The sequence below is a fragment of the Emys orbicularis genome, chromosome 2 (assembly GCF_028017835.1).
Source record: "Emys orbicularis isolate rEmyOrb1 chromosome 2, rEmyOrb1.hap1, whole genome shotgun sequence".
Taxonomy (NCBI): domain Eukaryota; kingdom Metazoa; phylum Chordata; order Testudines; family Emydidae; genus Emys; species Emys orbicularis.
In genome coordinates this window covers 266,739,275-266,883,453 of record NC_088684.1, presented here as the reverse complement: position 1 = coordinate 266,883,453, position 144,179 = coordinate 266,739,275, and the positions used below count along the sequence as shown (strand labels likewise).

The 144,179-nt window shown below is 42.5% G+C and overlaps 2 protein-coding genes across 3 annotated transcripts; one reads left to right on the top strand and one right to left on the bottom strand.

Moving 5' to 3' along the window:
• Positions 1–24,705: 24,705 nt before the first annotated feature.
• Positions 24,706–136,120, bottom strand: WAC (WW domain containing adaptor with coiled-coil). 2 transcript variants are annotated; one of them, XM_065398120.1, is made up of 14 exons: positions 135,996–136,120; positions 135,827–135,863; positions 134,166–134,361; positions 90,821–90,927; positions 89,740–89,855; positions 89,535–89,647; positions 86,299–86,607; positions 53,410–53,646; positions 48,485–48,607; positions 47,033–47,181; positions 41,869–41,991; positions 35,574–35,753; positions 33,465–33,592; positions 24,706–25,702 (listed from the first exon to the last, which is right to left on the bottom strand). In XM_065398120.1, exons 1-14 carry the CDS (start codon positions 136,034–136,036, stop codon positions 25,633–25,635), a joined length of 1,929 nt encoding a protein of 642 aa, XP_065254192.1. In that variant the 5' UTR covers positions 136,037–136,120; the 3' UTR covers positions 24,706–25,632. The 2 variants fall into 2 exon arrangements, with proteins under 2 accessions (XP_065254192.1, XP_065254191.1); XM_065398119.1 differs by having other exon boundaries at positions 35,574–35,760; positions 41,873–41,991.
• Positions 136,121–138,320: 2,200 nt separating this feature from the next.
• On the top strand, positions 138,321–138,665 carry LOC135873862 (microtubule nucleation factor SSNA1-like). Its single transcript, XM_065398473.1, has one exon. It carries the CDS (start codon positions 138,321–138,323, stop codon positions 138,663–138,665), a length of 345 nt encoding a protein of 114 aa, XP_065254545.1.
• The last annotated feature ends 5,514 nt before the right edge of the window (positions 138,666–144,179 follow it).

Sequence of the window (144,179 nt, the reverse complement as noted above, 5' to 3'; positions counted from 1 at the left end):
CATGTGTCCCTGCACCCCCACTCAGCCACCCCCTCCCCCCATCCCCATGTGTCCCTGTACCTCACTCCCCCATCCCCATGTGCCCCACACTGTCTATCTGCACCATATCCCATGCCTCCTCACCTGGCCCCACAGGCAAGGCACTGTGAGGAACTCAGCCTCTTCTCCTACCTCATCCCTCTCCGCGGCTGGCTGCTCCCAACCAGGAGCGGCTGCCCTCTGTGCTGGAGCCTGGTGGGCAAAAGGTATAACTGCAGTGCCTCTCTGACAATGTATTTTATGCAGAGACAAAAAAAATTCTGCAGGGGACATGAATTCAGTGCATTTGCAGTGGCGCAGAATTCCCCCAGGAGTATATAAAGACACTTGGACAAGAAATACAAGGGACAATTTATGTCAGAAAATAAGAAAAAGTGTTGAAGGCAAAAAGCAATAGTGCAGCCACTCTGGCAGTGTGTGAGGAGACATCCCTATGTTATATCCCGTGTAAAAACTAAGGCAAGTAATTCTGAAAAATGCCAATTAACTTCTCTTTTCTTCACAGCTCCTGGGATCACCATGCAGCTGCTCTGTTCCATGAAGTCATCAAGGCACCTTGTGAAAGCAGCATTAGTGGGAGTCAGTCAGCCTCTAGTTTTATTTCTCAGGGTGAAGCTAAAACTTTAATAAGAAAATAACTAACATATAAGTATGTGGTACCTATGGCACTAGCTATTAATCACCAACATCTCAACACACTTCTACTGAAACTTTATATTATTACTTTATTGAATGCCTTTGGCACAAGCACTTTATAGTTATTTTAAAAAGTGCATTCATACCAGCTTGCATGGCAAATACTAACAAAAGAAATAAGATAAAAGAAAAAGATTGCAAATGCAACAGTTCTAGAAAGAGCACCACTGCCCTAGGAACAGAGGGTGTTTAGTTAGAGAGTCGTTTGGAATAAATTAGCTTTTATTTGATAGGCATCACTATGGAACAAACTGAAAGAAGGACCCACATACTAACAATACTTGTTTCTGACCTTGCAAGGTGCTGAGCAGTCTCATTGCTCATTGGAGTAGAGAATCAGGCACTTATTCCATAAGGGATCAGCTTCACTGGAATTAATATAAGGCACCCATTTGCTGATGCATACTAATCCTGACAGTCACCACCTAGATATCACAGGCTCTCCTCCTCAGACACCATCAATCATTTTACATCAGACAGAGGTTTTGCAATGTGGCCATACAATGTACCAAATTAGGTTGTAGTTGTGACCAAATCAGGGTTTCAGAGATGAAAGGTTAGTGTAATAAGCTGCCATGCCACAAACATTCTGACCAATCAGCAACTAATATCTTTGTATTAATTTATCACAGTAGGAAGTCCTGGCATTGTGGGGTTAACATGTCAGGATAATCACAACAATTAAACAGCACGCTACAGTCCAACACAAAAGCTGCCGAGTGCTGTGTGCCTATAAAGTGCAACTCACACAATCTAGGGCAGTAATAAAATAGCTGTTAACAATTCTGTAATTCTTTCTCTTTAAGCTTGTAACAGCTTAAAGGTTAGCTGGAAGTCAAGCTGCATTTCTTTGCATCAGAGAGGGCCAGACCAAGGTTAGCCATTTCCTGTCCTTTTCCCTGATCCTTCTGGATTATTGGAGGGCAAGTGTCACACCTTAAAGGTGTTATTCTTCTCATGTTCACTGTTACTATAGCAAGAATGCAGGCAACACTTGTGAGCAGAAAAAGCAGCAGATATTATTATAGGAATGTCTAAGGGGATTGATGGGGACAGATCTTTCCATTTCTCAAATTTGGAATATATCAGCAGTGATCCTAAGCAACTACCACTAGATGGCTACTTGTATGAAATGAGTAGGTGGTCTCAGATCACTTCCTAGTGACTGGCCAAGTTACTTAATTTAACTGTGCCTCAGTTTTCCCATTGGTAAAATAGAGATAAAAGTACCTATTTACTTTTACAAAGTGCTTTGAGAGCTTTGGATGAAAAGGCTATATAAGCATAAACAAAATTACTGCTTTAAGCATAGCTGACGATTCTGTGTGTGCTCCGGGGTGGAGCACCCACAGAAAAAAATGGTGGGTGCTAAGCATCCACTGGCAGCCCCCCATCAGTTCATCCCCTATCCCCTCAGCGCCTCCCCCAAAACCAGCGGCCCTGCCAATCAGCGCCTCCCACTTCCTCCCAGCGCATTCCGCCCACCATGATCAGCTGTTCTGCGGCATGCAGGAGGCACTGTGGGGGGGGGGGGGGAGAGAAGCAAGGATGGGCTGTGCTCAGGAAAGGGGGCAGAATGGGACAGGAAGAGGCAGGGCAGGAAGAGGCAGGGCGGGGGTGGGGCCTTGGGGGAAGGGGTGGAGTGGGGGCGAGGCCTGGGGTAGAGCACTCCCCGGCACATTAGAAAGTCAGTGCTTCGGGCTTTAAGGTAGAACTAAGGAAATAACAGTACTAAAGTAAACAAAAAGAACCTCTTTAGACCACTGTAATTAAAAAGAAGAGTTGCCAGGTTGTGTCTTGCTCTTGCATTGGTACTCACCAGACATAATCTGCATGTCTTTCTGAGTGTGAAATGTGGGACCACAGACTGAGGTAACACTGTGATCAGACACAAGAAAATTAGGGGAGGAGATGGGCCCAGAGATAAAGGGCAGGTAAAAAAGAGGGAAAAGGAGGTCAATCAGGAGAAAAAGATTAGTCAGCATCCCACTATCACAAGGCATTCATTCTCTAGTATGGCATCTGGCAAAAGGTGGCAAACCTTGTGTATATTTCTCTGTCATCTATAAGTGAAAAGCCTCTTTATTTAAGACCAAATATTTAAGGGGGCAGAATGGCGTTAATGGTTCCATGCAGTTCCACAATAACACATACACAACTGCATTTTAAGTACAATAGACCCCTAACGTATTAAACCTAATTCAATATGGTTTAACTAAATTCAGGAAAGTTAATCTTAATTCCATAAGGTTTGTCCAGGATAATATTAGTCTGAAGGAATACAAAGCACTCACCTTTCCTTTCAGGAATGTCAAATGCATTTATACCAAGAAAAACCCAGAGCAAGCAACAGACATCACTGTGTTACACACACACATACACAGATTGTGCAAAATTTTAAAAAAATCTAAAATCTAGTATCCCCATAAAGTTCTCACATAGACGGGTACAGCAGTTCATGATTGTAACATTTTAATATTTCCATGCAGAAACACAAACAGCCATAAAGCACTAAATCTTTAAACTTACTTACTTAAAACAGTCTTTTATAGAGAGAGAAAAAATTAGGACCCAATCCTGTGGTCATTACTTAAACTTTACTCAAGCAACGCTCTCACTGAGTTCATTGGGTTTTTTCCCCCCAAGTAAGTGCTACAAGATTACAATAGGCCAATTGTAACAATGAAAAGAATGTTGGGTTTTGCCAGTGGGAATGAATGGGATCTTCAACTGCTGGAGAGACACAGTGGTTCTAATTAACTGTATCAGGAATGAATTTAGGCACATTTGTGCTTTCTCTTCTACCAAAATCCCATAGAAGTGTGACGGACAAGACATTCAGGAGCTGAAGGTAATGGGGATTGGAAACAGTGCAATAGCTCAGAAAACAGAAACCCTTCTGCACAGAATTTAAAACTGTATTGAGTCTTAAATGAAAACCTGAAGAATACTTGCTTAAGTGGACCCTTCAGTTTTGCTGGGTGTTCCCACCACAAAGAATTAATAGATTTGGCATGAACACAACACTTTTGCCATTCTTTTGGTGAGTAGCTGATGTGGTAGTTACGACCTTGTAGTTCAGACACTTTGATCTGATCAGATTCTTCCTCCTGGAGTCAGGTTGCAGATCCAAGGTGTCTCCTCAGACCATCTCAAAATAATCAGTGTGTGAGTTGAGGGAGGGAGGGAGGAAGGGAGGAGCAGCCTGTTCATGCTTGGCTATCTTCTGTGGTAGTATGGAGCGTGGTGATGAGCTGAGGTTTGTTTACACTAAAAACGCTGCAGCACTTCAGTGAAGACACTTCCTACGCCAACAGGAGGCGTAGGTACTCCACCTCCCCGAGAGGTTGATGATAGAATTATTCCATCGACCTACTCCTGTTCACACCAGGCATTAGGTTGGTTTAACCATGTCACTCAGGGTTTGGATTTTTCATACCCCTAAGTGATGTAGCTATGCCGACCTAATTTCCCAGTGTAGACCAGGCCTCAGTGCCTGAGGGAAAAGAATAAATGGAGGCAAACACCATCACTGGCAGAAGGGGCAAGTGAGGAAGGTAGAAGATAGGCAGGATGAGAAGGTAACAGCAGAAGACAGACAACGAAGAGACAAAGCAAAGACAAAAATAGGGAGCAACCAAAGGGAGACAGGCATAAAAAATGTATTAAAGCTAATGTTAAAAAAATTATATAATACGTAGGTTGGGAAAAGAACATCTGTATATCTGGGTATAGTGCTTAGATTATCCACAAATATAAAGTTAGTTTTTAAAAGTCATATGATACATAGAGTACATAATCAGCAATAACCCAAATTTAGGTGAATAGATTTAACAATACAGTTTAGATATTAGAATCTGAATACTCAGGTACATCACACATGAAAAGTTGTACAGAGATTTGGTTGTGGAAAGCAAAATATATCAATGAGCAGAGATTGTCCCTAGTAATTGAGAATTAGGTTGGTTGTCCGTTTAGAAAATACAATCCATGAGGAAAGTATTTGTTACTTTCCTGACCGCGCTTCTCATTGGTACTCCAGCTCATCCCTCCTGGTATTGCCGACATCCAGTGATGTGTTCTACATTTCCTTCTAGACTGTGGCTGCAACTTGGCATCTCTGCTTATGTTGTTTTATTAAATCTTTGACCAACTAGTGACATCTAGTGGACTTTGTGATATTATTCACTGGCTTAGAAAGAATCCGTTTGGTTTGCTTGTCAGATAACAGCAAGACTGGCAAAATACACACACAGATGTCATTGTATGTAATAACTTAGAGTAGAGACTGTCTTTGTGTCTTGTACCAAAAATGCCAGCACTTAATAAAGTATATGTCAGAGTCAAATTCTTCTTTATCACTGCAATTCCACTCCACTGATTTAAATAAGATTGTAGCAGTATAACTAAAAGGAGAGTTTGGCCCTTCATTCAATAACAGTGATCTACTACTGTATTGTAGCATTTAGGAATGCTGACACTGGCTCATCCAAGCAAGGCTTGATTTGTTTGCTTGTATTCCAAATCCAGTTGCTTTTTGGTAGCATTTTTTCATCCCCTGTCCCTTCCAAAAAAGGAGCACGGCCACAGTTTTAGCAACTGAGCGTTTGGAGGTCACTAGTTCACAGAACGATTCCCAGGCCTGGTATTTTGTAGCAGAGGAGTATCTATTTTTCTACCATCTATAGAACTGACAGGCCATGTCTACACATGGAAACTCAGGAAAATTAAGGTGAATCAACCAAAGGTGTGAAGTCAATGTGTGCAGCCCAGCGTGGCTGCTTTCATTCAGGAGTAAAGTGGTTTTAGTTCTCTAACATAATCCTCCTCTGATTTAATTTATGCACCTTGACTCTACATCTCCAGCTGATTCCCCGTAACTTTCCTGAGTGTCCCTGTGTAGACATGGCCTATGTGAACTGATTTAGGTGAAAAGTTAGTGTGGTTATATGCACAATGCTTGCCTCTTTCCAGAGTTATTAGTCCCTCATTTCATGAGTGTCAAATTAGCCCAGCAAATTTAAATGACATCCAGTCACATGGTCTGTGTATCAGTCACCACAGGAATGACCTGTCTCATTCCCTCGGCCATCACTGGTTTCCTCATTTTTTCCATATAGTAGATTAGTTTTTAAAAGCCTCCCTTGATTTTCTCTCCCATTCTCTCCTGACAGCTGTTGTTGGTGAGCTTCTCCAGGTAACATAGCAACTCAGTATAGTTTGTCTTGTCAAGGAGCCGATTCAGGATAATGGGAGCTGCAGGGCTCCAGTATTTGCAGAAGTAGAAGAGACCTCTGGAGATTTCCAAAGTATCAATACAATTATAAAAGTAAGGGTGAAGGAAATTGAACAGCTCAGGAGGCTCATAACAGGATTTGGAACGTTTCATCTCTAGGTCGCTGGGCACAGATAAATAATATCTGAAACTGACGACTGTTCAATTTGTTTTACACTGGAGATTTCAATCCACGTGCTAGTGTACAAGTGTTCATGTGATAAAAACCACAAACAACTATTGGGATCCCTATCTTTACACCTGCAAGGAAAAGTGAGTTGTAAGTAATTTGTGGAAAAGAAAGTGATTGGTCTAAAAAGTCAACAGTATCCCGCCAAGAGCCTATATTTCTCCATTGGAAAAAATAAGTGAATGTAGTGCTAGTGAATGTGTCAGATTGACAGCATTAGAGACTCAAACCCTGTTTACCCACAGAACAAGGACAGCATGACTAGTTGCACGCTTCCTCACTAATGAGCCTTTGCCCTGACCTGCAGTGACAGGCAACACAGTTAAAACAACCTGAGTAGTTTAGAGTTTCAGTCTTCATGCTCATTCTCTACTGATACTACCAACAAGAGGGCTAATTAGTACCAATCAGGCTGGTAGTTTGTGTGATGTGGACTTTTGTTCAGTAAGCCCAGGTAAAACTTTTAAATTACTTTCTTTCCCTTTACAAAAAAAAAAAAAATAGCAGCAAAATCTGGATTTACAATGACTCCTTTTACCATTTTTCTGGCCCAGTCAAGACCAAGTTGCAACGGGAATCACAGAAATGAATGCCTGTCTCAAATTGACTGCAGGATGGCTTTCCATGAATGACTACAGAATTTCTCTAATCAGGAGAGATGATCACATTTAACAAAGTAGATTAATAGACTTTCCTTTTTAATTAAAGAACAGAATCACATGATCAAAACATTCGATAAAGATGTATTTTACCACAGCGTTTTTTATGGATTGAAAGTGGGGCAATGTGGATGTTACAAGGAGGCCAGAGAGGAGTCATTAAGGCAGGATGTAATGAGGATCTGATGAAGAGATTTCAATGTGGAAATAGAAAGAAAAAGAACAAGTCTTGGGCCTTCTCCACACTGCAGAGTTTTGTCAGCAAAAGTTTTGTCCACAATCAGAAAGCACAAAAAGAAAAGTGGTATTGCATGTTCACACTACGCTCCCTCTGTCAGCAGAGCACGTCTACACTCAGGGCACTAGCATCAACAGTGAGAGCAATGCACTGTGAGTAGCTATCCCACAGTTCAACTCATCACCTTCTGCTACTGGGTCTTGTGGAAAGGCCGAGTGGATTGCAGTGCATCATGGATCCGGGCTCAATGTCCCATGATGCATTGCTTTCCATCCTAGCATTCCATGAGCTTCCATCTTTGGTTTGCGGCATTTTTCAATGGCTTTTATTTGCTGTTTGCGCCACCATCTCTGTGTGAAAGGATAGATCCCACACTGCTCTTCAATGCTCTGCTATCTATCAGTAACACAGCATGAATGGCAGTGCAGTTAATGGTAAAGTTCCTAACTCAACAGGATTCACAGTTGCCTGACATGCTGTCTGACATGGCAAGGAGCAACATTAGATTACACTGCTCTACAGCCAAAATGCTTCTGAAATAAATGTAGTCAAACTTTACTAATTCTGGGTCACTGAGAACGAAAATGATGCTTAAAATTGTTGATTGGCTCTAGTTTTCAAGATATGCTATTGGGTCAGTATATACGACCCTTGACTTGGGAATGGCAGAGGATAAGTGAGTTATAAAGGGAAGGGATCTCAATTTAAACCAGAAATGACTAAAATACATCTTTGACTGGATCTATGAATAAATCTATGACTGGGTTTGGACAGTACTTGCTTTTTAGGCAAAACAATGAATGATGCAATCTGAAGCTGGTATTGCGTCATACATGATATGAATTGCATCATGTTATTCCTAGAAGTCATGGATGATGCAATCATAATGAAGCTTACATCACTCTGTTGAACAAATTGCCCTATATCAGCTCTAGAAATCATACAGTGTCGTGCTCTCTTATTTGTCAGTGTTTGATTTTGCAAAGGGACACATTTCTGTTTAGCCAAAGTGAGCAGAGATGCCTCGTACTTGTGTGAACAGTGCAGATAACTTCTGCTATGTTTGTGGTGAAGTGACTTTTGCATCACAAAAGCGCAGTATAACCACTATGGTTAAGAAAGCCTATCACCTTTATTTTGGCTGCAAAATTGGAGATCAGGACAAGAGGTGGGCCCCACACATATGCTGCAACACTTGTGCAACAAATCTTCGCCAGTGGTTGAACAGGAAAAGGAAATCTATGCCTTTTGCAGTGCCAATGATTTGGAGAGAGCCAACAGATCATACCAGCAATTGTTACTTCTGCATGGTGCCTCCAGTTGGGAAAGGTGTGTCAAAGAAGAAAAAGTGGACTGTGCATTATCCAAACATTCCATCAGCTATACGCCCAGTACCCCACGGAGAAGGACTGCCGGTTCCTGATGCACCAGAATCATTCTCACTTGAGTCAGACGAGGAAGAGGATGAAACTTCTGGTCCTGAACCATCAATGTCACAGGACCCACATTTTCTCCCATCCTCCTCCTCTGAACCACACCTCATAACACAAGGTGAACTGAATGACCTTGTCAGGGATTTGGAACTACCCAAGAGTAAGGCAGAGCTGTTGGGCTCCAGACTACAGCAGTGGAATCTCCTGGCAGGTGATGTTAGGGTTTCCATGTTCCGTGACTGTCAAAAGGATCTTGTCCCATTCTTCTTCATGGAAGGTGATCTTGTAGCCTGCAACAACATCGATGGTGTGATGGCAGCCCTCAACATCGTTCACGATCCAGATGAGTGGAGACTGTTCATTGATTCATCGAAGACGAGTCTTAAAGCTGTTTTACTGCATAATGGCAATGTTTTGCCATCAATTCCAGTTGGTCATGCAGTCCATATGAAGGAAACCTATGACAACATGAAACAACTTTTGAGGTGCCTAAACTATGACCAACATCAGTGGCAGCTTTGTGGCGATTTGAAGGTTGTTGCTCTCTTGCTTGGTCTGCAGACTGGATACACAAAGTACTGCTGTTTTCTCTGCAAATGGGATAGTCGTGCAAGAGATTCCCACTACATCAAGAAAGATTGGCCACTCCGACAGTCATTGGAGCCTGGGAGGAAACGTGTTCAGCATCCACCACTTGTTGAATCAAGGAAGATTTTGTTACCACCCTTACACATCAAGCTGGGTCTGATGAAGAACTTTGTCAAGGCCATTGACAAAACACAAGCAGCTTTCAAGTACCTCTGTGGAAAATTTCCAAGGTTAAGTGAAGCTAAGATAAAGGAAGGTGTCTTTGTTGGTCCTCAGATTCATGAACTTCTTCGAGATGATGCATTTGACCATGCACTGCGTGGCAAGGAAAAGACGGCATGGAAAGCCTTCCAGTTAGTGGCAATAAATTTTCTCGGAAACAACAAGGCAGACAACTACAGGTTGTTGGTGGAAAACCTCCTCAAGGCATACAAAAGCCTTGGTTGCAACATGTCACTAAAGATACATTTTTTGCACTCTCATCTAGATTTTTTTCCACCAAACTGCGGAGCAGTGAGCGACGAGCACGGCGAGCGATTTCACCAGGACATTGCAACAATGGAGAAAAGCTATCAGGGCAAATGGAGCCCATCAATGCTTGCAGACTATTGCTGGACAGTGACAAGAGAGGCTCCATTTAATGAATACAAGAGACAAGCCAAGAAGGGCCGAGTAGACACTGAATAGGACTAAACTATGTACATAATAGTTTTTTGCCTTTTGTTTCATAATAAATTTTATTTATATAACCCTTTTTTGCTGATTTTTAAAGTATTACATAAACAGGACAGGTGAAATATTATCATGTAAAGCAACCATAAACACATGAAAAGACCTAGGTTTACAATTTATGATTAAAACTCTACTATCTACACAATATACATAGACATAAAATGTAAAAACTTAAATATCTTAGAAACAGTAGCCAATCAGTTGTTTTAATTGTCATATTTGAATTCAGCACATCAAAATACATAATAAATAGCACATTTTATCTCTGAAGCAGACGACTTCTCAAAAATTGTAGGCCAGTGTAATCTAGATTACTTTAAAAAACTCTTAGTTCTTTTTAAATAATATGCTGAAGTTCTTCCAGCATCTAAAGTATGTAATGCAGATGTCCCCTTTATTATCATGTTAAAAACCTGGACTCAGGTCTAAAAACTACCTTGTCAATTCGCTCACCCTGATGTTATAACAATAATAAACACAATTTTTACAGACAAATAATATAAAGTACACCCTGCCAACAGTTCAAAATATGGCTTCATAAGCATAGATAAGACCAAATTAAGATCCCATGGTGGAACTGGATCCATCAAAGGAAGATCCATATCTTCATAAATCTTCCAACCATATAATGCACAAACAATGATCTACCATTAATCAATGCACGCTAAGCTGAAAAGAGCCACTGAATGAATTTTTAAAGAGGAATTAGATAACCTTTCAGATTTTAAGTGCATTAAATAAATACTCTAGACTACACAGGATAGAAGCTGTAACTGGAGAACCAGATTTTCCCCCACCCAAGAAACAAATCTAGTCCAGTTCAAACAACAATACTCCCTTGGGGACTGGTTTCTTGACTGGAGCAATACATTTTGAACTAACAAGGAACAGGAATGTTCCATATCAGTCAAGGTCCAATAGCACAGGCTGTCAGATGCAGAGACTGAGGATCTGGATGAAGGATCCTACCCTGCTGCTGAGACAATAGGTCTGGAAACAAAGGGAGATCCTTGCCAACTCTGCCATCAAACTAACAAGGAGGAGGTTGCCAGAAACAGAACAATTTTCATTTTAGCAAACACCAGTTGGGAGAGAAAAAGCATGGAACTTCCTTCGCCATCAGACTCCATGTCACCTTCCTCAGAGTTAGAATAAATTTTATTTTGAGCAGTTAACCTTAACAATAATCCATTTAAAAGTTTTAGTGGTCTGTAAAGACGGGGGGCTGAACCTCAAGTGATAAGCAATTTAATTGATTGATTATATACAATATTATTGTGTTATTAAAATGTAGAGTGAAGTCTTTTCTAAAAGCTAATGGCACACTGGTGATTAATATCATGGTGAAATACATGTATTAACACTATAAGAGGAAATATAGATAGTTCATGATATTGTGCTTTTAAGTCAGTGACCAAGCAGGTTCCTTCCCAGACAGGAGAGAAGAAGAGCATGAGGTCATCCTGCCTCTTGAAACAAGGTCATTGAGCTCTGGAAAATATAAACAAAGATAGAAGCCATCTTTGGCATACATCACTAGACAGACAAGAAGCCAGAGCTCTTGCAAGCTGAGAAAGATGGGTCCTTCAACCAAGGAGGGGTAGAAGTCTCTGAGAACTGAATAGAGGTGAGAAACCTGCTTATGCAAAGACCTTTCACCTAGGAATAAAAGGGAAGCCAACGCCTTGTACTTCTGTGGAAAGTCCTGACTGAGGGAAAGTCAGCTATGGCTGTGAAGAAAAATGACTGGTGAGATAAGTTCCCTCTAAGCTGCGCAGCAGCCTATTAAGTGCTGCCCAAGTGCTCAGGGCTGCGGCGGGGAGATACGCCTCTCCCCCAGCCCTGGACCTGCTGCAGTCGAGGCGGGAGGCACCCCTCCCCTGGGCCCCAACCCAGCCCAGCTTGGACCTGCCGCAGATGGGGAAGAAGTGCCCCTCTCCCAGCCCCAACGCAGCCCAGCTCCAGACCTGCCATGGCCAGGGGAGAAGCGCCCCTCCTCCAGCTCCAACCCAGCCCCGGCCCGGCCACGGGAGAGGTGCCCATCCTGCGGCCCCAGCCCGGGAGGTGCTGCAGCAGGGAGAGATGCGTCTCCCCCCACGCCCAGGTGCTGCTGCTGCCGCCAGGACAGAGACCTGGGGGGGAGTCCTCTCTCCCCGCTGTATCCCAGGGCAGCCTGCACCCCAAACCCCTCATTCCCAGCCCCATCACAAGGCCTGCACCCCAGCCAGAGCCCTCACCCCCCCCACCCCACCCATAAATCCCTCATCCCCAGCCCCACCCCAGAGCCCGCATCCCCAGCTGGAACCTGCACCCCCTCCCAACCCTCTGCCCCAGCCCTGATCCCCCTCCCACACTCTGAACCCCTAGACCCCAGCCCCGCCACATGATTTTTGTTATGTGCACCAATATAGAGGTGCTGTGTCACACCTCACCTCCATATTGGTGCACATAACGAAATTAATTCCGCACATGCATGGGAAAAATTAGAGGGAACACTGGGTGAGAGAAACCATCTTGAACAAAGCCAGAATCTTGTTAGATGATGTTTTAGATTTTTAAATCCATGTTTTCACTTTTATTTGCTTGTAACCCTTTCTAACTTTATTCCTTTTACTTGACATCACAACCTATGTCCTGGTAATAAATTTGTTTTATTTTTTACTATAAACCAACTTCATGGTGTGTTTGCAAGGAAAGGTGTTTTTATTCCAGTTAATAAACTCTGATGTACTTGTGTCATATAAGGGCACAATCCAGACAAGTGGGTGGGGATGGGCACATCACCCCCCACCCTGCAACCTAGGGAGGCTCACAATGCCTTGTTGTAGTAGCTCCCACTTTGGCCACTCTCAAACAGCCTTCCAGCATGCAAGGGATGGGTGGGGGTGGGGGTGTGTGTCCTGCCAGCTACACCATAGCTCTCACCAGTCTCGGTTCTACTGCATCGTGACCCCAACACACCCCCAATTCCAGATTTTCCCCCCATAAATTTATGTCCTGTACTGCCAGTACAAATATATTAAATCCATTATTCTTTTAAGGAAATAATATGCCATCTTATTGCTTTAAATAGAGTTGTCCAGACACTTCAACTTAAACACACTGGATTAGATAAAACAGTAACAAGTGTATTAACTTGCCAAGAGTTTGATATTGAGTAAAAGTAGGACTAGAGAACATACTGATCAAATTTGCAGATGACACAAAGCGGGGGGACGGGGGTTGCAAACTCTTTGGAGGATAGAGCTAACATTCAAAAGGATATTGATAAATTGGAGAACTGGACTATACACAGTAAAATGAAATTCAACAAAGACAAATGTAAGGTGCTACACACAGGGGAAGAAAAAACAAATTCACAAATACAGAATGAGAAGGATCTTGTAGCTGGGTGGATCACAACCTCAATATGAGCCAAGAATGTGATGATGTTGGGGGGGGGGGAAGCAATGTTGGGCTGCATTAATAGAGGCAGAGCATGCAAGTCACAGGAGGTGATAGTACTGCTCTACTCGGTGCTGGCTAGACTTCAGCTGGAGCACTGTGTCCAATTTTGGTCACCAATGTACAGAAAGGATGGAGAGATGAGTGACAAAGATGATCAAAGGGATGGAATGCAAGACATATATGCAAAGGCTGCAGGAACTGCGTGTGTTTGGTTTGGAAAAGAGGAGATTAAGGTGTACATGATAGCTTGAAAGCTGCCATAAAAAAGATTGAGAAAAATTGTTCTCTTTTGCCACAGAGGGCAGAACAAGAGGCAATAAGTTCAAACTACAGCAAAACAGTTTTAGATTAAATCTCAGGAATAACTTCCTAACTGTAAGAACAGTAGGACAATGGAACAAACTGCCTAGAAAAGTCATAGCAACTCATTCAATGGAGATTTTCAAAAAGCGGCTGGATAGCCATCTGTCTTGGATGGTTTAAACACAAATCCTGCATCTTGGCAGGGGGTTAGACTAGATGACCCTTGTGGTCCTTTCTAACCCTATGGTTCTATGATTCTATAAGGCATAAAAGTCAGAAATGGTTACAAGAAAAATAAAGCTAAAATGCTTATTAGTATCTACTTTAGTTGCAAAGCAAACTTTCTTACTACATGCTTCCAGCAAGGATATTGACCAGACTTTTCAGGTCAGGAACCCTCCCCCGGAGTCCAATGACTGTTTCCTTTTTGTCTTCTTAGGTGCGGAGAATGAGGTGGGCAGCGAGAGACAGAGAGGGGTGCCTTGGGGTGTTTGTCAAGCTTTTTTTTAAATAGTTTCAGTCCTCTTGAAAAACATTTCCAGCTGAGACCCAGGAGACAGAGTCTATGTGGAAGGATATTCCCTGCTGGTTTTTTTCACCTGTTTGAACTTCCTTTGTTTCCCCTCCCTGCTTGATGACTCTGTTTACTACAAATTAAATGCAAATACAAATACACACTCCTTCCTTTGTTTAGGACAGACCTGACTTCTGCCTGGGCAGGACTGTGCGGTTTGGAACGTGCTATCATCATACAGGAAAATCTGATAACTTCACGTACAATGTTGTCACACATTTTATCAAGACAATGCTGACCAGCAAATTATGAGTTTTCAAATGATACCTTACAATGTATACTTTGTACAAATAGCATTACAATAATGTGTTGGGTGTGAATACAGGGGTGTATTCCATCACAATGCTTTTGTCTCTTTAAAGCAGGGGTTCTCAGACTTTTGTACTGGTGACCCCTTTCACACAGCAAGCCTCTGAGTGCGACCCACCTTATATACTAAAAACACTTTTTAATACATTTAACACCATTATAAATGCTGGAGGCAAAGTGGGGTTTGGGGTGGAGGGTGACAGCCCGCGACCCCCCATGTAATAACCTCGTGACCCCCTGTGGGGTCCCGACCCCCAGTTTGAGAACCCCTGCTTTAAAGGAACAAAGCTTATGATTTCTCTGAACTGTCCAGGAGAGGGCTGGACATTGCACAGCGCGCAGTTTGTGGAAAATTTGGGAGTGGGTGTGTGGGGGTCACCTTGCTGGTTGTAATCAAGGTTGGTGGAAGCTAGAGTGGGGCTGTAGACAGGCTGTTGGGGTCAGAGCTGCTGAATCAGGGCTGGCTGCATAACACACAGACATTCAGGTTGTGACCTGCATGCTTGTTGCTGACTGTAAGCGTCCCAGGCTGGAAACTATGGTAGTAAAACATTGTGAGGCACTCAGGGATACAGGGTAAGGAGTGACAACCCCTCACTGGTTTCGATTGCACCCTGAACACCCTGACACCCATGCAGCAGGAAAGCACCCGAGATGGACTGACTGTTGCTTGCTGCACTTGTACTGAAGAGGTGACACTTTTGTTGAACATGGTTACAAACAGGTCTACAGTGGGCCAACCCCACCTGGAGAAAAGGAGGACTGTAGCCACGAACTCCTACACATGGGCACGGCAGAGGCCATGGACCTGACCACCGAATCCGCTGCATCCATGGCAGCTTACAAGGAAGCCCTGGCTATTGACTTCCCTCATCCACCAGTGAGAACTCCTGCCTGACCTCTTAGGGAAGGAAGTCCTTGAACTTCAACAAGGAGTCCCACATGTTGAAGTCGTATCTGCCCAACAGTGCCTGCTGGTTAGCAATCTGAAGCTGCAGCCCCCCGGTAAACCTTTCTATCAAAAAGATCTAATTTCTTGGAATCTTTTGCCTTAGGAGTAACCCCCTGCAGACCCCGTCTCCCCCTTTTGTTGGCTGTAGACACCACCAGGGATCCTGGGGGAAGGGAGATGAGTATATAGGAGCTCATACACCTGGGCAGGGACAAAGTATTTCCTCTCAGCTTTTTTTGAGGCAGGGGGGAGGAAAGAAGTTACTCACCTTGTGCAGTAACCAGGGCTGTCTTTAGGATTTATGAGCCCCTATGCAGTATTGTTAAACTGGTGCCCCTATGCCCGACGGCAGCCCGGGCTTGCATGTGTATTTTAGATAAGGGTGGTCTTTTGAAGGATTTATTTAAAAAACGATGCAATTTAAGGTTAAAGATGGATTCTCAGATTGTGCATCTAAAAATCTATGCAAGGATTTTTTAAAGATGTGATTTTATAATCTTCAGCAACACAATTTTAAAAGCAAATATTAAACTAAAGTCCAGTAGACTAACATGTTCTGAGTAAATATTACAGTAATGCACAACTGTTTTTGTCAGTAAATTCAGAAACTGACAATATATACCTGGGGGTTGGCAAATGCCTGTTAAATGGCTTAATTACCACTTGAATGGGTCTAACTGTTTTAATGTTGTGCTAATAGGTCTGGCAGGCTGGAAGGCTTTTTCACTTTTAAGTACTAGATCCCCTCCGGAGGAAGACTCGCCAGGCTGCAGCAGCCAGCTGTAGTGTGAGCCTGCAGGAAGGGTCAGAACAGGGATAGGAAGAGGTGAGAGGGTGGACACTAAGACCCAGGGGTGCCCCAAATTTTCAGGTGCCCTACGCAGCTGCGTATGCCTAAGGACACTCCTGGCAGTAACAATGGCTCTTTGAGATGTGCATCTCTTTGGGTGCTCCACTGTAAGTGTATCTGCGCCCTTAATTAGAGATTTTTGGTAGCAGTGTCCATTGAACCAGCAACATGCGCTCTCCTTCCCTCACAGTCTGCCTCGAGGCTGTCTAGCTCCCTCAGTGCCTTCTCTACTGCAGACCCTGTATGGAGAACTCCAAAGCAGAGGGGAGGAGGGCAGGTTGTGGAGAACCATAAGGACACACATCTCAAAGAACCATTGTTACTGCACAAGGTGAGTAACTTCCTCTTCTTCGAATAGTTTCCCTACGGGTGTTCCACTGTAGGTGACTCCCAAGCAGAACTCACCCCTGGAGACTGGGACTTTGGAGTGGAGTCTGTTACTACAGAGAATACTGTGGAGCTGAAGATGGCATCAGAGGCTGAATTTCTAGTGATCTCAATTTTCTGCGAAAACGTGGGCAGAGGCCCAAGTTGCTGCTCTGTAGATTTCCAAGATAGGGACATCTTTAAGGAATGACACTGAGGTAGAAATAGACCTCATGGAGTGTGTACGCACTCTGGATGGAGGCAGCAGGTTTTGCCCTTGATAACACCCATTTGGATAGCCTTGGAGCCGATATTGTGGAGGATTTGGATTGTTCCACGAGCAAAAGGAAGAGTTTAGGGGACTTCCTGAAGCCCTTAGTTTTGTCCAAGTAGAATGCTAGTGCTCTAACATCTAGCATATGCAGAATCGCCTCCCTGATGTCCCAATGTGGTTTTTGGGGAAAAAACAGGAAGATTGATCTGTTGGATTCATATGGAAAGTGGAGGCAACTTTAGGGAGAAACTCAGGATGTGACCTCAGAATTACCTTTTCTTTAAAAAAGACCGCGCATGGTGGGTGTGCCATCAGGGCTGCTATTTCTCCTATGCAGCTAGCTGTGGTGATGGCAATTAGAAATGCTGTCCTCATGGACAGGTGTAAGAGAGCAAGTTGCCATGGCCTCAAAGGGAGGTCTAGTCAAAGCCCTAAGAACTAGGTTAAGATCCCAGGCTGGAGCGGGTGGTCTCAGATGCGGGAAGAGATTCCCAATGCCCTTAAGGAATCTACGACTCAGCGGGTGACTGAACAGCGAGTATCTGTCCACCCGGCAATGGAAAGCCGGTTTCGCCACGAGATGTACACCTTAAGGTAGCTCAGTGAGAATTTTGACCTCTTGAGATCTAAAATATAGTGTAAAATCAAGGGAGGGAAGATGAGGTTGGGTCTATGTGCTTAGAATGACAACAAACTTGGAATCATTTCCATTTTGTAGGCAAGTATGTCGAGTGCTCAACTGTCGGCTGTGTAGCAGCACATCTTTCACCTCATCAGAGCATTCTACCTCTAAGCCTCAGAGCCAAGTCTGGCGGTGGAGGACTCACAGGTTGGGGTGAAGGATCAGTCCATTGTTTTGAGAGAGCAGGTGAGGAATAGGCCGAAGAGGAACCGGAGGACATCTGTGTCAGGTAAGAGAACCAGACTTGTCTTGGCCAAAAGGGGGCAATCAGAATAACTCTCGCTTTGTCTCACTGAATTTTCAACAGGACCTTGGATACAAGAGGAAACTGGGGAAAAGCATACAAGAAGTCCCCATCCCATGGGAGGATGAAGGCGTCTCCCAGTGAATGTTTTCCCAGGCTGGCCCTGGAGCAGTAACAAGGATATTTCTAGTCCCGATAAGTAAGAGATCCATAGTCGAGGTTCCCCAAAGGGCGAATATATTGCAAAGCACCTCTGAGTTCAGTTCCCATTTGTGGTTGCGAAAAAATTCTGACTGAGACTGGCAACTGTCACGTTCTGTATCCCTGTTAGATAGACAGATGAGATGAGCACATTGTGACGGATGCATCAATTCCAAAGCTTGAGTGCTTCTGTGCAGAGGGAGGCAGATATGGCACCCTCCTGGCAATTTATGTAAAACACACAGGTTATATTGTCCATCATGACCTTCATGTGGGTGTTCTTAATAAAAGGCAGAAAGTGTGCACAGGCATTACTGACAGCCCTTAGCTCCAAAGATTGATATGGAAGGTCACTGCTGTGGAAGGCCACTTGCCCTGAACCTTGTGGTTGTGTAGGTGAGCTCCCTAGCCTATTAGGGAAGCATCCGTCCCATTTCAGGAGAAAGGCATCAGTCGTTAGAGTCAGCATTGATGGTGGTCGCACAAATGGAATGCCTGCTCGGATATTAGGTGGGTCTTTCCACCAATCCAGAGAGCACTTTACTGCGGAGGGCAGTGAAAGCAGTTTGGTTAGTGTGTCCCTGTTGGGGGAATAGACAGAAGTGAGCTGCATCTGAAGACACCTCATGAACATCCGGGCATTTGGGATGACAAAAGTGCATATATGACCTAGCAGCTGCAGGCAGTTTCTGGCTGATGTTTGGAGCTGGTCTGGACTGTCTCTATGAGACTTGTAAGGGTGGTGTGTCTGTGTAGCAGGAGAAATGCTCTCACTTGTACTGCATCGACGTTGGCGCTGATAAACTTCAAGTTGCTGTACTGGGGTTGGTATGCCGCTACAATGGAGAGAACCTTGGAGAACACCCTGGGTGGAGCAGTCTGTACTGATAAAGGTCCTGCCCAAAGGTAAACCATAGGAATCTCCTGTACAATGGTTGTATAGAGATATGGAAGTAGGCATCTTGTAGGTTGAGGGCCAGAAATCAATCTCCTTGCTCTAGAGCTGGAATGACAGATAGCATGACCATCTTGAGCTGCTGCACCTTCCTGTTTAATACTCTTGAGATCTAGAATGGGCCTCCAACCTCCCTTTGCATTGGGGATCAGGAAATAATGGGAGTAAAATCTCTTGCTCCTGAGTTGCGCCCGGAATGGTTCTGTGGTCCCTAGGCATAACAAATTATCTACTTCCTGATGATGTAGGGAAGAAAGATGTGAATTGAATGGCATAACCCTTTGAAAAAATCTCCAGGTCCCAACTGTCAGGGGTGATATTCTCCCAGCTGCTGTGAAAGAGGGCCAGGCAACTTCCGAAGGAGTGTGACAGGTGTGTAGATGGCAGCTGATGTTGCAAGGTATAATTGTTCAGGCCCTCAACCAACCCATCCAAAGTGCTTAGAGGAGGCAGTCTGGGGTTGCGGATTGGGGTGCTGACTGCTTCTGCTTTTGAGCCCTAGTCTTCTCACGCTGCAGCTCGTAACAGCGCTGAGATGGTGGATATTGAGGAGATTGTGACCTGTGCTATGGCTCAGAGCTATATCTTCTTTTCTGTCCCACAGTGTAGGTTCCCAGGAAGCATAATGTGGCCCGCGAATCCTTCAAGGTGTGGAGAGAAGAATCTGTCTTCTCTGTAAAGAGTTTGGGCCCTTCAAACTGGAGATCTTCTGCAGTTCTTCGGGCAACCCAAAAAGGTGTAGCCAAGAAGCCTGTCTCATTACCACTGTCATTGAGACAAAGCGGGCCGCTGTATCAGCTATGTCCAGTGCAGTCTGTAGCACCATTCTGGCTATTAACTGACACTCTCTGACAATGTCCTGTAACTGCTCCTTTTGCGGCTCTGGTAAATGCTCCAGAAATGCATTGTGTTTCCCATAATTAATAAAATCATATTGACCATGACATCTTGGTAATTCACAACTCTAAACTGTAATGTCACCGACAAATACTGTCCTCCCAATATCGATCGTATGGGGTTGACTTGGCATGATGTTGCTTGCCTTGTGCATTAACCGTATGCACTATGATGAAGCTGGATTGCGGATGCTGAAATAGGAGGTCTGCCTTTTTGGGAGGGATGTCATTTTTTTGTCAGCTCTCTTGCTGGCTGGTGCGATGGAGGCTAGTGTCTGCCAGATTACTTTTGCAGGATATAGAATTGCCTCATTCATTGGGAGGACAATTCTGGATGAGGAGGAGGTGTGCAGAATATTCACTAGCTGGTGATGTGTATCTGCCACCTCTTGGTAAGATCCAGAAAGTTCTTTAATTCATCACCTGATGGGAGGGGAGGGGGGGAAGGGAGCATTACAGCCTCATCTGGTGGAGATGAGAAGTTTGCTGGAGGCGTAGCTTCCCCTTCAAGCCCTTCTTCCTGCTCTGCAAAAGCTTCCTCCTCCCCCCACCCTCTCCGGCTCAGGAGCTCTGGACAGTCAGGTTGTAGGAGACTCTCAGAGAGTCCAACAGATAGAGACTGGATGGCCGCAACATGTAAAATGTGTATGTCACCCCAGGATCCCAACGCCGGGGGGGCGGGGGGGGGGGGGAGGAGGCAGAAGGAGAAGGGTATGAGCGCTGGGGTTACACCACAATCATGGGTCAGCTTGATGGAGTTGAGGAGGACCCTTGTGACGAGGGGCCAGAGAAATGATCTCCTCTGCTCACTGTCAGACTCATCACTGGGTAAGGGTGGCACTAACTGGGGTATTGGTGGTACATGGCCCAGTGCCGTGTGTGATTCTGGGCACGGGAATGTGCTTGGTACCAGAGCCCCGGTACCGAGTAATGGGGATTGCGGTTCTTCCCCAACCATCAGGTCTCCAGGGTACCGGAGATCATGCAGTACACAGTGGGCTCACTCGGTACCATGAAGGAGTGTCTGTGGTAAGTTGTCAGTAACGATGGTTGAGAAGGTGCAGAGCACTCCCTAGATAGGAGTTTGTTGCACCTAGTACCAAAGGTTTTCTCGGTGCCTCTCTTTTAGAGATGGTATGGTAACTGTCTTTTTCCTTGGGGGCAGTACCGCTGCCTCAGAGCCTGAGCCCCTGGCTTCAAGCAGTGCGGCAGAGCTCATAGCAGAGGCCCCCTTCTGGGTACCATGCTTCTGTGCTGCCGGTGCCAAGATGGCAGCACTGGGGAACCCCTCTGGTTGACCAATGACCCAGAGCCCTCTCCTTCCCCCCCCCGAACCTTTTCGTGGGGGGTCTGTTTTTTTCTCACAACTCTACTCCTTTGAAGTTAAGGGCTCCGGGGATGATCCGGGGTCGGCACCAGAGTCTCCTGGAAACTGAAGTGGCTTCTCCCTAGAGGGGTTTTAACTTCTGTTCTCGGGTTCTGCGAGACTGCAGTTTAGCTGGTGGCAGCGGGAGCACGTCTGACGGATATGGGACTCTCCCAGGCTCAAGACACAGTGAGTGTGTCTGGCCATTACAGGAATCAACTCCTTGCAAGAGAGGCACCTCTTGAAGCCAGGAGAGCTGGGCTTGCCCGATAGTGAGGAATGCAGAAGAAATCTGTTCATTCATCCCCCTCCTTTTCCTCTCTCCTTTGTTTTTGTTTTAACTGGGGGGGATGGGACTTACAGGGCAGGAAACAAAACTAGTTTTTTCCTTTTTTAATCTGAATGGGGTAAAAAGGAAACACTCTTAAAGAGAACAAAAGAAACAAAAATAACTACTGCTAATGACGCAGATAACGAATGGACAACTGTTTGCTCCATTGAGGCCAAAGGCGATTGAGAAGGAACTGAGGGGGGTTCGCCTTGAGACAGACCACGATGGAGGGAGAGGGCATGTGCAGGCTCAGACACTGCTACCAAAAATCTCCAATTAGAGGCACAGGGACGCAGATACACCTACAGTGAAGCACCCATAGGAACACTACTCAAAGAAATGTAGGTTTGCCACAGGGCTTTCACTGGGTTTATAATGGCCTCATTGAGAGGGGCAGTGCTACTTTTGACAGGCCTGCAATAGCCAGAATGAAAACCAGACTATGGGAGGATTCCTTTACTATCTAAGCCTTTAAACCCAAGTTTAAGGGCATCCTCTTCAGCAGCTCCTAGTGGGCCTTATAGTCATCCTGGGGAGGCAACATGCCTGTCCCTGACACAGCCTCATCTGGGGATGAGACTTCTTGGATGCCACTGAGTAGGAACATCTCAAATGGGACCCTGGGATGGGGTAAACCCCCACAAGTTCCAAAAGGGCCACTGAATTGGCAAAGGCCAGTGGCCACTAGGCCAAGCACTCAATGGTACTCTCGTGCCAGGTCCACGGAAGTGTAGGGATGACTCAAGTAGCAGCCGGGGTGACTCCTTGGATGAAAGGAATATGACCCAAACTCCGATTCCAATGAGCCTCCCTCCGGTGATCATGGAGGTGAGGTTCCTATTGGTGCCAGAAATCAGTGCCAAGACAGGAAAGCTTGCATGGGGGCCAGCATGGATGGTTTCCCTCTGGATGGTACCGCAGGGCCCAGAACCAAACGGCAACAAGGGGCTACATGCTCTCTCCTGTCCACAGATGCCATCAACACCTGTACTGACAGCACCGTACAGTGCTGGTGCTGCACTGTCCCTCCGGTGCCGACGGTTCGTCTGGTACTGGACTCAATGATATCTTCATAAAGGTCAGAGTCAACAGTGCCGACTGCAATGCTGAGGCAGAGGAGGGGTTTGATGTAGGTCGCACTCCACTCTGTTCCCCATGCCTGGCTTTCTTCGGTATCAAAGAATGTCCCCTCTCGGCCAGCTACTTTCTGTGCTTCTTCCTTGGCATCAGGGATAGTGAACAGTGCCAGGACTGCTGCACTGCGGGAGGAGCACTGCTCACTGGCACTGAGGTGCTTGGTGCTGGGGCCAACCAGCTCGACAGAAGGTCTCAGCGCTGCCTCCATTAGTACAAACTTTAACTTGGCCTCATCTTCCTTCGTACAGGGTTTAAATTCACAGATCTGACAGCAATCCCCAACGTGAGCCGCACCCAAGCACTTTAGGCAACTAGAGTATGGGTCACTCAGAGGCATAGCCTTGTTGGAGGAGGCACAGGGCTTGAAGCAAGGAGTCTGAGGCACACCTCAGCACTGGGAACAGACAAAACTCCGCTAACAGAGAAAACCAACTATTCTAACTAAGACTAAAAACTATTTACAAACACTAACTGTATACAACTATGATGAAAAACAAAGACCACTAAGGAAAGCTCGCCAAAGTAAAGAGAGCAGTTCCAGTGACCATCATGGATAGTAAGAAGGAACTGAGGGGGGGCGCAGGATCGACTGGACCCTTTATATTGCAGCTATGAGCGTGTGGCACCAGAGGGCACCTGAGCCACCCCAACGGATACCAATGAGCAAAAAATTTCCGGCGACTGTGCTGGGGGCGCAAACACATCTACATTGGAATAGATACATTCAAGCACTTGAAGAACAAGAAGGCTCAAAGTGGGCAAAGAAAAAGAGGGAAGGATGCGCCATCTCAAGCCACAGGCAGTTGAGAAGGAACTGGAGTGGTGGTGGGTCTGCCCCTGCCCATATTTGTTCTTCAAATAGTGTCTGTGTGGGTGCTCAATCTTAGGCTGTGCGTGCACCCATGTACTCTTGATCAGAGATTTCTGTCAGCAGCGTCCTCAGGTCCAGCTGTGAAGGAAAATGTACATATTTTAGGCACCTGTCTTGACTGCATTCAGTATCACTTTCACAAATAAAATTTCATTAAATATTCCTGATGCTAACTTTTAACATGTTATAAATTCTGAAGAGATAGAACCACAAAAAGCAACTTCAAGTCCAAACCAAGTGTAAGAACTACTTTGCAGTCTTTGTATTCTTATTTTGGACTGTTACAGTAATTTTGATTTCTGAGAGCACTGCCAGTGGGACTTAAAATTTACACTGGTTAAAAAAATGGCTTTTTGAGACCGCTTGTAAGACGTAACAGGCTATACAAAGAATTTAGCATCTCTTTGGTACTGAAAGACATAATTCTGCAGAAAATAACCTTTGGGTGCTGGCAGTTTTGAATATATCTGAAGGTGTGTCAACATAGTATTTTAAGAAGAGGACTTTAGTCTACTTCTAGCGTCTTCAAAAGTTTTTTTTTTAATACACAAACTTTTGAGATTTACACATTTCTGGAAGCATCACAGTAGCACCAAGTCATGACTTTAGAAGATTTTTGCAAAGAAAAAGCCAAATTTATTTTATAGTAGCAATAGTTTCTTTTTTTTATTTTTAATATACTTTAGGAAACAATATACAAAGCTGAGCTTTTCCACCATTTTCAAACAGTGGGTTGCTCCAATTACACAAGTTCAGCGTTTTGTGATGGCTAAGAACAGCAGTCAGCACCAGACTTGAACAGTTAGCTACAACACAAACATCCTTCGAAATGAAATGTCATAATAGCAAGACAGGTAAACCAGGAGTTAACATATGACAACTGTTGGGGAGGTGTCTTAATCATCCTTGTTGAATTTTATATTTAATTAATTATTTTATACACAATTTATTGTTTACAATTTTTAAACAAAACCTCCCTTGAGAAATTATTTCAATTAAGTACAAAAATGTTCAACAAGAATAGTTCTGATAAAGAATCCCCAAATAGACCAAATTCTAATATGCGCTGACCAAAGGAAATGAAAACCAGTGTTTCATTGTTTTAACATGTTTATTACAACAGATACAATTCACATCTGACTAGCTTTTTCCTCTTTCCCCTCCCACAACCATGTTAACATGTTCATTGGGCTATTTCCTTATATTTGAGCAAGTAATGTACTTTCAACACACATGCCCAGCAGTACTATAAGACCATTCTTACAGGGTGCAAATGGAAATACGTTTCAATAATTTATACGAACAGTGGGTTATGCTCAATCACTGCAATTTTAAGCTACTGTACACAGGAATGAAAAGATTATAGAAAAAGTGCCATAGCAACAGTGCCTTAAGAAAGGAGAAAATTAGAAGCATTAAAAAACTGATAAATCAGATTTAGGATTTCGGGGGAAATGGAACACAGAAAATGAAAAATGTTTCTCTGTAAAACAGAAATGGAGAAGCACTGCTCTTGATTCGGTGCAAGTGTGGAAACAGTTGTTTCATGATATTTTGTACATTACCCAAACTGTTCCAAATTGTTGCAGCCTTACATACAGATCGCCTGGCGCTCGCATTGAATTTTAAGAAATGCAAGATTTCTGAATGATAAATTAACTAAAAAAGAAAGCTAATTTTGCAGACAGGTTTACATGTAAAAGGCTAGGTATTTAGCCACCTCAGCATTGATTAGTTTTGGATGTCTAAGCTCTGATACACATGGCTTCCCATGGCTTCACTCTACAAAACATATTTACAACGTGAAGAATACATCTACAAGAAATCTACATTTCAAGGGTTTTACAAATCATCCTTGTATCTTTCCCCTTGAATTGACTCCCTCCTGTCCCCTTCCCCTTGTCATCTCTTTTGCCCAGCTCAATGGTCCAAAGTCTACTCAAATGCAGCTCAAAAATGTTAAGACTGGGCAACCAGTTTTACAGTTCCTGTACTCAAAACTATGTGCAATTATTCACAACTTTTCACACCATGAAGGAATTCTGATTCTTTAGCTTTTCAAGTTCTTTAATTTGTTGCCTCAAAAATAGTATCCTGCAAGACAAAATAGAGTCAGATTAGTATAAGAACTTTCATTATATTCTTAGATTAATATTCATATTCAATATAAGTCAAACATTTCAGTTAAAACCATGCCTAAATGACACCTTAGTCAAACTGGATATTCATTTCACATTACTTTAACTTTGCTAGACTGATAGATCCTCCTTGGTAAAGTATAGCTACCACAGAATGTAACTGCATAAATCTCAAGTATTTAGATTAAATTTTTGTTTTTTAATAAAGGATAAAATTACTGGATCTAAATACAATTAACAAACCTTGACACTTAACCTTAATATATGCAAGTTAAATTAAGGTCCAAGGGAACACAAGGGAAGACAACATTCAGTACTTGAATGCTACAGAGAAAGGCATTATGTCTGTATATGGCAGAATACTATCCTGGGTGCTGGGCTACAATTTTACCATGCCCTTTAATAAGGCATATCCAGATACCTCCCTCTCAGGCAGCCCCCCTGCCAATGCACTGGGGGAGGGGCATGGCAACACACCCATCTAAACATGCCCTCTCTCGGACAGAGTACTGCCAAAAGCACTGGCCAGACTCTTCCTACCCTACTCTTCACCCACAAGCTGGGAGAGTGGAGGAGCTACTCACGTGCTCTCATTTCTTTAGTACAGCTGTAATAGCCAGACATAATCTGGCCAAGTGTATTTTGTTTAATTTTATAGTATATTTATGGCTTTATGTATCATGCAACCTATTCTAGCAGTTCTAAACTTATACACTTTCTTAGAGTCATGGCATGGTAGAACAGAAAAATTTTTAAAGGTATTTTGTGTTCTACTGTCTGACAAAATACCAGTTTAAAAGAATGGAATCCTTACGGGCACCAATACAAGAAAGCTCTCATGACAATTTAATTTTTAGGGCTAACAATTTTGTTGGCATCCCCATTATAGAACTGCATTTTCCTCTACTGAACTTACATAAATAGTAACTCAAGTTACGTGAGCCTTCGGTTTAGACACTGCTTTTTCAGAACTAATGCATATTGTGTAACTTGGTGCTGAAGTGCAATGGGACTGAATGAATTATGCAGGTACGAAGATCATCATGAAATCTTGTTATACACTAATATTCCATAATCAGCAGTCTTTTTAACAGATACTGAGAAAGCATGCTATTTCAGCAGAATTTTGGTAAAAAGTTTTTTGAAATTTATCCGATTAAGGGCAATTAAGACAACTGCCCTTTGAACCTTAATATCTTATAATGCAGGTAAAAAATAACCAGAGATGCAGTTTAAAACCTAATGGACGTGCTTGTGAAATGTTTCTGGCTGACAGTGCGCCACTTCACACACTTCCAAAATGGAAAGGTGTCCTGAAGCTCCAAAAGACATACTTGAGACAAACTCTTGCTCTGCCTAGTGGATGAAAAACAAATCTGTGCTTCAAAACCAGTAATTCACATATTTTGTTTTTCTTCGGTATCTGAGGCTAAAGCTCCAAATACCCAGAAATTATGGAATGCATATACATTAGATATATCAGTTTGAAAGATCCCAGACTTTCACAAAGCTTCCTTTGCTGGACTTGCCATCTGTGCCATCTCTTCCATTCCTTTGTGATGACAGTAAAGGCAAGCTGGCATTAAAAAAAAAAAAAAAAAAAAAAAAAAAGTAAAGTTCCCTAGGAACATGTAACATAAATACAGCAAGGTAGCACTTACAGCTATATATGTACACTGAATTCTAAAGTGTCCAAGGTTTATTCTAAATTTTGCATTTGATTTTAATTTAACTAGAGTAATTTCTTTAAATCTTCTTACTGTTACCTTATGAAGGGGTTAAACACCCCTCCAGAGATGAGCTAGAAATTATCCCTGTAGGCTTTATTTCATCCATGAGAAGCCAAATTGTTTGTCCAAACAATCATTTACAATAAGAAAATTTAAAGAAATTACTCCAGTTAAATTAAAATCAAATGCAAAATAATTTAGAAAAAACTGTCCATCATGAAAATCTTAAAGTATTTTACAAACTACCTATTCTGTACACAGGTATCACTTCATGCACCACTGAAATGCAGCCATTTCTTATGTTATATTGCACAGCAGCTGTTTAACAAATGCACAGCATCACTACAGCTGTTTAGGAGAGGAAATGAAAAACAATATATCCAAGTGAAACTGCAGGGAGAATTTTAGTAATCAGAATTAAAATGGAAGTTAAACAGGAAACCAGGACTAACATCCTTGATCATAAAAAGTGTCATCTAGTCTAATATTGACCTCAGTTTTGTATCTTGTCCTGACAGTATTTTTAATAGCTCAGTGTCCTCAGCACTATGCAAGGGCAATCAGCCAGTAATTACTCAAAAGGTGAGAATGTCACATACTAAATCACCAGTATTTACTGAAGAATCTTGAAATCTTCTTGGAAGTCTCATCTAAATATTGACAAGAACCAACTTTACCTAGCTTATGAGATCAAACAAGAGCAGCTCAACTTGCTGTGCCTCAAGACCTAATAAATACTTCAAGCGTACAAATCATATCAAGTGGAACTATATAAACTGTACCAAATTTACAGATGTGATATACGTATAACTAGATATTTTAGTAGAAGCATCTAAATTTGTGTAAGCTGATCAGATTTACCTAGCGTGCTAATGCATGTGGAACACAATTTCTTTTCTATCCATGGAATAAAAAGAAGTATAGACATTGCATAGCTGATCTGTTCACTGAAGATTGTCAAGAGGCATCTGTGTGGGAAATATGTAAAATGTATATCAGGGAGAAACCGGTTACCTACCTTTTCGTAACTGTTGTTCTTCGAGATGTGCTGCTCATGTCCATTCCATTCTAGGTGTACACGCGCCCACATGCGCGGTCAGAGATTTTTGCCTTAGCGGTATCTGTAGGGCCGGCTGTGGGGCCCCCTAGAGTGCTGCGCTCATGTGTTGGTATATCAGGTGGCACCGGCTGTACGCCCTCTCAGTTCCTTCTTGCCAACAACTCCGACAGAGGGGCAGAAGGGCGGGTAATGGAATGGAATTTCCTGCTACCCAGCAAGACCTGCTGAACAAGGGCTGAGCATGCATATTCATCCATGCTTAGCCATACAGTAGCCAAGCCGTCAAGTGCTACGCTACCAGGTTCAGGTGCAAAAGGCTGCCGTGGTTCTGGGAGAGCAGATCTGGTCAGAGGGGCAGTTGCAGCGGGTTGGCTACTGAAAGGCTCAGCAACGTGCCGAACTAGTGCTGGCGAGGCCATGTAGGGGCTATTAGGATAATTCTTGCCCTGTCTTGCTTGATCTTCACGAGGACCCTGTGAATCAACAGCACTGGTGGGAAGGCATACATCAGCGCCCCCGACCACGGAATGAGAAAGGCATCTGACAGGGAGCCACTGTCCATCCCCTGGATCAAACAGAACACGTGGCATTTTCAGTTCTGCCTGGATGCGAACAGGTCCACATGGGGAGTCCCCCACCTCTGGAAGATTATGCTGACCGCCTCCGGATGGAGTGACAACTCGTGGCGAGAAAAGTCGCCAGGACGCTCCCAGTTTCGGGCAGGTGTGCAGCTCTCAGATGAATGGCATGTCGCACACAAAAACCCCGAAGGCGGAGAGCTTCTTGACAAAGACCTGGCACCGCCCTGCCTGTTGATGTAATACATCGCAGCTGTATTGTCCGTCAGGATCCATACCACCTTGCCCTTCAGTGGAGCAAGAAAGCCCGCAGGCCAGGCAAATCGCTGAGTTCCCTGACATTGATGTGGAGGGCCCGATCGTCCCACAATCAGCGACCTGCCCAGGTCCAAATCATCGGAGACCAGGGTCAGTGACGGGAACTCCCTCCAACACTGACCCAACTACCAATCCAGGGACAACCTGATGTGATCAAGCACCCTGACCACCCGGTCTAGGTCGTGCCCGTTGGGGATGTAGACCAACGCCAGCCACGCTTGCAGAGGCTGGAGATGGAGCTGAGGGTGGCTGACCACATATGTACACGCAGCCATGTGGCCCAACAACCACAGGCACGTGTGAGCCATGGTGAGCAGGTGACTCTTTACATGGGAGATCAGGTCTGACATGGCCTGAAAATGCGCTTCCGGAAGGAAGGCTCTGGCTCACATGGAGTCGACAAGCACACCAATGAACTCTATTCGCTGGACCGGCGTTAAGGTAGATTTTTCTCATTTATTAACAGACCCAGGTTGCGGCAGGTGGAACGCACCAGACTGAGGCTCCTTTGCACTTGCTCCCGAGCCCTGCCCCTTCATGAGCCAGTCGTCAAGATATGGAAGTTCTGGACCCCACAATGTCTCAGGTAAGCAACCACTGCAGCCATACATTTTGTGAACACCCTCAGGGCTGAGGAGATGCCAAAGTGCAGCACAGTGAATTGAAAATGGCATCCACCCACTATGAAACAGAGAAAACAACTGTGACCTTGGAATATGAAAATAAGCGTCCAAGTCGAGGGCGGTGTACCAATCTCACGGATCCAGGGAGGGGATGACGTAGGCCAGGGAGACCATGCGAAACTTCGACTTTCTGAGAGACTTGTTGAGGTGACGCAGGTCCAGAATGGGTCCCCTTTTTGCTTTCTGGATTTGGAAGTAGCAGGAATAAAACCCTTTTCCCTTCATGTCCCAAGGGACCTCCTCCACCTCTTGGACAAGGAGTTGCTGGTCAGAAGGGTCCCTGAAGAGGGACGGGGAAGAGAAGAGGGGAAGGTGGCCAATAATTCCAGGATACAGCCCCAAGGTAGTATGTACAGCACCCTGTGGTCCAAGGTGACCCGCGACCAGGTCAAACTGCAGGGACAAAGATGGTTGAGGAAAGAACAAGGTGCAGCCGGGAATCCAGTGGCCAATGCAGTGGCCTTATTGGAGTGTGGGGGTCATACCAGTGATATAACAATGCTCCCTTCACACCGCTCATCTTCTGCCATCTCAGAGCAACAGCTGGTAGCGCCGGGCTTGGTGCATGGGACCCGCTCGGAATTCCCCGGAATTGACTGGGGTGTCGCTCTTGAGCACACCTTCAAAAGGAGCGCTTCTGGCCCCCAGGATGCTTTGCTGGGCTGGGCTCCATGGGTCAGCAGGAGGAGGAAGGGCGGCAACGACTAAAGCTTGTGCCTCTATCCCTTCTCCTTGCAGACCCCTGCCAAGGCTTTGGCGGAGGTGGTGGCTGGAACTGCTTCCGTGCAGACTGCGGTGTATGCATGCCCAGCGAGCGAAGTGTGGCCTGGAGTGTCCTTTAACCCGTTCAGCCTTTCATCAGTCTGCTCCAAAAAGAGACCGTTCCCATGGAATGGGAGGACTTGGACAGAGGTCTGCATCACTTGGGACAGGCCGGAAGTCTGAGCCAGGAGCTGCACCTCATGACCACCCCCAACGCGACCACCCTAGCTGCCGAGTCTGTCATCCCCCACGCCATCTGGAGAAAGCACCTAGTCACTGCAGTGCCCTCCTCTACCAGGGTGCCAAATTCCTGGGCCAAACCCCAAGGGACGGACTGCTTGAAGTTACGGAGGGAGTCCCATTAGTTAAAATTGTACCTGCCCAAGAGGGCCTCATGGTTCGCTACCTGGAATTGCAGGCTGGCTGTTGAATAAATTTTTCTCCCAAAAAGGTCCAGTCTTTTGGCCTCTATTTTTGGGAGTTGAACAGGTGTGCCTCTGCTTATCCTTTTTGTTGGCAACCAGTGAGCCTGGAGATGGGTTGGTATAAAGGTACTTGTAGCCTTTGGCTGGGATGAAGTACTTCTTTTCAGCCCTTTTGGAGGTAGGAGGAATGGACAATGGGGTTTGCCAGAGGGCCTTGGCAATTTTCAGGACCCCATCATGCACGGGTAGTGCAACATGTGCCGGGGTATAGGCTAAGAGGACACTGAACAAGGTGTCCACCTGCTCAGCCATCTCCTCCACCTCCAGGCCCAACTTCTCGGCCACCCGTCAAAGCAGGGCCTAGAGGTGGTGGCGTTCTTTAAAATCATCCGGTGGGCTGGCCCTCGAGGGTCCCACGACTGCCTCGTCCGGAATGAGGACAACGACTGTACTGCTGGGGGAGGCTCTGGGGCATCATCCCCTGTGGGGGAGAGGTTTTTTGGAGGTGGGCGCTGTCTCTTCTACCCCAACCTCCGAGCGGCTCTCATGCACCGAGCCCGGTGCTGCCAGCTGTTGCTCCGGGGTGGCAGCAGATGAGCGGTGCGAAGGGGGCATTGCCATCACCAACATGACCCACGCACTCCAATAAAGCCACTGTGCTGGCCAATGGCGGCGCGTATAAGTCAACGCGGCCTCAGGTGCCCAATTGCGCCGGTGGGGTCTTGGCGAGGGGTTGACCTTCCCTTCCATGCCAAAGGAATCCCCTTCCGGTGACCATGGTAAAGCCATCGCTGCCGGAGACCAGTGTTTGGAGTGGGAGGATCGGTGCCGGGGCTAGGGGGACCGGAATTGTGACAAGGAGTGCTCCCACAGGGCAAGCAACCAAGATCTGCGCTGAGAGGACGACTGGCGGGAGGGGAAATGGTACCGGTACTACGGAGATTGGCACCTTCCCCAAGACAATCCATGTTGAGATGGAGACCGCGAACGTGATGCTGGTAACGAGGATGAGCCACAGAGGATCTGGGCTGCAATGCCAGAGATCTGCGGCACAGAGATGGAGAGTGCTGCCTTGTCTCGGGAGATTGGCAGTGCTCCGCTGCCCGAAGGGTCTTAGCGGCTGGCTTGTCCTCAGAGGGAGCCTTTGCCGCTTCCTGCGGCATGCTTGGTGCTAGCGGCAGCCTCTGCTCCCTCAGTGCCAGGAGACCTTGGGAAGGAGTCAATACCACCAGAAGTTTAGGTCTCTTAACGCTCCTGGGAGTCGGTGGTGGATCCTTTAAGGGGCTAAAGCCCCGACTGGGAAGGCACATCCACCTGGCTCCAGAGTGGCAGGATGGCCTGAACTCCGTCCTTTGCCCGATGCCCTGTGGTCTTTCTTGCCCGATGCCAGAGAGCTGTTTTCTTTCTGGGCACCGATGTCGGGGGTGCAAGGCCAAGGTACTAGGTGAGTCTTGGCAGGACGGCTCGCAAGTTGGACGAAGAGCAGCCTCCATGAGGAGAGCCCACAAATGAATATCCTCTTCTTTCTGAGACCTGGGTCAAAAATTTTTATAAATATGATACTTGTCCTTCGCATGTGATTCCCCCAAGCACTTGAAGCAGCTGCTCTGGGGTTCACTTACAGGCATAGGCCTGTTACAGTCTGCGCAGGGCTTAAACCCTGGAGACCAGGGCATGCCCCACCTGAGGCGGCCCTGCTGGGACTCTAACTACTCTTAACAACTACTCAACACTAACTACTATAAAAAACTATCTACCTACAAGCCCCTAAGGCTTGAAGTCAGAAGAGACGAAACCGCTAGTCCTTGCTATGAAAGGAAAGGTACTCCGAGTAACCAACATGGGCGGTAAGAAGTAACTGAGCGGGCATAGGGCCGACAGAGCCTAATATACAGACGCACGAGCGCGGCACTCAAGTGGGCACCATAGCCGGCCCTATGGATACCGCTAAGGCAAAAATCTCCAACGACCATGCCCGTGGGTGTGTGCACACCTAGAACAGAATCAACATGAGCAAGCACTCGAAGAAGGTAGCTTTTATACTTGAAAAAGACAAATATGCTAAAACTTAAGTTGTCAGTAAATCAATCTCATCCAAAATAGGACAACAGAATGAGCAATTTAGAAATAATTTGAAGATAAATGCCCAAACAAATTCTTACCTTTGCTCACGCAATGTTGCTTGAATTTCACATACTCGAACTAAAGATCTTAAATTTTTTAATTCAGTACAAATTTCTGACATATGAACACTTCCCATATTATGGGCTTCCTCACGTAATCTTGATGCCTGCAGGAGTTAAATAAAAAAAAATAACTTCAATGTTAGCTCCTCGATTTTGGATCACTCACTAGAAGCAAATGGACATAATCCAAGGAAATTGGACTCTTGATTAAAAAGGAATTATAGGGCTTTGAAACAGCAAGGCACATTCAAATTTAAACATGAAAGCTAAATCATAAGAAAACGTTAAATTCTATTCTGCAATCTTAATATAAAACCTAATATGGATCATTTTTGTGCCAGACAAACTTGATCACCGTTGAATTAAATTACAAATGTAATGGACAAAGGGAATGTAAAGGATGTAACGTATCTAATTTGACATAGCATCCTAGATTGTTTTTGAATAGCTTTTCTTTCTAAATAAGTTTTAAACCAGCCTGGAAATGACACTGTCACATGAAACAAAAGTCAGCTGAAATGGTAATGACAAAATAGTGACAAGTGGAATACCTTATCGCCTAGAGTTCGATCTGTTTAATTTCAATTTCTTTATTACTGATACTGGAGCGATAAACAGCGTTTCATTTACGCTTAGACAGTATTACACTGGGAGGTTTTATGAACATCAGTGAAGTAGAAATGGCTCTAGATACACTAGAAATATGGGCAGAAAAAAGGAATGTCCAAACTGAAAAAATTATCTGAAACAAAGATGTGATAGCAGAGAGTTATTTTAAAAGAAGTAGCACTGAATGAGCTGTTGGGCGAAACAGGACGACAAGTGTATATATGAATTTGCATATGCATTATGGTGAGACAGAAAAAGTACAATCGTAGACAACACATGAGAGGTCGTATCACAGATGAAGGAGACAAGAACTTTTCAAATTGGAGATACACTATTATAGTTTCTGATACCTTGATACCAGAAAAATGTGAACTAACTGAAGGCCTTATAGAAAAGAAAAGGGAGTTGGAAGGAACATCAACTGTGGAAGGTTAAAATAACAAAGTATGTATTGGCTGGTCAAACAAGAATGGAGACAATGCCCGGTAAATATTACAAGGACGTAAACATCAGGAAGGGAAAGGTCTGTTTGTTTGTTTTTTAAATGGTATGGAAATGCATACAGCTTGAGGCAACGCAACAGCTATAACTCTGTCCTGTAGTGACACCATAAAATAATTTAGGATTAAGGCATATTAGTGTTTGTAGCCCCAGATTAGATTAAACCGATTTTTAAACATTTTTCACCCCCCATATCTTCTTCTCATGGTGTAACTACAGGGCAGGACACCCGAATAACCTTAACCCTAACTGTGTATTTCCATTTCTTAGTATGTTTGATTTCTTTTAAGGGTAACTAATTCAGATTTTTTTTTGCTGGATTCACAATGCTTAGTTTTGGGATAATTTTTTTTTAAACCTTAAGATACTGATACACCCAACCATAACTCCAATGTAACAACGTGGATAGGCATGCATATACATATATACAAGTAATGCAAATAAATAGATTGATGATAGTCCGAAACAGCACAAGGATTCTATTGTCTCACAGCTATACCTGAACTGTTATAAGAGCACTAACGTGGTAGAAAGGGAAAAACGTGAGGATAGCAGAAATTCAGATGTAAATTTTTATGTTTGAAAGTTGAAATCCACAATTGGCGTCTAAATGTGCAAGTTTATCAAGGTTTCTCCTATAGCCTGGTTTTGCCCTATTACAACTGCATTATCAATGCAGCCATGTGCAGAAACAGTTCTGAAACATTTTCAAAGCTCAAATACAAACTTAATAGTCCTACCAAATAAATATGAATTTTGATGCTACCCAGGGCTTGAAAAGTCACTAGCTTTCATAACAACTACAACTGCACCTGTTCCACAAGACGTTTTTATTTGAACAGCTAAATCACTGCATGATAGTAATTTTGCTAACAGACCCATTCAAAGTAATAAAATGCTATGGTGTTGAGACAGACTTCTTAGTACATTCACAGGAAAGTCTACATTTTAAATATAATCTGAATGTGTACCCACCTGCTTTTCTGCATGATCTGCAGGCCATCCTTGAACATGTTTTATAAGATTTTCATTGAAGTGTGCTGCTAGTGTAGGTGTTAATGAACATGTAGGCCGAACAGATGCAATCTGTGGTGTAGTTGCTGAATTTGATGCACTAGTGCTGGAGGTATGATTTGGAGCTGGTGATGGACTTCTCTGACTACTGGAAGAAGGAAACAAAGATTAAAAAGCACAAGCTTTCAAAATGTTCATAAATCTGTAGCAAATGAGTTAAACCTCTACAAACTTTACAGCATCCAGCCACATCCTGCGTTATAAGATAATCAAAACTGATACTCTAACCCAGGGGTAGGCAACCTATGGCATGTGTGCCGAAGGCGGTACACGAGCTGATTTTCAGTGGCACTCACACTGCCCGGGTTCTGGCCACCAGTCTGGGGGGCTCTGCATTTTAACTTAATTTTAAATGAAGCTTCTTAAACATTTTAAAAACCTTATTTACTTTACATACAACAATAGTTTAGTTATATATTACAGACTTATAGAAAGAGACCTTCTAAAAACATTAAAATGTATTACGGGCACGTGAAACCTTACATTAGAGTGAATAAATGACGACTTGGCACACCACTTCTGAAAGGTTGCCGACCCTGCTCTAACCACTTGTGATAAGTAAGTCCTATGGCACTTTTCACAAGAGTATGGTCTTTATGTCCTTGTTATGTTCTGATAATTACATTTTTCTTACTTTTTTACTGGCACATTATTCTTTTCTTCTTGTCCTAAACTATTTCACTGTTAGTTGTTTTAGACATCCGTGTGCCACCCTAGATGTGGCTGCATTTCAGGGGTGCATGGAGTGTGTATATGCACACTTTTTACCTATATAGAAGTTAAAGAGCTTCAAAACAATCCAAGATGTAATGTAAGACGTCATGATCATTCAACAAAAAGTGGGAGTCCTGATGAACATGGTCACCATTGAGTACTCAGTCACCTTTGTTTATTGCTCTGAGACCAAGACTCAACACGTGGCTGCCCAGTGAGCTATCAAGACACCCTGAGCAAAGCTAAATCACTCCTTGAGGCCAGAAACTTCAACATAAGGACACTGGGGGTGAATACCACGATCCACGAACTACAGAACCCAGTTAAGCACTTCTGGACAAGAAATTCTCTTCTTTTTTGTAGGACACCGTGAATACTTATGGTACTTTAGAAAAGAGGCTGCATCTATTCTCTTGGAAGGACTGTGATATTAGCTTTCAGTATCATAGTATAGCTGATACTCCTCTATTCCTTTTAGTAGGGGAAAAATTAGCATGGGTAAATAGTTTTTACTTTGTGTAATGACCCATCCACTCCCAGTCTTTATTCAAGCCTAATTTAATGGTGTCCAGTTTGAAAATTACACCTCTACCCCGATATAACGCAGCCCGATATAACACGAATTCTGATATAACGCGGTAAAGCAGTGCTCCGGGGCGGGGCGGGGCTGCGCACGCCGGCAGATCAAAGCAAGTTCGATATAACGTGGTTTCACCTATAACGCGGTAAGATTTTTTGGCTCCCGAGGACAGCGTTATATCGAGGTAGAGGTGTAATTCCAGTTCTGCAGTTTCTTGTTGGAGTCTGTTTTTGAAGGTTTTTTGTTGTAAAATTGCAACTTTTAGGTCTGTAATTGAGTGACCAGGGAGGCTGAAGTGTTTTCCGACTGGTTTTTGAATGTTATAATTCTTGATGTCTGATTTGGGTCTATTTATTCTTTTGTGCATAATCAGTCGGAGAACTGGTCACTCAATTAGACATTTCCCCATGCTAATTTTCCCCCTACTGTTACTCACACCTTCTTGTCAACTGTTTGAAATGGGCCATCCTGATTATCACTACAAACTTTTTTTTCCTTCTGCTGATAATAGCCCAACTTAATTGATTAGTCTCGTTAGAGTTGGTATGGCAACACCCATTTTTTTATCTTCTCTGTGTATATATATATATATCTTCCTACTGTATTTTCCACTGCATGCATCCGATGAAGTGGGTTTTAGCCCATGAAAGCTTATGCCAAAATAAATGTGTTAGTCTCTAAGGTGCCACAAGTACTCCTCGTTCTTTTTGCTGATACAGACTAACACAGCTACCACTCTGAAACCTTTCAAAATAATTGCTATTATCTTACCTCTACTTTTTTATAGCCATTGGCTTTCCTAATTATTACATTTATAAAAAAATATATATATATAAGGGTTTTGTCCACCACGGTAAACCAAGCTTGTGTCCCCCCGCCCCTCCCCACCTGCACAAAAAAAGGCAAAACTCTGTCTCAAAATCTGGGGGAAAGGATGTTTTGAAATCCTAATTTAACTCCGTAACTTTCCATGCTACATAAAATGTATACCTTCAAGTTTTTTGTTGTTGTTGTTGTTTTTGTTTTTTAAAGGCCAGAACAGAACTAGAAAATTGCAAAGATACCATTAAAAGGAAAATCCTAATGCAACCTTAACCAGGGAACCAAAATCAATGCCTCCATAATTAAAAGTATCCAATTATTCTCAAAGCCTCTCTAGAATCATAGTTTACAGAAAGACTTGCATTAGGCCAAATATGCTTGTATAAACGGGAAGCCTACTTGACATTCAGAAAGTATGTTTTATGTTCACTTGTTTTTGCATGGAATTCATTACTGTTTCCGTGAATATATAGATACTGAGTTAAAATTTAAAGTGTTACCAACATTTAAGCTACTATTCTTTACCATATTTCAATCTTGAAATTATTTAGTAAGGTATTATGAGGGAAGCAGGTTTAAATATTGATTTTCTTTTTTAAATTAATCAAACACACTTGAGGAAGGTCATTTTTGGACTAATATTTTTTCTTCAGTAATTCCTGCCATAAAAAGAAATACATAGATACAGTATAAGTGAAGTGCTTAATTCTGGGAAATGCTTTCCGCATAATAAACAGAAATCAAGAATAGAAAAAGCCTGTTTTGCCTCAGTTTTTTCTAATAAGTGCAGGTTGTTATTGTAGGTTAAATAGGATTCTTCCCATATATTTCTTTTAAGAACAGTCCACTGTTGCTGTTCTATTACATCAATGTGACTTATTTCTCTCATGGCATCATGACCCATAAAAAACAAATGGCATAAACACCTCTAAAACAATTTTTTTAAAGTTTTAAAAATCAAAATTAGTCAAAGAATAGCCTAAATGTATCACAAGATATTTAAACTATTTTAAGATAATTTAAAAGTTTTAATTCTAACAGAAACAAACTGGTTTAGATGCAAACTGTTGCAGGAAAATATAATTATGAATCATTCTAAAACCTGAAAAATTAAAATGCGGTTATAACTGATCAATCAATTGTTCTCAGTTTAGATTATAAAGTTCCTAGGTTCCAGTAACTACTTAGGTTTTCACTTTACCTGTCAGGTATCATGGACTCCCCTAAGGTATTACAGAAACAAACGGATGCTCAATATTTTTATGTCAAAATCTAACTACTGAACTTTTAGAATGGTTGGATTTGAGAAAGTTCTCTGGCTTACAACTAACCATTTTGTTTTAATTTATTGGCAACAGTGGTAGTTAACTCATTGTTTTGCAAGGGCAGACAGCAATTCATTAATATTCACAGCAGTATTTGCATAACTGAAAATACAAAAAAGGTATTTTCGGCATAAGAAGCTATGTAAATATAAACTGAGCAAACATACATGCATACAATATAGTTATGTTAAATTTCAAGTTTCATTAGAAATTCAGTGGGGAAAGAAAGAAAGAAAAGTTCCCAGTTACTATAGTTCCCAGAATATACTGCCTATGCAGATCCACACTTTGGAGTCATGTGCCCTTGAACATGAGCCACAGAACCATTCAAAGTAGTAAATCTATTCAGGGGTGTACACACAATTGGATGCTGCTCTCTGGGACAGTCTATACACCCATAGCCATCTGTCAGTTCCTCTCTCTCTGACAGTAAATTCCAAAGACAAGACAAAGCCCAGGGCAAAGATCCAAATCACTTGAACTCTGACCTGCAGCAGAACCTTTGGTAACAGAGGAAGTGATGGGGAAAGGCATACAAGAGTCCTTTCCTCTACAGTGTAAAAGAAATGTTGCACAGTTCAGGACCCTGTCTGCTCTAGAGAGAAGTCTTTGATACAGACTTGTGATAAACAAGTCCATGTCTAGATGACCCCCATCTGGCAAGAATCAACTTAGGTCACTGAATTTAAGGGACTGCTCTTGTTGGCCTAACCTCCTTGAAATTCAGGTTGTTGTCTTCACCACTGGATGATGTAAACCATAAGAGTCCCAGTTCTGAAAGCACCATTTCCACGGACTTTTCTTGTATGAGGGAATGACAAATCCTCATATCTGTTCAAATACGTTGCCACACTGAAGCGCTGCACAGCCATGAGAAGTCGTCTGACAATAATGCTAGGTAAAGATACCTACAAATTAGTCCAGTTACTCTGAATCCTCCACTGTGTGGAATAAAATGCATTTCATTACAGAGACTTCTCCTGACCACAGGACTACTTGCACTCCTATATTTTTAGCTGAAGTGCTTCCAAGAGAACTAGAAGCTGAAAAAGAGCTGGAGTCCACAGAGACTAAACCTCTAAGGCAGCTGTTCCCAAACGTCAGGTTGTGACCCCAAGTGGGGTCACACAATCAGCAGATGGGGTCACAGAGATGCGTAGTGTGTGGAGGATGCCATTTTGCACCACACAGCATGACCTCACATGTACAGTGCATGCCAGTTCACGATGAATGGAGGACACCATTTTGCTCTTCAAAATGGTGCCCTCCATGTTGTCTGAGGAGGAAATACTACATTAAAGTGAGCTCATACCTGTAAATAAATTGGGAACTGCTGCCCTAACATGTACATTACCCATAAGATATACTTCTATTGGTTTGAAACAAAAGACATCCTGAGTGGCGCTGAAAGCCAGTAACCAGCAAAAGGAACAGACTGAAAAGCTTCAGTAAATCAGCTGGTGCTGAAGGACCAGGAGCTCCTGACTCATTTCTCTTTCCTCACAAAATTGACCTTGATGGATTTAGTTTCCAGAGAAGTTTATCTCTGGTGACAACTCTGAGAAATAAAGAAGCCAGAGATCTGAAAGTGATAAGAGTGGAACAGAGGAAGAATCCAAGTCCATTAATAACACAAAGACTTCAAAGAGGGCCTTTGGTGAGAAAGCAGTCCCAAAGCTCCCACCAGTGCAGACTAAGGATCTGACCATTTCAGATCCAAGAAGATCCCTATTCTCATTCAGCATCTCAAGGATTTAAGGATGTCACCTACACAAAGATACAATCAGAATCAACTTTCAGATCAGACACCTAATCCAACTTCTAAAAAACGTAGTTTTTTGTTGACCTAGAGTGCCTGTGCCATTGCTTTTCAGAAGCTGGCAGATCCTAGCCTTAAAGAATTCAGCTGCTCTCCTTCCTGGAGACAGATCTGAAGTCACTGGATCTTAAGACTCTGAAGACCTTGACTCCACTCCAAATGGCTCCTAAGACAAGTTCTTAATTTCAGAAGTCAAACTTTGGATCAGACATGCTCAAAAGCAGAGAATTCCTTACATGGAACTCTCCCATAGATCCTCTGACTCCAAGTCTTCCTCCAAAAGGAAAGCTTGATGCAAGAGGCAAACACCCCATACGCCTTACAATCACAGGCTGAATGTGTATATACACACCAAGCAAACATGTCAGACAGGGTCTGGATGTTGGTGAAAAACATTGTGGGCAGAGAAGAGCATTTTGTGAAGCTTGTTTTGCTCTTAATGCATACCATTAAAGCAACAAAGTCAGTGAACAGAAGCTGTCAACTCACTTAAAAATGAATACCAAAACAAGAAACCACAAACTTCTAAAGCTAATAACCAGTCATGTGCAGAGAACAACATTTGGTTCTGTAACTGCACTGACAGATGAAGAGGAAATGAAGCATGTTTAGAGGGTGGGGATCCTTTGTACCCTCAATTCCAGAATGATGTACCAGAATCATTAATGTACACTCCTCAATTTTGCTGCTGTAAATGGTTCTGTGGTTCACCTGGCAGGGCACGTAACTCGTAAAGTGGAAATCTGTGGAGCCAAACAGAAAGGGGTAAAAATCAAACAAGTTATGTAGCTGTGTCCTTTCAGTAATAGCAGAGCTAAGTAATATGCTTACATTGGTCCTAAGAATACCAAAAACCAAGCTCACTAATTGCACAGAATACAATGTATGTTTTATCCAGAGTAACAGCAACAAAGCAACATAAACAAATATTTCAACTTGCCTTGAGCGCTGAAGACTTCGAGGAGAGGCAGGCTCATGGCCTGTCTGCTTGTCAGCTATTACCGGCTGCTGAGGTGCTGACTGTGAAGCTGGTCCTTGCTTTACACCTGGAGTAGTTACCTGCAATGTTCAAAACTTGGGTCAGATTTCCTTTGCATCATAAATCTCAAACATATGAACTAAAGAAACAAACATGGGAATTACCAGGTACAATCAGATCAATGATCTCTCTAGCCTGGCATCTTGTCAGTCCAGTACTTTAAGTTTCATAGAAAGGTCAAATAAATCCCATTTCTTTACTGGCTCTACATTTACAGCACTTTCATTTCATGCAATGGGCATTTCTTTAAAATTTAACTTGGATAAAAGCCATCTGCTATTTTCCTCAATACCCCACCACTACAGGCACCAATTTCTTTAGATAAATTTGACATCACTCAAACTTCCAATTTTTAATAACTAAAAGAGTTGCAATCAAATATCAACTATCCATTTCCTCCAAAGCACCAACATTGCTTCTAACACTAACTCTGCTGTACTACGCTATACTTCACACTGAAGAGGTGTTATTCACTGTGAATGCCATGATTCAATTTTTTAAATGTACGTCAGGCCTTTGCCTCTAATGCCATATTTCTCTACATTTTCAAATAGGGACCTTTAACAACTTTTTGAGAATTCTTACACAAAGTAGGCAACAGCAAGTATGACAGCTCTATTAGAAATGGAAAAATTCACATTTTCAAAATAAAAAATGTACATCAGTTTGGCTCCCTGATTGTTTGGCCCCCTGATTGTAATTGTTCTAATGACCATCCCCAAACCAGTAACTAGAGTTCTTTGAGACGAGCCTCTGAATAATCAAGCTTATGAAATCAAGGTGCCTCATTGCAAGCCACTGGAATCTTCTGGAGATCAGTGTCTGTTAGAGACACTTGTCTCTCCCTCCGTCTCACAGGGTTCCTTTCAGTTCTTTCCAACAACATGGAAATTCCTAAACTAAGACACTAAAGAAATGAGACGAGAAAAGTGGGTAGCGATTGTGAATAGGCAGAGGTTCATCTCGAAGAAAGAGGGTACTTACTTTACAGTAACTGGAGGTTTTTTTAGATGTTTTTGTCTGCACTGATTCCACAGTAGGCATGTGAGCACTCCAGTCGCACAAGCCTGAAATCTTTTAGCCAGCAACGTCTGCTGGTGTTGCACATGTGCCATTGTTCACCTTCGTGCCCCCTATAATGAGCATATAGAGGGTGAAGTAGCCCCAACAGCCACTCAGTTTCTTCCCTAATACAAAATATCCAGGTGAGGACTCTGTATCAAGAGACAAGGAAGGTGGATCAAGGGATCCAAATGGAAAACAGTATCTTGAACTCCAGTTACTGTGAGCTAAGCAAGCTCTCTTCAAGCATTTGTCCATGTGAATCCCACTGTGGGTGACTGACTAGCAATCTCTCAATGAAATAAACAATAAAAGAGTTCTAACCTAAATATTGGCTACAGGACAATCCTGCCAAACTGGACTTGTGACCTAGAATCTTCCACAATGGAGTAGTAGTGATTAGTAAAACATATGAACAGAACTCCAAGTAGGTGCCCTATGAATTGTGGAAATAGGGACTCGCTCTTGAAATAACACTGAGCCCTAGTAGAGGGAGTCCTAACTTGAGAGAGAAGAGGTAATTTATTTAATGTATAAGAAATCTTAATGCCGTCTGTAACCCACTCAAAGTCAGAGGAAAAGGCTTGCCTTTTAGACTTGTCACCAAACGCCACAATAGTCTGGACGATTTACAAAATGGTTTTGTTCTGGTAAGATTAAGGCGATAAAACCCCTAAGAACATCTAGTGTGTGGAATTTAGCTTATGCAAGTGAGCTATGATGTTTAGGAAAAAATACTGGTAAAATATATACATTGCTTTTTTGTGAAAATCTAAAACCACTTTTGGTAAAGATTTTGGATGAGGCCTGAGAGTAAATGTCTTTATGACATACAGTTAATGGCTTGGCAAAAGCCTGAATTTTGCTCATCCTGTGAGCCAAGATGATGGGTACCCAAAATGCTGTTTTAATATAGAGGTAATATAATGAACAGGACAATTTGGGTTCTAAGGGAGGGTTTATCATAAATCAATCCCTTTTAAAATCTTGATACCATGGGGTGAGAAAAAAAATCAAATTACTCAGATGGGTGATATGCTAATATAGCAGCAGATGACTGGTAGTAAGAGTCCTGAGTGTTTCAAAGTCAACAAGTAGTCCAAAATAGTTAGAATAGAAGAGCCTAAGCGCTGAATGGACCACAACGAGAAATGCTTCCTCTTAGCTTGACAGGTCTTTCTAATAGAGGCCACTCTGCTTTGGATTGAAACCTCTTGCACAGCTGATTAACAACTTCTATCCATAGAAGTTTGCCACCTGGCCTCCATGCTGTTAGATGCAGAGATGCTGGATCCAAGTGCAGCACCTGGCCTTGGTTTTGTAAAATGATTTCTGGGAGGTTCAGAAGTAGAAGAGGTGGACTAACTGATAGATGCATCAGGTTGGAATATGAGAATGATATGCCCAGGTTGGAGCTACTGAGTCACACAAGCTGCCATATGATGCTGTATAATGATGCAGACTCTCAGAGTCTCACTCTGACAAGACTAAAGGTGTGAAAAGAGGTGATTCATCATGGAAAATCTTTCTTGAGAAAGGTATGCTTTTGCTGACCTGGAGTCCAGTTCTGCCCCTATAAACTCTATGTATTCAGCAGGGGTGAGAACAGACTTGCCTCAATTGATCTTGAGGCCTTGTCTGGAAAAGTGCTATAGAACTGACCAAACAATACTTGCAACCTACTGTGATGAATCTCCGCTGATACTTTGGGCTCAGGAAAATGCTTCTGAGAAAGACTGAAAGGACCAATCTCTGACCGCTAGAGGGAGCTGATTATCCAAAGTGTGGTTTTCTTGGTCACTGATCCTCTCAAGGAATTCTCAGCCCAGAAAAAAAAAAAGTAGTGATGAGATCCCTAACCTTGTGGTAGTCTGGGAGCATCTTTTTCACAAAGTCTGAGGTTCTTCTTCTGCATCAGGAAGAGCCTCTTTCACCATGTGCAAGCTTCTCTCTCCTTCATACAAGCTTGTTTTATTGATCACAGCCCAGAAAGCCCATCAAGAAGCTAGCTCAAGGAGCAAGTGTGCTCCCATGAGGAAGTTTCTCTCCCGTCCATCACAGCTCCAGAAATCACTTTAGACACAGCCTCGTTCACTATAATGCCAATTCCTCCTTTTTTTTTTGGGGGGGGGGGGGGGGAAGAGAATGATTGAGGTTCTATGAGGAAGTACTACTGCAACAGGCACCATTGAGGGTGGGGGGGTTGTTTTAGCCTTCCGAGAGACAAATGCCAGCCAAATACAGCTGCAACTTTTCTGCTTATTGCTCTTGTGATGTTGGCAGACCAGGTGCAGCTCATACCAGGGCCCTTAGGCCTCAATGAACACTGAAACACATAGCAAGAAACTAGTCTGGCTCACTTGTGTGTCAACATCGGTTTTAACAATGCTAAGTTTATAAGAACGTGTTTAGACTTGATGAAATACTTGTAGGATGATGCATGTACTGATCTCACTTATAACATCTGTATCCCATGGTGTAAAAGTTATACTGAGTGTTTGCACTGTAAACCTCTGTAACTGTGTAACTCAACAAACAGGAAAGAAGCATTAATTAAAATAAACTGCTGGTCCTACACACAAGAAGGCCCACTGAAACCAAATGAGCCATTGTGAAACATCAAAAGACATAAAAACATCAAAAGACTTTGACTGCCCCCCCCAACACATGCATCCATGAAGAGGAGACAGAGGGAAACACTGGGGGGGAATAAAAATCCCTGACCAGAAGGAACTGTATCACTATGCTGCTTGGAGAGGGCAATATTTCTAAGCATAAGCAAGGGATCCCCAAGCTGCTTAGCTTGGGTTACCTTTAGAGAACATAAAAAGCTTGTATACCGCAGCCATTTCTATTACCTTTTAGAACCTAAGACTCACTCATTTATGCGTGTATATTTACCAGCTTTAACCTTATAAATAACATTTATTTTTCTTAATTAATAAATATAGGACTGGCTACAAGCTGTGTCTTTGGTGAGAGATCTAGGATGCAACTGACCTGGGATAAGTGACTGGTCCTTTGGGACTGGGAGTAACCTGAATATTACTGTCAAGTATCAGAGGGGTAGCTGTGTTAGTCTGAATCTGTAAAAAGCAACAGAGGGTCCTGTGGCACCTTTAAGACTAACAGAAGTATTGGGAGCATAAGCTTTCGTGGGTAAGAACCTCACTTCTTCAGATGCAAGAAGAACCTCACTTCTTGCATCTGAAGAAGTGAGGTTCTTACCCACGAAAGCTTATGCTCCCAATACTTCTGTTAGTCTTAAAGGTGCCACAGGACCCTCTGTTGCTTTTTTACTGAATATTACTGTAATTTTGGTGTAAAGGGATCGTCTATCACAAAGGCAAACTTGCCTGGGTGGCAAGACAGACAAGGGGGCTGTCTGTGATTCCATGTGAAGGCTGTTACTGTGCTTGACAAGCTCACATCTGATACTTGGCTGGAGAAATCCAAGTACAGAACTCACAACCAGTTTGGGGTTTGTGTCCTGGTTTGTAACATTTGGCACTCATGCTCATGAGCTACTCCAAACAGCTTGATAGCTCTGAGTAAAATAAAAATCAAATTGGAGAAGGAAAAGAGGGAGGTGCAAAAAGTAGAAAAATCCTGGATAATGCCTGAAACATTCCAATATTTGTTCTGTTCAAAACCACGGCACTGAAGAACATCTTTCCTTTTGTAAGAATAACAGATTTCATACGGAAATCATCCAGATGACAGAAAACTCCATAATGTCAGTTTCACAGAGGCTCTTAATGGAAGTGCAGCTCTACCATGAAAAGTTTTCTGGAACAAGAATAGCTCTTCCTGCTCATCATTTTATACTGACAAAGTACTTCTGTGGCTTATATCGATATGCTTACACTTCTATACATGATTACGCATCAGTAATATACAAAACTTTCATAAATGGTTTCTTTATCCCTTCTTCAAATTATAGGTTACCACCATTCAGTCCTATGTCACCACTTGCACGTAAATCATTAAGCATCTTACCTTTGGCTGTGACGATACAGGGGGCGTATTCATCAAAGGTTTCAGGGGAACTGTGTTGGTTTGAGGCGTGCTTATTCTTGGAGAAACATATGACCTTGGCGATGAGGCATCCGAAGTTAAAGACATTGGAGACTGATTAGATGGCTGAGCTATAAAAAGAAATCATGACAGTATTTTATAGCATCTTTTTCCACCTAAGCGTAAAGGCTGCTTAGTGAGAAAGGAAACTCAAAATAAAAAGCATAATAAAATAACACACTTAAAATGCAAAGAAAAAACAGATCCTACTTAGTGATCAGAAGAGAAGTTACAAAAACGCTCAACTCCTGAGAACAAGAGCTATTGGGTGCTGAGAATTTTTGAAAAATATGATCAGTTTATTTAGATATCTACACAGAAGCAGAGCTCTTGATAATCTGGTTTCAACTCAGTGCGCTAAGCACTTTTGAAAGTCTGGGCCTTTAAATATGGAGAGGGGAATTTGAGTTTTATTCAAAATTCTTAATGTAAAGTGCTCAATCCAATTAAATTCAACAATTTTCCAAGATACTTCATCTAGAAGAATGAAATATGTATGTAGCGGCTACCTAAGGCTCTCAGCATCTCATTTAAAAACAAAAACAAAACAACCCAAACCAACGCTGCCAATAGGTTTTTCAATTCTACTGTTACTAAAACACAAAAACACAAAATCCCACTACACACACCATAGAAACCACAAGACTCTTTATATCATGCTCCTTTCAATCTCCAGCTCTACTGTAAATAAACTAGCACCTTCCCAACATGCCTCCAAAAACAGAGTTTATATTGTACCTGGTAGGTTAACATCAGAACTCTGGCAGACTAAAGAGATAGGGGTAAGGAAGTACATTCCAGAGTCAAAGATCCCTCTCAGAAAAATAATGTTTCACAATCTCACTTAAAATGAGGTTCAAGGTTAAATTGATGGACCCCAGGTTAAGAGCCTCTACTGATCACAAACACAGAAGTATTATGAGAAAAAGGTATTCTTACGTAACCAGCCTCAGGTATCCAATGCTTAATATTCTGTTCTTCCTCTGTGCAATAGATTAATCTAAACCTTCTATCAGAAACGTGCAGTGCCTGAAAGCTGAGTTCCCCAAAAGCAGTTTGGTATTTACCCACAGATTATTTATCAAGTTAGAGAATCAGAAAATTTAAGACAGAAGAGACCTATTAAGAGTTCATCTAATCTAGTCCATCAGCCAACTATTCCTTGAGCATAGGCTGTGTGTCACAGCTTACATTTAGAAAAGCCCTCAACTTCTAGTGTATCAGACATCCTACCCTCAGAGGGAGGGTAACATACAACTTCAGATGAAAGTTTAATTACCAGTGTTGACATTCAGTAACAGAGTTTTAGTTATACTGACCCTTGTATAATGTAATCTGAAAATTTTACATAAGGGAAAGTGAGACTTTAAATACCTTGTGCAGATAGTTGTGCAGCTTGAGAAATCAGGGAAGTAATATTGAAAGCAGATGGTCCAGCAGTGAGAATCTTATGGAGTATAGACTGCAGAGAGGCTTGTGTCACAGCTGCTGTAAGAACTAAACAAATAAGTTTTAGCGGTGTTTTCTAAGTTTCTGTTCAAACATAAAATATGTTCAAAATTGTAAAGCAAAGCACAAAAAACACTGTCTAATATGGGTGCTTAAAGTTTAACTCCGAAATCCAGATTTAGGCATTTGAATAAGTGGACGGATTTTCACGGACAGTGATATGGATTCTATACACAAAATGTTAACTGCCTATGAATGATTAATGTTTAACTTAAAAAGTTAAATAACGTTAGAATCCAAAGATCAAAAGGCCATTTATTGTGCGTTGCTCTAGACAATACTGAATGAGGGTCTGTTTACAGTTTTTCAAGTTATTTTTCCTGTTTTTAAACTCTGAAAAGAATCTGTCCCCATCTCATTTGTCAAAATGCAAAAAAAAGCCATTGGGCTCTGGAAACCTGCAAATGCTCTACAGCTCACTTCCTGTCTTTGTTCTACAAAGCCAGGGAAGATTCTGTTCCATTAATAAAAAACCTAGTAGTTCAATTAGCTTTAAAGAACTATTAGAAACTTCAGCACACATGAACAGTGATGTAACAACATATTAGAATGTGAGGGTGAACTGCAGAAGGTTGATGGAGAATCAGTTGAACTAACTAGCATCAGTAACAGAAAAGGGCAAGAGGAAGAGGTTACTCACCTTGTTCAGTAACTCGAGTTCTTCAAGACGCGTCCCCTTAGGGGTGCTCCACTTTAGGTATGCACGTACCTCATGTGCCTTTGATCAGAGATTTTTGGTAGCAGCACCCATTTCGTCCATGCAGACACTCCAGACATCCTTGTGCCCCATACCCAGGATACACAGAGCTGTGTGGGCAAACTGCCCTCAGTTCCTTCTTTACCACAAAGTCCCATTTTATGAAACTCTGAAGCAGAAGGTAAGGACAGTGGGTAGTGGAGCATCCATAGGAACACCCTGAAGAACTCCTGTTACTGCACAAGGTTAGTAATCTCTCCTTCGAGTAGTGTCCCTATAGGTGCTCCACTTCCGGTGACACCTGAGCAGTACCCCTGGAAGGAGGAAGGAGCTTCACAGTCGAGTCCAATACTGAAGACAGAACTGCATTATCAACTGTAGCATCTGATCCAGCAGCGTGAATCAAGGCATACTGTTTGAAGAAAGTATGCACTGAAGACCTGGTTGCCCCTCTACAAATTTCAGCCACTGGGACACCTTCCAATAGTGTCACAGAAGTAGAATGTAGAATGGGCAAGCACCCTAAAAGAAGGTTGAAATTGGTAGCTTCATAACAAGAGATGATACATCCAGAGATCCATCTTGAGAGTCTCTGAGTGGAGACTGTGGAAACTCTGGATCTGTCTGCAAATGAAACAGTTTTGGAGCCTTCCTGAAAGATTTGGTTCTATCCAGATAGAAATCTAATGACCTTCAAACAGTCAAAGTGACATCCAAAGGGAAACTTTCTCCCAGGTCTGCTGTGGTTTTGGGAAAAAGACCGGAAGACAAATAAGTTGGCTAATATGCAATTCAGAAGATACCACCATATCCTAAGTTTCAACCAAAGGTAATGAAACTTTCTCCCCGAATACTGTAAAGAGAGGATCTGCCATTAAAGCCCCCATTTCCCCGACTCTTCAGGCATAAGTGATGACTACCAAGAAAGCTGTTTTCATGGACACAGGTGAAAGAACATGTACCCAATGACTCAGCGAGTTTTAATGAGACAATCAAGGACCAAGTTTAAATGCCATGCACGGATGGGCTTGCTAATCTGTGGAAAAAGGTTAATCAAACCCTTGATGAATCTTGCTGTCATGAAGTGCGCAAACACCTGAGAATCCCTCAACAGAGGAATGAAAGGCTGTTATTGCCACCACATGAACCTGGATGGAACTCCTGGAGAGACCAGACTTTTTCAATTCCCCCAAGTAGTCAAGGACAATGGAGAGAAAGAGTGAAAGTGGTCACTGGGGATACCAGTGATGAAATCTCTTCCATTTCTGAAAGTGTTTCATGAAGATATCTTCCTGCTGTTTAAAAATATCTGTTGTACTTCTGCAGAACAAGAAGTCTCTAGCCGTGAGAACCACTGAGTAACCAAGCTCTGAGACAAAGAATTCTCAGGTTGGGATGGAGAGTCCATCCGGAATTCTGAGACAGTAGGTGAGGAATGAACGGAAGACAACACCATACTAGAAACTAGACAAATCAAGTAAGGGTACCAGACTTCTCTGCTAAATTGGAACTACTAAAATGGCCCTAAATTTGTCATATTTGATTTTGTTCAACACACCCAAGATCAGCTGTGCTGGAGGATATGCATGGAGAAAGCCCACCATCCAACGAATGAGGATGGCATCCTGCAGAAACTGAAGACCCAAGTCCTCATCTGGAACAGAATTTTATGCACTTCTTGTTAATGGTGGTGGCAAAGAAGTCCACTTATGAGAACCCCCAGGTCAGAAAAAATCAGTTTGAAAACCCATGTGTCCAGCTCCCACTCAATCTTGGGAGAAATGCCTGCTAAGATCATCAGCCATGGTGTTTTGTACACCTGGGGTGTAAGAGACTGAAATGAGGATGTGACTGGCTATACACCAGTTCCATAACTTTACTGTGTTGGCACAAAGAGAGGGGAATCTTGCCCGCCCTTCACGACTGATGTAGAACACGCAGGCCACAGTATCTGTAATGACCTTGAGAGATGTGCCCCTGATTAATGGAAGAAAGGGGATAACAGGGTTCCTGACAGCTCTCAGGGTAGGTGACCAGGAAGATGTTCTCTCCATGGTAGATGGGAGATTCCTGGGCAGAGATCTGGGAATTAATAGGAATCCTTAACATACCCCAAGTAGAGGTGCAGATAGTGAAGATTCAGGTCGTTGTCTACCCTCTGCAGCAGGCAATGGAGAGGTAGTATGCACTGGGGAAAGATATGGTTTTGGTGACCCAGTAGATCTTGGCACTGACAAGTGCTCCGTATCCATTAGCAGTGGGGACTCCAGTTCTTCAGAAACAAAAAGATCCCTGAAGTATCCCAATTCTTGCGGTACCGAATGTACCTGATTCGAAGTCAAGTAAGGCTCCACAACAGTCAGGGTTGGTACCAATATTGACCGCTTCAGCAGTATCTGTCTCGAAGATGGGGTCGGTACTCAGGGCACTCATTGCCTTGGAGGCACATTTCTAACAGAAGGTGCCAATACTGAAGACACTGACAATTTCTGGCACACCGGAGCAGAAGACTGGGATACTGGTTTGGGTACAGAGGTCGATGTTACCAGCCTTCTGGAGTCAGAGATGGTACCTGCTTCTGAGAAGCAGTGTCTCTCAGGTTCTCTTCTGAGGACATGATCCATCAGCACCAAGGCATGCTTAGTGCCATGGCTCTTAGTGGAACTTGAAGGCTTTGATGAGCTCCCAGTACTAGAACTGCTTGGTGCTTTAAATGTACCTACTTTGGTTCCTGCGGTGTCCTGGGATGACAGAGATTTCTTCAAAGGCGGCTTTCTGGTGGGAGACAACTTCTTTTTCTTAAAGCACCGTGAGTATATCTGGCCTTATCCCACAAAGATCTCGGTGATCAAGGTACAGAGGTTGCACTAAATGTAGTCAAAAACAAGTATACGGGGGATCCTCTGAGCCAGAGTCCAAAGCTGGTTTCAGAGCTAGCTCAGAGCCAAATTTTTGGGAAATTTAATTTCTCTTTCTGGATTTGCTCATAAAAGTAGTACAGATCTTACACATGGATGGCATAGGGGTGTCCCCTAAACAGCAGAGGCACCAAGAATGGCTGTTGCTAATTGGGATGAACTTCCAGCAAGAAAGGCAGCACTCGAAGGCCGGAAACATGGCATAACAAACAACGACAATCCTTAAGGAAGGCCTCAAAAAAAAAAAAAAAAAGTGGGTGGGGAGGGACAGGGTATTCAATGGGAAAACCCCTAGCAGTGGAAAAGGGAGCTATCCAATTAATAGGGACAATTAACTAATTGGACTAAACTAATTACAGTAAGCTACAGTAAAGGTGAACGCCAAGAAAAACTGGAAGTTAGCATACTAAAGATTCCATCTTAGGCCGTTGAGAAGGAACTGAGGGGGGTTATCCCACACAGCTCAATATATGCTCAGCATGAGGCACAAAGATGTCTGGAGCACACAGGCAAGCCAAATGAGCACTGCTACCACAAATCTCCAATCAAAGGAACATGGGGCACATGAACACCTGAAGTGGCACGCCCATAGGTACGCTATTTGAAGAAGTCTTTAATTTAGCAAGGTCACGCAGCCTACCCTTTCCATACTGACAGCCAGATACATGTCCCAGACAAAAGAACGAAACCAACAAAGCCCCCAGTTCCAACGAGACTACTTGTGCACATAAATTATCTTGCTAATTAAGTATTTATACATTAAATTTTATATATTAACTTATATGGCAAGTTTATATGGGGGGGGGGGAGGGATAGCTCAGTGGTTTGAGCATTGGCCTGCTAAACCCAGGGTTGTGAGTTCAATCCTTGAGGGGGCCACTTAGGGATCTGGTGCAAAATCAGTACTTGGTCCTGCTCATGAAGGCAGGGGGCTGGACTCGATGACCTTTCAGGGTCCCTTCCAGTTCTATGAGATAGGTATATCTCCATATATTATAAAAAGTTAAATTAGAAACCTTAACACAGCTAAGTTTTCATTTGTTTATGTTGCACAATTTTACTCCCCTTATTTTAAGTAGGACTCCAGCCATTATGGTTTTATATAGTTATACATTGGATTTGCATAAATAAAAGTTGTAAAGTAAGATTACATTACATTTTTGTAGAAGTCTTACCTTCATTTATTTTGGATATATCTACACTAGAATTATTAAGCTGCAGGGTGGCTTGAAGAGCAGGCAACAGCTGTCGAAGGAGATTTGGGTCCTGCAGTAATGGAGGAATTGGTGATTGTGGGACAGGTGAGACAGGGACTGTGGAAGTAGCAGGTGCAGAAGTTGGATTCAGTCCAGAAGCAGATGTCGAAGGAGTTGTGCAAGAATGGGATACAGACTTGTCCACAGATGCAGACTCTGAACAGAAGACAAATATTAATTTAGTTTTTCCTTCCCAATAAAGTGCATTATTACAGTTCCTCACTAGTACACTACTCACATTAAATATGAAGGATTCGCTTCTTTCTTACTGCCTCACACAAGGATTACTAAACACAGAAGTGTGTGTCCGGGAAACTGAAAGACCTTATGACATACTGTTATTGGGACTTATTTTACTGCAGCTTAGTATAAAAAAGGAATAGAAATCTCATTTTCAGAACCTGCAAATGTTTTAGGTATAACACAGCAAAATATGTTACCATGAATTCCATTATTATAATGGCTTCCAATTACTTACTGGAAGGAATCATAATGAAAGTTGCCAGTGATATGACTGAGGCACACTGAGCGTACTTTTCATGAAGCAAGATTTTTACCTTTATTGCTATGAAACTTCATTTTCTTGCTAAATTTTAATTTCATTATGCACTTAATCCAGTTTATTGCAGGTCTGCCCTTGACTGCTGGACATTTTCTTTTTAGAAAGTATAGGTATATTATACAAACACTCCTAAGAACTCCATGGACTTGAGAAAAAGATGGGATGACGTGTCAAATTTTGGGTTACAAATCAAGACCTTCACTACAGACCAGAATACAAGCAGCTAAAAAACAAAGATAGGATCTGCCAAATGGGATACGAACAAGAGTTTATATAGTGTGGTATCCTGTCTCTGATAGTGAGCAGTACCAGATGTGTCAGAAAAAGCTGTCAGAATCCTCATAATAGTAGCTATAGAACAGGGGTAGGCAACCTGCGGCACACAAGCTGATTTTCAGTGGCACTCACACTGCCTGGGTCCTGGCCACTGTCTGGGGGGGCTCTGCATTTTAATTTAATTTTAAATTAAGCTTCTTAAACATTTTAAAAACCTTATTTACTTTACATACAACAATAGTTTAGTTATATATTAAAGACTTGTAGAAAGAGACCTTCTAAAAACGTTAAAATGTATTACTGGCACACAAAACCTTAAATTAGAGTGAATAAATGAAGACTCGGCACACCACTTCTGAAAGGTTGCCGACCCCTGCTATAGAATGATGTGCCAGCAGAGAAAGTTTCTTCTCGGTTTCTGTTTAAAGTTTGGCTTATGTCCTGAAGCATCATCAGGACTGCATCCTTTATATTTTTCATTTAATTTAACCCAAGTATCAATGCTTATTATCCATATAGATGTCTACTCCTTTTTGGAATCCTACTAAACTCTTGAACTCAAATTATATTCTGTGGCAATGAGTTCCACAGAATATGCAGGTTAAAAAAAGTACTTTCTTTAACCAATCTTGCTTTCATTTTACATTAATACCCCCTAATTCTTGTATTTTGAGAAGAAGTGAAGAAGAGCACTCCCATTTATTATTGCTAAACCATTAATTATTTTCTAGACCTCTATAACATTTTTTTGTTTAGGAAAAGAGCAGTCCATCCAGTCAATCTTAGTTCAGCAAGAACTGACTTTAGTTACTCAACTGATTAATGAGCAATGTTAACAGGCTTCAGAATAAGGAAGTCCCATCTAGCTCATCTTGGAACAGTGGTTGTAACATGACACATGGAGAACAGGGAAATGAACCTTCTCATCCACTGCCCTTTACCTTTGCCACCAAAGAAAACTATGTAACAGTTCCTAAAGTTGTGTGATCTATACAGCATGAGGGGTACTTTTCACAGTGTCATTGCCCAGAAGAGTTTGCAAAGTATTTTCACATGCAACAAATGGACCTTAAAAGCAGAGCATAGATTGGAGGAGGAAAGAGTGGTCACAGGATTATTATACAACCACCTAATAACAGGTGCACAGCATAGCTGATCATTTATTATCCCTTCCCCATTTAAACAGCAAGTCCTTATTACAGGTTTTGCTCATAAAAATACTATGCATAAAACATTAGTATTCAAAGTAAACAGTACATTAAAATAATTTGCAGGAAAGGCACATCATGTGCAAAATAAGAACCCAACTATAGTAAATGTACCTTTACAAAAATGTAAAGTTATGACTAAAACCTCAAAAATATCGTACAAACAAGTAACATCTGAAGTTACTTGTAACAGACAAAGCAAGGACGTGTATATGGTTATGTACATAAACTACCTACTGTCCTGAGAGCTTTACAAAAAATAGATAACAATGATAGTTAAAGGGGGAAAAACAATAAATTCAACTACCAGGACCAGTTTCAAGTAATGTTTAGATTTTTAAGTGTCATTTTAGCTGTTTGCTCTTAAAACAAACCACAGTTCAACACTATTCAATGCAAACATACAAACATACTGAACTCCAGGAAACCTGTAAAGATATTTTGGTTTATTTGAACTCATTTGGATAAACATGTCAATAGAACTACAATAATTCATACAATCCTATTAGGTTCTTCAGTCAAAAATGGATGTCAGTGGAGCCAGTACTTGACTAACATCTCTGACACTGTTCTAAAAATAGTACAGATTATAAAAATTTTATATATATATATATATATAAGCTATACTTAAAAACTAAACAACCCATTTTAAATATCAAAGAAAAATAAGTACTCAAAATTACACTTTTAAAATTAAATATTGCTTTAGTTAACATGCATTACTGCTGCTGCATCATATCTTCTCTGAACATAAGAACAGCCATCACGGATCAGACGAATGGTTCATCTAGCACAGTATACTGTCTTGCAGTAGGGGCCAACGCCAGGTGTTTCGGACAGAATAAACAGAAATCCACTGAGTGATCCATCCCATCGTCCACTCCCAGCTTCTGGCAGTCAGAGGCTAGAAACACCCAGAGCATTGGGTTGCATCCCTGACCATCTTGGCTAATAGTCACTGATGGACCTATCTTCCACAAACTTATCTAATTCTTTTTTGAACCCAGTTATACTTTTGCCCTTCACAACATCCCCTGGCAACAAGTTCAACAGGCTTACTGTACACTGTGTGAAGTACTTCCTTTTGTTTGTTTTAAACCTGCTGCCTATTAATATCATTGGGTGACTCCTGGTTCTTGTGTTATTTATTCCTTCACATCCTTATTCACTTTCTCTACACCACTCATGATTTAATAGATCTCTATTATCTCCCCCCTTTAGTCGTCTCTTTTCCAAGCTGAACAATCTCAATCTCTCCTCATGCAGAACCTGTTCCATACTTCTAATAATTTTTTGTTACCCTTCTCTGTATCTTTTCTAATTCTAATACATCTTTTTTGAGATGGGGTGACCAGAACTACATACAGTATTCAAGGTGTGAGCATACATGGATTTATGTAGTGGCATTATGACACTGTCTGTCTTATTATCTATCCCTTTGCTAATGGTTCCTAACATTGTTAGCTTTTTTGACTGGGACTGCTCATAGTTCTCTGAAAACATATGCTCACTCTAAAACTCCATGATCTCTTCCTTGAGTGGTAATAGCTAATTTAGATCCCATCATTTTGTATGGATAGTTAGGATCAGGTTTTCCAATATGCATTACTTCGCACTTTTCAAGACTGAATCTCATTTGCCATTTTGTTGTCCAGGCACCCAGTTTTGTGAGATCCCTTTTACTGCTTGTGGAATTCTGAGCCAGATGCACACGTGCAGAAAACATGTCCCTCTGCAGATTTCTTTTACATCCCTGCAGAAAAGTGACAGGGAAGCAAAGGGAAGCTGCGGGGTGTGCGTGTGTAGTTTGAGGGGCACTGGCCCCCCCCAGAGGCAAGGTGTTGGGGGGGGCACACAGGGTCACCTGCCACTGCCCCCTCCTCATTTCTGCAAGCGCAGAACTGCCTAGCTGAAAGACGGTGCCACTTGGCTCCGCAGACTTTGCAGCTGGACTCCGCCTCCTAGGTCCTAGGTCCTAGTGCCAATTCTACTCCCCTTTTGTGTGCTGGAAGCCATCCTGTTTTCTGTAGTGAGTGCAGTGAGTGCTCGTGGTGGGGCAGGGCAAGCGGGGGCTTGGGGAGAGAGGCAGCGGGGAAGGAAGGAGATGGGGCAGGGGAATTGGGGGCATGAAGAGGGCGGCGGGCAGGAGCCCAGCATGTGGCACCCCCTCAGCAGCAGCTCCCCCATTAAGCAAGCCCATCAACCCCCCACCCCAATGAACCCCACCTTCCCTGCACCTGGACCACCCTGATGAACCCCCAAGACACCCACCCCACTGAGCTCCAACTGCACCCGGACTCCCACCCCAATGAGCCCCACTCTCCTGCACCCAGACCCCCCCCACTGAGCCCCCACACCCCCGAGCTCCAACCACCTTCACCTGGACCCCCCTGCAGAGGCCGATTGCCCCTGAACCTGGAACCCTCCAACAAGCCCCTGTGCATCCAGATCTTCCACTGAGCCACCAGATTGCCCAACATGGAACCCTCTTAACCCACATCTGGATCCCCACACGCTTAAACCCTCTACACTTGGATCCTGCTCAGCTGATGCTGCTCGGCTGAGCCTGGTGTGCCTGGCGCAGAGGGCCCCAGCGTGCTTCAAGGGCAGGCCCAGCCCTTGCGCTGTGTGAGGGTCAGGTGCAGCCTGGGGGGGCCTGCAGGGTTATCTCCAACCTTCATGCAGTCAGTGGCCTGTGTTCCTCACTGCCCCTTTAGAGCCTCCACATTTAAGACAATTAAACTTTGCAGAATTTTAAAACATTGTGCACAGAAATTTCATTTTTTTGGCACAGAATTACTTCAAGAGTAATCCTTTGTAACTCTTCACAGTCAGCTTTGGACTTAACTATCTTGAGTAATTTTGTATTGTTTGCAAATTTTCCCACCTCCCTGTTTACCCATTTTACCAGATGGTTTATGACTATGTTGAACTACACTGGTCCCCGTACAGATTTGTGAGGGACCCTGCCATTTATCTCTCTTCACCAAGAAAACGGAACATTTATTCCTACCCTTTGTTTCCTATCTTTTAAATAGTTACTAATCCGTGAGAAAACCCTTCCTTCTTACCCCATCGCTGTCTACTTTGCTTAAGGGCCTTTGGTGAAGGGTCTAGGCAAAGACTTTCTGAAAGTCCAAGTACACAATATTCACAGGATCACCCGTGTACACATGATTGTTGACCCTCCTCAGAGAATTCTAATGGATTGGTGAGGCATGATTTCCCTTTACAGCAACCATGTTGACTAATCCCCAACCACTGTGTTAATGTGTGTGTCCGATAATTCTGTTCTTTACTATGGTTTCAACCAAGTTGCCTGGTACTGAAGTTAGGCTTACTGGCCTTCAACTGCCAGGATTGCCTCAGGAGTCTTTTTAATAATTGGTGTCACATTACCTATCCTCCAGTCATCTGGAACAGAAGCTGATTTAAATATCACTTAGTAACTGTGCAATTTCATATTTCAGTTCCTTCAGAACTCTTGGGTGAATACCATCAGGTCCTGGTGACATGTAACTGTTTACATTTATCAATTTGTTCCAAAACCACCTCTACTGACACCTCAATCTGGGACAGTTCCTCAAATCTGTCACCTAAAAAGAATGGCTCAGGCAAGGGAATCTCCCATATATCCTCTGCAGAAAAGACTGATGCAAAGTATTCATTTAGCTTCTCCACAATGGCCTTATCTTTCTTGAGTGCTCTTTTAGCACCTCTGTTTGTCGAGTGGCCTTACTCATTGTTTGGCAGGCTTCCTGCTTCTAGTGTACTTAAAACTCTTGCTGTTCATTTGTGTGTCTTTTGCTAGTTGCATATTTACATGCCAGATGCACTAAAGATTCATGCACTAAAGATTCATCCCTTCATGCTTCAACCACCATTCCAGAGGACATGCATCCATGCTGATGACTGGTTCTGCTCGGTAATGATCCAACATAGTGCAGGCCGACGCATGTTCATTTTCATTATCTGAGTCAGATGCCATCGGCAGAAGGCTGATTTTCTTTTTTGGTGTTTCGGGTTCTGTAGTTTCTGCATCGGAGAGTTGCTCTTTTAAGATTTCTGAAAACATGCTCCATACTTCATCCCTCTCAGATTTTGGAAGGCACTTCAGATTCTTAAACTTTGGGTCGAGTGCTGTAGCTATCTTTAGAAATCTCACATTGGTGCCTTTTGTGTTTTGTCAAATCTGCAGTGAAAGCGTTCTTAAAACGAACATGTGCTGGGTCATCATCTGAGACTGCTATAACATGAAATATATGGCAGAATGGGGGTAAAACAGAACAGGAGACACACAATTCTCCCCCAAGGAGTTCAGTTACAAATTTAATTAATGCATTAATTTTTTAATGAGCATCATCTGCACGGAAGCATGTCCTCTGGAATGGTGGCCGAAACATGAAGGGGCATATGAACGTTTAGCATATGTGGCACATAAATACCCTGCAATGCTGGCTACAAAAGTGCCATGCAAATGCCTGTTCTTATTTTCTGGGGACATTGTCAGTAAGAAGAGGGCAGCATTATCTCCTGTAAATGGAAACAAACTTGTCTTAGCGATTGGCTGAACAAAAAGTAGGACTGAATGGATGTGTAGGCTGTGAAGTTTTACATTATTTTGTTTTTGAGTGCAGTTATGTAACAAAAAAAAAATCTACATTTGTAAGTTGCACTTTCACGATAAAGAGATTGCATTACTGTACTTGTATGAGGTGAACTGAAAAATACTATTTTTGTTTATAATTTTTAGTGTAAATATTTGTAATCAAAAATAACACACTGATTTCAATTACAACACAGAATACAATATATATGAAAATGCAGAAAAACATCCACAATATTTAATACATTTCAATTGGTTTTATATTGTTTAACAGTGCGATTAAAACTATGATTGCAATTTTTTAAAATCGTGATTAATTTTTGAGTTAACTGCAATTAATTGACAGCCCTACAAAAAAGTTTAAATGCTTTGATCAGGCTATTCTCCTCCAGCAGAGTTTACAGTCTGAAGTCAATGGCACTTGTGCTCCTAAGTCACTATGGTACTTTTGAAACTCCCACCTGTAGGCCCCTAAATATGGGCTTGAGAGCTTAGCTTTAGATTTTTTTTTTTTTTTTTAATGCCAGCCTTTGTATAAAAATTCATATTAACTTTGCTAATGTATTGAAAGTCTAAATAATTTCCCACTGTTAATACTGAAACAGTTCTACTTTGAAGTGACACAGATTTCATACCACTTATGAGAAAAATTAATGAACAATTTTAGCCACTGATTCAGCAGGCATGCTTAACTTCAAGTACATGAGAAGTTCCATGTCAATGTGAATAGCAGTATGAATAAAGTTATGTACCTACTTAACTATTTTGCCTCCCTATTTTGTAATATTTAGTCTTTTGCTCACAGCAGGTTTTATTTCCTTTATTAAAAAGAGATACCCTACTGTAGTAACATTTTAAAAATGGCGTCTATAAATTAAAATTTGGTGCGCTAATCTAAAGTTCCAATAGCACAAATTTACAAATTAGTTTCACAAAACTTGCTTTAAATGGGACTTTTATTGCATTTAAATTAGTCTACCCTGTTATTTGAGAGCTTTTACATTTATTACTTTAAACTTTTTCTCCCTCTCTGGGCCCAGACTGGATTTATAACTAAAGCACATGATTTCAAAAGGTAGATAAAGCCAACAAATACTTCCAATAAAACAAACCCTCTGAAATATTTCCAAAATAGTTTTTATGATATATTACATTTATAAGATACATGATGGCATAATATGGTATAAAAGTTTAGCATGCACTCTTTTCAGATTATATGCATAACTCATTTGCTGTTTCACCACTCATGGAGTTACACAACCACACCAAACTCTTCATGATAAACACTTATTCCACACTATCATCGTGTATTCCCTGTTTTTATGTATAATTTTTTTTTAAAAAGTATTCACTTTTTAAGATCTCTTTTTTGACTTACTGCTGAATTGTGAAGTGACTGGACTACTCTGGTCTTGCCAGTAGAGGGGAGTATGCTTTACAATATTTAAATAAAATTATATGCATGTACATAGAGCACAAAGAACCATAATTTCCCCTTATTCTTCAGCACTAGCTTATGCTTATGTTTAGCACTAGCAATATCACAGTTAAGACACACAACTTGTTTATGAATGTAAAGACTGATTTAACTAGAAGGCTTTTGGTAAAATTTCCTAGAATGTGAAATACTTAAAATATTGCCCTAAGATTATATCATAAATATGTCTCTTGCAAGGGAACGTTGAGTTCTCCATCTCTCAGCAAGAACGTATTTCAAGAAAAACTTGGGGTAGTCAAGTGACATGGATTCCATATGAGGCAGTTATCAGAGAAGTTGAAAATGCTTTTGCAGTAAGATTAGCAGTCTGATTGCATCAGGTAGTCAAAAAATGCACTTCATTTAGCAGCCCATATACTAATGTTCTTAATTATTTTCAATATTCATCCAACAGCAGAAACTAGGATTCCCTGATAAAATTTCTGTGTGATTAATTACCAGTTCCCTAGCCATTTGCTAGGATTCAATTGGGTGTTTAGAACTATATAAAATCCTTTGAATCTGCTACAGTAGCGTGAGAACACAGAGTTGAAATTATCTACATTTGGGTTGAACTGAACATGTCTGGAAGAGGTAAGTCCTCAGGTCTGCTAAGAATTTTCATCAACTGATCCCTCTTCATCGCTGTTAACTTAATGTTATCTTCAGAACCAATGCTATCTAGAGGAGTGATGCAAACACATGGCTTTTTGTAAAGTGAACTACCCACACGTACATCAAGTTTTAACTCTTAGATACAGTCTTTCATTAAGCCACCATACATGTCCAAACCTAAGACTAGAGAAACAAATGGAAAAGAATGCAAATTTGATCCTGTAAAAGAACAAATTTTCTCTTTAAAAATGTTGGCATATTAAAACTATAAGGATAGTCTCAGAAGCCTGGGAGAAGTATTGGTTAAGATGGTGAAATGACTGAGGAGCTTTGCAGATCTCTTTACGGCTGATACAAATTTGTGTTCAAGTGAAACACACAAGACTTTTTAACCTTCTTAAGCAAGATTAAAATAAAGTAAGTAGTCCTTTAGGCACAATCCTCATGAAAGTACCTTGTCCCATGGAAGAGCTATCACTTATTGTGAAAATGTAAATTAGAACTAAGAGCAGAATTGCTTTTCCATTATATCAACTCTATTGAATTTATGAAAATGAGTTTTTAACATTAGTAATCCCCCAGATCTGTGAGAGATGTACTGCTAATGTACGCATCAGAACTTTCCTCTCTGATCATGCTTCCATTGAGACACTGGCTTTCAGTAACCACTTAAATATTTCCTGAATTAGTCAAACTAAGCACATTAGAGATCACCTTTTTGGGCCATAGAGAGATTTCAGTTTTGTTTTTTTGTTTAAAGACTACTGAAAGACCAAGTACTTTTAGTTGTGATATTTTCCTTAGAACAATGTGAAAAAACAAAAAGCTAATGTAGCTAATGTCAATAGCCTAGAAAGTTATCAAGCAACTAAAAACAAGATGTCTGTTCCAGTTTAACATATACAGTAACTCCTCACTTAACGTTGTAGTTATGTTCCTGAAAAATGCGACTTTAAGCAAAACATTGTTAAGTGAATCCAATTTCCCCATAAGAATTAATGTAAATGGGGGAGTTAGGTTCCAGGGAATTGTTTTTTTTTTTTTTTTTTTGGCCAGACAAAAGACTACACACACACACACACACACACACAGAGTATAAGTTTTAAACAAACAATTTAATACTGTACACAGCAATGATTGTGAAGCTTGGTTGAGGTGGTGAAGTCAGAGGATGGAAGAGGGTGGGATATTTCCCAGGGAATGCCCTACTGCTAAATGATGAACTAGCACTCAGATGAGCCCTCAAGGGTTAACTCGTTGTAAATGTAGCCTCACACTCTACAAAGCAGCACGAATGGAGGGAGGGGAGACAGCATGGCAGACCGAGACAGAGTCACACACCGTGTGTGTGTGTGTGTGTGTGTGTGTGTGTGTGTGTGTGTGTGTTGCCTATTTCCCCTTTAAGTACACTGACCCCACTCTTAAGTACATAGCTTACTGATTAACTTAACAAGGCAGAGACACAGCTGCTGCCAGGAAGCTCCCTCCCTGTCGTGTGTCCCTGCTGCTCTACGGAGATGGGGTAAGCAGGGTGCAGGAGCAGGGGGAAGGGGGACACCCTGACATTTGCCCCCTTCTCCTCCCCCCCCCCCACCCCCACAGCAAGCAGGCGGCTCCCAGGAGCAGCTCCAAGACAGAGGGCAGGAGCAGCACATGGCAGTGGGGGGAGGGACAGCTGAACTGCCAGCAATTAATAGCCTGCTGGGGTGGCTGCTGCACAGGGGAGTGGGGAGCTGATAGGGGGGCTGGCGGTCCACCCTGGTTCCAAGCCCCCACCAGCTAGCTGCAACGGGCTGCTCTTCCTGCAAGCAGTGGACAAAGCAGGCAGCTGCCAAACAACTTATAAGGGAGCATTGCACAACTTTAAACGAGCATGTTCCCTAATTGATCAGCAACATAACAACAAAACAATGTTAACCGGGATGACTTTAAGAGAGGAGTTCCTGTAGTTAGCAAACAATGGAAAAGTTACAGGAATTTATTTATATGCAAGCTGTAATATAAGGAAGGAAAGAAGCAAGCAGAGTAAATAAGACTGGCAAAATTAGGAAAAATCTTTTTAATATAGGGAGTTAAATTATTCATGAAGTGTTATGAAGAATTTCTTTAAACAGTACCTAGACCAGACTGCAGCAGAGAAATTTTTTAGGCTTTAAGGCTTGTCTACACAGCACCAGCAAAGCGCACTGGAGGGGTGTGATTTGTAAAGTACATTAATTGCTCCATGTAGACCCCGCTGGTGTGCTCAAAAAAGGTACCTTATTTGCATTAACATAATCCTGTGGGTGCCTTTTTAGAGGGCACCAGCAGGGTCTAACATGGTCAGTTAGAATGCAGAACAATAGCGTGGTTTACAAATCACCCTCCTCTGAGAAGATACAATAGTTGGAATCTGACTGACCAGTGATAATATCTGTTTGACAATAGTAAAGAGGTCTACATTAAGTTAGGTAGTCTTCTTAGTGACAAGTGTATACATCACAAAATGTACCATCGTAACGGGCCCCTTGTTGAAAATCTCAAAAACAGGTCTAAGAACTGAAATGACATGCATACTAACATTTGCCCCAGCGATACCTTTCAAGGTCAGTGGTGAAACATTAAGCAAGGCATTCTAGAGAAGCTTTTTGTCTATTATTTGTGCACTGTGTGAACAGAAGACTTCACTGACCAACGTTAATAGCATGGAGACTGTACATTCAAACTGCTGTTAACTGAGTTATGAGCCAGAAAGACTGTGTTCCCTATGCCACGTTAAGTCCCTCCATAGTCTTCCACCACAAACATTACAAACTTCTTGTCCTAACCTTCAAAGATACCCACAATTCAGCCCTGTGCTACCTACCCATCCTGTTATTTTCTTTTGAGGTTGAGTTGCACCTTTGCTTTGCTAATGCCAGCCTCTGTCTATTGCCTGCTCATTAATTTCTCTCACAATCACATTTATGCTTTCTCCTCTGGCACCCCTTTCACATGGGCAAAAAACTCTAAAAATCCATAGAATCAACACTTATCCTCCAAACAAAACACACCTGCTGTACTGCTTACAGAAAGCGGCCATCTAATAATGGCTAGGCAGGTGACCAGTTGTAATTACTGTTACTGATTACAAACTGCACACAACACTAGATTGGGCTAGAACATCCTATTATTTTTGGTATCCTGTATTCCTGGGGGAATTCTGCACCACTGAGCAATGAAAATTTTTGCAGAAACCCCCGCTGCCCCTCAGAAATGGGCTGCAGAGATGTTGGCCACCACTAGGGGCTGCTTGACCTGGCAGAATCCAGCTCGCAAACAGAAGACAAGGACGGGGGGTGGGGGAGGGAAGTGGAGAGTTCTCAGCAGCTGCAGTTCCTAGCATGCCCTGAAGGGAAGAGAAGGCTGTGTGCAGGAAACTCCACGCAAACCTGGGATCCAGAATCAGGCTGTTTCTCCCTCTGGACCCCTGGGCTATGGGGGGTAGAGTGTGAGAGTGTCTGGGGGGGCTGAGCTCTGGAGGATAGGGGCTGTCAGTGTCTGGGCTGGGGGGGGCACAGCTGGCCTCTGGGGGTAGGGGCCCATGGTTGAGCTCTGTAGGGGAAGGGTGAGTGTGTCTGGCCCCCCGCCTGGGCTCTGGAGTGGGCAGAGAAACAGGAACTGGGTTGTTGTAGTGGTTTCTTTAACTCTATTCCTAGGGGAATTTGTGTGTCTGTCTTGTTACAGACATACTTGCTGACAGGTATTTTGAAATAAATTACCGAAATAATTTCAACCGACGAGATTATAGAGTGTTATTTTGACAAATAAAATCTGTAGAATTTTGCAGAATTTTAAAATATTGTGCGCAGAATTTTTTTTTCGCGCAGAATTCCCACAGGAGTAATACTGTCCTCACATTCCCCCAGACACCTTGTTCATCTCATCTACCTATTATGTCTGGTCTTTGAGGAGAATAAGCTCTTTGGGGGCAGGGACTGTGATTTAACAAGTTTTTATCAGGCCTAACACAGTGGGGCTCTGACCTGAGAGGGTCTCGAATGTTTTGTTTTGATAGCACTTGAACAGCAGCAACAGCTGGAGATACTCCATGCAAGATACCAGGACTACATTTCATAAACAGAGCTGGCCAACTACAACCCTGGTTATTACTGGGATATACCAGTTGTGCTCTGATTCTCTGAAGTAGTTTATTTTGTTTTTATTGTGTACAATTACTGAATCAATGATTCCAAGCACTGACAAACTCTTATTTTGACAATAAAGAAGACAAGACATGAAAAGTAAACCATCAGTACTAGGCAGATGAGTCTGAAAATATTTGAAGAAATCTGCAACACCCTCTCTAGTGTAATATTTCTAACTTTGTGGGAATGAAGTGATAATAAGAACAGCCCTTCAAAAAGAGACTTAAACTGAAAATATCAACCAAAGAAGATGATGCAATGGAACGGTCAGTAGGAATGCAACAGCTAACTGCTCCAGAAGGTAGAAGGTATATCAAATAAGAAAGCTGAGAGTTGGAGAGAAGCCCATCTGTCACTGATCAACTGCTTTAATCTGTATCAACACCAAAACCTACATCATAATATTCCTCTGACCAACATACTAAGTGGTACAGAAAGCTTGAAAACAAAATTACTGCCTATAGATAGAAGCGCTGAAAGAGAAGTTTATCCCATACAGACAGACACTGTTAGGATAAAAAAAAAGTATGGCAGCATTCATTCACATAACAATTAGAAATGGGAAAATAGGTAACGCAACCTACATATAGAACAGCCAAAAAGTAGGAAAAGCAACCCCCCCACTTTCTCTGAATAAATAGCCATCACAGAGAACACAGAAGCTGCAGATTCTGACTGTAGCACTCAAACCAAAGAATAGAGGTCAAATAGTTCTTCAGGAACTCTCCACTACTGCAAGTTTTTAATGAAATGTTTTAATGGCAGGAAACATACAAAGGATCAGTGAACAAAACACAAGTCTAAGTCTAGCAAAGCAAAGCAATCTCAAACTATTTTCAGATTCCAGAAGAGTAAATAAAAGAATGACTGACTGATCTGGAAGTTTGATTAAAACACTGGATTTAATTTTCATTTGTATGATGCCTTTAATCCCAAAGCATTTTACAAACTGTGTGTGTGTGTATATATTTGTAAAGTGCTTTAGGATTAAAGGTGTCATAAATGTAAAATAATGAATTTAATTTTACAAACAACAATTATCTATTGATTTAATAATAAGCACCCACCTCTGGGACATGAGTAAAGGCAAACAAATCACCCAACATTATATAGGATTGCGGAAGACTACTCCCCCCCCCCCCTTTTTTTTTTAAACACAGGTAATTGTATGTATCTTTGACCTTGTATGTATCTTTGGCCAAAAAGTTCCATGGAACTAATGTCCAAAGAAAACAGACAGCAATATTGTGTGGGTCTTCTGAATGAGCCTCTACACACCATAAACTGCCTGGAATTTTGTTTATATACCTGAGAAATATTAATGGTTGAGTTAATTTAGCTATAATTCAATCTTGTGTGTGTGTGTGTGTGTGTGTGTGAGAGTGTGAGTGAGGGTACGTCTATACTTACCTCCGGGTCCGGCGGTAAGCAATCGATCTTCTGGGATCGATTTATCGCGTCTTGTCTAGACGCGATAAATCGATCCCGGAAGTGCTCGCCGTCGACGCCGGTACTCCTGCTCTGCGAGAGGAGTACGCGCAGTCGACGGGGGAGCCTGCCTGCCGCGTCTGGACCCGTGGTAAGTTCGAACTAAGGTACTTCGACTTCTGCTACGTTATTCACGTAGCTGAAGTTGCGTCTTAGTTCGAAGTGGTGGGTTAGTGTGGACCAGCCCTTAGTGCAGGCCTGCACAACTCGTAAAGCGGCGAGGGCCATATTACTCCAAAGAAAACAGCTGAGGGCCGAAACCCCCCGGCCCAGCGGAAACACCCCCCCCCCCAGCACCGCCCAGCACCGCGGAAACAAACCCTCCTTCCCCAGCACCGCACCGCCGAAATAGCTAAGGTTTCGGGGGGAGGGTGTGTGATACTTTATTAAGAATTTTTCAATTAAATCAAACAATTTTTTAAATTATTTTAATTTTTTTTATTAATCATGGAAAAATTAAAAACATCTGTTCCATTGAAAGAAAACATTTGTACTTTTCATCATTACCTTGCAAATTTAATGAGAAATATTACATCTCTTTTCGGCAACAAGCTTGTCGCATTTGGGGGTCATATTTGAAGTGGATATTTTCATAATGTCTTCCAAATGGTCGTCAGTCAGAGAAGAACGTTGCTTGTTTTTATTCATGTTCATGATGGAAAATGTTTGTTCACATATGTAAGTGCGTCCAAAAATGCTGAACGTTTTCAGTGCAACTTCATTGTCCAGACTTTTGTAGAAGTCCCGCAAGCTGCTTTCTCTGTGCTTATTTCGGTAAACTGCTGAACACTGAAGTTCAATAACCTCCAACTGCAAATCTAGTGGCACTTCCTCTGGATCCACAGAAAAGGGATCTTCAATCAGCTTCAACTGGACGTCTTCTTCTTTAGACAAAGTAAGTCTTCTGTCAAATTCTTCAATCAAAAGAATGATGTGCTTTGCGTATTTTTCTCCTAACTCGGCGTGTTTGTGCTGAGGGATACGCTGTACACAAGTGGGAAAGTGACACATTTCACCTTTTGACAGCTGACTTCTGAAAAGTTTCAATTTCATTTTGAAAGCTTTCACTGCTGCACACATTTGAAATATAAGTTTATTTTTTCCCTGAAGTTGAATGTTGAGATCATTCAGGTGTGCTGTAATATCACAAAAGAAAAAGATCTTGATTCCAGGACTCATTTTCAAGCTCTGGGAATTTTATTGGCCCATTTTCTAGGAATTTTGCTACCTCCTCTTTCAAAGCAACAAAACGCTGGAGCACTCTTCCTCGACTCAACCACCTCACTTCTGTATGGTAGATTAAGTCATTGCACTCGGTGTCTACCCCTTCAAGAAAGGCTCGAAATGTCCTATGTTTTAGTCCTCTAGAACGGATGTAGTTTACAATGGAAACTACCACTGACATTACATGCTCAAATTTTAAGACTTTGCTACACAAAACCTGCTGATGCATAATGCAGTGATGTTTGGTTATTTCTCTCCCGATAAATTCTTCAAGAAGAGTAACTGCTCCAACATTTTTTTGGCACATAGCTGGAGCACCATCAGTACAAATGGCCACCAAGTTTGTGAAATCTAATCCCGACTTATCATTCGTGCACTTCATCACTTCACTGGAGATTTCTTTTCCGGTTGTGCGACCCGTCATGGAGCACATGCCAGCAAGTTCTTCAGTAATTTCAAAGTTTTTATCAATACCTCTAATAAAAATAAGAAGTTGGGCGGTGTCTTTTAAATCGGTGTTTTCATCCATAGCTAGGGAGTAAAAGCAGAATTCACTGACTCTCTGCTTTAACTGATCACTTAAATTGGTAGAAATGTCAGCTATTCTTCTCCGTACAGTCATGCGTGATAGACTGACATTCTCAAATATTCCCCTCTTTTCTGGACATAACTCAGATACAGCAATCAACATACACTTTTTTAATAACTCGCCTTCTGTCAAGCATTTCCCAGCAGCAGCAATTTCCTTAGAAATTTTAAAGCTTACTTTAGTAACTGTATCGTTCTCAGTGCTCACTTTCTTGAAAATTTGCTGTTCTCTACTAAGGTTTTTCGCTAAACTGGCTGCTTTAATTATTTTTTCATTTGGGCTCAATTTGGCGAGATTGGGATGCTTAGTTTCAAAGTGCCACCGAAGGTTGTATTCTTTCGGAACGGCTAACGTTTCGCGACACACGAGGCACAGTATTTTGTCTTTGGAAATAGTATAGAAGTATTTATTCGTCCATTCAGTGTTGAAAACTCTGTGCTCTGATTATATTTTTCTCTTTTTCTTTTCACTCATGGTATCCATTATGAAGCTCAAGATTTTGTTGAATAAATTCACACACAAGGGAAACACTCACAGTCACACACAAAGAGAAGAGATATCTCACGGCGCATGGCACACTAGCAAGGCACTGACGGTGTGTGGAAGCCTGTAGGTCCAGGGGTCACTATATTACTGCACACAGCAGTCAATCAATGCAGTTGTAGATAAATCTCTGCATTATGCATTTTTGTATAACTTTTATATGACTTTGTATTGAACCTTGGTACTATGTTATAGCGGGCTCCTAAGATAGTATAATTAAGGTAAAAGAAAAATTGCTTCTGTGCAAATTTTTGAAGCAGAGTTCAAATTTGTGTGCCATGAGGCAAATGCGCCCAAGTGAGTAAAATGCTTATACATTTAAAAAGTTTTAATTTGCAATTTGTGTCAATTTATATGGGTTTTCAGATAGACATCATAAGTAAAAAAAGAAAAACAAAAGTTTGTGTTTTAAATTGAAAATTTTCCTAAAAAATATCAATAAATGATTATCAGCCAAGAATAAGATATGTAATTACAAATGCATTTTAATTTCCTTATTGGTCGAAATGTCAAAGACGGCTAAACTAACCTTACTGTTTTTCCCTGCGATCTTTTTCATTTGCCCATTCAATATAAACTCTGCCCAGATCTATCAGTCCTCAATCCAGCTGGTAACTCTTAATACACATCAGCACCCCACATAGAACCCCCCACTCGCTAGTTTCCCAATACACACAGATTTCTCCTCCCTCCCTCCCTCCCAGTGCCCTTCCCCACAGCCCCACCACCACAACTAAACAATGCCCCACACAGACCCCCAGTGCCCTGACACACACAGATCTCCCTCACTGCCCAGCACCCCCCAACAGGCCCCCACTGCCTAGCACCCCAAAACACACAAACCTCCCCCACTGCCCAGCACCCTCCACACCCTCACAGCCCAGCACCCCCCGCACATCTCCCAGACACTCACTCCACCACACCCTTCCCCCTTCCCTGGCCGCACTCACCAGCCCTGCTGGGAGGTCTCTGGCTCCTAGGGTGAGAGCGGCAAGGGGAGTCTCCAGTGGTGAGCGGGAGCCGGTTCGCACCGGTTCGCGGGAACCAGTTGTTAAATTTAGAAGCCCTTTTAGAACCAGTTGTCCTGCGCGGGACAACCGGTTCTAAAAGGGCTTCTAAATTTAACAACCGGTAAGTTGAAGTGACCAGGACCGTAGCTGGGGGGGAGCAGAGGGAGCAGCTGCTCCCCCTGAGCACATTATCCAAAAGTGGCGCCTTAGGAGCCGACCCCATGGGTGCTCCAGCTCTCCGCCCCGCTCTCCGGCCCCAGCTCACCTCCGCTCCGCCTCCGCCTCTGAACACTCTGCCCCGCTTCTCCCCCTCCCCCCCCCACTTCCCGCGAATCAGCTGTTCGCGCGGGAAGCCTGGGAGAGCAGAGAAGCAAGCGGTGGCTTCGCGCTCAAGCCCAGGGAGGCGGAGACGGAGCGGAGGTGAGCTGGGGTGGGGGGAGCCGCCCGCGCCACAGCAGGTAACCCGGGGGGAGGGGCGCGGAGGGGAACCGCTCCCCGCCCCAGCTCACCTCTGCTCCGCCTCCCTGGGCCTGAGCGCGAAGCCGCCGCTTGCTTCTCAGCCCTCCCAGGCTTCCTGCGCGAACAGCTGATTCGCGGGAAGCGGGGGGACTGCAAGCTCAGCCTGACCCGGTGCTCCAGGCACTGCGCGGTGGCGGCATGGCTGTAGCGCCGCCAGCCACCTCCAGGCAGCGCGGTAAGGGAGCAGGGAGGGGATGTTGGATAGAAGGCAGGGGAGTTCAGGGGGGTGGATAGGGGTCGGGGTGGTCAGATGGCAGGGAACAGGGGGATTGAATGGGGGCAAGGGTCCCGGGGGGCAGTCAGGAAGGAGCAGGGGTTGGATGGGGCGGTGGGAGGCAGTCAGGGGCAGTTGTTCCAATGGTGGTCAGGGGACAGGGAGAAGGGGTGGTTGGATAGGGAATCAGGAGAGGAGTTGGATGGGGCGGCGGAGGGTAGTCAGGGGACAGGGAAGGGGTTGGATGGGGCAGGAGTACCGGGGGGGTGGGCCGAAAAGCACGCAGGACGGGGGCGGTGGCTGAGCCCCGTGTCCCGCGGGGGGTGGGGGGGCGGCGAGGGCTCCGTGCCCATGTCCCGCTTGGGGCAGTGGGGAGGGGCAGCGACGCGCGAGGGCTCCGTGTCCTGTTTGAGGCCTGGGGGGTGCGGCGCCGCGCACGGGCTCCATCTCTCACTTGGGGCGGGAGGTGGAGGCGCGGCAGTGCGCGAGGGCTCCATCCCCGTGTCCCGCTTGGGGCGTGGGGGGTGGAGGCGCGGCGGCGCGCGAGGGCTCCATCCCCGTGTCCCGCTTGGGGCGGGGGGGCCGGTTTCGCGCGCCGCGGCCGCTCGGGATCTCCCCCTCCCTCCCTCCCAGGTTTGAGAGCCTGGGAGGGAGGGGGAGACCCCGAGCGGCAGCGGCGCGAAACAGCTGATTCGCGCGCCGCTGCTCCCCCTCCCTCCCAGGCTTGAGAGTGAGCCCCCCGCGGGCCGCACAGTGAGCCCCCCGCGGGCCGCACAGTGAGCCCCCCGCGGGCCGTATGTTGTGCAGGCCTGCCTTAGTGTGTGAGAGAGAGAAACATCAGGCTTGAATCAATAAGTTCTCTCATCTCTTCCCCATTTTACAAATAGCTAGTTATGAACTTGAATATTTTCTTCAGCGCAATTTTGATCTGTTTTCTGTCTGAAACCCAGGAAGAGTAATTTTTGCTCACAATATAGTCTCATAGGAAAAATAAGGTTAGATTATCAACAAAATTAGCTAGAATTATGACAAGTAGTACTGGATTTACTTGCTAGCATTCAGTCTAAATTTCTGAGTGGAGTGTCCTTTGATTGGGGAATTGAATATGATACTCTTCATAGAGCTGGAGAGAGCTAGAAGAAGTGTGCGAAGAAAGGAACATCCTCAACTTCTTACATCAGGATACATCCACCACCATATAGGAGGTCAAAAACATGTCAAACTTTAGTAACAAGATGAACTATTTTTTAAAATCTTAGTTCTAGAGTAACCTTGTACAGTTTTTGCTCACAGAGAACACGGCACACACACAAAAAAGACGGTTACTAACCTTTGTAACTGTTGTTCTTCAAGATGTGTTGCTCATATCCATTCCAATTAGGTGTGTGCACGCCGCATGCACGATCGTCGGAAGATTTTTACCCTAGCAACACTCGGTGGGTCGGCTGAGGCGCCCCCTGGAGTGGCGCCCTTATGATGCCGGATATATGCCCCTGCTGACCCAGCGCCCCCTCAGTTCCTTCTTGCCGGCTACTCCGACAGAGGGGAAGGAGAGCAGGTTTGGAATGGATATGAGCAACACATCTCGAAGAACAACAGTTACAAAGGTGAGTAACCGTCTTTTCTTCTTGGAGTGCTTGCTCATAGCGATTCCAATTAGGTGACTCCCAAGCCTTACCTAGGCAGTGGGGTCGGAGTTAGAAGTCGCGGAACGGAGGACCGCTGAACCGAATGCAGCATCACCCCTGGACTGCTGCACTATCGCATAGAGGGAAGCGAAGGTATGCACGGATGACCAAGTTGCTGCCCTACAGATCTCCTGTATGGGCACATGAGCCAGAAAGGCGGAGGACGAAGCTTGAGCCCGAGTAAAGTGGGCAGTGAATCGCGTAGTTGGGACCCCAGCCAAGTCATGGCATACATGGATGCATGATGTAATCCAAGACGAGATTCGCTGTGTGGAGACCGGGAGGCGCTTCATCCGGTCTGCCACCGCTACGAACAGCTGGGACGTCCTCCCAAAAGGTTTTGTTCCTTCGATGTAAAAGACGAGAGCCCTACGAACATCTAGGGAATGCAGCTGTTGCTCTCGTCGCGAAGCGTGTGGCTTCGGAAAGAAGACCGGAAGGAAGATGTCTTGGTTGACATGGAAGGCAGACACCACCTTAGGGAGGAAGGCGGGATGTGGTTGCAGCTGTACCTTTTCCTTATGGAACACCGTATACGGTGGGTCTGAAGTGAGGGCTCGAAGCTCCGACACACGTCTCACCGAGGTGATAGCGACAAGGAAGGCTGTCTTCCAGGAAAGGTACAGAAGCGAGCAGGTGGCCATCGGCTCGAAAGGGGCACCCATGAGTCTAGATAAGACCAGATTGAGGTCCCACATAGGGGCCGGATGTCGAATTTGCGGGTACAGACGTTCCAGACCCTTAAGGAACCTGCTGACCATGGGATTGGAGAAAACCGAGCACCCGTTTTCGCCCGGGTGGAAGGCTGAAATCGCTGCTAGGTGTACTCCGATGGATGAGACAGCCAGGCCTTGCTGTTTCAGGGACCACAGATAATCTAGGATGGTAGGACTGGTGCCTCCAGAGGGACAGTATTGCTCAGGGCACACCAGCAGGAGAAGCGCTTCCATTTGGCCAGGTATGTGGACCTAGTAGAGGGCTTTCTGCTACCCAACAGTACTTGCTGCACTGAACGGGAGTAACACAGCTCACATTGATTTAGCCATACAGCATCCATGCTGTGAGATGGAGGGACTGCAGGTCCGGATGACATAGTCTGCCGTGCTCCTGAGTGATCAGGTCCAGCCACAATGGTAGAGGAATTGGTTTGGTCACCGACAGATCGAGGAGTGTGATGTACCAATGTTGCCTGGGCCATGCCGGGACAATCAAAATTAAGCAGGCCTTGTCTCGTCGCAATTTGAGAAGGAGCTTGTGAACTAATGGGAACGGAGGAAAGGCATAGAACAGATAGTCTTTCCACTGCATCAGGAAGGAGCCCGATAGCGAGCCCGGGGAGCGTCCCTGGAGAGAACAGAACACCTGGCACTTCCGGTTCTCGCGAGAGGCGAAAAAAATCTACAGGGGGAAACCCCCACTTCCGGAAAACAGAATGGATAACGTCCGGACGAATCGACCACTCATGAGCCAGGAAGGACCTGCTGAGGCGATCTGCCAAGGTGTTCTGGACTCCTGGGAGAAACACCACCACCAGGTCGATCGAGTGGGCTATGCAGAATTACCACAGGTGAATGGCTTCCTGATAGAGGGGGGATGACTGCGCTCCCCCTTGCTTGTTGATGTAAAACATGGCCGTTGTGTTGTCTGTGAAGATTGTGACACAACGACCCTGAAGGTGTTCGCGGACTACCTGACACGCCAAGCGTACCGCTCTCAGTTCCTGTACGTTGATGTGCAGGGTTATCTCCTGTGCGGGCCAAAGGCCCTGCGTGCGAAGGTCCGCGAGGTGAGCGCCCCAGCCCAGAGATGATGCGTCCGTGGTCAGGACTAGAGAGGGCTGTGGGGCATGGAATGGCATCCCCCCTGCACACAAAGCTGGGGTTTAGCCACCAACCCAGAGAGGATAAGACCTCCGTCGGCACCGTGAGTACTGTGTCCAACTTATCTCGGCCTGGATGGTACACTGACGAGAGCCAGGCCTGAAGCGGACGAAGGCGTAGTCTGGCATGTCTGGTTACGAAGGTGCACGACACCATGTGGCCCAGTAGACCAAGGCACGTGTGTGCTGTCGAGGTCGGGAAGCTTTGGAGGCCATGAATAATGGTCGCCATGGACTGGAAGCGGGCCTGCGGTAGGCATGCCCTGGCGAGATTCGAGTCCAGGATCGCTCCAATGAAGTCTATTCTTTTGGTTGGCTGCAAAGTGGACTTTTCGGCGTTGAGCAGTAGGCCCAGCTGTCTGAACAAGCTCATGACAAACTGAACATGAGACCGTACCTGGAGCTCGGAACGACCCCAAAAGAGCCAGTCATCGAGGTACGGAAACACTTGTATCCGATGCCGATGGAGCGAGGCCGCTACGACGGCCATGCACTTTGTAAAGACCCTTGGCGCTGTGGACAGGCCGAAGGGGAGGATGGTAAATAGGAAATGTTGTTGGTTGACCACAAAGCGGAGGAAGCACCTGTGCGGCGGGTAAATCGCTATGTGGAAGTACGCGTCCTTCATGTCGAGGGCGGCGTACCAGTCTCCAGGATCCAGGGAAGGGATAATAGTCCCCAAGGAAATCATGCAGAACTTCAACTTTACCATGAATTTGTTGAGTCTGCGCAGGTCCAGGATGGGTCGTAGTCCCCCCTTTGCCTTGGGGATTAGGAAGTAACGGGAGTAAAATCCCCTGCCCTTCAAATCCCTTGGGACCTCTTCCACCACTCCAATAGACAGGAGCGCCTGTACCTCCTGTAAGAGGAGTTGCTCGTGAGAGGGGTCCCTGAAGAGGGACAGGGAGGGAGGGTGGGAAGGGCGAAACAAACTGAAGACGGTATCCAGTTTCCACCGTGCGTAGGACCCAGCGGTCTGACGTTATGCGGGACCACGCAGGGAGGAAATAGGAGAGGCGGTTGAAGAAAGGCGGGAAAGGATCCTGCAAGGAGACTGGTGCGCCACCCTTGGACGCACCTTCAAAAGTTTTGCTTGGGGCCCGCTGATGGTTTTAGGGGGCCCTGATTCTGGCCTGATTGAGGACCGGATTGTCTCCTCCTACCACCGCGGCCACATCTCCTGGCGAAGTCCTGTCGCGGGTTAGGGTAGGTGCGCTATGGTTGGGGCCGGAAGGGTCTACGTTGTGTCACCAGGGTATGCATGACCAATGAGCGCATGATGGCCCGGTTATCCTTCAGACTCAGAAGTCTAGGGTCAGTTTTGTCTGAGAATAACCCCTGGCCATCAAAAAGCAGGTCTTGAATTGTCTGCTGCAGCTCCGGTGGAATACCATACACCTGCAGCCATGAAATGCGGTGCATAGCCACGCCCGAGGCTAGGGTCCTAGCCGCCGAGTCCGCCGCATCTATCGATGCCTGCAGGGATGTCCTCGCTACTGTCTTGCCCTCCTCTAACAAGGCCCCCCAACTCCTCCCTGGACTCCTGAGGAACCAACTCCTTGAACTTCCCCGAGTTCCAGGTGTTATAATTATAACGGCTCAAGAGGACCTGCTGGTTAGCTACCCTGAGCTGTAGACCACCAGTTGACTATATCTTGCGCCCGAATAAATCCAGGTGTCTCGCGTCCTTGGACTTAGGGGCTGGCGCTTGCTGGCCGTGTCTCTCCCTCTCATTCACAGACTGTACAACGAGGGAGCAAGGTTGGGGGTGAATATACAAGTATTCATAGTCCTTGGAGGGAACCAAGTACTTCCTCTCCACCCCTCTGGCAGTGGGAGGAATAGACGCTGGGGACTGCCAGATCGTATTGGCATTAGCCTGGATGGTCTGAATAAAACGGCAAGGCTACACGTGTGGGGGCATCGGCCGATAAAATGTCCACCACCGGATCCTCAACTTCCACCAACACCTCCACCTGGAGGTTCATGTTCTGTGCCACCCTACATAGCAATTCTTGGTGTGCACGAAGATCTATAGGTGGTGGGCCAGAGGACGTGCCTGCCACCTTCTCGTCAGGCGAGGATGAGGAGGACACCCCTGGGACTAATGGATGCTGGGGACGGTCTATTTGGGGAGGGTACTGTTGCCCTAGGTCCACCACACTAGGGGCATGGACCTGATCTGAGGGCAGGGCTGTCGCCTCCGAGGCCACCGGGGGAGGGCGGCTCACAGTGGCCTCCAGCACCCGGGGCTCCGAGTGGGCAGAGCGAGAAGCTCGAGGGGACCCCTTGGGCCTGGTGGTGTGCCCAAGGGGTCCAAAAGGACCATTGTGGGGGTCCATGGTCAGGATCCTGTCCTTTGTCTTGCCCCTGGCTAGCACCGTCCGCGTCTTGGCACTGGACATGGTAGCTGCTCCCTGCTTGGGACGAAGTCGAATTTGGTCGTGAAGGCCAAGGCGGGGCCGAACGCACATGCTGAGTCGCACCGTCCCGCGCTGTCACTCCGCGCCTGGGAGATGGAGACCGGTGCCACGGTCTCGAGCAGTACCGGGATCGGGACCGACTGTCATATCGGTGCCAGGAGGCCGATATACATCTTGACGAAGATCTACGGGCTGGGCGGTGCCGAGATCGGCTGCGAGAGGATCGGTGCCAGGAGCTGGACCAGTACCAATCATACCGGGAGGGAGACCTTCGTGTGGCGGAGCGCCGCCACGAGTACGACCGGCGCCGAGATGGGGATCGGTGCCGGGACTGCGAGCGGTGCCGAGTCCGAGACCATCGACAGGATCGGGACTGCGACCTGGAGTGGGAGCGAGATCGGTGCCGACCTGTCTCGCTCTGCGATGGAGGGCGCATGAAGGTGGGTTTCCCTATCGATGGGACAGTCCGTACCGGCGGTGTCGGAGGGTGAGACGGTCCCGGCTCAGTCAGCGCGATCAGGTCGTGAGCAGTGGAGAAGGTCTCCGGAGTGGACGGCAGACCAAGCTCGACCACGGTGTGCACCAGGGAGCTTGCGTGCACTGGACTCAACGGCGCTTGTGGAGCCGGAATCGATGGTGCCAGAGTTGGAGCCTTCGCAGGGCGGTCCGGCACGGGGTGTTGTTCCAATGGGGGCATAGGCGGTGCCTGCAACTGTGCAGGAGCAGCAGGTGGTTTGTGCTGCTTCTTGAGCCCCGGAGACAGCGAGTGGTGTCGCGTCTGTACCGGTGCCGGAGACATCTGGTGACAAGAGTCTTTGCTGGTGCTGGGTCGTTCCGGTACCGGAGGCGCGCTTCGGACTGATGGCACCTGGTCTGCGCACGGTGCCGTGGGCACCGGGCTAAGTGCCGCTTCCATTAGGAGCTGTTTTAAACGAAAGTCCCTCTCCTTTTTTATCCGCGACTTGAATGCCTTACAGATGCGGCACTTATCTGGTTGATGGGATTCCACCAGGCACTTCAGACAGGAGTCGTGGTGGTCTCCCGTAGGCATCGCCTTAAGGCAGGCCGAGCAGGGCTTGAAACCCAGAGAACTAGGCATGAGCCCGGGTACCGGGAAGGAGGGAGGGGAGAAACCCCCCTTTCCTCCAACGACTATATACACTAACTATAAACTTTAAACTACAACTAGAAACTACTAAGAACTATAATACAACTAACTAGAGAAAAAAAACGAGTAAAGAGCTAGGGAAGTGGAGATCAGCTATGCCGCACTCCACAGTTCCAACGACCATCACGGGCGGTAAGAAGGAACTGAGGGGGCGCTGGGTCAGCAGGGGCACATATCCGGCGCCGTAAGGGCACCACTCCAGGGGACGCCTCAGCCGACCCACTGAGTGTTGCTAGGGTAAAAAATCTTCCGACGATTGTGCACGCAGCGCGCGCACCTAATTGGAATCGATATGAGCAAGCACTCGAAGAACTCTGTATATACACCAGTGCATCTTGTTTAGTAGAGGTGCTGATTTCCTCTTTAGTATCTTTTCCCCCTGCAAGCCTTCATTAACATATACATTTGGTTGCCTCTCTATTTTTCACGAGAAGGTTTTTTTTTGTTTTGTTGTTGTTTTTTGTTTTTTTACAGTGAACGTTTGTTTCAGTTTTTACATAAAATAGTTGTAACACCTAAAATTACTAAAAAAGAAATTTAGTAAAAAATTCTCTGCATTTTCAGTTTCTTATTCTGCACATCTGAGAACATTTTTGTGTAGCGCTAAACAGTTTTCTTGACGGTCAGTTGCGTTTCCTGTCTCAGGCACTAAAAATTGCAATATTTTATTTAAAAATGCTGGAAAACATCTGTGGAGGCAAGGGAAGGAATGCAAGATTTGAGCCCTTCATTTAAAAAACAAAAACAAAAACAAACACACACCACACACGTTACAAATAAAAGCCATTAAAAAAAAAAAATCTTTCAGGGCATACTGTTTAAAGGATAATACATCGTCAGCATCTCTTTAATTCCTCCAAAATTACTCTCCTGAAGTGTAATTCTGTTTCACAGTGCTACATTCTGAGAATAATTCCTTACTAAGGCCTGGTCTACACTACAAAAGTTAGGTTCACATAAGCTGCCTTGCGTTGACCTAGTTATGCACGTGTCTACACTTAAATTTGTTTCCCATGGATAAATGCCCCATTGCAAACACATTGTAACACCACCTCCTTTGAGCAGTGTTGAGCCAAGGTTGATGTACTGAGGTTCATACGGCGCAGGTGAAGACATTGTTACTTATGTCATCCCTAACAGTCCTCCAGCCGATGTCTCACAATGTCTGACACGGATTGTTCTGGTGTCAATTGTGAACTACACTGCCCAGGGGTGACAGAGAGCAGAAAGCCTTCCTCCCCTTTAAAGCCCCACAAATTTTTCAAATGCTTTTTCCTACTGTCCAGCTTGACAAGTGCACCTAGCCGTTCTCCATTGTTGCGCACAACTCCCCAGCTGACTACATGCTACAGATAAGTTCCAGCTTGGAGTCGATAGGAGATACTTGATATGGGGAGAAGAGGCTGTGTGAGCACAGCTACAGACCAGCTATAGAAAGGTGAACATCTATAAACAGATTGCACAGGGAATACGGGAGCAAGGATATAACGTGGACCAGCAGCAGTGCCTCATGAAAGTGAAGGAACTGCATCAGACATATCAAAAGGCCAGGGAGGCCAACAGTTGATCCACTGACAAGCTGCAGACCTGCTGCTTTTACAAAGAGCTACATGTCGTACTTGGCAGTGACCTCAATACCACTCCACACATCACCGTGGATACCTCCGAGGGGCCTGAGTCACAGGGCCCTGCCATGAACATAAATGAGGAGGAGGAGAAGAAAGATAAAGGACATGCTAATGGGAGGAGGGGTCCAGCTATGCCATAAACCAGGACCTGTTTGAGACTCCACTCCAGTCCAGTCAGTCCCAGCAGTCAAGCCTGGAGAAGCCTGATGCAGGGGAAGGCGCCTCAGAGGCACATGTGTAAGAGGAGGTTATTTACCCATCACTGCAGGTTCTTCAAGATATGTGGTCTCCATCTGTAATCCACTTGGAGTTATGCATGCACCCCATGCACCTGGAGTTGGAGAATTTTAAAAGTAGTGTCCACTGGGCATCCGACAAAGTGGGCATTCACCCACGAAAGCTTATGCTCCAATACATCTGTTAGTCTTAAAGGTGCCACAGGACTCTCTGTTGCTTTTTACAGATCCAGACTAACACGGCTACCCCTCTGATACTTGTCCACTGGGCTGCGCATGGGCCCTCGCTCACCTCATGTTTCCATACAAGGCAATAAAGGACAGGGCAGAAGGACCGCATTTCCAGTTCTTCCTCTACCGTGATTCTGACAGACCTGAAGCAGAGGGGAAGGAGGATGGGAAGTGGAATACAGGTAGGGAACCATACATCTCAAAGAACCTCCAGTTACAGGTAAGTAACTTTCTCTCTCTTTTTTTTTTTTTTTTTTTTTTTGAGTGATTGTCTCTATTGTATTCCACTGAGGGTGACTGATAAGTAGTGCCTAGGTTGAAGGAGGGAGTGATGAGGAGTATGGAAGGGTTGTGCAGAGAACCGCCGTGCCAAAGGAGGCATCTGATGCTAAGCCCTGGCGTAGCGTGTTGCTAAAGTGTGCACAGAATTCCATGTGGCTGCTCTACATATGTCTATGAGAGGCACATCCTGAAGGGAGGCTGTGCTGGTAGCCTGAGCTCTAGTGCAGTGAGCCCATCTCTCTGGTGGGGAGGAAGGCCCGACAGCTGATAGAGATTGATGCAGCCAGAAATCCTCCTGGAGTTGGCCTGTCCCTAGTCTCTTGGCTACTGCAATAAATGGTCTAGGAGACTTCCTAATATGTTTTGCTGGATGTCAAGGGAATGGAGTTGGTGTTCTTCTGCAGAGGTATGTGGTTTTGGGAAGAAAACAGGTAAGTGAATGGATTAGTTAAAGTGGGATACCACCTTTTGTAGAAATTTAAGGTGTAGACATACGGAGACCTTATCCTTGTGGAATCCTGTGAACGACAGATCTGCTATCATAGCTCCGAGTTCACAAACTCTTCTTGCCAAAGTAATAGCAACCAGGAATGTGACTAATGGAAAGGAGAGATGTGGAGGAAGATGCCAGTGGCTCAAAGGGGGGTTTAATTGAAGCCAAGAGTACCAAATTCAAGTCCCATTGAGGTCTGAACATCTGGAGGGGAGGGAAGGTTCTGAGGCAGCTCTTCCAAAATCTAGTGGTTAGCAGATGTGTAAAGTCGGAGCAACTCTTCACAGGTGGATGGAATGTGCTGATTGCCGTCAGGTGGACTGTCAAGTGCTATGGGCAAGACCCAATGACTTTAGAGCTACGTCGTCGAGGATTAGGGGAATTTCTGCCACTTCTGGTAGAACTCCTTTATGTTAGCCCAAGACGAAAAAGTCTCTGTTTAGTCTGGTAACATTGTCTAGTGCAGTCCTTCCCGCTGTTAGAGATGTCTTGTATAGCTGAGGAGCATGTCCATTCTAGAGTAGATGCCCATCCAAGTACCATGCCCTTAGGTGGAGTGGATGTGGAGTGGGATGCCACTGTACTGGGTCAGAAGATCAGGGAAGTTCAGGATGGGAATTGGTGGACAGGACATGTGCAGGAAACTGGGGAATCAGAATTGTCTGTGGCGGAAGGGGGGCGATAAGAACGACCATTGCCCTGTCTTTTCAGATTTTGTGGCGCACTCTAGGCAGGAGCAGCAGTGGAGGAAAAACATAGTTGAGCTGGTCTGACCAAGAAAGTAGGAGAGCATCGCCCCAGGAATGATAACCAATGGCTCCCCTGGAGCAGTACGTGGTGCACTTGCTGTTGGTCTGAGAAGCAAACAGGTCTCTGGCTGGGGTCCGCCGTTGTTCAAAAATGTTGTGTAGCACTGTATCGTGAAGTTCCCCCTCGTGGTCGATCGCAAAGTGTCTGCTGAGTGAGTCCACGAGTACATTCTACATCCCTGGAAGATAGGCTGTGGATAGGGTGATCTGATGTTTGATGCATCAGGTCCAGAGGTTCAACATTTCTGTGCACAGAGTGGAGGATCTTGCTCTTCCATGTCCCCCTTGTTCGTTGATATGGAAAACAGTGGTGATGTTGTCTGACATGATCAGGACATGGTGACAGCAAGTGAGTTGGAAAAAGGATTTGCAAACCTTTTCATACTGTTCAAGGTTCCATAAGCCTGAGGTGCATCCTGGATACTCAAGGTGTCCATATCCCTTTTATCATATGGTCATCCATATGGGCTCCCCAGCCAACTAAAGACGCATTGGTAATGATAATTTTCTTTGGGGAGAAGGAAAGAAAGGGTACTTCCACACGTACATGTGGGTCAGTCTACCATAGGAGGGACGACAGTACCCTGGCCAGAACGGTCAGCCTGAGGTCCATAGAGTGATGGTTCAGTGAGTACATGGACTGGAGCCAAATCTGAAGGCAGCGAAGGTCACGTAGGTACACGAAGCCATGTGGACAAGAGACAGGCAAGTCCTGCCTGGTACTTCAGCAACAGAGAGTCTTGTGGCACCTTTAAGACTAACAGATGTATTGGAGCATAAGCTTTCGTGGGTGAATGCCCACTTCGTCGGATGCATGACGAACATTTGTGTAACGGGCACCCCATATAAGGAAAAGTAACGGCATTGTCAGAAAACACCAAGAAGCCCTTCACTCAATTTGCAGCCTATTCTGGGAAGATTGCAAAAGTGTGTCGGGAAGATCAGAAAGACCCTAACTCTCCTATTCCTAATATGGTTATCGCTGCATAAATGATGTGTACTTTGTTTGTGGTTTTCGGCTTTAAAAAGGCTCAGCGTACTCTGTTTCAGGGGAGCGGTATCTGACTGCTACCCCCAACGCGTTGGTATGTATACAATAAACGGGCCTCAGGCTTGAGTCTCTGATCAAAGTGGATGCGTGGGTGACTTTTTCCACAACACAAGGAAGTCTTTGAGGTGGGACCAGGAAACGAGATCTTCGAGTCTTTTGTCATTTATGTGGCAGTTCATAAGGTCTCTGATAAAACTGAGAAGGCCTGTACGTTTGGGCAGACGACGGGCAGTAGAACTTCTGTTTCAGGGCAGGAGTGTATATTTCCAACAAGCGGAAGGTAGTCCTGGAGTCTTTCATTGTATGTAAAGACTCATCTGTCTTTTGATTGAAAAGATGGGATTCGTCAAAGGTCCTCAATGGTGTTCTGGACTTGCACAGGAAAACCAGAAGCGTGAAGCCAGGACTCCCTACACAACATCATAGCTGTAGCCATGACCTTGGAGCAGGTATCAACTGCATCTACTGTGGACTGGAGAGCAGTTCTGGCTAGAAGTTTCCCTTCCTTGATGAAGGCCTAGAAATGGGCACAATCTCGCTGTGGCAGGGTACTAGCAAATTCCTCCAACTTAGTATAATTCAGGAAGTCATACTTAGCCAGGAGAGATTGATAATTGGCCATCCTGAACTATATACTGGAGGAAGGCAAGACTTTCCTCCCCAGAAGATCAAGATGCTTCCCTTCCTTTTCTGCAGGAGTAGCTTGAAGGTGTTGCTGTTTAGACAGGTTGCTGCAGAGAACCAATGAGTTTGGATCAGGGTGGGAGAACATGAATTCTGATCCTTTGGTCAGGACGTACTATCATTTCTCTGATCCTTTAGGAGTAGTGGTACAGGACAGGGGTATGCCACACATTTCTGGCTGGCTCCAACATGGCATCATTCATTAGGAGAGCTATTCTCACCAATGCCAACGTGTGAAGGATATCCAGAAGTTTATACTGCGAGTCTTGAATCTCCTCCAATGGGATAGTTGTTCCCCAGCAACTCTCCTTAGAAGCGCTTGGAATCGTCTGAAGTCATCTGGTGGAGAGGTAGATGACAATTACATCCTCAACCGGTGAGGAGGGTGGGAATCTAGCCAGCCCTGGCAGAACCACCGGGACTCCGTATAAGATTCTTCCTCTGCTACTGGTTCCGCAAACCTGCTTGATGGATCCCTTGGAGGGAAGCAAGTGGCGACTCTCATGGATTGGGCGGGTTATAAAGGAGGATGCTGTGCCCAAGGCCCCCAAGATGGCCAGTAAGCTAGATCCACAAGAGGTTGTGGGGTTTCCCATGGCATGGGGTAACAGTGGCTCTGGGGAAGATGATGGAGTAGTTGTTCCCATGGATGTGCAGATCTCCGTGATGGTGCATAGGAACAATACAAGTAGTCCCGATGAGTATGCACAGCTCAGACGCAAGGAGTCAAGCATGCGCACGCACAAGCAATACACTAGCTATGGTGGCTTTATGCAGAAGTAACTTTGTTCCCCAAACAGTTTGTAGTATAGACACAGCCTATGCTGAACTGAAGTACCTCATGGTCACTGGTACCAAGCACCCCTATTCTAACGTTCTCACTCAGTGCCTCCTCTCTATGAAAGTCAATTTCATTATTCATAACATTCAAAATTCCAATCTGAACAGTGTCAAGCATAAAGGGGTCTTTATCTCTGCCTAGTGCCTCTAGATGTTTCAGGAACAAACAAACAGTTAACCTTTAGGCATTTTAAGACTAATATATTATAAAGACAGTTACAATTAAAGAATACCACCCATTTCTTCACGATCAAACTTCTTATATATAGAAGAGTGTAACTGATCAGTTGATTTCCACAGATGTACCAGTCATATTCCCCTGTAGCACTATAGGGAAACTTAAGTAGTTTGTCACTGGAATCCCAACAAGATACTTTTGATAGAAAACGCATGGGTCCAAGATGGCTTTGAAACATTAATCCTACAGCTATGCTGACAACTGGAGTAACTGCAAAGTTCCAAAATGACATAAAAAGGATTTTAGGCACCCTTTTAGTGGAGATCAATTGAAATACTGTTTGCAGTATATGCATGTAAATGGCAAACCTATAAGTGTCAATGTTTTTCTGAAAGATCAATCTAGTTCAGGTGAGAATTAATTCAGGAAAGTCCTATGCTTGTGTTATAAAGGAAGTCAGACTAGATGATCACAATGGTCTCTTCTGCTCTATCATCTAATTCAAAGTTCAGAATTCAAAGTTCTGTCAGATCAGTGGATTATGACAAACATGGTTTAATGTGAAACTGAATCTGAATCACAAAAATCATGACTGAATTAACTGTTTCAAGCATAGGAAACAGGACAAACATGTTTAAATTCTAGAAGTCAGACTTTCTAACCAACAACTCAAATTCAATTTGCAACATTGAGCAGTATTAAAAATAGTTTTCTGACATACCTTTTCTATCTGTTTTCTGAGAAGGGATGGACGATGTGGGTGTAGGCAGTTTTGATAAAGTAGATGCTCCATTAGCATCAAAAGATTTCTTTGGCTGGTGATCAGATTGTAGAGAAAATGGAGTAGGAGGAACAGTGCTTGGGGTAGATGTTGGATGAACCACTGGTTTGATGGGATGTTGTACTGGAGTAGAACTACTGTGAGTCTCTGCTCTTGGCAGTCTGTAGTCTCTGTCATTGTGTCTGCTTGTCTGAGACAAAATATTCTGAGGGAGTATACTACTGGCATCACTGGAATGCTTGTCTTCCACTGTTGCAGGGTTCACAAAGAATGTTGCAATAAGAAAAAAAAAGATTAAGTTAGAAACTTCACTAACACTGCAAGGATTATGACTAATTCAGTAGCATGCTAATGTTTAAATCTGATGAGATTTTAAAAAAAAATAATGAAAGCCTAAACTGCCAGCACAATAGCTACTACAGCTCAGTATTGGCAAACAAGACAATCTGATTTTACTCACTGACAACATGCACCTTCTCAAACACTATTAGACCTTTGCCCAATTTAGAATTCCAGTAAAGTAATCTTGTTAAGGACAAACTATTTTGTAGAGAGTTTTCTAGTTTCTAAGGTAATTTTTAAAGATTTCATTAAGACACCGACCAAAATGAAATATTTACATATGCTATATTTAATCGGAGAGACTAAATTATGGCAGACATCTCAGCGCAAAATTTTCATGTTTTATGAATTTCTCTTCTATACGCCATGTTCGTCTCCTGTTTTTTTTTGTTTTTTTTTTTTTAATACAACCGAATTTTGAATTCTTGTTTTTAAAAGATAAAAAAATGGACTGGAATTCAGCTTCAAGCCACTTCTGATTAGCAGAATATAAAACTTATAACAGTATAACATATATGAACTTCTTAATTTGCATGCTGTCACATAACAGTGACTTTAATATGTTATATTGGAGCACAGAATGTTTCATCCTTCCTGATTGCTAGTTTCTCATCTGTCATGCAACCTTACCACTGGCAATGATGCAAATTGACATGAAATTCACAAAAGCAAATATTTATTGCAATTAGGGCTGTCAAATGATTTTAAAAAATTACCACAATTAATCTCAGTCTTAATCATACTGTTAATAATAGAATAGCATTTATTTAAATATTTTTGGATGTTTTTCTACATTTTCAAATATATTGATTTCAATTACAACACAGAATACAAAGTGTACAGTGCTCACTTTATATTATTTTTTATTACAAATATTTGCTCCCTAAAAAAAAAAAAAAAAGCTAAAAAATGGTATTTTTCAATTCACCTCATACAAGTACTGTAGTGCCATCTCAATGTGAAAGCGCAATTTACAAATGCAGAATTCTTATTTTTTACATAACTGCATTCAAAAATAAAACAATGTAAAACTTTAGAGCCTACAAGTGCACTCAGTCCTACTTCTTGTTCAGCCAATCGCTAAGACAAACACGTTTGTTTACATTTACAGGAGATAATGCTGTCCACTTCTTATTCACATCATCACCTGAAATTGAGAACAGGCATTCACATGGCACTGTTGTAGCCGGCACTGCAAGGTATTTACATGCCAGATGTACTAAACATTTGTATGCCCCTTCATGCTTCGACCACCATTCCAGACGACATGCTTCCATACTGATGACGGCTTCTGCTCCATAACAATCCAAAGCAAATTCATCATCATGAGTCAGATGCCATCAACAGAAGTTTGATTTTCTTTTGTGGTGGTTTGGGTTCTGTATTTTCAAAATTGAAGTATTGCTCTTTTAAGACTTTTGGCAGCATATTCCACACCCCGTCCCTCTCAGATTTTGGAAGACACTTCAGATTCTTAAAACTTGGGTTGAGTGCTATAGCTCTCTTTAGAAAACTCATATTGGTACCTTCTTTGAGTTTTGTCAGATCCGCAATGAAAATTTTCTTAAATTGAACAACGTATGCCAGGTCATCACCTGAGACTGCCATATCACGAAATATATGGCAGAATGCAGGTAAAACCATGGAGCAGGAGACATACAATTCAAAGAGTTCAGTCACACATTTATTGCCCCCCCCCCTTTTTTTTTTAAACAAGCGTCATCAGCATGTCTTCTGGAATGGTGGGTCAAGCACGGAAGGGGCATGCAAATGTTTAGCATATCTGGCACATAAATACCTTGCAACGCCAGCTACAAAAGTGCCATAGGAACACCTGTTTTCACTTTCAGGTGACATTGTAAATAAGAAGCGGGCAGCATTATCTCCCATAAAGGTAAACAAACTTGTTTGTCTTACTGATTGGCTGAACAAGAAGTAGGACTGAGTGCACTTGTAGGCTCTAAAGTTTTACACTGCACTACAGTACTTGTATGAGGTAAACTGAAAAATACTATTTCTTTTCTACAATGCAAATATTTATAATCAAAAATAACAAAGTGAGCACTATACACTTTGTATTCTGTGTTGTAACTGAAATCAATATGTTTGAAAATGTAGAAAAACATCCAAATATATGTAATAAGTTTAAATTGGTATTCTATTAAGTGTGACGAATCACGATTAATTTTTTAATCAAGTTAATTTGTTTTAAGTTAAAAAAGTGAGTTAACAGTGACTGACAGCCCTAATTGCAATATGCAATTTTTGCATCTATTCTTCTTGTAATGTGCATTTTCTTTATATAGTGCAGCACCTGTTAAAACAGATTATATTTTCTCCAAATATTAGTATGCTGCTCAACTGCAATTTATGAAGAAACAGTGATAATAGTCAGGCCCTTTTAAGCCTCTAGTATCTTAAGTACTGAAGAAAAAATACTGGGAGAAGACTATCACAGCAGCTACAGAAAAAGATTGTGTCTTCAAGCTGAAGGACAAATGCTACACATATAGTGAGTAAGTGATAATTACAAAAAAGGAATACTAACACGGAACATTGATATAATTGAATGTTCTAGTTGGATAGGCTCAAAGCTACTCAGACATCATCATCAGTGGGCAAGAACATTTGGAGAAGTTGTCTGTAGTTGCAATAGATTTTAGGGAAAAAATGAGCTGGGCCACCTTGACTCACTGCCACAAAAAGCACATGCTAGAGAAGAGAGATTTCTTTTTTAGTTTGGCAAAGAAAAGTACTGAGAGGAAGTATGCAACGCATACAAACCAAGAGCATTTAATTGTCAAAAAACAAAAAACAAAACAAAAAAAACATACTTCCACTGGCGAACCCACTGGCAGCTGTTGCCTGCATCACCTCTCTTCTGTAGTCCCTATCTTTTGGGAAACTGTTAACTGATATTTTGCTTGCTTCTTTTTGTCTCTGCTCTCTGCAAAAAATACAAATAAAGTAAAAACTCAAATCAAGTATAATGTTTTCTAGATTATATACTTTGATTAATAAATAAAAGCATATCTATACCTTTCAAGCCACTCTTTTGGTTTTTCCCATTGTGAAACTTCTGTTCGGCAGTTATAGTAGTATTTTTTGCCAGAAGAGCTGATGTGCTCAGACCAGTCATCCGCAGAATCGTAGGACTTTGAAAATATGAACAACAATGTTGGAGAAACGACTACTTGACAGTTTTTAAATAAGTTACATAGATTCTACTATATTCAAAGTTGCAAGATGTGTAGACTTTTTCCTTCTCATCCACTTTGAAACACTACCAATGTACGTAAGGGACAATGTAATGTCCCTCCTCTATCACCTCCCAAACAGTACTGCTTCCAGCTGCTTCAAACAATTCACAGGTTCTCCTATCATCTTACCAACCTGACTAAATTATAGCATAAATTGAGATCATTGGATCATTGTAACATCACTACTCTCTACAATGAAGTCTTCAGCATGCTAATGATTTTGGATCTTATATTTCTGCAACTGAAGAACCTCCTCAGAACGTCCAGATGATGTAAATAAAAAACTATTTAACCTTTTTGTTATATTTTAGAAAATAATATTTGGAGGATTCTCTCTGTTTTTCCCCATACATCAACCAGCATAAACACAGCAATTTTTGGTAACTGAGTGCTTGAAGCATAGGAAGTGGTGTGCGCTAGCCAGTAAGCAATAAGGCTCAAAACCCTATTACTGCTTCCCATAAGGTTCCAAAAAAATAAAGAGCCTGGGGAGTTAGGTCAGTCTACTGCTGTGGAACCAAGAAACTAGAGTAAAATCCTTGCCAATGATATATTTAGGGAAAGTATTTTTTTCAATTGCTATATGTCTTTTCGATTAAAACTGTCAAAGGCAAGACAGGTACATCTGGAAACCCTAATGACAATTAGCTATACTGAAACCATCTAACAACGTATAACCTCTGCCAAATGCAATTTGTGATGCTGTTCCCTCCATTTTTAGTATATAATTGCCACTTGGGTTTACTAATTCAATAAAATATGCAGAACTTCACCCTCCATAATTTAATCGAAAATAGCAAAAATCGCGTATATAAAACCGCGCAAGGCATATTTGGACATTGATGACCATTAATACTTACTGCATCTGAAGTTTTACTTGGATTATTGCTTGGATTAGAAGAATGTGAATTTGAGCTATGAAGAGCACTGTGGTTATGTGAATTTTCTTGTGGAGAGTAACTGGTCCCTAAAACACACAAATATAGTTCACCATGAAAGTTTCTAGACAAATTAAACATATCTGTATTTCAGAGCATGGAAGTATGTCAATGTTTTAATTAAAAGTGCAGTGTATCTTCTTTTTATCCTCACTCACATCCATATACTTAATACACTTCACTATGGATCTCTATTAAGGGAAAGTTTGAAAATTCCATGAACAATTTCAATCAGTCTTTGATTTACATATAGCATATATGATGCAGCTATGTGAAAATATCTTCCACGTTCTACCAATAATTTAACTATAAAATTTAAAAAAATCTATCTGTAAGATTCAATTCATGTATCTATCTGAGTAGTTCAATCCAGATTTCTCCAGAAGAGACTCAGCTATCAGGCCACTAGAATATAGGGAGTTGAAAGCAGAAGAACTGAAGCTCCAACTAAGAGAGGCCACAAAAGCAAGAGTTATCAACGGATTAAATTTGGACTAAATAACATTTTCCCATCCATTTTGATATATCAAGGTTATTTTAGATATTTGTCAAATATAAGGAAGAGGAAAACTACAATTTAGTGGAGGGATATGTTTCAATAAAGAAAGTCATAAATATGGTGGGAAATCTGAGTTATGTTGCAATACTCACAATACAAGTACACTTTACAGTATTTAATAAGATTATAAAGTATTTGACTATAAAACTGATGTTCAATTCTAGAAGACATAATGAAGTTCTACCCTAAAAGGACTAACAGGAGCATTGTGAGATTCCATGTTTAAATTTCATAAAGAATTTGCTTAGTTTACAAGTTAAAAAAAAATAGTTTTCCTAATTTCTATCCCTACAATCTCAGCCTGAAATCTGAAAATAAAGTAGTATAATTTCCTGACTGTACCTCCTGAGTAAATGATTATGGCTGTACAAGGATAAGAGAGGGTAGAAAATGGTAGAATTTTGGGGCCCTAGTTAATAATTTTCTTATGATATACAAACCACAACAGACTCCAAATCAGATTGTTTTTTCTGCAGCACCAATGTGAGCCAAAAAGAGTAGTAAAAAAATCATCACAAACATTATTTCTACAGTGCTTAAAAGTGTATTTGGATATTAAATGAATACATATATGTAACAGATTTGTTCATTAAAAAGGCTCATTTTACATACAAGTGATAAGTCAAAGACTTATTAGTTTTATAGACACTAAATTTTAGTTTCTTCACCCAATTGTAAAAGATAGTGAAATTATCTAATAAGCTATTTAATTCCATCCCCTTGTCAAAGCAGGAATGTTTCCTGGCCTATAGTATTACAGTGACATCAAGTCTCTCCATAATTATGTTCAAAACCACCTTTCCCTCAGAAGAATGATTTTAACCACCCTCCTCATTTTGCCAAAACTATACATGTCTGAAGTTTTACATATATGGTCTTGTGCCAAGGTAGACTAGTAAGTTTGAGGCAAATCAAAGAAGGCTTTTTGGAGATAAGAAATCAAGAAGCATACTTCCTGAAAAAAATAATCTTTCTAACTTTGTCTCACTGTTTCTCTAAGAGAACATCTACACTGCAGCTGAGGGTGTGATTTTGCATGTAGACACTGCCACATCCTAAACACTATTTTTAGCGAGCTAGTTAAATTAAGGATAGCACAGTTATGTCTACACAAACTGAAAGTCACACCCACAGCTACAGTGTACACATACCCTAAGACAGAGGTGGGCAAACTACAGCCCGCGGGATCCTCCTGCCCAGCCCCTGAGCTCCTGGCCTAGGAGGCTAGCCCCCGGCCCTCCCCTGCTATTCCCCCTCCCCCGCAGCCTCAGCTCACTGCACCGCTGGTGCAATGCTCTGGGCGGCAGGGCTTTGAGCTCCTGAGGCAGCGCAGCTTCAGAGCTGCAGCCTGCCCCGGTGCTCTGTGCAGTGGCATGGCTGGCTCCAGCCCGGTGGCTGTAGTGCTGCCAGCCACCGGTGCTCCGGGCAGCGCAGTAAGGGGGCAGGGAACAGGGTGGGTTGGATAGAGGGCAGGGGAGTTTGGGGTGGCGGTCAGGGGGCAGGGATGTGGATAGGGGTCCGGGCAGTCAGAGGGCAGGGAACAGGAGGGTTGAATGGGGGCAGGGTCCGGGGGGGCAGTCAGAAAGGAGGGGGGGGTTGGATGGGGCAGCGGGGGGGCAGTCAGTGGCAGGGGTTCCGGGAGCGGTCAGAGAGAAGGGGTGGTTGGATGGAGCAGGGGTCCTGGGGGGTGGGGGTGGGCAGAAAGGTGTTGGATAGGGCAGCAGGGGGCAATCGGGGTGGAGGGTCTGGGAGTGGTCAGGGGACAGGGATCCTGGGGGGCCATCGGGGGCGAGAAGTGGGAGGGGAGGGGTGTCAGATGGGAGGGGCAGGCCACGCCCGACTGTTTGAGGAGGCACAGCCTCCACTAACCGGCCCTCCATACAATTTCAGAAACCCGATGTGCCCCTCGGGCCAAAAAGTTTGCCCACCCCTGCCCTAAGAGCGTGGTCTGGAAGATTCAAATTCAGTTTCCTTCACTTGGTCTTGAGGCACTGTTTCCATGAAGTTGATGGATAGATTTCAGAAATGTATGCAAGCCTGACCATGTCTGCATGTGACCCTACGGAATTATCACTGGTTCAGAGCCTAGCAAAGCATCCAAGTTCTATACAGACTGAGGCTGAATTTCAGATTGGCCGACTACCATGTCACAGGCTCTTAGGCTTAGACTTCTGGCTTCCTTAAGTCCTAGTTGAACTGCCAATCCATTCAACTCCGGAAACCCAATGTGCAACAATTTCACTACAGATTTTTCACCTTTAATTCATGATACCGTTGTGTTAACTGATTCATTATCTACTGTGTTACCACAACAAATACATGCGCCTTTTCAAAACGCTGGATATCTGCATCACGAAACATTTAAAACAGGCTGGTTACAATGTACTGTTGCAGTCTTCTTACAATAAAATGTATCTATTTTTAAGGCAGATCTAATATTGTTTTTTTAAATTGCAACATTTTTCATGTTTCTCCCTGCAATTAGAGCCTACCTTCCAACAAAATTTTAATTTGGGAATGCTTTTAAAAAAAAAGTTGTGTCATAAACGTCAGTTAACAAATTTAAAAAGGTTTTTTTCTTAAATGCCAGTCCTTTAAAGTGAAACTGAGTTAATTCCTTCTTGTGCAGTGTACCACACGAAAAGGTAGTGAATATTGGTGATCTTTGCAACAGCATTTTGAATTGGGCAAGACAACATTTGTCAAGGCCAGAGACAAGAATGTTACAGTAGTCAAGATGCAGGATGATGAGGGCTTGAACAAAAATTTTAGCTGTGTGGAAGGCAGCCAGAGAGTAGGGGAATAGAGTCGCATCCTATTTTGTCTGTTCTCTTTTTGAATAAATCAACGAGATCACATGCTGAGCGCAGTGGAGAAAGGAAGGAGAGAAAGTTTAAGGAGGGAGCCAAATGTGATGAAAAGGCAGTTAGGATTGCAGGTACAGGATTCGGTTAGACTGGAGAAGTAAAGATGATTAGCTAAGAAAATGACAGAACAGAAGGAGGAGAGAACAAGTCTCTAGTGTAGGAATTCAACATAGCCATGGGATTTCTGCTAGAGAACAGGAGAAGAGGAAACAGATTTTGGGTGAGCCAGGGATGGGGGTTGGTAGAGCAGATTTTGCAATGGAAGAGAGGGACAAAGAAGGCAAGGGTGGAAAAGAGTGTAGAATAGAGATGACCAGGACAAAGGAAGAAAGGATGAGAGCAGAAGAGAAATCATGAACATTGATGGACTAAGAGTCATAAAAGCACTAAGTGGCAAGGTCAGAGGGACGGTGTAAGTAGGCGATGTTGGAAGATCAGGTGGTGGTCCGAGAGAGATCACCTATCAAAGGAGAGATGAGGAGGAGAGTACTGCTTGGTGAAGACCAAGTTCAGTGAATGGTCATTTTGGAGTGTTGAACCAGAACTGCAGGTCAAAAGCAATGCAAGGGTGAGGAGACAGGCAGCTATGGGGTTGGATGGGTCACCAACATAATAGTTAAAGTACCAGGAATCAGTGCAGACCAACAGTGAGAGGAAATGAGAGCCAGGAGTTGGAATCAGAGAGGAAGGCAGACAGGGAGAAGCTGGGCACCGGGTAGATGAGGGGGGAGAATAGTTTGATGCAGTGCAATTCAAATGACAAGAGTTGGAAAGGGGAGTGAGAACATGTTGGTAGCAGCAGGAATGGCATAAGAGAAGCCCGGCACCCCTGTTATGGTCCCCATTAGGGTCTCTACTTCATAGTAGGAGTGGAAACGGGCTGACTTCAGGAACTGGCTCCCATCCTGCAAGTGATACTCTGGGGGACAGTAGGCACCTGAAAAGGAACTAGGAGAAGTCCTTGGAGTTAATGTCCAGGTTACCAGGGAAGAAGAGAATTGGGCAAAAAATACAGAAGAGCCGAGGGAAAGACTGACCAGGTAGCTAGGCAGCTCTGCAAGGGAGAAAGAAACCAGGCATCCAGTCAGCAAGAGCAGAGGGGATGACCAGGCAAATGAGAAGCAAATGTAGAAGAACAGACCAGACTGAGGGGGAAATTAAATGAACAAAAAAGAGACAAGGTTAAAAAAATACTTGTATTTAATGGTCTGTAATGTGATATCTTCCTACTACCCTATTTCCCTGTAAGCAATTGCAGTAGTTGTCACAGGGGTACCTGACTGAGCGTGCATTCAGTGAGGAGTAATCTAAGACACTGAATTTTGAAAAACTTACACTAAAGAAAGCAGATATAACTCACCACACACAGAGAACACATGATGTTAGAAGGTGACAGTCACTTTTCATGAGCTGCAGTAATATGAAGTCAGTACGTATCTAGTTTTCCACCAAGACTAACCACAAACTCTCCCGGGGATACAAGCTGCAACCATCTACACACATAACACTACTTTTTTTTTCTACCCTGTTCTCTCATAGTTGCAGCCCAGGACATTAACCCTGGTCACTTAGTGGCCAACATCCAAGTTTAACCATCAATTATACTTCAACAAGAACTCTGTGCACATAATAGAAAGTTTTAGCTTTAAAGTTTGCTCACAGCCCAGCATTGCAATAAAACAGCATAACATTGAAGAATATTCTGAAGACTGGAATGCCAAACTTTTCAGCTTCACTTAAAAAGCAGCAGGTCCAGTTTTACTACAGTGAGAAAAATCTCTTAAAGCATGGCAGCTTCATGTTTACTAGGCTAATGGTGCAATCATGGACATATGCCTACTATTACATGCCAGTACCCAGAACAATCTTCCAAGAAAGAGCTGTTATATAACAGTATTTGTGTCCAAGCACTAACAAGATAAAAAGATGAGGTGTACTAGTGAGTATATAGAATTCTTTTGTACAGCATCCTTTGCAAGCATGAATACTGTAAAGCTTCCCACCACCCTGTACACTAAAAAAAAATTGCTTCCATTTTGGATTCCTACTTTAAACATCTTATTCTTAATATTTATGTTTCTTGAAGACTGAAAAATTCTATTTATCTAGTTCTGCTATATTTTCTTTATTTCCTCTTCCCCCCTTTTTATATTTGATACATTCACATAAAACAAGTAAGCGTTCCATTAGTTCCTGTTACTTATTTTGACTCAACACTGATAGTAGCAAAGCTTTTGCCATAGCTATCAACACATTAAGACTGAGTACTCCTTTCTTTGCATTTCTTCACCTATTTGAAGAAAATCTTAAATCATCACTCATGAACACTAAATCTCAATCTCTCCCACAGAGTTACTGCACATGATATACACCTCTACCCTGATACAACGCGACCCGATATAACACAAATTCGGATATAACGTGGTAAAGCAGTGCTCCAGGGGGGCGGGGCTGCGCACTCCAGCAGATCAAAGCACGTTCAATATAACGCGGTTTCACCTATAACATGGTAAGATTTTTGGCTCCCGAGGACAGCGTTATATCGGGGTAGAGGTGTATTGCGATCAACACCTGAAAACTACGTAAAGGTCCTTGCAGATGGGACATTCACCAAACTGAATATTTCAAGCACTCTATATTAAGGAGCAGGAGGCCCTTGATGAGGGTAGACTAGTTTAAAATCAAAAATTTAAATCACTAATTTTAATCATGATTTAAACCAGCTTCTTGCAATTTAGGCCTTAACATAGTTTTGCCATAATTTAAAATAGGTTTCTTTTAAAAAATAAAAGTGTGTTTAGTTTAAATAAAGCCTCTAAGTTAAATAAAACAAGCCAATTCAATTTGAAAAAAAAAAAATCAATTAAAAAAAAAATTAATGAATTTTTGTCTACGCTGACCTTGATGGACCATGGTTAAGGTTGAATGGAGCTTTGTGAAGAAGAGATTTTCAAAGTGCTCTAAAAATCCCCATGCATAATGACCTGAAAATTGCTATGCCCACAGAGAAGCATGGTACAGTTTGTGATGCAAACTCAAGATCAAGGTTCCCAAGATAGGGTCCCCTATAAAATGACCTGCTTTTAAAATTTTCAGGTTCTTGTATCTTTTCTGTCCACAATTAAGGAAAAACCGAATGAAGGTTTTTATTGTATATAATTCTACATTTGTAAGTTCAACTTTCATGATAAAGAGATTGCACTACAGTACTTTTAGTAGGTGAAATGAAAAATACTATTTCTTTTGTTTTTTACAGTGCAAATATTGGAATAAAAAATATAAAGTGAACGCTGTACATTAATCACACAAACATTAATTTACCTCCACTGTGCAGTAAGACTATCCCCATTTTATAGATGGGGAAACTAAGACAAAAATATATCTGAAGGCTTGTCTATATACAATTTTTATACTTATTTAATTAAATCTGCATAAAAACAATTTAGCTAAGATGAAGTCCCCTAGTATGGATGCAGTTACAGCAGTATAAAGGTGTTTATACTGGTATAGCTTGTTTCAGAGTGAAGGCACAGACTGCGGAGGTGTTTCGGGGGGAGCAGGAGACCTTGCTGAAGGGGCTGGGGTGGGGAAAAGGGAAGTTGAATGATGGAATAATGAGAGGAGGATGGGGAAACTTCTAGGAATTAAGGGAAACACAACAGCTGTATGTGCTCCATACAGTATAGCTACATATACAGAGAACACATGCTTTCAAAAACTTTGAAACTTCACATTTAACAAAAAGAGGAAAACCCAGAAATTAATTTACAAAAAAAGTTATGGCACCTCTGCCCTCACTCATGCTACCCCTAGGGGAAGGGTAATACTGAACACCTTTCCCCTCCCTGCATCAGACCTGCAGCATGGTAGGCAGTCTGGGCCTTACCTCACCCCTCACAGATATCTCCAGCTTTACAGCTAGAAGACTGAGTCCCCAGAAACTCTCCCACATTTGCCCTTCATTCAAACCTTCCTCGCTAGTTCCACTTCTGACGAAGCCAGAGGAAAATTAAGGGTTTACCTACATGGGAAAGTTATATCTTTCCCTACAACCGTACAAGTTTAAACCATGATAATTACAACAGTATAACTTCCCATGCTGACACTTTAGGGCATAAGAGTGCTTTTTTCTGGTTTAGCTTAAGTTGCTTTGGAAGCAGGTTAAGCAAGCCAAAACAGCTATTCTTTTTCCACAAAAGCAGTACACACAATGGGAGTCAGAATAGCATAACTACAGCAATATAATTATACTATTATAACAGGTGAAATTTTCTTCTGTAGACAAGCCCTAACAAAACCCTTCATTAGTTGTGCATTAATGTTGTTTTAGAAGTGCTCCACACCATTCCTATACACTGATCCCCTAAACCTTAACTTTAGCCCCTTACCTTAAGATGACAAGGAGTCCAGTGGCACCTTAAAGACTAACAGATTTATTTGGACATAAGCTTTCGTGGGTAAAAAACCTCACTTCTTCAGATGCATGGAATGAAAATTACAGAAAGTAAACTTACAGAAAGTTCACTCCATGCATCTTAAGAAGTGAGGTTTTTTACCCACGAAAGCTTATGCCCAAATAAATCTGTTAGTCTTTAAGGTGCCACCAGACTCCTTGTTTTTGTGGATACAGACTAACACGGCTACCCCTTGATACTTACCTTAAGATGGCATCACTGTCCTAAGGAGGCCCTAAGGGAAATTACAGCATGCCTCCCTAAAACATGGAAGATGGTGGGGAAGGTGAAGAAGAACAGTGTTGTGGAAACCGAAGAGAGGTAATGTTTTTGGAAGTAAATGATGCCTAATGCTGCAGACGCAAGCCTCCTGAAATGCCTGCATCAGCTCTAGCAAGCTGCTGCAAATTCTCCCCAGATCAAAACTGCTGCACGTAAGAGTATAAATAGGAACAAGAATTTTGGGTTGTCTACACAGAAATGGCAAGTTTTTTTAGGGCAGGGTAAGGTTATATCATATTTCTAGGACTTAACGTCATCTTTCCCAGGGCAGACCTAAAATTTTGTGGGAAGTGATAAGAGACATGACTTTCACTCTGCATTTTCTGACTTTAGTTTATGCCTTCTTTGCCCTAAAGGGACATGAGGAAGGCAATCTAGTGTAGTGGTGTGGCAGGCATTACCTTAACTCTGCATTTCCTGTTTTTTAACTTTTGTATTTTATTGAGTGTTTCCTGATTTTTGGAGGTTGTAATGTTCAAGTGCCAACTTCCATGTTCTAGAAGGCTATAAGGCACAATGATCAGCAACTTGGACTCATGTGTTTGTTAGCAGTCATACTTTAGCCCATGAAATAAACAAAGGCTGAACATTCTTAGCTGCTTTACAGTAAAGGGAAGTATATTCCATAACCAAAGCTGAACTTCTTGCCCTTCCCGTTCATCTTCCAAATAGAAGATCAATTTTTATTGTTGTTTTTATTTTAATTTCTTCTCTTTTGCTATACCTCTAGTACCAACAAAGGAAAATATACAATGTATCCAGATACAATGTTTTTCCCCCTCTACCTGGCTTGAACAAAGACTAGTCATTTGTTCCTTCAACCCCCCCCCCCCCCCAAACATCCCAGCCAGCATAATCTTAAATAAACAAGTGGACAGTCTTTTACTTCCTACATCCTCATACATTGTCACTAGGATATGAAAATGATAGTTCAAATGCCACAGCAAAAAAACACAAGGCAACACACTTGTTGTAAATTAAAATGATCTGCAAAACGGACATTTCCCATTATGGACTACAAATGTTAGTAGAGAAGTCCTACCTTTTCCCCCCTTTTGAACATGTGTTCAATGAAGTAACTCATTTTATACATACAGACATACCATAAATGTGTAAGTCCAAACAGTAAAAATTCTATGGAAATACCATGAAACAACTTTTTAAGATGAAGTAATGACACTTCAGTTAAGGTTAGTGCTTCCATTAGTTACTCTGGACTCAAACAAAGAAAGTCAACACCTGAAGCTAATTTAGGTTAATTTATATGCTATGAACTAAAGTAATATGACTTGCAAGTGGCTTGTATTTTCACCTAATATGGAACTGATTTCTTAATTGATTGAGACAACTGAAGAAAGTTCAGTTTCTATTCAAGCATAGTGACTCCAGACTCACGGACACTGAGTATTTATTAATGAGATAAGTTTAATAGCCCATGACGTTTCATGGGGATAATTACCTTGCTGCAATCAAAATAACTAAGTTGCATTAATCTACACCTTTTGTTATTTCTATCCAAGCAGCTGTTTGGATACTATTTCAGAATAAAGTATGAATGAAAGCCAATAAGTTATTTTGGTTCAAGTTTGAGGGTAGACCAGCCGCATTGGAAAAACAGATACAACTGGTAACGGAATACTCCAACTCTCCGCAGTATTTTAATATAAGAAATATCAATTAGGGCCATATCTAGACTAGGGGGGGAAAACAACTTGCCCTGCAGGCCTGGTCTGCACTAGAGAGGTAGGTCAACAAAAGGCAGCAGAGGTCAACCTGGTTGTGCATGTGTCTACAGTTAAATTTGTCTCCCACTGACATAAATACCCTCTTATGTCGCCTTAATAATACCACCACCTCCCTGAGAGGCATAGAGCCACAGTCAATGTACTTAGGTTGACGCACTGTAAATGTAACCGCTACATTACTTCTGTCAAATCTAACTGTCCTCCAGCAGCTGTCCCACAATGCCCCACACTGACCACTCTGTTCACCAGTGACCCCCGCTGCCCATGAGTCATGGAAATTGGAAGCCTGCCCTGCCCCCCCGCCCCCTTTAAAGCAATTTTTGAAATTCCTTTTCCTGATTGCCTGCTTGGCAAGCACACCTACCAACTCTCCATTGTTGAATGCAACTGCCCAGCTGACCATACTGGCTACACGCACCAGATGCACTCCTGCCTGGAGCAAACAAGAGACATTAGATCTCCTGGACCTGTGACGAGAAGAGGCTGTGCAGGCATTACTCTGAACCAGCCATAGAAACGTTGATATCTACACAAGCAGATTGCCCCAAGAACGCAGTAGAAGGGGTATGACAGGGACCAGCAGCAGCGCCGCATGAATGCCAAGAAGCTTCAGCAGGCATACCAGAAAGCCATGGAAGTCAATGGTCGATACGATGACAAGCTGCAGACCTGCTGCTTTTACAAAGAGTTGTCTGCCATACTCGGCAGAGATCCCACCACCACTGCCAATAACACCATGAATACCTCGGAGGAGTCCAAGTCACAGGCCCCTGCCATGAACAGTGAGGAGGTAGGGGTGGTAGACTAGGAAGAGGAGGAGTACTGGGGACAGATGACAGTGGGATCCAGCTGCGCATTGAGCCAGGACCTGTTTTTGACTCCACCACAGTCTAGATCAGGGTGGGCAAAATTTTTGGTCCGAGGGCCATATCTGGGTCTGGAAATTGTATTGTGGGCTATGAATGTTCATGAAATTGGGGGTTGGGGTGCAGGAAGGGGTGAGGGCTCTGGCTGGGGGGGATGACACTGGGGTGGGGCCAGAAATGACAGGTTCGGAGGGCGGGAGGGGGCTCCGGGCTGGGTCAGGGGGTTGGGGTGTGGGGGGAGGGCTACAGCTGGGGGTGCAGGCTCTGGGGTGGGGCTGGGGATGAGGGGTGCAGGACATTGCTCCGGGCTGGGACAGAGGGGTTCGGGGGCGGGAGGGGGGGATCAGGGCTGGGGGCGCAGGAAGGGATCAAGGGTGCAGGCTCTGGGTGGCATTTACTTCAAGTAGCTCCCAGAAGCAGCAGCACGTCCCCCCTCCGGCTCCTAAGCAGAGGCGCGGCCAGGCAGCTCTGCACGCTGCCCTGTCCACAGGCGCTGCCCCTGGAGCTCCCATTGACCAGCTACGGGGACAGTGCTTGGGGCAGGGGCACCATGCGGAGCCCTCTGGCTGCCCCTAGGTGTAGGAGCCAGAGGGGGGACATGCCACTGCTTCCAGAAGCTGCACGGAGTGGGAAAACCCCCAACCCCGCTCCATGGCTAGAGCGGGGCAAGCCCCAGACCCCGCTCCCTGGTGGGAGTTCGAGGGCCGGATTAAAATGTCCAGAGGGCCAGATGCGGCCCACGGGCCGTTGTTTGCCCACCCCTGGTCTAGACTCTAGCATGGGTGAGACAAATTCTATTATTTGGAACATAACTTGTCTTCATCAGGTCACAATATATGCTTGCTGGTGCTCATCAGTTCAGAAAGTGACCAATTACTTGTTACTGCACAGTGTCACAGCACTCATAAGATCATTCACAAACAGAATTAATAGGTGCACTGACAATGTTATATCCCTACATGTACAACGATTCACTACACGATTCATACCAGGCTGCAAAAGCTCAGGGCCAGGTAGAGCACATTACAACACCACAGGTTACTCTGGCTCACTAATAAAATGGTCTTTCAAAGCCTCCCTGAGCAGTATAGCTCTGCATACAGCTCTTTTAATAGCCCTTCTATCTGTCTGTTCAGATTCAGCAGACAGAAGCTCCACCTCCATCCTCCACCTCAGCAGAAACTTTTCCCTCTTTGCTTCACAGATATTATGCAGAACACAGCAGACAGCTATAAACATTGGGATATTTTTCTCATTCAGGTCCAAACTTCTGAGTAAACACCACCAGCACCCCTTCAAACAACCAAAACTTAAATGTATACCCCAATTTAAAAAAACATAGTAAGAGAACCAAAAAAGAGCCACTGTGGTTGAACAACAAAGAAGCAGTGAGAGGCAAAAAGGTAATTTTAATGCTACTCTTACCACCAATAAGCTATTGCACAAGTTTTTTTGTGTGTGTGTATGGGTAGAGAGGAATTTTTTGTGTCTCTAGCTCTCTAGAAAGATGGATTTGGGAATATTTTGGAGATGTTCTTGTATCTACTAGCAGTGTCAAATAGGATCAGGAATCAAATATAATTAGGGTAACTGATACAGAGCCTGATAGCAAGAATTAATGCTATGAAAATGGTGCCGCTGATAACGAAGCTAACAAAAAAATACTACACTGTCTAGGTATTTTATTTCCTCTTATTTCATGTGTATGCATAACACAAAGTTGATCATTAGATGGTGAGGTAGACATAGCTCCCCCCGGGGATAAGGAAGTAGTGGTAGTACATTTTTCAAATGATAGTGTCCCGAATATAAAAAGATAGTAAGAGAAAAGTTCAATTGCACACTGTTGCTTTTAGGAACTTTAAGTTTAATTCTAATAAAATATCTTACATATTGTATTCTGATAAATTAATAACTAGTAACATCCACTTTCCCTTCCAAAAAAAGAAGTCTGAAGAAAAAGTAATTTGTTAAGCTAAGTCATTGCTTGAACAAGGCCTGCACATATTATCAAATACAAGTACTGGCACGATAGGCAGCCTAGGCTGAAGCCCCAAACAATAAAACTATACACCACCACAAATGCTGTACAAATAGATAAATAGCTGAAGAAATGGACTTCAGAATACAAGCTTTCATTTTAAATGAAAGTTATAGTCCGGGGTCGGCAACCTCTGGCACACAGCTCGCCAGGGTAAGCACCCTGGCGGGCCGGGCCAGTTTATTTACCTGCTCACTCGCGGGAAGCAGCGCGGGCGAGGGATGTGCTGGCCGCAGCTTCCCGCTGCCCCTATTGGCCTGGGACGGCGAACCGCGGCCAGTGGGGGCCGCGATCGGCCGAACCTGCCACGTCAGCAGGTAAATAAACTGGCCCGGCCCGCCAGGGTGCTTACCCTGGTGAGCCGTGTGCCAGAGGTCTAACCCTTATTGTTCTGAAAATAAACTTTGAAACAAGAAATTAATATAACCAATGCAATGATGAATGGTTGAGTTTGTAGAAAGTCTGAAAAACCACAAGGACTGTGAACTGCTCCCTTTCATTTCAATGGAGATGTTCAAACTCTGAAGCCTGACGACAGCAATTAAGGTGTTAGTTATTTCACTGATGATCATTTTAGCAGAAACCTAAAGCATCTATGGTTTGTATGATACACAAAGTTAAACTTTTTCAGCATAAAAGAGAATATACTGTCAAAATAGCACCTATGATAATATACAATTATATATAGCCTTGCCTACACTTCTAATAAATAAGTTGTTTTGGCTCTAGTATTAGCCAAAATGAATTTTTTACTTTTAACAGTTTAAAACATTACTAAAATCATTGTTTGTTTGTTTGTTTTTTTAAACTTTACACTATTGAATTAAGTTGCTGATTTTAATAATGATGTGTGACCTTATTTTAAATTAGTCCCCCCTAATTGGAGTAGATTAATTGGAAGTAGTATCCATAGGAAAGGAATTGTAAAAGAACTTGGTTAGTTATTTCAAACATATGCAGTATTAAACTACTTTAAATACCCACTAACACATGAAAAACAACTATTTTAAACAATGCTGCTTATATATCAAACTGTTTATTTACTCTCCCCCCACCCCCTTTTAAAAAATTTATTGTGGACACTAATATAAGAGGGTGTTCGTATTTAAAGATCTTAAAATGTGGTCCTATGTCTCACCTATCACCATTACACAAATACACATACATTTCAGTATTTCATAATATGAGGCCATCACTGAAACACAAACTGAGTAGGGTCCTCCTCCCCCTCATTACTTACATTTAAGAGATTAATACAAGGTGTCATTTTGTTTCTAGACCCTGCCTTTTACTCAGCTGTCATCACTAACAGAGTAGGTGTAGATATCACCAGGGATAACTAATTTGTACCCATTCTCACCTGCTCCTCTTCTTGATCCTTTTGCAGTGAGAAGATTAGGTATGGAGTGACGCTTCTGCCACAGGTAACAGATAGAAAGCACCTTCCCACTCCCCGCCCTAGAAAAAGATCAGGTTCAGTGCACCTATAGCATTGAATCCACTTGGACTCATGGATTCCCTTCACATGAGCTACTACAAATTCTCTTATGCCCCTCATCTTCCCAAGTTGAATTCCTGGAGGGAGGCTTGGAGGTAAAAACAAATTCACTTCTTGTTGTCCCACAATAGTAGGTATAACAATGCTGCTAGCTGTCCCTTATCAGGTAGAACAGCATAGCAACACACAAAAACCACTTTCAGTCAGATTCTCTCTCAATATATTATCTACTTAATACTGCTCTTAAATGACATTTAAAGAATAATAAGAAAGATGTTTCACTAAGGTCATCCACCACAGAAACAGGAGGTTCTTTTTGGGGGCGGGGGGAGGAGGGGAGGAAGGGGAGAGTGTAAAAATGGGAGAAAGGACCAATGAAACACTACAGTTTCTATTTCTTCATTTGAAGTTATCTACTATAACAAACCATTTCCAGAGCAACCAATTGAGAAGTTGTAAACTGAATAATTTAACTTCAAGCAATGGAACAACAGCAGATGGAAAAGACAATTACAGTACTTGGAATTCCTATTATCCAGAGGTAACATTAACTCTTGAATCTAGTCTGATATAATGTTGCTGTGCTCAGAATATCTCATCTAAGATTATGAACTTCTAAATTTCCTCAAACAAGTGGTGCACACTTCACCAATTCGTTCCTTTGACCAAATTAGAATTTTTAATACACCTAAAAATAAATATTTTATTAGAACATATGTACACAATGTGGCAAAAAGTTATCTACTACCAATCCCAGCCTCATTCTGCATTTTACAGAGGTTCAGCTTTTATCTGTGATGAAGAGTCTCGCTATATCAGGATACACATCAAGACTCATACTCTACACATCCTGCAGCTCAGGCTACATTGAAGTGCCACTATGGAGCTGATCCAGTTGGATCACCACCTAAGTGAACCACTATATGTGGGATCTAGATTTCCATCATGTAACCTTTGTGGAAATCTTTTGCACCAATTTGAACTGTACTGTCTAGAACTGGGGTGGGCAAACTTTTTGGTCCGACGGCCATATCTGGGTATGGAAATTGTATGGCGCACTATAAATGCTCACAAAATTGGGGGTTGGGGTGAGGGCTCTGGCTGGGGGTGTGGGCTCTGGGGTTGGACCAGAAACGAGGAGTCATGGGTGCAGGAGGGGGCTCCGGACTGGGGTGCAGGCTCTGGGGTGGGGCTGAAGGGTTGGGGGTGCAGGAGGTTGCTCCGGGCTGGGATGGAAGGGTTCGGAGGGTGGGAAGGGGAAATCAGGGCTGGGGAAGGGGCACGGGAGGGGGTCAGGGGTGCAGGCTCTGGGTGGCGCTTACCTCAAGCAACTCTTAGAAGCAGCAGCATGTCCCTCCTCCAGCTCCTACGCAGAGGTATGGCCAGGTGCCGCCTGTGCAGCTCCCATTGGCCGCGGTTCGGTTGGCATGCTTGGGGCAGGGGCAGCGTGCGGAGCCCCCCTGGCTGCCCCTATGTGTAGGAGCTGGAGGGGGGACATGCCACTGCTTCCGGGAGCTGGTGGAGCAGGGCAAGCCCCCAACCCTGCTCCCTGGCTAGAGCAGGGCAAGCCCCGGATCCCACTTCCTGGCAGGAGTTCGAGGGCCAAATTAAAGTATCTGTAGGGCCGGATGCGGCCCCCTGGCCATAGTTTGCCCACCCCTGGTTTAGAAGCTTTACAGGATGCTAAGTATAGTCTAAAGAGGTCGTCAAAAACTTACCCCCCTGAAGCTAATCTCACCACCTAATACACATGGTTCTCAATGAAGCAGAACAAATTTTTTATGATTTGTCTTACCATAGCACCTAGGAGTCCTAGCCAAGGACCAGGTCCCCAACTCTCTAGGTGCTATAAACAAAGAACAAAAAGACAATCCCTCCTGCCCAAGGAGTTTAGAATTCTGTATTTGCCCATGAAAAAAAAAAAGGTGCATACATATACAGCAGTGCTTTAGAGTACTGGTTTATTTCAAATCTATAAACTTTCCTTCTAAATGAAAAGAAAAAGAAAGCCAATTGCCCAGAAAGACAACATGAGGCCTCAAAGGGAGAACAGAAATAATTTTAAGTTATCACAGGAGTTGATATGAGAGTTGTGTATTTTGTTTGTTTAAAAATGAAAAAGACCAAATCAAAATGCAGCATGTAATTCATCCAGTAATTAGACAGAAGGAACAGGCACTTGAAAGAGTTATGCCCATTGTGCCTTCTGAATAGGTGAAACCCAACTAATTGGTGTTGAGGAAATTTAACGCTCCTGTTTTTTATCTGAAATATTCTGAACTAACTCACATACAAAACAGGAAAGTGTAGTTCAATTATAAAACTAATTGCCTTTACAGAACAGAAGTTTAAAAACAATCCCGCTAAGAAAAAATACTATAGCAAAGAAAAGTCTAAAAACTGTATTTTTCAAGTTTTTTCCCCAAGACTTTTATGCAATCTGTTATTTGATATCATAGAAATGGCACGGATTTTACATATCTACCCTTCTGGGGTCTCCTGCCATTAATACATCATCCTTGACTGCCAGATACAAACTAGAATATGCAAGTTACGTAATATTAGCTAGCAACAGTATGGGGGTCTCAGAAATGCTTACTAAGATCTACATAAAATGCAAGTTACATTTCAACTAATTTCTCATTCACTATGGTATTCTTCTAAGTATTCATTTCTGACAAAAACAGTGTTGAGTTATACTTCTGCAAACCATTTGAAGCAACATTACATAAAACGGAACATGCACGTTTAATACAATAAGCCCCTTTTTTTTTTGGTTAACATTGTATAGCAAAGGAATTCTAGTATTTGAAAGCTTTTTGGATCTCTCCTTCTGTTGAAATAAAAACAGCCTAGCGTTACTCATACAGGTATCAAGTATTTCCATTTGAAATTTTTATTTTTTTAGAAATGAAGAAAAATGGTTTAATGGAACAGAAATCGCTAACATACTTGCAAGGTTACATGACTCACAAAATGCCCCCCAAAATAACAATTTTAAAACAAATTGTGAGTTATAGTATCTCAACTTCCAAAGTGAAATTTAAGGAATGTTAAAAAAAAATATTATATATTATATATATATATATAAATAAAAGAGTATGGAGATGGACTCCCTCTGTCACTCTCCAAGTCTTCCCCACATCTTCATTCACTATTTCTTCCTTCTTTTAGATTCAAAACAGCAGGTGGAGTTCAGTGCTAGCAACTCTCTGCAATACTCTTTAACACATCCGTAGCACCTACTATAAGAAAAGCTGACTAGAAATATGTAATCAATTTTACTCACAAAAGGCACCACAGGTTAAGTACTTCAATGCAGGAGAGCAATGTTACTAATTCTACAGCTTCTAGCGCCAGTAAATATCTGTGGGAAAATATAGAACTGCTGATGACTGCCAGTTTGAGACTCTGCATTTCCTCCTATATTATTTACATTACCTCTTATTTTTATTAAATACATTGAAAAATCATGAATACTCTACAAAGAGAAACAAAAAGGTGGATGTCAACAAAGCAAAACTATGCATATATTCCTGAAAATAGTACAGACAAAAACATTCAGATCCCTGACAACATGTGACAGTGGTCACAGAAGAGATGTTCTTTTTTTCTTAGTTTACGTACAGAAAAATAGATAAAAAGCCTTTAATCTCTTGTCATAAGCTACAAAATAAGAATAGTGGGTGATGGCTTGATGGCCAAAGTTCTGAGTCACATTGTATAGTCTAACAGATGTCCTTATAGCTATATAATCCTAATTACAATGAGGAAAAGAGGGGATAAGCAGAGGCAAGAAAATTTGTAAATTTCTTCATCACCAGTATTCTCTCTTGGTAAACCATGAAGTAAGAGTGGATGGGACCTCTTCTCTTTCTCCAATAACATGCTATCAAATCTTGATGCTATTATGCAGTGCAAAATTTATCTCCATCACACATTTTCTAATGGAACCCCTAATAGTATTACCAGCGCCAGTCTGACAACCCATGCCACCATCATTCTGATCAGATGGGGAGTAAGGTCTAGGACAGTGGTTCTCAAACGGTGGGTCGGGACCCAAAGTGGGTTGCGACCCCCTTTGAATGGGATCGCCAGGGCAGGCTTAGACTTGCTGGGGCCCAAGGCCAAAGCCTGAGGGCTTCAGCCCTGGGTGGCATGGCTCAGGTTGCAGGCCCCCTGCCTGGGGCTGAAGCCCTTGAGCTTTAACTTTGGCCCCCCAGGCCCAAAGCGGTGAAGCTCAGGCTTGGGCCCCCCACCCAGGGCAGTGGGGCTCAGGTGGGCTCAGGCTTTGGTCCCTCCTCATGGGATCATGAAGTAATTTTCTTTAATCAGAAGGGGGTTGCAGTGCAATGAAGTTTGAGAACCTCTGGTCTAGGATATCCTATCACAGTTGCTGCCCTTGACTACCAGATGAGACTGCTGAAAGAAGATTAAAACCATATGATCCTAGTCCATGTCATTCTGAGACCAGCTTACTACAGCACAATATATTATTCCAGTAGTGGTCTTAAGAGAGAAGGAAAAACAAATAGAAAGACAAGCGGGGCTTGGGAGAAGGAAAGTACTATCTTTACTTTTCCTCCCCCCTTCTTCACCCCAATGAGTATATAATGCTTTAACACCACAATAAAAAGAAAAGTGTCCAACTCATAAATGATGAACATGTTATTTATTACATTTCTCATTACTAATATTTGTTTTCCATTAGAAATTTACTTGTCATAAGGCACCCTCTGCTTGAAGTGCCCTCTGCTTGCAGGCTTCAGGGTGACAAGTGTGCCTGCCTCAGTTTCCCCTCTGAGTGTTCCCTGAAACAGTCCAAGCAATCTTTCTTAGTGCAAATAACCCTTATGGGGTTAATTTACTACAGAAAAAATCCTATGCACATAACAAATCCCTTCACCATAATCCAGGGAATACATCAAATACAGCCCAGCTCTCCCAACACAGCCCTCCTCCAGCCCTCTGGCTTCAGCTCTCTAGCTTTGAGACATAGCAAGCACGTCCATCTGCTGCTCTCAGTCTTCAGTCCTCTCCATCCTTGGCTCAGAAAGGACAGCTGGCTAGCCCCTCAACTGGCTTTCAAATAATCCCTCCCCTCTTTCCAGAGAAAACTTTCCCCAGAGATCCCATCCAGTTTTCTCACTGACTCTTTCACCAGAACTCTCTTTCCTGACTTCCTTCAGGGACTTTCCCTCTCTCAATTTTCCCCTGATCCTTTGTAGGCCCCAGGTCCTGCCACACCTTCTTAATGGGCCAAACTGGGAGCACCTATTGAGGCAGCAGGGGACCTGGACCTGCTTCATTTAGAGGGGTTAGTCATCCTATGACACTGTTTTCATTTGGTCATGACTTACCAAACATTTAATCTTTTCCACAGGAATTTTCCATACTCTGCTCAGTCCAAAATCAATTTTAAAAAAGTTTAAGCAACAACCAACAGCATGTTTGAGCTGAATGGGTTGAAATGGTTTTCTACCACTGTAAAACACTGTTGCAATCGTTTTCTCCAGAAGGGAAACTCAAAAGACTGAACTTTGAAACTTGATATGTACACGGCTTTCCAAAAATATTAACAGTTTAGCTAGTTAACAAAGTTGGTAATGTCTGTGTGTCTGTACAGGCTCTGAGAACCTTCACTAGTCATAGGCACCTTAGGACTTAAAATCCCCTTCTACTCTCTGGCTGCTCCTACCCTGCACATTAGAATTTTTTGTTATGCGGTTTCTTTAAAAAGTCAGTCAAAAGTGAGGCAATATAAATTTGATGGCACTTTGTAGTCCCTTACTCATCACCTTTCAACTGAAAACTGATCAAGGAATTTTACTCAAATTCTCAAAAAAAAATTTGGACAGTCCAAGCATGGAAAAAAGTGTAGATCACTTGGTAACGCTAAAAACAGGTATAAGTATCTGGAAGCAAGAGGTCACAACAGAAACTCTATGTGCTATCTGCATCCTCGATAATAAAATACTGTAAAACTGTATACAAAGGAGGAAATATGTTTAGATATATAGTATATCCACAGTCAACATGACAGTTTAGTTTTAGCTTTTTTTTAATAAATTTATTTCTATAAAGCAAGTTTTCATTACTAAGGCAACAACCCACAAGGTGGACCTAAATTCTATGTCAAAATTCTTTTGCTTCTGCAGCAGTCCAGCACTGAATTCAGTGACAGACTGGAAATTAGGCTTCAAATCTTCCTTAATAAGGAAGATTAAACCAAATTTAATATCTGACTGAATAACAGAATAAGTAAAGTATAACTGTTCTTTTGATGTGTCAACACTATGCTGCCCTACCCCTAATTTTCAGTGTTTCACAAATGTTAGTATTGACAACATAAATGCATGTTACATATCTATTCAATCCCTCCATGACAAGTTCAGATTCTACATGAAACAAGCTTAAGTATTAAAAGCTTATGTTTTATTCGACTTTTCAAATTACTGCTCTGATGGACAACCAAAGTGACCAGGTTACAAAAGGTAAGTCCATGTCCCAGAAAAACCTTAGATCACCACCAGCATTCTGATGGGAGAGTGGCAATCTATTAGCTGCAGCCCAATGCAATTAAGAACTTTATATGCTGTAATTAACATGCAGACTAGCAGTTGAAAGCAAATGTGTAGCTAATGCAGAGCATGAGGCACTCCTGTTTGTGTTCACAGCAGGAAACTGTACTCAAGATTAGTTGTGCATTTTTCAGCCAAACTTTACACGTGGTTTTCAAGCACAGCTGCCCAACCCTCCTACTTGTAAATTCAAAGCTAAATTATTGCATAATGTGACAAAGACATGAATTATAATTGCAAGGTCTGCAAAGTAATTCTCTCAAACTGACTGCTTGTACATGCAGAAGTTCTTATTTTGTATAGTATGAAATCAAAGTTCAGCGCTTTCCCTCTGCAATAATCACTACTGTACTTTTAAACATGATTTTGTCCCTTTCAACGCTATGTACTAAGATGTGTTTAACATGTTGAACAACATGTTAAAATTTTAACTATGATATAGTTTATCAATGTAAACAAGGCTATATAGGGCTGCAGGTTCAGGCAGCAGCCCACCAGCATGAGCTTCTTTTATCTACTTTTGTGGCACTCAGTTTAGTCCCACTATACCAAAACCTTTCTGGTGAATGAAACCATCGGGCAGGGGGAGATCAGAGCTATAAGAAAAGACAAGGGAGTGAAAGCAAGTCATGTAAAAGAATAGAGGGAAAAAATATTTTGAAAGAACAGAAAAAAAAGACAGAAAAAAGCAAAACAAGACAAAATAATCTGAGAGGCTACAGCTATAATGGAAGGATATAATACAAGGAACCTGGAGTCAGTAAAAGGGGCAATATGTCAATCCATCCCAAAAGGGGCTTGAACAAACACAAATAGGAACAATTGACAATAATTCCCTGGTACACAGACCAACAGTACGCTAATGACTCCATAGTTATTGATTGTTATGTATCTTTGCTACATCTGAAAGCTGTTACAGGACATAAACCAAACCAATAAACTCCAGAAAGTTTAATGTCCAAAAATCATGTATTTCTTCAAAGATTCTAAATTTACATTCATAAGAACAGGGATGTTAATTCAGGAGTCTTGGCCAAATTCAACTCAAATAATTACATTTACCTACCTAAAATTTCCCCTGTAATTTCATTTGGAAAAATGTATTTTTATTTCCTGTCCTAGATTTCTTAGCTTGTTGAGGTGGAGCACTGCTAACTGAAACTTTTCATCTCAGAGATGCTTGTGTTCCACAGGTGGATGAAGTGATTCTTCTGCATAGTTGCATATCAGTTTAAATATGTAAAGTGCTTTGGGATGAAAGTACTAAATATAAATGGAAGATCTTTATTAAAAGAAATTTAAGTCTGTCATATTAATCTTAACTTCTATCAAAATATTTGCTTATTTTACGACTGAAGTTAACATAAAAAAAGCTAAAGCTTACCCCTCCTCTAGCAAGTGCTCTCTGTCCTACGAAGTGGCAAAGTGAGCTAAGTCCTATCTTCTCACAAACACAGACAGACACACACACACCTGCCAAGTTCTGATCACAGAGCCTATGTTTGCAGCAGGCTGTCTTCCACAGCTGATGCCCCTTCCCACCCAAACAGGAAGCTTCTCTCCTGAAGAGCCAGAATTCCAGCTGACATCACCCCTGAATTCTGCAAAGCCATTGCATACTTTTCTCTCCACTACATGTACATATAGCTACATCACTCTACACACACAACTGCTCCCCAACTGCAGCATGTGTGAGGTGGGATTCAAGTTTAAGCATACATTTTCAGCCTCGGTGGGGAAGGGACAGCAGCTCTGAAATATAGAGATGTACACTTTGAGAAGTGGCCAGAACAGTGCAGGATGGAGGTGGTGGTGGTGGTGAACAGATAAGACCACCAATTTTGCTGTGTCTGGTAAGATAGCAGTTGCTTGGATAGAAGGTCAGAGTTACCCACAGCAATGAGAAGCAGAGCAGTCAATGCAAAGTGAGCAGTCAGATTAAAACCTATTTGTTCAACAGTTTCACGGATCACTTTGATGTGTAAAAAATTTCCTCCTCTGACGAGGCTAAATGGAGAGACTGCAAATTTAGATGTTATGGTCTGCATAGATACTATTCCTTTTCATGTTACTTTAGACATTCTAAATTTAAAAAAAAGTAGGAACCTCCGTTATCTCCGTCATCTCACTTCACAGACAACCTTCTTTCTGTTGTATGTGTCACGGAGGATAGACATGAATTGTTTTGGCAACTGTAATTTAATTTAACGGAAAAGAGAGAGAATAATTTCCAGTAAGGGTAAGTTTCCACTGTAGTGTTAACCTGCACGATTGGTACATGGTTGTGAGCATTTGAGTTGACCTATCCTGGGTGTGAGCAGCCACATTGAAAAGCCATACTTCAGTTCCTCCATCCACACTGGTATTGCACTCACACAAGTGTGTTGTTAGCACTTGGGGGGCATATCCATGGCTCTTAGAACTGTTATAAGGTGAGCCACTCTAGAATTCTCTTAGTGAACTGTGGGAGAACTTTGTCCTTCTGGGGACAAGGGGAAATTGTGGGAAGGCACTGAAGGACTATCAGCACTCAAATGGTTTAGCCTTTTTGCTTACTGCAAAATGGGCAGTTTATAATTATCAGTGCAAGTGTAAGGAGCATGAAGGCTTTAGCCTATACCCCAGGATAGACTACCTAGCCCAGTTTAAAAGCATCAAACTTGGGTCAGAGGTTTTGTGTGTGGACAGGAGCTGGGTTAGGGACAACACCCTAGTAAGAGTCCAGTTTAATTCTGCAGTGAAGACAAGCTTTAATTAAACTCCACTCCTATCAGGTAAAAATGTAATGGAAATCTTTGCTTTACAATTCAACAAACACAAAGCTCTCCTCATACAAACATACCATACTGAAATGAGAGAAAATGAAAAATGTCTAATAAAGCTGCTCATTTATGAGACTCGGATTCCATATTTGTGGGTGGGATAAGAGAACTTAACGGGATGGGTAGAATAAATAAAAACTGATTGAACAGTTTACCTTAACTACAGCATAGCAAACTACAGAAGTTGAACTGCTGAGGCTTCACATGTATTTCTTCGCTAATATTTGGTTTTGCATGTTTAATACATCTCTCTATAACCTTTCCAATTTTTTTAGATACTCTAATTCTGGCTCCAACACAGCACCCAAACAACTATTACACAACATGAATAAGAGCTTGTCTACATTTAAAACGTGATGCTGCACTGCTGTAGTGCTTCAGTGAAGATGCTACATATGTTGATGGGAAGGCTTCTCCCACTGGCGTAGTACTCCACCTTTCTGAGAGACGGTAGCTGGTCGACAGGAGAATTCTCCCGTCAACCGAGAGCTGCCTACACTAGAGGTTGAATCGATTTAACTTCATCACTTAGGAGTGTGGATTTTTCACATCCCGAAGTGACAAATACACCAACCTAATTTCCTAGTGTAGACCAGACCTAACAAAACGAAGTGTTTAGAAAACAGGGCTTCAAGTTATAGTAGTGCCGAAGAGTATATGAAATGAATTTGCTTTATAATCTTATATCAAAGATGAGAACCAGTTTTCCAAAAATAATGTGATCAAACCATGCCCCAAGACCAAGACTTCATACATTTTAAGTAGGAATGCATTTTACGGATGAATTCTTGAATAGATAAACAGAGATGTGCAGACAAACACAAGTGTATCTACTTTAATTAAAAAAAAAAAAAAAATCAGCAGGCAGTCAATAAAAGCACCCTTTGTTAAATCTGACAAAATTCTGTTTTCTCAACTGGTAGTGCACTAGTACTTCAATTTCCATATTGTAAAGAATACGGGTTCTTCCATAAACCCAAGTGAATTAGGGAATAAACATAAGAAAATGCTGAAAAATAAGCTTAAAACTGTAGTTAGTGGCTTAAATTTTCAAAGAGACTAGTAATTTACAGTATCTAATTTGAGACACCATTAAGGAGTCTGCTCTTCAGAGGGAGGGTGCCCACTTTCTGAAAATCAGGTCCCTTAAAGGTGTCTCAAATTGGCCACCCAAAAAATTATCTAGTCCATTTGAAAATTTCAACCAGTATTTTTACCTTACATCTCAGAGGTTCCCAAAGTGATATATAAATGCAGACATACTAGGAGTAGACTATAGTTGTTATTTAATAGCAGGTATGCTACTACCCCACTTCTTATTTACATAAGTGATGCCTCATAATTAGGGGTCAGTGTCTGTCACGGAGGTCACAGATTCTGTGTCTTTCTGTGACTTCTGCAGCAGTCAGTGTGGCTGACCCCGGGGCCAGCTACACCGACCACTGCTGTAGTGGCTCCACAGCCAGCCACTTGAGTGGCCCCCAACACCCGGCTGGTCTACACTACAGCTGTAAGTCAACATACGTTACACTACTTCAGTTACATAAGTTACTGAAGTTGATGTAACGTAGGTCAACTTACAGCGGTATCTATACCACGCTGTGTTGACGGGAGATGCTACCCATCGACTTACCTTACTCTTCTCGGGGAGCTGGAGTACAGAAGTCGACGGGAAAGCACTCTGCCATCAACTTAGCTAAATCGACACCACTGCATCGGATCGCAGCACTGCCGATCTAGACGCAAGTGTAGACATGCCCTTAGTCTGCATTTCCTGATTTTTTTTAACATTTGTTTTGGTGTTTAGTAAGATTCTAATGTACTTGCAAGGGGGTCAGGACCTCCATTTTACATCTCATTAGAAAGATGCCACCTCCCACAGCTGAATGCACCCCAAAGATATGCTGGGTATTGGTTCAGTAACAGAAGCAGAACAGTTATATTTTTCTTTGGAATTTTTACTCAAGTACTAACAAGAACCAACTCTGCTTAGCTTATGTGAGATCAGACAAGATCACAGCTTGCAGTGGTATAGCTACAGGCTTATCAGGTTATGTCCAACAACAGACAAATAGTCTTAAAATGGAGAAATCAAACATTGGAGTCCAGGGAGGACTGCAATAAAGAAATAATTCTTTGCAAATTAATGTTAGTGTCTATCAGTAAATATTCAATAAAGCCCTGAATCTGGGCCACATATAGCAACAGATTACATTTTGAACTGAAAGGTATTGAGAGCTATGAGGATTGTCTGTCCAAACCTAAAAACATATCAAGCGACAAGAGGAATGTTTTGCCACATTTTATGAACTAGATGGACTTTCCAATCATTTCTATCATTTAAACCCATAACACAATTATATAGCTCTTCACTTTTATGCTAATTTTAAAGTACCCATATAAAATAAAGAATGATGAAATCATCTAAGACGCTTAAGGCAAATCAATGATTTAGAAAGAACCAAGTAAAATTCAACACTATCGTCAGATCAATTTCTTATTTGATCATTCTTAATTTGTTAGAAATCCCATGCCAGGAGATGTCAACCTGTTGCATTTAAAGATGAGCCGCTGGCTGTTGGTAGTAGTAACACTGGCATCTTCTTTCAAGATTCCAGCAGAATAAGACATTCTTCCTCAATACAACATCCCTTGCTTGCAATGTATGGTTCCAAAAATTCACTTGTATATCTACTGGTCTGTATATTTACTGTAGCTTTACAGTCTAATAAAGAAATGTGCAAACTGAAGGGGGTATTGATCACTAATAAAGTTTCCAAGCTCTGTAATACATGAAATATGCTAAATAATACATCAAGAAGTATTTTCCTTCTGTCCACATTAGACAGAGGTCTTGGAATTTCTGCATGAATAGCAGAAAACAGAGTTCTCACAAGATGAAATCTATAATGATGTTTAATAATGAAGAAACCATGTTTCATCACCATTGCCTATTCAATTAAATTAGTGATTGAGATATTGTGAAATGTTTCAATCTCAAAATGGATGCTGTGGTGGAACATTCACTGGCCATTTTAAGTGTCAATTACTTTCTAGACAGAGTAAATGGCCCTCTAAAGACCATGCAAAATAGCTGTTGATCATTAAAACAGATGTTAGTTGGTCATTAAAAAATTGCTTTTGTTTGTATTGTTCTAATTGAAAAATGCCTGAAAAATATTTTTTTTTCCCCAAAGTAAATCAAGCAGGAGAAGTTGAGCTTTAAAAGGAGTGAAAGGATTTTAATGTAAATCCCTTATAAACTTTATCTACATAATTGCTAGTGTAATGCTATACTTAACTCGGGAAACCTCATCCACTCAGCTAAACAGACTTGAATTAACATCCATGGGAATTCAAAGGTGATATATGGCTTCTGGAGCAAGTCATGATACATGATTAGAATAAGAATACAGTCACAAGAAACAAAAAAATTGAATAGCACAACAGATTTCAAAGTGAATTCCTATCTTATGTCCAAGTCTTCATGAACACAAAATTGCAAATTTCTTGTTTTGCTTTGACAAAAACCAAGAAAAAGTCCTACATTTTGGCTACATGTTTCTTCAAAAGTGAGCACTTTTTCAAATGATTTTTCTTTATGTTTGACAGCGAGTAGGTGTAAGAGTAATTGATAATGCTTGCATCAGCAGGGCAGAATCCCAATTTGACTCATCAAGTTCTCCTCTTTTTTCTACAGATGTTAATAACTACTATGATTCAATAATATTAGTGACATCAGAGCCATACCTATCTTTCTATAAGGGTGAGACCTCGATGCATAAAAAGACTGATTCTTCGAAAGATGTGAAATTATATGGTATTTAAGGATGTAGGGTTACAAACCAAGCTGGAGAGAAAGGACTGCACTGTAACTATTGCTCCTTAAAAGTCTTCTAGAACAGTGGTTCTCAACCAGGAGTACGTGTACCCCTGGGGGTACTCAGAGGTCTTCAAGGGAGTACTCAACTCATCTATATCAGTGTTTCTCAACCTGGGGGTTGCAGCCCTCAGGGGAGTCCTGGGCAGGGTCCAGGGGGGTTGCAAGTGCGGGGCCAGCAGTAGGAGGTGGCAAGCAGGGCAATTGCTCAGGGCCCCATGCCACAGGGGGCCACATAAAGCTAAGTTACATGCTTCAGCCCTGGGTGGTGGAGCTTGGACTTCAGACAAGGCTCACAAATGAAAAAACAGGCTCAAGTACAATATTTATATTCCAATCAATTTATTTTATAATTATATGGTAAAAGTGAGAAAGTAAGCAATTTTTCAGTGTGCTGTGACTTGTATTTTCATGTCTGATTTTGTAAGCAAGTAACTTTTAAGTGAGATGAAACTTGGGGTATGCAAGACAAATCAGACTCCTGTAAAGGATATAATAGTCTTGAAAGGTTGAATACCACTGTTCTAGAAAACTAATTAAACGCTTCCATTTTCCTGACTATTTATTTATTTTTGGAGGAGAAATGTGTGGCCTTTCAATTAGTCTGTCTTGACCAGGAGTTATTACAACTGTCACCAAAAGCATCAATTTTGGCTAGTGACAAATCCAAAGAGCTTGTTTTATGATGGGGGGGGGGGGGGGAACTAGTCACTAGTTATAGAGCTCAGATGTTGGAGATTAACTGCACTGAAACTGGATTTTGCCAGATTCAAATAAAAATTTACAATCCACAACCTTGTAGATACTCATTTTAACAAGCAAATTTCCCATTATGAAAAATAAATAAATTCTGTAGTAGTGCCCTTGAAGGAGCAGCATCAAGAGTATTTTGACCAGAGATTATCAAAATACATGAGATTTTCTTCATGAAGCTAATTTCAAAAGTATAATTTTAATAAAATTTGGATGAACACTTTCTGACCAGCACGAATTTTGACAAGTAGGAAGAACTTCAGTTTAAAGCTACCAAAGCAAATTAAAAATAACAGACTGTAAGTACTAATTAAATGAGTTTCATGTAAAGACATCCACCAATATCTATTATTTTCATATAATCATGTTCACATCTTCCTTTCTACCTCTTTTTGGTATGCTGCTTCTGAGATATGGGCAGATGATATACCAGAGTGATTTTGGTCTTAAAGTGCAGTTCTACACTTGAAGCACAGTAATTTAAAAAGGCAAACACTGTTCCAATACCATTGTGTCAGTAATGCCATAAAAGATTTGTTCCTTTTACAAGTAAAAGATTGGATTGCTGGAAAAAAGAGCATAAGCTTTCGTGGGTAAGAACCTCACTTCTTCAGATGCAAGACTTGCATCTGAAGAAGTGAGGTTCTTACCCACGAAAGCTTATGCTCCCAATACTTCTGTTTGTCTTAAAGGTGCCACAGGACCCCCTGTTGCTTTTTACAGATTCAGACTAACACGGCTACCCCTCTGATACTTGGAAAAAAGAATTCGCCCAGAGATCTGACAACTATGTCATACTTCACCAGTAAGAAAATTTGGCAGGTATAAATGTACCTTCAATTACATCTGTGGGAGGGAGTGAAGAGAGTCTAGCTGTTAAGTCACCTGACTGTGACTCTGTAGATCTGGGATCAATTCTGTCACATGTTGCCATAGACTCTGTCACAAACTTCTTGTGTGACCCTGTGAGTAAGTCATTATCTATTGTGTGCCTCAGTTCCTCATCTATAAAATGGAAAGTAAGGTATTACTCCTATTTCATAGGTGTATTGTCCATTAAAGTCCATTAATGATTGTGAGGTGTTCACATATTACTGTGATGAGGGCCATACAAGTGCTTGAAAGACTCATCTGTGCAAGCCTACTAATCGCCAACAAAAACAAAGGTGTTAGCAGCAGCCAAATTTTACCTATAAACTGAGCAAATTTGATACAGTCATATAGAGAGTAACACCTGTTCCCATTTCTATAGGATCACTTTTCAAAGTAGAATCTCACTTTAAATATTCATCTTCAGTCTCTGAAACAAATGACATCCTAAGAAGGATTTTAAAATAGTAATTAGATTAAACTGTGAGGAAAATAAACTGATTTTAAATTACTCAATCCTCTACCCTACTTCTTTGTGTCCTAAAACTGTGGATCTTTGGGCGATGAGCTGATCAAATACAGATTGTAATATATCTCTAACTACAAAATCTTAAGCGTCTTGAATCACTATAGATTCAAAGGACAGAAGGGACCATTGGGTTCATCTAGTCGGACCTCCTGTAAAACACAGGCTCTAGGAATTATTTTGGGGAAGTTCTGTGGCATACCTTTTAGAAAAACATCCAATCTTCGTCTAAAATTGTCAGTGATGGCTAATTACCACAACCCTTGGTAAGTTGCTCCAATTGTTAATTACTCTCACAGTTAAAAATGTATGCCTTGTTTCCAGTTTGAATTTGTCTAGCTTCAACTTCCAGCCATTGGATCTTGTTATATTTTTCTCTGCTAGGTTGAAGAGCCCATTATTAAATATTTGTTCCCCACAGATACTTATAGACCATAATCAAGTCATCCCTTAACCTTCTCTTTGTTAAGATAAAGAGATTGAGCTCCTTGAGTCTATAACTATAAGGCAGGTTTTCTAATTCTTTAATCATTCCAATTTATCAACATCCAACTTGAATTGTGGGCCCCAGAACTGGACACAGTATTCCAGCAGCGGTTGCACCAATACCAAATATAAGGTAAAATAACCTCTCCACTACTACTTGAGATTTCCCTGTTTATGCATACATTATATCCAACATTTTACACTGATACTTTTCTGAATAGTTTTACAAGTATAAACAAATTTCAAGAGCTATTCCCCTCCAAGAACTCCTCTAATGCCTTATCTAAATGCAGCAGTTGCACCAGTTTAACTTAAATTAGTTTTTAAAAAAGATTTATAGCTAAACTAGGGTAAAAGGCTTTATGGACACCTATTTCCATTTCAACCAGGATTTAGATTAAATTTAGATTAAACTGACTTGAGTTAAATCTTAAATTAAACAAAATAACCTGGTTTAAACAAAAGTAAAACCTGGTTTAAACAAAAATAAGAGCGTCTGCCTTCTGCATCAGTATCACAAAATCAATTTAAAAATCTCACCTTATGGTAAACCAGTGCAGCCTTCTCATGTAGACAAGCCCCAAGAATACCTCCAAGAAGCTCCCAAGGATATCTGCAGAGAACATCTTGCGCCTCATCTCACTTACAGGTACCCCATTTTCCCAAGAAAGATCTGGACTCAGGGACTGGGGTGGGTGCTACCTGTTTCTCTCAGATGTACTGCTGAAGTGGAGAACAGTGACCAGAGAGGAGTGCACCTTTAGCATTTTGCTTGGAGTGGGGGGAAGATGACTGCTGCGAACAGCAAGAACTCTAAGGGTACGTCTACACTTACCGGAGGGTCCGGCGGCAGGCAATCGATGTTCTGGGATCGATCCCGGAAGTGCTCGCCGTCGACGCCGGTACTCCAGCTCGGCGAGAGGAGTACGCGGCATCGACGGGGGAGCCTGCCTGCCGCGTCTGGACCCGCGGTAAGTTCGGACTAAGGTACTTCGAATTCAGCTACGTTATTAACGTAGCTGAATTTGCGTACCTTAGTCCGAAGTGGGGGCTTAGTGGGGACCAGGCCTAAGTAGGTAATCCAGCAGACCTCAGCTGGGAACAGGAAGAGAGCCAGACAATGGCTTTACCAAAGAGATTGATGGGAAACTAATGACTAGTGATCAGTTTATACATTTTGAAAGCTATCTAGAAAAGAGAGGTCTAAATCCTTAAATGAAAGCTTCGTTTAGGAACAGCAGAATTTGTAATGTTCATCAGACCACAACTGTAAAATACGTTATGTAGTATACAAAGATTATCTCAATTGACAAAACTTTTGCATGCCAACTCAGTGAAAATAATTTGGTGCAATAATACTTTAGAATTAGCAGACACAAGTTAGATTTTTATATCATCAAGTTTGTTTTAATTAAATGAACAAGACAGCAAAACAAATCTGGAATTGGGGGGGGGGGGGGATGATCAAACTCTGAAAAGCTAAAACTGTTTGTTCAATTAACCTCACTTTCCAAACAAAACGTTTATGCTCTGATCATACAATCAATCCACGTCAGACAATTCTGAATCCACACAGAGCCCACTGTAGGAGTGTGCCTCAATCTGCACACGTGAGCAGTTTTTTGTATTAAAAAAATCTTTCTGGGAAGGGAGGAGTTCGTGCACAGGGAACACACTGTTCACATAAAACTCATGTTTACAATGAAAACCGTATCAAAACCACAACTCTGAAGTCAGTAACTCCAACAGTTTGGAGGAAAAAACCCAGAAGAATTGGATTATACAAGCTCTTCACCCAAAGGGTGAAGATGACCTATTCAACAAGAAAAAAATCCTTGTGTAGGAAGCACTTTGGCAAAGGCAAAATTAACAACCAACAGCTTGGACGACAGAAGTAATAGTGGATATTTTTTAATTACTTAATCCCTACAGGTGAGACAACAAACGAAAAGCTGTACAGTCATTTTGGTAAGGTGACAAGAGTGCGTCACCCAGTGACTGGGCAACGGGCATCATTATTGTACAGATTTGCCTAACAGGAACAAAAAATGTGCCTAGTGGCAGCACCTTTCCCTGAAGCCAATAACTGCCAAAAACATACACCTTTCTTTGAATAAAAATGTCTGTATTATGCCTGTAAATAAGATGCAATAGAATTACAGAGCTATCAATCTGTGGTTTAATTCTGAATGACTTCTCAGGTAAGAAGCACTAAAGAACTGTCTAGACTTCCAACTTTTAAGATAGCTTTTAGGGCGGTTGCCCCTAAAGACTGAGCATAAATAGAGAAAACATTTCTGAGCAACAACAACATAGGCCAACACAGCTAGCACCATTATCAGCAGTTATAGATACTGAATTCTGCTACTGGTAAATCTGCAACAGTGTTGTCAGCATCTCTTTGGGCCTTTTTTTTCCCGCTGACAGAGTTACAGCAAAGAACAGGTTACTCGAAAGTAACCTGGATTTCATGTAAAATGCTATTTAGTTAGACTCAAATTATAATTCCTATATGCACTCAATCAAAAAACAACCCTTGAAAAGTTTACCAAACATCTATTAGCCAGAGGTGGATAAAGACAAGGCTAGAAGAGAAGTCTAATGTCAGTGACCTGGTGAGAAGCCCAGACCTCTCTACTATTACTGGTAAAGTTGAAAGAGTTTCTATTGAAGTACTATCCTAGGACCCTCCTTTGAGGCTCTATTTTTTGTATCAGCCTCTGGTTAACAGGTGTCTGATAAATTTGAAGCCTTAACTTCTTCAAGCTGCTAGAAAGGAAAAAGATTTCTGTCACCTTCTCAGTCCAGATGTTCCCCACTACAAAGCAGAGGTAAAGGTCTGTGTGAACAGTGCTAAACACGTTTCCTTCACTCTGTCCTCTCCCAGAACCACTAGACTACAGCAAGGAGGAGGGTTTTTGCAACTTTCCCTCAGTCAGCCTGTTTTAGGTGGTCCTCCCTCATTAATAACATCAATGGGAACCTCTGATGTTGCTCACAGCTTTAAAACATAATTCTGGACACCCTTCACTGTTATGCATAGTTTTCTGACTAGCAGAAGTGAAAATGACCTGTCTTGTGAATTTCACTGTGCAGATGCTTTGAGAAAATCTATGAGCAGCAACAGACAAACTGGAACCAACTTTAACTTCAGGACGACAACGTGGTCCACATTCCACATTTGGGAAATTCTTTGCAATCCTAAGTCTTTGGTTTTCAATGAAGGCTTAAGTTCTGCAAATATTGATTAGATATCACCCTCCAACACATACATTAGGAAAAAAGTCTTTCACTTGCCTGGGGTGAATTTCAAGCCAGGTCATTCTGCGAACCAACAACATTTCAACCAGAGTGCACATCAGACTAAAATTATTTCTTTTCAGATAAACAGAATGTTAGTATAGTTTTAGTTCTACCATTACTTTCTGTACCAGTGCCAACAACTATGGACAGGAGAGTTCCAATTTCATTGGGGACTTGTTAAATATTTAACAAAAGTGGCTAGAGACAATTTAATTGTTGTTTTCCTATTTAAAAAAAAACATTCAAATGTGTATTATGATGAATTTAGGACCATGGGAAAACACACAAAGCTTTAATACATCATTAAAACAACTGCTTTTTTTTTTTTTTTAAATGGTACTCTCTTTGGTGCTGATGAAAATTTTCATTAACACCAAATAAAGTGTGTAAAGTTATTTAAGCACTAGGCTAATGGCATTTTTAGGTTGGTACTATAGGCATATATACACTAGAATTGTAAGTCAACCTATGGGAGGTCGATTTACAACTACCGCAGTAATTACTGTGGTGGTTTATGTCCACACTACCCTTCCTTCTGTCGGTGGTGCGCATCCTCGCCAGGAGCGCTTCCACCGACTTAAGTTAGGCAATGTGGGGGGCTGAGAGCCTGGGCATTCAGCACCACATGCAGCTCCCTGCCGGGAGTCCAGCTGCTCCAGCCCAGCTCCCTGCTGGGAGCCCAGGTGCTGTCCAGAGTCTCCGAGCCCCTGCAGGGACCAGGAGCCACCCTGACTTTGGGCATGGAACTCCCCTCCCAAAGCCCTGCTGTGGTGGGGAGCAGAGAGCCCGTAGGGGCAACTGGGCTCCCAGAGGCAGGGATCCAGAGGGAGAGAGAGAAGGGGCAGCCACGAGCCTCAGTGCAGTACCAGGGCTCCCTGCAGGAAGCAGGGAGCCTTCAGGCAGCAACCCAGCTGGCAGAGGGGAGCCCAGGCAGCAGCTGGGCTGGGAGCCAGGGGGCAGGCAGAGCTCTGCTAGGAGCCATGAAATTGGCAAGAATGACGGTCAGTCGAAGTAAATAACGGTGTCTACATGGACACTGCATCGCCCTAACTACACCGACATAAGTCCTACGCCTCTCGTGGAGGTGGAGATATGTCGGTATAGTAGGGCACTTACATCAACGGGAGCAAGGCTGTAGCGTGTACACTGACATAATTAGGTTGACATAAGCTGCCTTACGTGTAGTGTAGACCAAGGGTACTAGGAATAAAGAGGCTTCTACACTGTGCTTCTTACACTAGAGAAAGGAAACATTTCTCTTCCCGCTGTAATTTTATTGTGCAAAGCTAAGGAATCTGTTACAATTCACCAAGCAAAAGACACAACAAGTTTTGAAGTTAGAGTTACAGTACAGGACACCTCAAGGTAGTTAGGTATAGTGAAATTTCACCACCTTTCAATTCATTTAGCCTACTGACTATGGTTCCCATTTCAAAACAGGTGAAAACATGCAAAGAAAGTTCTGTTTCAGAAGCATTTTGTAACCCATAGGAAAAAAGCAAAATCAACGCAACTTGTTGGCTTTTCCCAACTCAATTAGATCTTGCCAATTTTCTAAAACTTTATTTTAATGAAATAAAACAATGTAGTTCAAAGCTTCACCACAAAATGCCTGTAAACTGTATGGCAACCAAGGGATTTAATCAACATTTCCATGACTATTTTGGTATGCTGACACTATGTACAATATTATACAGCAAATTCATATATGCAGCAAAAATAAAAATACACTTGTAAAGAGCTTGAGTCAAGATCCCTTTGTTCAAGGTCAATATACCTTAGATTTTTTTAAACTGTTTTTTTAAGTTCATTTTTTTTAAAAAGCTTTTCACAAATCAGCATTTTCAAACATCAGAACTATTCCAATACTACTAACATGAAGGGACTGACAATATGCTTACTGAAGTTCTCTTAACGTATCTGGCCATAAACTAGGTGAGGAATGCAGAGGTTCTGCAGAGTAAAAAGGCAGAATAGCAGGCCAGAGTTGGGGCACTGAAAGCCCTGGAGACAGTTGTCTCCTCAGTGAGAAATAGCCCTATTTAGTTGCGAACCAGCCATGGTGGGCTTTTGTAGCAAGCCTGAACAGATATGTATTTTAGAGCAAAAACTGCCACATTTTCACTGCTGTTGATCATTCCTGGATCTCTTCCCATAGACAAGTGGATTTCTTTTTGTAGATTTCAGAAATTTAATTACTGTTTTTAAACTACAGAAGCTTTGCAAAATGCGTGATTACACAAGAGCTCAACTAACTGTGCAACCAAAACTACTACATTATACAACTTCCAAAGTAAATCATCAAAACTCGGGAGCTGCAGCCCAGCCATGGTAAGAGCTGGGCGGGCAGCTGCGAGGATCCATGGTGGACCCTCCACTTGCCCTGGGCGTGGGGCCCAAACAGCCCCTCACCCAGTGTCCCTGCACCCCCAGGCCTCCCGCCCAGGGCAGGCGGAGGAACTGGTGCCCATGGTTCCTCACAGCTGCCCGCCCAGCTCTTACCATCAGAAACCTGCGCAGAAATGGTCCACGGATATAAAGCGGATACCCATGGATTTGCAGGGCTCTACTTCAGACTACTACAAGAATAACTCACGGGTACAGGGCTGCCAATTCAGGCAGTAGCCCATATGTCCATGCTTCTCTCCTTTGCAAGCACACATGCTAGAATCTTAAAACTAAGAAAGCTTGAATTCTGCAGAAATGAAAGGAGCCACCAATCACCAGGGAATGCTTTTTAAGTACTTCTGGCAAGCAAATTTAGCAAGACCTGTTTATAACCAGTATTAAGAGATTACTTCCCTTTTTCAAAGGGTAAAAGAAACTTACACACTCAGCATACTATATCTAACTGCTAGAATTACCTAAATAATGCATTAAAATAAAACTCAGAAATTCAAATTTTACTGAATTTCAAGAAAAAAAAATCTATAAGCAATTATTAAAAGCATTAAAAATACTGACTACTTTGGATAACCTGCATTAATTTCAAAAGTGAACAGCTCTAGACACATTTTCACCTTCATCTAACCATTTGTTATTTAACATCATAGCTTAACAATTGCTTTTCAAAGACAATGAACTTCAAAACTAGTAATTTAAAAAAAAAATGTAGTTTCAGGACTATCACCTGACTGTGGTTTTACAATCACATTTTTCTAGTTTTAAAAAAGGTCTCTCCCCTGTTATGTGAAAGACCCACACAGAAGGGAAAACTAATTGACTATACAGGATTTCCAATTAAACTTACTTGGGGATGGGTAGGAAGGAAACAAGCCAGAATAGGGAAAGAACAGGTTAAAAATATTTAGAGAAGTTAGATTTAGTCAAGTTGGCAGGCCCTGATGAAATTCACCCTAGGGTACATAAGGAACAAGCTGAAGCAATCTCGGAAACATTAATGATTATTTTTGAGACCTAATGGAGGACAGGAGAGGTCCAGAGGACTGGAGAATGGCACAAAACAGTACTTATCTTTAAAAAGGGGATCAAAGAGGGCCAGTCAGCCTAACTTCAATAACTGGAAAGATACTGGTACAAAATATCAATTTGTAAGCACCCAGAGGATAAAAGGATAGTAACTAATAGCCAACATGTATTTGCCAAGAACAAATCATGCCAAACTAATTTCTTTTTCTGACAGGGTTACTGGGGAAGTGAAGAAGGGGGAAACCTTGATTTTAGTAAAGCTTTTAAAACAGTCATATATGACATTCTCATAAGCAAACTAGGGAGGTGAAGTACTAGCAGGTGGGTGCAAAACTGGCTGAAAGGCCATACTCAAAGAGTAGTTACCAACGGTTCACTGTCCATCTGGGAGGTCATATCTAGTGGGGTCCCGCAAGAGCCAGTCCTGGGTCTGGTACTATTCATTTTCATTAATTACTTGGAAAGTGGTGGGGAGAGTTTATACAATTTGCAGATGACACCAAGTTGACAGGAGCTGCAATAACTTTGGAGAACAGGATTAGAATTCAAAATTACCTTGACAAGTCAGAGAATTGGTCTGAAATCAAATGATAAAATTCAGTAAAGGCACGTACAAAGTGCATAAATACAAAAAGGGGAATAACTGGCTAGGCAGTAGTACTGCAGAAAATACGGGAGTTATAGTGGATTTCAAATTGAATGAGAAAAATGTGATGCAGCTGCAAAAAAGGCTAATATTCTGGGGTGTATTAACAGTAATATGGTACACAAGACACAGGAAGCAACTGCTGTCCCACTCTAATCAGTGCTGGTGAGGTCTCAGCTGGAGTACGGTGTCCCCTTTTGGGCTCCATAGCTTTAAAAAAAAAATTAAAAAAAAAGATATGGACAAATTGGAGACCGTCCAGAGAGCAACAAAAGTGATAAAAGGCTTAGAAAATGAGTATGTTTAGTCTTCAGAAAAGACGACTCCAGGGAGAACCTGGTAGCAGTCATCAAATATGTTAAGGGCAGTTATAAAGAGGACAGTGATCAATTGCTCTCCGTGTTGACTGAAGGTAGGACAAGAAGCAATCCGCTTAATTTGCAAAAAGGGAGATTGAGGTTAAGACAGAAAAAACTTTCTAACTATAAGGATAGTTAAGTTCCAGAACAGCCTTTCAAGGGTGGTTGTGGAATCCCCATCACTGGAGGTTTTTAAGAACCGGTTAGACAAACTGTCAGGAATAGTGTAGGTATACTTGGTCCTGCCTCTGCATGAGGGGCTATACTAGATGACCTCTCGAGGTCCCTTCTAGACCTGTATTTCTATGATTCTATGAAGCGAAAAAAATGAGGGTTTTTCCCCCCCACACTGTATCTTCTGTGTTAATTATAATAAGAATAGGTAAAAAAAAAAAATCATGTGTTTTTTCAAACTGAAGATGTCCCTTAACAGTATCAGAAAATAAATGTGATGGTATACAATAGAAAGTTTTCCCTCAAGACTAAAAATCCAGGGAACTGAATTTCTGATTGGTCCAGAACAAATGCTTGTAAAAGTTTACTGTTCTTGGAAGCCTTTTGTATTCAATCTTCCAAATAATCATTTTTGCAACCATCTTCCACATACTCTTAACAACAGATATCTCGAGAATTGCTGGAGTCAGAAATTAAATCTTCATACCATTTGACGGATGAGAGAATTTGCAGCCTTCAAAGTGTTTCCTAGACCACCCACCCTCTCATTGATAATCACATAGACTTCTCCTCCCTTCCCATCTGTGACTGAGCAGCATCCTGAAGACACTGCTTCCATGGTAGATTAAAAAAAATACTTCTCTAACATTTACTGCTTTTAATGTATTTAGCTTATTGAACGCTATCTACTTCCCCGCCCCCCCATTTCCTTATCCCTCTGCACACATGCTTTGCTGCTATCAGGTTTTTATCTGTCTGCCTACACCTGGGTTTTCTTCTCCTCTGCATTTACACCCCAGCCACCTACTCTTCTCTCCCAACTGCCCTGTTCATTTTCCCTGATGGTGAATGCCCACTCCACCAGTTGCTCACTTCCTTTCCTCCATAGCAATGGCCCCCAAGAAGGCAAGCTGGCTCCTTGTTTCCAGCTGTTTCAATAGATATTTAGTGTCTTTTTGCAATGAATGTCCTGGACTCCTGGTAGACAAGAGAAGCCAGCAGCCTGTGACATATCAGCTCTCTGCAAAATCTCTACAAACCCATCTAGAAACTCCTGTTATAAAATATTCCATTTTAGCTTTGATGGTTATTGTCAGGCCCCTCTGTTCAGTAGTGATTTAGTTTGGCATTTTATAGTATTGAATATATCACATTCTAAAGTTTAGATCAATAATTTCTTATATCTAAAATTCTTCCAGTTTGTTTAAGTTCACAAGTCACTAAAGGTAATCAACATTAACTATTCCCATCCAACTTCAGTGAAGTTTTAGTATCTAGATAATATCAATTGAATTAGTTTGTGAAGGGAAAAAATGTAGTAGATGATCTAAAAGGTTTCATGTTGTATATACTAATATTGTTCAAATAATAAAATTTTAACAGTCATCTATTCACCTGTACATTAAGAATATGACAAAAACCAAACAGGTTTTCACAGATCCTCATAAACTTAGACATAGCAGGATGCCTGAGATCATTTCATATCAACTAATACCTGCTTTTAGATAGATTTGGAGTACACATGGCCAAAACTGAACTCCCTATCTAAACTCAAATTCTGCCTCCTTACGTTTTCCATCGTTGATGACAAAGACGCTCCGTCACTCAGGCATGACCTGGAAGTGATTTTTCACAACTCCCCCCTTGACCTACAGGATGTATTCAAATATTGCATCTTCTTTTCTCTGTTTGAAGTTCAGATCTTTTCTTCCCATTCCCACATCTAACCTACTCACCGGGCTTTATTACCTCCTCCTCTCAGGCTCTCTGAAACCCGTATCTCCCCCTCCAGTGCTCTGAAAACACAACTGCTAGGATCATTTTCCTTGCCTGTTAGTCCACCCTGCCACGATACACACATTTTGAATCCTTCTATTGATTTCCCCCCTTTTCCACTAAGTCAAATTCAAGTTTCTTCTCCTCGCCTTCAAGACTCTTCATGATTATCTTTTCCCTGCCAACAATGCTAGCTTTAACTGCTCACCTCCCTCAGGCTGGCTGTTCCTACGCATGGAATCCCCTCCTGGAACTGATAGATAACCCCACAAGACCCACATCTGTGACTCCTACAAGAAACTGGCCAACAAATAATAGATTATGGGCTGTATGGTATAGCTATTTTGTGCATTGTTTGTCACCATAGATTTTAAGCTCTTCAGGACAGGGACTATGCTTCCACGTGTGGAGACCTGAATACAAACACAAGATAGTAATTTTGCCACTTCGCTGTGAATATTTGCTTTTATTCTGTCACACTCCAACAATTTTTTTTTTTTTAAAACCACTGGCTGCACAATCACATCACTTCCACTACCACTGGTAGTGTAGCCAAATTTTTATGCTGCATGTTAAAGGTGGATATATTTTAGTGTAGTCTATGTGTGACTTTCCTTGGGCGATAAGAGAAGGGAATATGTCAAAAGCCTGCAATAACCCTGGAATAAACTTTACCATTGCCAGAGAGACTGAATACTCAACCTAATATAAAAACATGCTTTACTTGTATTATACCAACACATAAGGCTTGTCCACACAGTTTGGGGTGTTTTTGGTATCACTATAATTACACTGATTAGAAACCAATATAGTTACAATGGTACAAACTTCTACTGCAGATACAGTTATATACCAGTACAAAGATGCTTATATCCGTACATCTTATTTCAGGAATAAGCTTTATTGATATAAGCACTTTTATGTGTGTATAACTGCATCCATACTAAACGGTTGTACCACTTTATCTATACTGGTCTCTAAAACAATACAATTATAGCAGCACAAAACAAAACAAACAAACAAAACCCTGTGTATAGATAAGCCCTTAATAAAGTTAGGTCAATTTTTGCTTTACCACAAAATACTGGACCAGATTCAGGACTGAATAAATTCAAAACATCAGCACATTGTACCACTTAGTCATCTGTTTGCTCAAAGAAGAATTGGAAACCAGGAGAGTGAAAAATTGAAGTGATTTTTAAAACTAACTTTAAAAGGAGAGGAATGGGTGAGTTTAGGCTTCTAGTTTAGTGTTTAAAACTCCAGTGTTGGGTGGTGCATGTTGTTGGGTTTTGCTTTTTTTAAAACAAAACTTAAAGTTAATGAAAAAAATCATGGGAGTATTTCCATTCAACTAATTCGCTTAGATGTAGTCATTCCCTTGCAGTAGTTCCAATCAAAACATTCCAACACTACAATAATGAAACTGACTAGAAAATGAATAAATACAAAAGTGAAATCAGTCTATTTTCACTGCCTAAACTAAGAGAAATGCAAAGAATAAACACATTCAAAATAATAGAGAGAAAAAAATGACATTACTAATTTTACTTCAGTTAATAGTCCTAGGTCCTTTTAGCATTTAGTAAAGTTTTTTTTTTTTTTTAAATATGCTATCTAACTTGACAATATCTATCCATTTAAACAAAATACAGTATGTTCTCAATAAGTTTTCTGTAACCCTGAAATTGGAGACATATGGGAAGTACTGAGATAACTTTACTTCTGTATTGGTATAATTAGTGACATATTGGAACAATCAGCAGTATATTTTAGTGCAATTACAGTACACACTAGCCTGTATTTAAAATCAGGTAGCCCGTTACATTTATTGGGTATTATGATCATGGATGTATCAGCAACACCCAGTCAAGAAGTTCCAGTTGTGTTCAAACACCTAATTCCAATTCATAAAAATGATACGAGTATGCCATACATCTTAATGGTGTCAAAGTAAAATGCATGCAATTTAAACCTTTGTATAACTATTTCAGAGCACAGATTTTATCTGCATAAATAGGCTCTGCCAGTTTGTTCTATGCACTTTGCTTTACTGGTCACAATTTAACATTATTTCACTCAATTATGCTATTTTTATGGAATGTAAGCTAGACATGATTTCTGAATATGTAAATAATTCTTAGGTTTTTTATAACACAAAATCACTTCCGTTTATTTCATTTTGTGTCGTTTAACAAACACTCTTTATTCTGAAAGGCTCACATTCACTTATGCAAACATTTAGGACTACTTGTTACACATACTAAAAATACACTGTGTGTGTGACCTCTATCAATCACAACACACTGAATTTTTCACTCCAAGGGGGGAAGGAGAGAACAGAAGGGGAAGTAGCCTTCTATTCCCTTTACATATTCCAGTATCTACACTACATTATCCCTCAACACCACTGTATACATCCATGAGGCCCTGCATCACCAATCATTCAGTCCAGGTGGACTTGAGAACTTGAACTTATTTCTCCTACGTTTACTCACAGTGAGAATGGGTTCAATATTCAGCTGCCATCCCCACCCCTTCAAGTGCTCCTATATTGGACCTTGATCCTCCAAACACTACACATGTGCTTCCCTTTACTAAGGTAAGTCCCATGGAAATCAATGGAACTATTCATGGTAGTAAAAAGTTAAGAAAAAAAGTGTTAAGTGTTTGAAGGATCAATGCCTTGGGGAGCAAGTAAGTAGAACCAGAAACTAAACCCAGTCTCTTGAATGGTAGTGTAGAACAGAAGCTTATCAGGCTGGCAAAGAAGTTCATCTATCATGTATTGAAGTGTAACATTTAGAAGAACAGCACATTAAAAGAAGAAAATTATTAATCCAAGTTAACCTGTGAGCATTTTCTTATGCCCTAACAAATTATAAGCAATTTAAACAACTGAACAACAGAAGAAGACTAATAGTAGCTGGAAATCTGATGCTTCAAAGTCTTCGGAAGAATAAGTAAAAATGTATTCTGTTTATTAAAAAAATCTAAAATGTAATCTAATTAAGATGTTACCATATCCAAGGCCTTTAGAAGTCAGCTCGAAAATGCAACAATACAAAAAAAAAATTAAAATTTAATCAATCTCTTGGTGGCTTCACTGAAATCTACTACTTTTTGGAAGAATAAAAGAATTAGTTCAGTTTAGAAGACCCAGGGCAATTACCTCCAGTGGAAGTGATCACCATATTTTGGTCTCAGTGCAGGCTTCTCACCATGGTGTAAGGCATGTCATTTAATGTGAAGTTGTGCTCATGTCAGTTGTAACTATTTCGCTTGTTACTTGAATAAAATTTAAGTCAGATTACTACTGCTTAAATAAAAGTCAATTAAAAACAACTCACCTCCATCCCTCTCTCTAACTCTGTGAGTATGCACACTTTTTGCTTTACTGTGCCCTGTGGTGTCACCATATTTGTTTTCGGGGCTATCAGATCGCCGCAACATTTTATTTGGTGGTGAAGGATCTGTGGTGTCTCGCATCTTGTCATGACGGTGATCACCACCACTGGGGTGACTCTTTGATGAGTATTTAAGAGTCTGCAAAAGATGAGAATATGTTTTTAATTGGATTTCATTTTTATAGCAGTTAATATTACTTCCAACTACTACAAATTCTAAATTTACAAGATATTTAAGATTTTTCACTTTCTAATGTAAATGTTAGTGATAAAATTATTTCTAAGGTATATTTGAGTGACATATCAGCATTTTAGGAAGACAAGTAGCATAAAGCTTCCCAATTTTAATTATCCCATCTACAGTAAGAAATTTTATTCTTATTTAGCTCTTATATCATATTCCCCCACTGTGGGCTCAGAGGTGAATATCTGCTATAATACGATATTAAAATTAAACTTCAATTCCTTGAATTCTAATTCATCTTGTGCTATATACACATTCAACACTACATAGACTGCTGACTTTCTTCTTTTTTGGGAGGAGGAGGAGTTCAGTTACTTAATAAGTAATGGAATAAAAACAGAAGTTATTTACAAATTCTGCATGAACCAGTGTATGTACTGCAAGTTTAATTCGAAGTCACTTAAGCTCACCCACCACCTTGAATTTCCAGAACAAACTTTATTTGGGCACAAGAACAACTAAGATAGTATTAAAAAGGACGTTAAAGTGGGGGAGAGGGGTGTGAGGTGGTGTAGAGGGGAGCTTAATTTGTGTTCATTCTGAAATATTTACACATTGGAAGCAGCATTTATCAGCATCTTTCACCTGCTCATTTTCACAATGCAAACCTCTGGATGGGGAATGTTTACATTTAGATGAACTGTCACTAACAGCTGCTTTCAATTGTCACATTTTGTTTCACAACTAGTCAGCCTAATGCCCAGAAATTCCATAAAACAGCCCCTCAAATGTGTCAGGAGAGCACAAAACCCCACTCCCCTACCCATGGGAATAGGTGTCCTCAAAAAACCACAGCTAGCACTCCCCAAGAACCAGGTTTTCAGGCTAGGAAGGGAGTATGTTATGCCTCTCAGAAATACAAGTAGTTTCTCAGTGGCATGAGGATTTGATGCAGGTTTCTGAGTGCAAGCTGCAGCCCCAGTGATCCGGTGGCTACGGTGTGCCCTGCTCAGGTCACAGCTCCCAGCAGGGATTTGGGGAGCAAGCCAGGGGCTTTCTCTGGCCTTTGGAGAACACGTTTTACTAACTGTTTTTCACTAAATGCGATACTGACTCATTCTCCCGCCCCCTGCCTTCTCCCGGCACTGAGGGCCGAACCCTACACAGGACCTCGCTAGGCCTCGCCTAGCCTCCCTGCCTCTGCCCCGCCGGGCGCCAGAGGGAACCGGGACCCCGCACCCGTCCCACATAGGCGCCCCCCTCCCCGGTACTAAGGGGCTCGTGAGTGGAGGAGGAGGGGAAGTGGCAGCACCGCGGCCTGCGTCGGCGGCCGAAGCCTGTGCTGGAGTAGCTCCCCCCCCCCCCCTCCGCTCTCTCCCCCGCTCCTCCTCCTGGGCCTAGCGGCCAGCGCTGCAGGTACCTGGTAGGGCTGAGAGTCCCCCCTGCGGTCGTGACAGCTGGAAGAGAGAGAGAAAGCGACGTTAGCGAACAACCGTTACCGGCCGCCGAGGGGGAGGGGTACCACAAACATGGCGGAGGGGCTGGGGGAGCCCCCCGCGGGGTAGGGGGAAAGGGAGGAGGGGATTTACCCATCACTGAGTCTCTGCTGTTTCCTCGCATACATTACCATCAATGCCCGGCCTGTGTGTGTGAGTGTGAGGGGACCAGGAGGGGACGGCCGCGGCCGGGCCACAGGCGCCGAGGGGGGGGAGGCAGCGCTCCGCCTCACCACCGACCGGGACAGGGAAGGGGAGGGAGGGAGGGGGCGGCTCAGGCAGCTCGGCTGGGAGCAGCGCTCACGGGCCCATCTCCTCTCCGCACAGCGAAAGGGGAGACGCCACAGCTCGGCCCCGCACACTCTGAGACACTGAGGAGCACAGACTCCTCCGCCGCTGCCTCCTCCCCCCGCTGCTCCCACCACCGCCGCCGCTCCTCCAACTACATCCGGGAAACTCGGGCGACGCCTTGTTCGGTTAACGTCGGGTGTTTTCGGCTGTTTTCGACACGCTCCTCCCACTCGGCCCCCTCTGCTCTTGGGCGGCTGTGCCTTCGGGAAGCATCGGCTATTTCCGCCGAGTCCAACGCCCTCACTCTTCCCCTTCGGACAACATCGGCCATTTCCGCCACCAGCCTACCGCTACCGTGTAACGAGCTCCCCCAGCCTTTGGAAAACATCGGCTATCGCCGCAGACAGCTCCTCCGCATTCGGAAGTTCTCGGGTATTTCCGTGACCCTTCACCCCTCGCCCTGCGGCCACTCCCGGTTGGAACGCTCGGAGAAAGCAGCTGTTCGGAGAGCCGGGCTGGCTGATTGGCCTAGAGCCCCTCGCCTCTTGGGTGGCATGGCGAGCTCCTGAGAGGCATGCTCCGCTTTGCTGCAGACAGCCTGGGGTGAGAGCGCTGGTTACCGGTTAGCGCAGCCCGCTTTCCGGCTGGTGGGGGAGGCTCTTTGTCCAGGTTGGGTACAGCAGGGGCAATGGCAAGGGAGAGGGTCTCCCCCAAGCCCGACTGAGAAATGGGAGGGTAGAAAGGGAACCATCTTGTGTACGTCCTGTCTCCTGGGAGGAAACTCGGGAGGGGGAAGGGTAAAACAGCCCTTTGGGAGGCTTGCTCCTGGCTGCATGGATGTGTGAGTGTGCCCCCTGTGCTGCCCTTTGCGGCGCTTGTTTGTCTCGCAGCAGCCCCAGTGGGTGTTTAAGTCTTAAGACTCGAAGGCTGGGGCTTTGTTCCTGTCTCTGTTAGGAAAGTGCCTGAGTTGTCACCGCCATAGTTGCTGTGGGAGTTAGATGGCAATAATAAGAGCCGCCCCTGTGGGGTTTCCCCTCTCAAATTGTCAGGCTTTTGGTGGCAGTGTTGTTTGTAGCGTGCCACAGCAGCCACTGATTGAAGCCCCGGAGAACACTCTCTTTGTCTCCACTTAGTAGTAAGAGGATGGAGAGCAACGAGGGCTGGGGTACATCCCTGGCACCCTCGCACCTGCAATCAGTTCCCAGAGCAAGCATGTAATGTTCATGATATGGCTCTTCTGTGGAGACAGTAGGCACTGTGACAGTGCTCTCATGCAGACTGCTCCCTGTATCCTCCTGAGGAGAGCGAAGAAAAGCAGCTCTCCAGAGCAGAGGCGGGCAGCTAGCTTGCACATTACAAAACATACTCATCTAATCTGAAAAGCTAAGTCTCCTTCTAACCCATGTCCACGTGCGTTTGAAAATAGAGTGTTGAATTGATTCACTATAGGCAGACCTGGAAAGTACTGTGAGTGGAGGTGGTACAGTACTTGTGGTTAAGTACAGTATCAGATGGAGAAAATGTCTTTCTTTATCCTTGACTTTGAGTGAATATTTCTAGTGACAATCACTAAATTTCTGTCCTCCATAGAAAAGACTATATTTGTAGATTACAGTTTTATATTTGTGACCAAGCACTGAAATTCTGAGCCCAAATGTAGTTGTTGTTTTTTTTTCCAATAAAGTCATGATAATAGGAAGCTACAGTGAAAATTATTGTGACAATTTTTCTGTAATGAAGGGTTAGACTTCATTATATGTAAACATTCAGTAACTATCAGAAGACACTCACTAAAGCACTCAGTAAATAAATGGAAATTCTGGAACCTTGAATTTTGGCCCTGATCCCTAGACAGAAAGAGGCTGGGAACACCACAGAAGTTGTATCCTTAGGTATGTTAAACTTAAGTCTGGGGAGGTTCCGGTTTTGTTTTGTTTTTTTAAAAGCAGAATGTTGTTTACCATAGCTGTACCTGTGCTGGTTTGTTAGTGGAGGGTTGTTCACAGAAACCCAGCTACAGGCTTTTTTGTTTTGTTTTTCCTTTTTAAATGAAAGTGCTGAATGGTGTCGCTGAGAGAGGACTCTGAAAGTGGTGGCAGAGTCCACTAAGAGGGTGGAGCCTGGATGATGACTCAGCAGGGAGCTGTTCTGCAGGGTTACAATAATGAGCTGGTGAAATGCGTTGAAGACTTATGCATGCAAAGAGAAGAACTGAACAAGCAGATCCAGCAAGCGGAAGTGGAAAAGAATAAACTCCAGCATGAAATCCGAATCCTGTCTGAGCAACTGGAGTGTGTCTGTGAAAACTTGGCCCAGAAGACAGCCTCACGGAACGAGCTTGATAAAATCCTTGCTGAAACTGAAACTGCTTATATGAAGATTTTGGATAGTTCTAGAATGCTGCTAAATGTCCTGAAGAAGGAAGTGGGGAATTTAAACAAAACTGCAGAGCTGAAAAGCAACGTAACCTGAAACAGCTAAATGCTTGGACTCTAACACAATTACAGTTCCTCTTGTTCAGAAATGAGGTTAGCCACAGAACCCTGTGATGAGCATATATCTGCGAAAGGGTTCTACCTTAACTTTTGTATATGTTTTAGCACATTTAAAATCATGGAAAATAATGTACAATACAGATAAATAAAGCTGCTGTTTTGCTAAACATTTCTATATAATTATCTAAACAAACTAGCACATATGAAGAATTACATAGACTTTGCAAATAGATTTGAGGAAAATAGAGGTCAAATTTTGGACCAACCAACTTTGACATTATGCCTCTTTAATAACTGTAAGGGAAGGTCAGCAAGGAAAGGATTCTCTTGATTTACCACTCAAGCCCTGAATGTTTACAACTGAGTTTCAATCTGATTTCTTATTACTCCTTAAATCTGAGAGGAAAGAACACTTTTGTCTCTTTTCAGTCACTCCTATAGCAATGGCAAGAATACATGTTTATGACTTCTTTGAGAAATCCGATCCAGTTAATCCAATTCAGTTCTCTCTTACCTGGGGAACATTGCAACTGAGGCCTTGGAAGAAGGGATGGTATAAAATGAGTGGGCAGGTGGTAGATTCTGAACATGGACAAAATATTTCTGACTCCTTTTGGCTGAGTCAAGATGATGATGAATTTCAGCTGTTACTGGCCAAATAAAAATCTGCAAATGTTTTCCTCTTTTAGGGGTCTGTTCTCTATCTGAAATGTTCCCATAACTCAATCTCAATATTATTTATTTTTATTAAGATGGCATCCAGAGACTGAGCAGTTTCAGTTGCTTTCAGGCCCACCTAAACCCCCTTTAAAATAAATGGAACAGGAAGGCTTACGTCAAAATATGTTAAAATAGTTACATGAAAAAAAGACATACTATTTAAAAGATGCTCTCTCCGAAAATTGAATTTCCAAAATTCAAGTTGTTCGTGTCCTTGTAAAGTGCATGGCAACTATAAACTTGCATACTGGGAGAGAATAGATCCCTTCATTTTTATAGTAGATGGCTATGTGTGGTATTCTAATAGGAAACAAACTTTTGAGTCTTTAGAACTCAAGACCATACATTACACAACTATTATTTATAAGGATTTCTGCAGCCCTTATCACTGTAGTATCTTTCTACAACTTGTTTCAATGACAATTTTTTACATAACTTTGTCAAAGTTGTTTGCCTACTGAGTTCATCTTAGCTGATGGTAAAAGACAGAACTGCCTGAAGACTTTATTTTGTATTCCCTTATGTAAAACTTCTATTACTCATCTATTCTAGACTCAAAAGAAGTTTGAAGAATATTGATGAATATGGTGGGGGAGTTTTACATACGCACTGGAAGAAGAAAATAATATTAGAGATGGCTCTCTAGCTGTGAGGCTTTCTTTTGCATGTGATTAAAAACAACCTAGTTTGGAGGGGGAGGAAAGAGAACATGGCAGAAATCTCAATTCTAATCTTGTTTTCTATTTCTAGTATGTACTAAACCTTTCTTTTTTTATATTGCCCTGCACACTACAAAACTGTAGCACTAGCTTTGCTCTTAGATGTGCATGGAGGTAAAATCTTGCATGGTGCCAAGTATCAGAGGGGTGTTAGTCTGTATCCACAAAAACAGCAATGCAGAAGTGGGGTTTTTTACTCACGAAAGCTTATGCCCAAATAAATCTGTTTGTCTTTAAGGTGCCACTGGACTCCTTGTTGTTTTTTCAGTAAAATCTTTGTTTCATACTGCTTCAGTACATTTAAAGGAGTGCAGCTGTACTCTGACTTGTCAGGCAGCGTAATCCAAATCAGGAATCCCTCGGGTGCAAGAGCAAAGGATGTGTTGGTGTAAACTGTCTCTGGTTAGATTAGTCTATATTCCGTTTTATGAAGCAAAGTTTATATCCCCCTGATTCTCCTGTGTGCAATGCTGCATTTAAAAAAACAAAAAAAATCTCGTTGGGAAAGAATGACTGAGCTAATCAACAATTTGTTCATGTACCATTTCCGCTAGCCTCACTTGAATAATACAGGAGTGACAAAACTAGCCAATATCAGGGATACTGCTATTATTGTAGTACTATAACACTAATGAGGTAAAAATCCTGCTTCCTTGTTTTTACTTTAATTTACTTCACAAATTACTGCAAATATTTTTTGACTGAGTTTGAGCTTCTGTCTATCCATCTAGATGTTTGGTCTGCTTACCATATCTGATCTTGCTCATTACTTGATTGCCATGTCATGCTTGTTATTGACATCACAATCTTAGATTTTTCTGAGACTCCAGATCAGCACAGCAAAGACTTCTGTCCCAGAGATGCATGTATGTGTTCTACTTCATATTAGTAGACATTATTTAGTTGGAGTGGGACTTAGAGAATTTTAAGTGAAAAAGAACTTGTATCATGAAAGTTCTGGTTACAGAGAACTCAAATGGCAGTTTCATACCTCTTGTGTTCTCCATGTTATTTGGACTGAGTGATTGAGGGATAATTTGTCAATAAGACAACTATATCATATGCCACAAGCAGTGTCTCCTATTACTATGTTTAAGCAATTAAACTTTAGTCTACTTTTACAGCTTATGTACAACTTTGGCTACTATGGACAAAATTGAAGTACTTGTGCTGATAGGTTTTTTTTGTGTGTGTTTTTTTTTTTTAATGTTGTGATCCGCTTACAAAAGCAAGCAAATACCCCTGTTCTCCAATATCTCAACACAATGGGACTCCAACTTAACTTTAAGTGGTCACATGCTGCTAGCTGAAACTCCACTGAAATTAGTGGAAAGTTCCAATGCAGGGGGAGGGATAGCTCAGTGGTTTGAGCATTGGCCTGCTAAACCCAGGGTTGTGAGTTCAATCCTTGAGGGGGCCATTTAGGGAACTGGGGTAAAAATCTGTCTGGGGATTAGTCCTGCTTTGAGCAGGAGGATGTTGGACTAGATGACCTCCTGAGGTCCCTTCTGACCCTGATATTCTATGAAAAATCTATGAAATGGAGGGCAGTGTGTGACTTTCTATCTGCTCTGTTGGAGTGTTTTTGCCTCTTAATAGTGCATATCTGTGCCTTTTGGTGAGATGTCAAAACCTTTTTATGTATAGCTCTTGTGTGTGAATTTTCAAGGCTTTTTGAGATACGCTAAAATCCTAACGTGCTTGACTCTTCTTAAGTGGCTGCAATCTGATTACAATACGAGTATGGAACATCGAGGAAACAGGCTACATCCTAACAAATTCAGAAGTTAAAACAATTGCATTCTACACAGTGGAGTCTGCTATTTTAGGTGTCTAGTATTCCTTCGATGGGTTTTTGTTATCCCTGTGTGTGTATAAAAAGTCAGCATGTAGTCTTAACTTTTCACTGCATATCATCTATATGTTGGTAGGCTTTTTAAAGTCCTGCTAACAGAGGCACATTGGGGATGTTGAAACGGGTTGATCAAAGTAGGAGAGAGGAAATGGAGAACTATAAAGATGCTGCATGTAGAAAGATGAGGTGGAGATTTTTTTAGGAGTTGTTCTTACTTAGAATAGATCCTGGGCTCTTGGAGTTAGGAACCCACATGAAAAAATGCAGACACAATAGGCAATGTTTAATGATTCTTCAGAGAAAAAAGCTAAGCTAGGATTTCTCTTCCTCAATATAATAATTTTACTGAAGAGGAACAGCCAAATGATGCTGTTTTAATATTAACTTTTTAAAATAAGGGTGTAACCTATCATTTAAATCAGCTTCTGTACCAAATGACTGGAGGATAGCGAATGTGATGCCAATTTTTAAAAAGGGCTCCATTGGTGACCCTGGCAATTACAGGCCGGTAAGCCTGACTTCAGTACCGGGCAAACTGGTTGAAACTATAGTAAAGAACAAAATTGTCAGACACATAGATGAACATAATTTGCTAGGGAAGCGTCAACATGGTTTTTGTAAAGTGAAATCATGCCTCAGCAATCTGCTAGAATTTGAGGGGGTCAACAAGCATGTGGACAAGGGGGATACAGTGGATATAGTGTATTTAGATTTTCAGAATGCCTTTGACCAGATCCCTCACCAAAGGCTCTTAAGCAAAGTAAACAGTCATGGGATAAGAGAGAAGGTCCTCTCCTGGATTGGTAACTGATTAAAAGAGAGGAAACAAAGGGTAGGTATAAATGGTCAGTTTTCAGAATGGAGAGAGGTAAATAATGGTGTCCTCCAGGGGTCTGTTCTGGGACCAGTCCTATTCAACATATTAATAGTGCACATTAGAAAGCATAATCCCAACTATACATATAAAATGATGGGGTCCAAATTAGCTGTTACCACTCAAGAAAGAGACCTTGGAGTCATTGTGGATAGTTCTCTGAAAACATCCACTCAATGTGCAGTGGCAGTCAAAAAAGCAAACAATGTTGGGATTCATTAAGAAAGGGATAGTTAATAAGACAGGAAATATCATCTTATCCCTAAATAAATCCATGGTACACCCACATCTTGAATACCGCATGCAAATGTGGTTACCCCATCTCAAACAGATATATACTGGAATTGGAAAAGGTTCAGAAAAGGGCAACAAAAATGATTAGGGATATGGAACAGTTTCCATATAAAGAGAGATTAAAAAGACGGGGACTTTTCAGCTTGCAAAAGAAATGACTAAGGGGGGATATGATAGGGGTATATAAAATCATGACTGGTGTGGAGAAAGTAAATAAGGAAGTGTTATTTACTCATAACACAAGAACTAGGGGGTCACCAAATGAAATTACAGTAACTCCTCACTTAACATTATAGTTATGTTCCTGAAAAATGCAACTTTAAGTGAAACTATGTTAAGTGAATCCAGTTTCCCCATAAGAATTAATGTAAATGGGGGGGCGGTTAGGTTCCAGGGGGAAATTTTGTTGCCATACAGTACAGTACTGTAGTTGGGAGGTGCCCCCGCCTTACCCCACACTGGTACAGCCCCCTGGCTCTGGAGACAATGAGGCAGGCTAGGAGGCTGAAGGTGCTGTAGGCTAGGACAGTGGTTCCCAAACTTTAACTACCTGTGAACCCCTTTCACCAAAATGTCAAGTTTCGTGAACCCCCTCCTAAAAATGAATATTTCCAGGGATTTTCTCTTTTACCTGAGTATAAATTATAAAAGCAGTGATCTTGGAAATATAACATTTGTTTTTGACATGCTTATTAATAATTATTAATTATTAATCATTACACTATTTTTATTACATTATGAAAATGGCAGCACTCTACCACGATCTCACTTTCGTAGCTTATAACAAGCTTATTCAAAGTGATACAAGACAAGGCTCCTATGTTTCATCTAGGAGTATCAGATGTGAAACAGCGTGAAGGTATCTAAGAAGCCAATTCAAAGAGTTCCTCCTACACAAGCATTCAGGTCTTGAGTAGTTCAGGCAAACAACACACATTACAACAAAACTTAAACTTGTTCTTCATAATAATTTTAAAAACAATACTAGCTGCCTATTTAATTTAAAAAACAGCAAAAAATATCCACCTC

Coding starts and splice junctions, on each gene's coding strand:
- WAC (XM_065398119.1), bottom strand. CDS start 136,036: ATGGTAATGTATGCGAGGAAACAGCAGAGACTCAGTGATGG. Junction 90,928..134,165: donor AGTTAGAGAGAGGGATGGAG/GTGAGTTGTTTT, acceptor TGTGTGTTTTAG/GGACCAGTTACTCTCCACAA. Junction 53,647..86,298: donor TCAGAAAACAGATAGAAAAG/GTATGTCAGAAA, acceptor TCTTCTGTTCAG/AGTCTGCATCTGTGGACAAG.
- LOC135873862 (XM_065398473.1), top strand. CDS start 138,321: ATGACTCAGCAGGGAGCTGTTCTGCAGGGTTACAATAATGAGCTGGTG.